Consider the following 125,814-nt stretch of genomic DNA (forward strand, 5'->3'; position numbering starts at 1 on the left):
TTGTTGTTCGTCCTACGTTCTCAAAGAGTGCTCTATAAACTCTAAATTCTATGACTCCAGACTCCAAAGTGTGAGCTCATGAGACTATCAACAACACCCTGGACATCATTTTAGTCCCAAAGCCTGGGTCTGTGGACACCTGGGAGTAGGGTGGATTTTGTCATTCTCTCCTTCACTCCAAGAAGGTTAGAGATACTTCCCCCTCTCCCTACCCTGTCCTGCAGCCTCAGCCTCCCTAACAGAAGAATGGACAGACAGATGGATGAACTCAAACAAAGCTCATCCACAACCCACAAGTTTATCTTCTTCCATCTCTTTTGTCTCCTTAGAATTCCAGAATGCCACACCCAGGAGCCACCTGAAACCTGTCTAGAGACCATTCTAGGTCCACCCCTTCTGTTTAGAGAGTACAAACTCAGGACCAGAGAAAGGTCCATTTGTCAAAGGTCCTTCAGTAACTTCATTGCAGAGATGGAATTCAAATCTGAGTTTTCTGCCACCAAGTCCAGCCTCCCTTCCAACAGCATTTCCCTCACTCCATTAAACACATCATTCTTTTCTCCCTTTTCCCATAATCTCAGAGTGGGAAGGGACTAAGGCAACTCTTGACCTCTCTCTACCTGATCGGAAATCTCCTTTATAGGATCCCTAGCAAATGGCCAGCCAGCCTTTACATGAAGACTTCCCAGAGATCTCCCTCTTTCCTCTCCCCTCGATCCTTCCCATCTTAATTCAATCAACAAGCACTTGGCCTGCTAAATGTAGACATTACGCTAGGCTCTGGGATTAAAGACCAAACCAGTACCAGTTCCTGCCCTCCAGGTGCTTAAAATCGTAACTCTTTTTTCTCATTCTCTCCAAGTCTTCTATCCCAATACTTTTTCACCCTCTCCTCTAACTCTCCTCTGTTCGGTCCCTCCAGCCCCCCCGGCTCAGCTCTTCTCTCCTCGGTTCCTCCCCAGTCTTGCCCGCTCTCTCCTGGCAGTGATTCTTACTCACCAGCGGCCTCGGCTTCAGGGCCGTCCTCGACGCCGCCAAAGATGCGTGCCAGGCTGGTTTTGCCCACCCCGCGCTCGCCCAGAAGTATCACCTTGTACAGGTGGCTGTCGGACTCGCTGCCTGAAGATGTTAGGGAGTCGGAGGAGCCCGAGGCCCAGCAATCGCTGGGTTCCCGGGGGCTGCAGGAGGGGCGCCGCACCAGGTTGGACAGCTGGCCCAAGGGACCAGAGGGCAGCGCCGCCTGAAAGTCTCGCTCGTCCACTGGCATGCTACGGCGATGCAGGTGCTGCTGAATAAGGAAGGGCGTGCTTCCCCGACGACGGTCCCCGCTGCGCCGCTGAGCTCCACGATTCAGAGTCATCGTATGCGCTGTCTGTAACAGACTGGCTGGAGGGGACCAGGCCGAAGAAGCGGAGAGGAAAAAAGAGGAAAGGGCCACGTTGAGCTGGGAGGTGCCTATTCACCGACCCCGACCTCGGGGCTGCCCCGAGGCAGTTCCTGCTCCCTGCCAAGATCTCAGATCTGGCCATCCCTCTCCCCCCGCCGAGCCCCGCCCCCCATAGGCACTAGACACCCCAGTACCACTTCTGGATCCGTCGGGCAATGTAGCCCCAGTCAGACCGCAGGGCCATTTCGGGCTCAGTCCATCCCCGACACACACACACACACACACACACACACACACACACACACACACACACACACACACACACACCCGACAGACACACCCACGCATACCCACACGCGCGCGCGCGCACACACACACACACACACACACACACACACACACACACACACACACACACACACACACACACACACACACCTGAGAACTAGTCTGGGTTCAGTACACACCCCTTAGTTGTCGGGACCGTTCCCGATCCTTCTAGGATCCCAGATCCCTACTCGAAGATCCCAGGCCACCAAACTGAACGAATGTCTCTGTCCTACACCAAACCCTGGCACCAGGGCACCAGCGGGCAAGGTAGAGGCTCTGGGAATCTACCCTCCCTCCCCAGCGAGGCCGGGATCTCCGCGATACTCACCTCTCGTAGGGACTGACACACGGACTCAGATTCGGATTCCGATCCCGGCAGACTCTCTCCTCCAGTTGCCTCCGCCTCTGCTCGGGCTAATCTCCCGGAGAGCCCCAGCACCGCCTATTTATGTCCCGGCTCGGGCGCGCGAGTCCAGACCCGCCCCCTGTCCTTCCTCTTCCTCCATCCCTCTTTTCTCTCCCTCCCCCTCCTTGGCCTCCCCTTCCCCAGGCTTTGCCAGCTCAGACTCAATCCCCAGAGGGAGGGGGTGGCAGCTGGCGGGGGTTGGGAGGACTGACGTGTTCGTACTTAGCCCTGACCTGAGGGGAAATCCTGGAGAGAAGCACCCCCCCGGTCCCCAAGCCTCTGGATTCCAATCCCAGCAACGCCACTAACTAGCTGTGTCACCGCCCCTCCTTGAGCCTCAGTTTCCTCATCTGTTAAATGAGAAGGAGTGGGGCGGGGTGTGCACTTGATGTTTTCTAAGACTCCTTCCTAACTCCAGGGAGTTGTTCCAAGGTGGAGGGTGGAGGTGGGGGCAGCTAGCGTCTACAACCCTGGACGGGTCAAAACGCGGGACCCTTCTAGCGCGGACCTGGGGCACGCGAGGGACACCCATTATGTATAAGAGACTCAAAATGGGAGGGATCCCTTCCACTCCTTGGGCTCCTGCCTCGCTTTCACCTCCCGTAGAGGGAAGCCCGTTTCCAGAGATCAGACACTAAGGGCAAGGGTGCAGGTCAGTGTTTTGGAGAGCCTGGTAGGTAGAGGGTGGAGGTGGGTGGAGGGAAGTAAGAAAGGAGCGTCGAATTGGAGGCATCCAGCTGACTGAGAAAAAGGATTCTTACCACTCCAACAACAGTATTGGTCTCTTAGTCCAGCTCCCAGCCCCCGGCTCCCAAAGAAGTCCTGTGGATAGATAAAGCAGATCACCCTTGTAATTTCCTACCAGTCCAAGTCCTCCTCAACCCCACAAAACAAGGTTTCCAGGGCCAGTGTATTGAGTGGGGAGGAGATCTGTGGAGGAGTCAAGGGTGCCGGATTTGAATTCTGCCCCTGTCATTACTATTTGGCCTTGGCTAAGACATTTTCCTTTATGGGGTCTTAGTGACCTTTTCTAAAAAAAATAAGGGGCTTGAACTGTCTAATCTAGAAGAGATTTCACGTCTAATCTTGGTTCAATTTATCTTTCTTTTTCTTTCTCGTCCTTCTTTCTTTCTTTCTCTTCCTCCCTCCCTCTCTCCCTTCCTTTCTTCCTTCCTCCCTCCCTCCCTCCCTCCCTTCCTTCCTTCCTTCCTTCCTTCCTTCCTTCCTTCCTTCCTTCCTTCCTTCCTTCCTTCCTTCCTCCTTCCTTCCTTCCTTCCTTCCTTCCTTCCTTCCTTCCTTCCTTCCTTCCTTCCTTCTTTCCTTTCCTTCTTTCTTTCTTGTTCATAATCAGGATTAAGTGACTTGCCCAGGGTCACAGAGCTAGAAAATCTCTGAGGTCATAATTTGAGCTTCAGGGGCTGGTGCTCTAGACATCTAGCTGCTGGTATCTAGGTTCAGTTTCAAGAAACCCCTAGGGCCTCTGGAGAGTTGATTTAGGGAAGGATTTAAGGTAGTTTTAAGGATTATTCCTTTTAGGAGAGGGACTGAATTGCCATCTCATCAATGACTTTCTCTTGCAATATAAAGTCTTAGGGACTTGAATAGTGGTGGTGTCAGACTCAAATAGAGACCATCCCTGAGGACTGCGTGTTGACTTGGACAACCACAAATTAACATTATCTATGTTTTATTGTATTTTAAAATGAATTTTGTCAAACATTTCCCAATGACATTTTAACCAGATTAGGGCAGCACTGGGGACTTAGATGCTGAGAAGTTAAGGAACTCTCTCAAGACCACAAAGCATGTGTAGGATTTGAACTCAGGTTTTCCTGGTTCTGAGGTCATCTCCCATTCGAGCCAGGAAACATTTATTAAGCACTTCCTCTGAACTGACTGGACTCTGTGGAAATAACAAAGACAAAACAGTTCCCGAATCCCTGTCCTCAAAGACTTTACATGAACAAGAGGGAAGAGATAATAACACAGGCCTTAATATGTGTGATACATGGTCATTTAAGGACTGCTGAGGGGCCTAATAGAAAAAGTATTGTATGTGGAGTCAAAGGACCTGGGCTTCTGGGTCTGAATCCCTCCTCTTCCATTCATTATTGTTCCTCAATTTCCTCATCTGTAAAAAACTAGAGGGGTTGACCCTCTGAGATCCATTCCAGACCCAGATCTTTGATCCTGGGCATTTGAGGAGGGAGAAAGGACTAATAAATTACTGGAAGGTCAGGGAGGGCTTCAGAAAGGAGGTGGCACCTGAGCTGAGGCATGGACAAGGGTAAGGATTATCCAAGGTGGGGTTGGGGATGAGTATATGGGGGCTGACGCTCATAGTGTTGGGAAATGGGGTGAACTTGTTGAATGGCTAGTTGTAGAGCTTGGCCAGGTTGTGACTCAGACTGTGGAGGGTCTAAAATGCCAGTCTGAGGGAATTTCCATTGTGTCCTGGAGCCAATGGGGAGCCATTGAAGGTTTCTGAATGGATTTTCTTATCTGTGCTTTGTAGTAGGAGGATCATTTTGGCAGTTGCATAGAGGATAGGTTGGAGTGGGGAGGGAATTGAGGAGAGAGAGAGCATATATTGTGTAGGAGACTCCTCCAGGCAGAGATGGTGAGGTCCTGAAGTATGGTGGTGACTCAGTGGGTAGAGAAGAGGAGATACAGGCCACAGATGTTATGGAAAAACTGATGCTTGTATACCTTCTGAGGAGCCAGAGATTTTCTGGGATGGAGGGTGAGGAGTAGGGTTTCAGCCTCACCTTAAAAATGGGAGCTGAGTAAGCATAGGGCCCCCATTGTGGAGATTCAGAGAAATAATGATTTCCCTCTTTGGATTAGAGGGTGGTTGAGCAGGGATGCCAAGAGGACAGTGATTTAAGGAGCAGGGGCAGTTGGATGGCCCAGTTGATGAGTACTGGGCCTGGAGTCAGGAAGACCTGAATTCAAATCTAGTCTCAGACATTTACTAGCTGGGTGATTCTGGGTAAGTGATTTAACCTTGTTTGCCTCAGTTTCCTTATCTGTGAAATGAGCTGGAGAACGAAGTAGCAAACCACTCCAGTATTTTTACCAAGAAAACCCCAAAAAGGTCAGACACAACTGAAAATGTCTAAACAACAAATTAAGGAACAAGAAGGTCTCCTTACGCCAATGTATCATTCTCCCTCCACCATCCCTCAATATTGTTAGTCTGAAATCCCCTATGATCGACCTCTTCCTCATTGGAAGAAGTAACACATTATAGGATTATAGTATTTAGAGTTGGAATGGATCTTGGAGTTCCCCTAAGAAGGGATCTAGTTAGAGTTCTTTTTATAGCTGAGATCCAGAGAGATGACTTACCCAGGGTCGTACTGGTAGGAAAGGGCAAATCTAGGATTTGAATCCAGGTCAATGCTCTTTCGATGAACACCTTACAAGGTCTGGTTTCTTCATCCTTTTCAGTTGGGTGCTCTGTCGAGCCATAATGAAAGCAAGAAGGGGTAGTTTTCATAGGGCAGAAAAGAAAGAAAAGTTGGGAGCAGAAGTGGGGGAGGAGAAGCTGGGAGCAAATAGGCCTGGGTATTCTCTGTGCCATGGCCCTGATGCCTTGAGGGAAAGCGAAAGGAGATGGATCATCACAACCTCCTGACTTTACAGCACCTGGGTTTGGGGTCTCCCTTAGCAGTTGTCTCCCAGGACCCCCAATGTAATGAGAATTTACATTTCTATAGTGCTTTAAGGTTTACAAAATATACTCCTTATAATAACTCTGAGGTAGAGAGTGCAGCAGTTATTAAGTCTATGATCCTATAATTTCCATTTTACAGATGAGAAAATTGAGTCTCGGAGAGGAGAAAGGGACTTCTAGTATCATAGGATCATAGGATTTAGAGCTAAGGAGGGACCTTAGCCAGTATCTGGGCTTAACTCCTAATTTTACAGAGAAGGAAGAAAGGTGAAATGATTTCCTCCAATACACATAACACTTACAGCTGGGATTTGAACGTGTGCCTTTGTATTTCTGATCAGCCGCCCCACCCTCTCTTTCCTCTTCGCCTGCTCAGTTTTCTGGGCCTTTGCCCACACAGAGCTGATACAGGCAACTGGGCTAAAAATATCCTCTCCTGTCCTCCTCTCTCCTCCCCCATCTCTGTCCTGGGGGGTCCAGCTGGCCTTCCCCAAGCTTCCTGGATGCTGAGCTCATGAGGACATTTTGGTAAATCTGGCCTAGACATTGAACCAGTTGGGCCCTGACCCCATGACTGGCCAAATGGGGCTCATGTTGCATTGTTTGTTGGCCCCAGGATCTAGCTTGGCCTCTCTCCTTCTGTTTCTTTCTCCTAGGAGAAAAGATCTGTACTTGGGATCCCAGCCTCCTATCTTGTGCCTCCTGGGAACTGCTAGGAAGAAGAGGAGAGCTTGGGAAATAGTCACACATAAAGATTTGAAAATCACTTCATATTCCATTTATTTAGAATAGGACTATAGAATACATTGATCAATCAGCCAACAATTATTTATTGAAGTGACTACTATATGCCACACTACTATATGCCACTATAGGGATAGTGGAGAGAGAACCTGCTTAGGAGTCAGAAAGAATTGAATTAAAGTCCCTCCACTGACATACATTTAAAGTCTCAGTGCTCCAGGCAGCTCTCTGAGGTTGGGGTCTACCTTAGGAGAGAGAATTCCTTCCCTGGGAGTTCCCTATACTCATGAAATCACAGGTTCATTTTTTTAAGTGCTAGGCAATGGGTATTTACTGGGAGGGGAGGGGAGGGATATGTACATACGTAAATATCTATATCTATCTATCCATCCACACACATATGTATAGATAGAGATTCTAAATTTGGGGGAGAGGACACTAGCATCTGGTAGATCAGGAAAGGTTTTGTTTAGAAGATGGTATTTTGTCTGAGCCTTGAAGGAAGCTAGGGATTCTAAGAGTCAGAGCTGAGAAGGGAGGGCATTCCAGGCTCAAAAGACAGCTAATATAAAGCAATGGAGACAGAAGAGGAAGGATTTTGTGTAAGGAATACAAGACCACCAATTTTGCAGGACCATGGAGTGCAGGAAGGGGAGTGATATAAAAAAGCTGGAAAGGTAGGTTGGGGTCAGGATGAAAAGACCTTTAAATGTCAAACAGAGGAGTTTATATTTGGTTCTAAGGCAATAGAGAACCACTGGAGTTTATTTGGCAGTTGTGTTGAGGATGGATTGGAGAGGGCAAATATAATGAAAACAGGGAGACCAATTAGGAAGGTATTTGACAGTCCAGGTGAGCTGTAATAAGGCTTCAGAGAGGGTAATGGCCTTATGAGATAGAGGAGAGAAATAAAGATGTTATGGAGGTAAGACACGAGATTAGGCAACTGATTGGATATGTGGGACAGGGAGAGAAAATCCAGGATAATATTGAGGTTGTGAACCTGAGTGATTGAAAAGACAGTAGTGCTCTGGGTCAAAATAAGCTCATGCATTTAGAATGGGAAGGGACTAGATGTCATCCTAGTCTGGACATACTGATGGGAAGAGATAATCAGAAAAAAGTGAAATAACTTATTCAAAGTCATATACAATAAGTGGCAGTTGGGATTTAAATCTAGTTCCTTTGACCCTGAATCTCGTGCTCTATCTACTGAAAACTAAATAGAACAACAAACAAACAATGATAAGAATTTAGGGGGCATTCCAAGATGTCTGATGTAGTAGCAGATAGTGACTAATCCAAAGTCACTGTGCCCTGAGTTATCATAACACATAGCACTCAGTGGGGAATTTAACAAAAATAGGTCTAACAGTTTCAGACTGAATTTAATTGTAAACTAGAGGATAGACTGAAGGTGAAGGGGATAGAAACTTCAGGCAGTGGTAGGGCTTTAAAACACAGAATGTTCTGAATACAATGCCTTGCACATAGTAGACACTGTATATGTTGAATTAAATTGAATTGAGTTAAAATTACAAGGGTTCTTAGAACACAGAATATCAGAGCTGGAAGGGATCTTAAAACACAGCATATTAAAAGCTCAGAGGGACTGTAGAACAAAGAGATGAAAGAAACCTTAAAATACGTAATATGAGAAGCGGGGAAGACCTCAGAACACAGAATGTCAGAGCTGGAAGGAAATTTAGAACAGGGACTTTTAGTACTAGAGAGACCTTGGACAACACTTAGCCCAATACCTTCATTTTTGTTGTTTTTCAGTCATGACTGACTCTTCGTGACCCCATTTGGGATTTTCTTGACCAAGACACTGGAGTGGATTGCCATTTCCTTCTTCATCTAATTTTCTTTCCTCCAGATGAGGAAATTGAGGCAAACAAGGGTGAAATGACTAGACTAGGGTCACACAGCTAATACTTGTTTGAGGCCAAATTTGAATTCAGGTCTTCTGACTCCAGGTCGGGCACTCTATCCACTGTGCCACCTAGCTGCATCTTTATTTTACAGAGAAAAAAACTGAGTCTCAGAATGGTTGAGTAATTGTGTACCTATCCACACCTTAGTGTAGATAGTAGAAGCAGTCCTGGTTTGGGGATCAGGCAACCTGGGTTTGAGTTGGTTCACTGCTTTTTAGCTTCCTGATCTTGGGCTAGTGGCTTTGCTTCTCTAGTCTGTAAAGCAAGGAACAGACACTAGATAATCTCTAAGGATTCTTCCAGGTCAGTGGCCTCCTGACTGGGCTCCTTGCACCCAACCTCTCTTTCTCTGATCCATTTACCATACATTACTGTAATGGAAACTTTTACAGCACAAATCTTCCATGGCCCTCAGAAAGCATCCATGGATGTTTCCCTATTGCCTCTAGGATAAAATACAGACTTTTCTATTTTCATTTAAAGTCCTTCACAATCCCACACATCTTTCCAGGCTGATTATCCACTTGAATTCCCTAAGGGCTGGGATTCTCGTGTTTTATTTTGTTTTTCTTTTGTCTTTACATCTCTCAAGTCTGGTGCTGGTGCCTGGTGCTTGAATTGACTTGAATAGTCCACATTTCTAAGTCAGAGATCCCTTCTCCAACCTAGGTTTCTTTATCTCTGCCTTCCCAGCCTCATTCACGGGGCTGTGACTATCCTGTGAGATAATGCACAGACAAGACTATGGGAACTTTAAAGTACATATGACGACTGATTCTTACTGTTAATTGGGGGTGGGAGAGGTTGGGTAGGGGAACCAGGTTGGGGGGGACCGGATTTGAGGGTAGTACTAGCTGGAGGTTGTCCTTAAGTAATCGTTGATGACATCATCCACTTCTGTAATATCCATTCAATTTGGCGTCCCCTAAGCCTCACGTGGGTTAGGTCCCCACCGGGTTGTCCTGACGACAGTGGAAGACACAATACGGGGCTGTCCTTCATCTGTTTCCTTGGCAACTGGAGAGTCAGCTCTCCTCCCTCCCTGAGTCAGTCACCTCCTCCCACCCTCACACAGACACACCTCAGGGGCTTCCTTTGTTTCCTAGGCTGGCAGAGCCTGAGTTCCCACTCACAGGGAGGCTCATAGAATGTTAGAGCTGGGAAGGACTGACAATTGAGACCCAGGGTAGGGAAGGCCACTTGAGCAAGGACACTGAGCATGTTTGTGTCAGAAGCCAGAAGTCAGGTGTCTGGACTCCTATGGGCTTGTGCTCCCTCACCGAATCACAGGAGATTAGAAGTTTACCTCAGTGGCCATCTAGTTCACCCCATACCCAGAAGAAATTCCATAGTACCCCATATCCAACAAAGAGTCATCAAGTCTGTCTGATGACTGTCATTGGAGGGGGAATACATTACCTTCCTAGGCATCCCAGTTTGCTTTTGAAAAACCCTTTTTGTTGAGGTTCACCCCCCCCCCCCCCCCCTTTATAACTCCTACCCACAGTTCCTGGTTCTGTCCTTTGGGGCTAGAAAGAACACTCCTCCTCCCTCTTCCACATGAAAGCCCCTCAAACAATAATAGTAGCAGTTAGCATTTATATGGGGCTTGGAGTTCTGCAAAGCTCTTTGCATGCATTATCTCATTTGCTCCGTACAACACTCCTGTGAAGTAAGTGCTATTATTATCCCCATTTTATAGATGAGACAACTGATGGAGAACTTATAAATCACTTGTTCAGGGTTAAGTAGCTAGTAAGTGACTGAGGAAAGATTCAGCCCTTGATGATGCGGGGTCTAGCACTTGTAGCTACTCTATCACCTAGCAGCCTTGAATACCTGAAAACTCTTGGGAGGATGGGGAACATTCAGATTCTGGGCTGCATTTGTTCCCCACAGGCTAAATCCTCTTCCTTACATGGACAGGACAATGATGATTCTGCAGAGGGTCTAGTCAGAGTGGGCTCAACTCAAGCTGAGTACCTTATGGTCTTTGGGTCTTATTGGCTTGAGTTGGATTTAGTAGGGGTTATGGAGTGAGAAGTACATTTTGGGGTCTCTGAACCTCTCCAAGGGCAAAGGAGGGAGGAAGGAGGTGCACGGCAAGGGGTCTAGGATGGGAGGGGGGACTTCCGATCCCCAGAAAACTCATTTCTGGAAACTCAGGGCTTGTCACAAGGCCCTAGGAATCCAAGAGTTGGGCCAGGTTGCAGAGGCGGAGGCCCCAGGCAGGGCAAACAAAATCAAGCGTCCTTGGCAACATCACCTCCACTTTCCCCCCTCCCCCCTTACCACCCCCTTCACACCCCAGGGCATCTGGAGTCTGGAAATATCCTCTGAGTCTCTGCGGCTGAGAGGCTGGGGCAGCTGGTGGCACCTGGCCTCTTCATCCCTTGGCGCTTTTCCGGGGTGGGGGGAAGGAGAGGGTGTAGGTCGTGTCAGGCCCGGCCAACGTGTCAGGGAAAAGCCCTAACTCGGGTTTCTGTCTGAGATATTATTAGCCTTTGACCTCAGATTTGTTTCTGTCACTACCAAGGGAACCATGTCCACACAAGCTACTCAGGGTCCAGGCATCCACTGCTGTTGTCAGTCCCTGAGACCCTCTAACCCCTTTCCCTCCCAACAGGAAAAGCCCTGGATATAGGGTCAGAATCACAGATTTGTAAATTCAATATCAGGCTGTGTGCCCTTAGAAAAGGGCCTTCCCCTCTCTGGGCTCAGTTTCTTGATTTATGAAATGGAGATGTTAGACTAGGCAGGAGTGGGGAGCCTGGGGCCTCAAGGTCACATATGGCCCTCTAGGTCCTCAAGTGCAGCCCTTCAACTGAATCCAAACTTCATAGAACATTTGTTTGTTTTTTCCACACAAAGGGCTACATGAAGCCCTGAGGCCACAGGTTCCCCACCCCAGTCATTAGGTAATCTCTAAGGTTCCTTTTTCCAGCTCTAACAATCTATGATCTAAGGCTGCTTCCAGTGACCACATTTTATATTCTGGTTTTGTCTGTTTGTTGAAGGCAATGGGTTTAAATGACTTGCCCAAGGTCACACAGTTAGTGCGTGTCCGGTAAAAGTAGATCCTGGTAATAGTTGCTGAGTGTTCTAGGAAGAGAATAAAAAATGGTTGATGGAGAAGGGATATGGGAGAGATCAGTGATATGTGATCAAGGGCATGGGTCCAGGGTCAGGCAGGGAGGAATGTGCAAGGCCAGGTGTCGTGAGGCCAGATGATGACACTGACTTTCTCAGAATGAGTCAGACTCTTGTGAGCGTGACAGTTTAAGCATCCTAATGGATTCAACCCTTGGCTGCCCTGCATTTGTCTGGAGTAAAAGGAGGCAGGCTTCTAGTGAAACAGAAATAACAGCCTAGGAATCCAGATACCTGGCTTCCAGTTCCCACTCGCACTTACCATAAGTGTGGACTTGGCCATATCCCCAATCTGAACCTGTTTCCTTATCTATAAAGTGGGGGTGGGTAGGTCAGGTAATAATTAATGCTTTCATTTATGTCAGTTTACAAAGGAATTTCTCTTAAATTTTTTTTGATGTAGTTTGTTTTATAGTATCTTCATTTCAAAGATTTATCCATCTCCTCTACTGAGCCATCTCTTGTTACGAAAAATACAAAACGAGCAAAAGGAAGTTCAGCCAAGCCAATCGATGCATCATCTGGATCTGGCAGCAGAATGGTTATTTCAACGCATCGTGTTCCACCTTTGCAAAGAGGGGAAGGAGTTACATCTCTACAATGCTTTCCCAATGAGGCTAAACTTGGTCACTATAATTCTATAACGTTCATTTTTTCATGTTCCCCATTTAGTAATTTAAGAGCTAGCAATTATATACTGCTGTAAGGTCTACAAAACACTTTACAAATATCTCATTTGATCCTCACAACAACTCTGGGAGGTAAATGCCATGTTTATCTCCCTCTTACAGAGCAGGAGAAGAGCAAACTGACTTGGCCAGGGTTGTGTAGCTGCTAAGCATCTCAGGTAGGATTCGAACTGTTTGACTTCAGTTCTTTATCCACTGTGCCATCTAGCTACCTCTATTTCAGTTGTTAAGGTGATTTGTGTGTGTGTGTGTATGTTTATGTATATATATATGTACTTTTCTTGGTTCTGCTTACTTCACTCTGGATCAGTTCATCTAAGTGTTATGCTTCTCTGACTCCTTCATGGGTATCATTTCTTACTGCTCAGTACTAGTCTACTATATACATTCAGGTGCCATGATCTGTTTAGCCATTCCTAGTATCATAGATTTAGTGCTAGAAGGGACCTCAGGAAGGGAAATGATGACTCCAAAGTCACAACAGCAATTCAAGTGGTAGAATCAGGATTTGAACCCCAGGTCTCTGGCTCCAAATTCCACACTCCCTTCCACTACACAAGATGACTTCTAAAAGATTTTCTAGCTATATGTAATAGTCTATGTTCTAAGCTCCCTTCCAGCTTTGATATCCTATGAAAGATCAACATATTATTGTTCAGTTGTTTCAGTCATGTTTGATTCTTTGTGACCCCATTTGGGATTTTCTTGGTAAAGATACTGGAATGGTTAGTTATTTCCTTTTCCAGTTTGTTTTACAGATGAGGAAACTGAGGCAAAGAGGGTTAAATGCTTAAGTGACTTGCCCAAGATCACAGAGTTAGCAAGTGTCTGAGGCTGGATTTGAACTCAGGTCTTCCTGACTCCTGGCCTGGTGCTCTATCCACTTTTCCATCTAGCTGCTCATTGATAAAATACAAGGAACTAAACTGAAGTTAATGGGATGTGGTCTTTGTGGGCTAGAGGGGTCAGAGATGATTTTCTGGAAGTAGTGGGACTTGGAAAAAACATGGATTTAACTAGGGAGGGAGGAGTATGTTTGTATGTGTGTGTGTGTGTGTGTGTGTGTGTGTGTGTGTGTGTGTGTGTGTGTAGGGGAATTGCTATAAATGCTTCTTTTGTACAGGACCTTTTTATAACACAAAAAGTTTGCCTTTCTTAGTTTTGGAAATTGGGATTTTGGCCAGGGCTATTGGCAAGACTTTCCTATTAGTAGGGCCCTAGAAATAGTTACATTAAAATGGATGTTCAGGGAGTTGGGTGGTGCTGAGAGTACTTCCAGTTGGCACCCAGGTAGCCCCCAAGGGCTCATTGTTTCCAGATGCTCATGTGGATATTTGCCCACTCATCACCCCCCTCTGGTCTGTTTCCGTTTTAGGATTGGACTAGACAATCTCCAAGGACCCTTTCAATTCTAACAGTCTATGTTTTAATGTCCTGTGTTCTAAGGGATCTTCTAGTGCGATAGTCTGTTCTAATGTCCCATTCACTCCTACCAAAGAATTGTTCAAGCCATCTGAGTCCACACAGCTCCTTGGGGAGCTCTCCTCAGATCTCACGGTATAGTGGAAAGTTATGAGTCTGGGGTCTGGAGACTTGGGTTCCAGACAATGAAAATCCTGGAATGTGTAATTGCAATGGGTTGTTGGCATCTTCTTCCCTGGAATGCTCTGACACAAAAGACCTTCTGATTGGGATGGCTGAGGAATAGTCCTGCTAGGGAAACAGGGGACCACTTCCTTGGAGAGAGAGAGTTACAACTTGTTCCTTGGGCAGTCAGTGTTTTTTCTATATAGTCCTGGGAGGTGAGGGTGGGAGGAGGGAGGAGGGAGACTTATGTTTTTCAAATCTCTATCACCACCTGCTGGCCTGTAACTATCCCAGAATCTCAGTCACAGAAGTTGCAAAGAACCCCTGAGGACACCCAGAGGCCTGAACTGGAACAGGAATCCCAAAGATAATAAATTGACGGACTTCTTCAGTTCTTATGTTTCTTGACATCTGCTGCACTCAACACTGTTAACTCGCCCTCTTCACCTGAATTGTCTCTTCTCCCATGGCCTTTCCTAGTTCTTTCCACTTCTCTGACCGTTGCTCTTGAGTTTGGTTTGGTGGGTCACCACGCACATCCTTCCCCCCCCTCCCCCCCCCCATCTCTCCATTCCCATCCCAACCTGTCTATACTGGACTCTCTTGCCTTTCTCCTTAATTTTTAAAAAAGTTATGAATTTAACAAATATCAACAGCATGAACACTACAATAAACAAAAAAGAGAAAAGATTATGCATGAAACTGAATTTGTGCTACCTGGCTTCATAAAAAGTATGTATTAAATTTATACAATGATAACAAAACTTCTCTGTCCTGTTTCTGAACTTTCTTCTGCTCCTAGGCATATTTAAAGTCTTCTTTCTTTCCTTCTTTCTTTCTCTACTTCTTTTTCTTTTTTTCCTTCCCTCCCTCCTTCCTTCTTTCTTTGTTTTTCTTCCTTCCTCCTTCTCCTTCCTACTTTCCTTCCTCCTTCCATCTCTTTCTTCTTCTTCCTTCCCTCCTTTCTTCTTTTTCTTTCCTTCCTTTCCTTTTTTCCTCTTTTTCTCCCCTCCCTCCATTTCTTTTTCCTTCCTTCCATCTTTCTTTTCTTCTTTTGTTTTTCTTCCTTTCTTTTTCTTTTCTTAGCATCACTCTAATTATCCACCAACTCCTCTTCTCCCACAGAAGTCCTCTTTTGTAAACAGTAAATATAGTTAAGCAACCATACTTGTTATACTTTGGAGGTTCCATAGGCATCTCATAAAGGTTTGTCTCTTTCTATACCTCTTGTCTATCACTTAGCAACCAAGAGGTAGAAAGTTTGTTTCATCTTTTTAAGTCCTGGTTAGCCACTGAATTGATCCAAACTCTGAAGATCTTCCAAAGTTGTTTTCCTTTACATTATTGTAGTCATTGTATAAATTGTTGTCCTGGTTCTTTTCTGTTCATTTCACTCTGCATCAGTTCAAATAAGCCTCCAACAAGGTTTCTCTGAAACCATCATATATTCATCATTCCTTATGATGAAATATTCCAATTATATTCACATGCCACAATTTGTTCAGTCATTTCTCTATTGATGGATACTTATTTTGTTTCTAATTCTTGGCTATAATGAAAGGTGCCACTGTGTGAGTGTGTGTGTGTGTGTGTGTGTGTGTGTGTATGTATATATATGTCCTTTCTTTCTGTAGAGTGGTATCTATTCTTTTCTCTTTGCACCCTTCTCTTTTGTTGATCTCATCACCTCTTTTGGATTCAACTAGTTTTACAGCTCTAGCTCTAGTCTTTCTCCTGAGATCCGGTCTCTAATCAGCAACTGCCTGTTGAGTGTCTCTAACTGGATGTTCAAATGCAACTCAAATTAATCATGGCCAAAACAGAACTAATTTCCTCCCCTAAATCCACCGCTCAATAAAATTTTTTTATTTCTGTTGAGGACACCACTATTCTTCTCATTATTCAGTTTCTAAATTTGGAATTCTCCACTCTTTCCTGTCCTTTATTCTTATGTCCCAAGGGACATCTTGTCAATTCTACCTTCATAAAATATTTTATATCTGTCCCCTTCTCAGTCAGTCAATAAGCATTTAAGTGCCTACTGTGTGTCAGACACTATGCTCATTGTGTGTGTGTGTGTGTGTGTGTGTGGTATGCAAAAAGAAGCAAAAGACAGTCCCTGATCTCAAGGAGCTCACAATCTAACAGGGAAGACAATAAGCAAACAAATGTGTGTAAACAAACTATACTCAGGGAAAATAGGAAATAAGTAACAAAGGGAAGGCGCTAACATTAAGAGGAATTGGGAAAGGTTTCCTATAGAAAGTAGGATTTTAGTGGGGACTTCAAGGAAGCCAGGGAAGCCAGGAGGCAGAGGTGAGGAGGCTGAACATTCTAGCCTTAAATGTTCTCCAACCAGAGAAAAGGCCTGGAGGGGAGAGATGGAGTGTCTTATTGGAAAGACAGCCAGGAGACTAGAGTCACTGGATTGTATGTAGAGACGAGGAACATATAAGAAGACCCAAAAGGTGCGTGTGTCTGGGGATGGGGTGGGGGTGGGGTGAAGGACTTTGAATGCCAGATAATTTTCTATTTGATCCCGGAGGTGATAGGAAGATACTGGAGTTTATTGAGTAGGAGGGTTTATATGGTTGAAACTCCCCACCCTTTAAAAAAAAGTTAATTTATTATTTTTTTTTAGTTCTGTACTTTAGAAGTAAAACAAACATTTCCACAACAAAATGGAGTAGAAAAAAAGATTTCACCTGAAACTGCAGATTTAATATGAACAACTGGCTATCCTTTTTTTTTTGGTACATAGCATTTCATTTTTTTCAATTACATATTAAGCTAGTTTTCAGTGTCCATTTTTCATAAGATTTGGAGTTCCAAATTTTTCTCTCTCCCTTTTTCCTTCCCCAAGATGGCATTGCTATTCTTTTTAAATATACAACAGTTATTGTATCCTTTTCTCCCCTCCCACCCCATGGCTACCATTTGACACAAATATGTATATATGTGTGTGTTTTTGTGCATCTCTATCTCTATCTATCTATCATCTATCTATCTATCTATCTATCTATCTATCTATCTATCTATCTATCTATCTATCTATCTATCTATCTACCTATCTATCATTTCTTTCTCTGGATGCAAATAGTATCTTCCTTCCTATCTTTCCACCCTTTCCACATCTCATCTTCTGATTGGTCAACCCCTTTCTAGGCTTTCCCCTCTCCAATCTGTTCTCCACCCAAGCCCCCAAGTCAGCTTCCTAAAGCACATCTAATCATATCACACTCAAGTTCAAGAAACTTCCCTGAGAGATTCCTTTTTGCCTTTGGGATAAAATGCAAATTCCTCAGTTGGGCATTTAATCCACAATGTGACCTTGCCACCCTGGTTCTGTTCTCTTTCACAAACTCTCCCTTTTAGTGAGACTGACCTGTTTGCAGTTCTTTAAACCTGGCATTCCACTTCCTGCCTTTATACCTTTGCATACTGTCCCTGAAGCCTGGGATGCATGCCCTGCCCTCATCCCCAATCTCCCTTTTAGAATTCCTAGCTACCTAAGGTTCAGCTCATGGCCCACCTCCCATGTGAAACCTTCCCTGGGCCTTCTAGTCATTAGTGCTCTCTATCTCTCTATCTCCTCAAATGTTCACATGCATAGGTATTCATGTCACTTCCTCTCAGTAGAATGTAAAAAGTGCAGGTGTGACTTTTCATTGTCTTTGTATCCTCAAGGTTCCGCCCAGTGCGCAGACCATAGGCACATGAAGGTCACTTAATGTTGGACTGTGGTGGTTTTCCAGCTTTAGCTGAAGCCCTCCAGTGGGGATCACACCAGCTCCAGGGGCAGCCTGTCCTCTTTAGGGACAACTTCCATGGTAAAATGTTGTTCTTAAGTCAAAATGAAAGCCTCCCTTTCCTATCATCTCTGTTGACTGGCTTCCCTGGCTTCCTTTACTTCCCAACTAAAATCCTATCTTTTACTGGAAGCCTTTTTCCAACCCCTCTTAATTCTAGAGCCTTCTCTCTGTCAATTATTTCCTTTTTATCCCGTGGGAAGCTAGGTGGAGCCATGAGTCTGATATCAGCAAGACCTGGATTCAAATCCAGATTCAGATACTTGTTAGCTGTGATTCTGGGCAAAATATTTAACCCTATTTGCCTCAGTTTCCTCATCTGTAAAGTGAGCTGGAGAAGGAAATGACAGACCACTCTAGCATCTCTACCAAGAAAACCCCAGATGGAGTCAAAAAGAGGGGACACAATTGAAACAACCTAACAACAACTTATCCTGTGCACACCCTGCTTTGTATGTATTTGTTTCCAAGTTGTCTTGCCCATCAGATTGTAAGGTCCTTGAGAGCAAGAAGTGTCTTTTGCTTCTTTTTGTATCCCCAATGCTTAGCACAGTGCCTGGCACATAGTAGGTGCTGAATAAATATTGATTGATTGACTTTGAACCCATTTCTCCTAGCTCTCTGGGGTCAAGAAGGGCAAGTCCTTCCTCCCATAGCCCTCCTGATGCACCCTAAGTTTTATATTCTCCAGGATACACCTCCCCAGCTCCTTTAACTATTTCTTGTTTCCAGACCCCTCACTGTCCTTGCCACTGTCCTATGGACATGCTCTGGTTTCTTAATAGTTCTCTTGAAGGGGAGCTTCCAGAACTGAATGAGGTACCCCTCTAGCTGTGGTCTGACCCTGGTAGAACCACAGAGGGGCCTTAGCTCCTGGTTTCAGAGTGGGGAAGGTGGAAAGATTAGAGGTGGCATCAGGGGGCTGTGGTTCTCACTCCTGTACCAGTTGTGGGACCATGATTACTTACTTTCTCCAGGTCTCAGTTGCCTCTTTTCTAAAAAAAAGGGGTTAGATTAGATTATTTCTAAGGTCTCTTCTAGTGCTGAAACTATGTATGACTTTATGACTCATATCTCTCTCATTCTGGAATATTCCTGCATTAACATGACCTGAGATCACAGTGACTTTCTGGGCCTCCATGTCGCACGTTGACTCACATTGAGTTTACAGCTCACTAAATACCCCAAAAGTTTTAAACATGAGCTGTTGTCTGGGCACACTTGCCCCCACTGAAGGCAGTGTAGTCTGATGGGAGACAGTGCTGAACTTGGATTAAGAAAGAGCTGAATTTGAATCCCACCTTTAATACTTATACAAGTCACTTAGACTCTCTGTGTCTTAGTTCTTCCGCCATAAAATGGGTACACTAAACATTAGGCAGCTAGGTGGTGTAGTGGATGGACCACTGAACTTAGTTCAAATCCACCCTCAGATACTGACTAGCTGTGTGACCCTGAGCAAGTCACTTCAACTTGCTTGCCTCAGTTCCTCATCTGTAAAATGAGATAGAAAAGGAAATGGCAAACCACTCCTATGTCTTTGCTGAAAAAACAAACCCCAAATGGGATCAGGAAGAGCCAGACACAGCTGAAATGACTGCACAAAAACAAATACCTCCAGCACTTAACTCAGGGGGTTGTGATATAGATCAAATCAGAATGTGTATAATTGTACATGTGTAAACTTGGCACATCTTAAAGCACTACACTGTCTTGTACTAAGAAAAGAGTTCAGATATGTGATTCCATATCAGAAATTTGCAGCATCTTTGGGGACCCATTCTCATTAAGTCAAGGAGTTAAAATAACATATGATGAATGTAACATGTAGCAAATGTAATGTAGCAATGAAACAGAATGTAGTAATAATGATAGCAATAGCTCCCAGACACACACATTCCTCACACATTCCTTTAAGGGTTACAAAGTGCTTCCCTTTATGACAGCCATGAGGCAGATAGCACAAGGACTGTCATCTCCATTCAAATCATACTTCTAACCCTTTCTCATCCTTTCCCACACCTTCTGGCCCTAGAATACTCTACCACCCCCGTGGCTTGCTCATTCTGGAATACTGATCCATAACACCCCTTCCCTCCCCTTTCCCACTGGTTAATTCCTCCATTTGGGGAAGGATCCAGGTCAGCTTGCCTCCACTTACCTCCTGGCCCTGTTCCTAACTTTCTTTATTTGAAATCATGCCCCTGAGCCAGATCTTCTCATCTCTCCCTTTCCGGGTTTCAGCTCCCTGCCATGATGTCTTTCTCTGTTTGAATGTAAGCCTCTTTGAGGGTAGGGACTGTATTTTTTTTTGTTGTATTTGTATGCCCCAGCTCTTGGCATAGTGCCTTGCATATGTTGTTTAGTCTTGTCTGACTCTTTTTGACCCCATTTGGGGTTTTCTTGACAAAGATACTGGAGGGGTTTGCCATTTCCTTCTCCAGCTCATTTTACAGATGAGGAAACTGAGGCAAACAGGGTGAGGTGACATGCCCAGGGTTACTCAGTCTGAGGATGGATTTGAACTCGGGTCTTCCCGACTCCAGGCACAGCACTCTCTACCATGCCACTTAGCAAATGCTTAACAAATGCTTGTTTCCTCCCTTCCCCATTTAACACATAAGGAAACTGAGGTTCAAAGAGTTTAAAGGATTTGCCCAGTTATAAAGCAAGCAGAGAACTTCATTTTGGTGACAGCCACTTTCTTGGTCTTATGTCATCTTGGATAGAATCGTGGGATTTTAGAACTGGAAAGAACAGAGATAATCTAGTCCAACCCCATTTTCGTGGAATGAGAAACTGAGGCAGAGACATGACATGGTTTGCTAGGGGTCACATAGTGGTCACACAGCCTATTCTGGCCACATGTGTGATTTTTCTGTTCCATCCCACACTTGCTCATAACCATCCCCTTTCCTTGGAATGCTTCTATTGCTTCCATTTCCATCTGTGGCATCCAGTTCGAGGTTCCATGTGAAAGCCAACCCTGCCAGGAAACCTTCTGATCCTCCTGGTTGGAGACAGCTTATTTCTTTCAGACCTGGTTTCAGATTTTATCTTTCCTATTTTTTGCCCTTTACCTTAGACTTTACTTTGCATTATATCTATCTGTACATTGGGGATGTCAAACATGTGGCCCACAATACTCCCAAATGGGGCTGGAACCAGATTAAAATATGATTAGGAAATATGCAACAAAATGAATAAAAACACACAAAAGCATGCTACTCTGTGGGGTTTGATATTCCAGCTGGTTCTATTTTTTGACACCACTGCTGTGTATGTTCCCTCCTTTGCCACTAGACTATAAATTCCCTGAGGCAGGAGACCAATTATTGATTTCTATTATCTAAGCCAGCACCAAACTGAGTGTGCTCTAGCACTCTCCTCAATGCGCATGTGCTATTGGTGGGTAACTTTTTAGTTTAGCCCTGGGGCATGAAGAGGATTAGAGACTTGCCTATGGCCACATAGCCAGTACATGCCAAGCAGGACTTGAATCCAATTTCCTAATCCCAAGGCCAGTGCTCTATCCACTATGCCACACTGCCTGAATGAGTATAGCAGGTACTGCCAACCATGGCACACATTTGGGAAACCAGACATTGTTGGCTATTCTCTGCGTAAATGTTAGCTGAACTGTGAACTTTTATCAAGTAGTATATCTTCTTAGGACCCAGTCCATTAGAGAGAAAGGGGCTGCTTGAATATAGAACACAGGGCATCTGAGCTAGGAGGGATTTCTTTCAATTCTAGATTAGACTTGGCACCTGCCCTGTGCCACAGCCTAGGAGAAGCCTGGGCCCCTGAGAGCTTGTGCCCCTGATAGGAGAGGGAAGCCACAAACTCCTCTACCTCCATATTAGGAAGGGGCACAGGACAGATATCGACTCACCCTCTAGTGGGCAACACTTATTTTAGGCTTGACTTCTCCTCTGCGGCCTCATGCCATGCGGCTACCTAGCCTGCCCCATGCCCCACGGGCCCTAGATAGATTGTAAACCCTGTGAGGGCCGGGACTTTCTTTGTTTAATCTCCAGTGTTTAGCAGTGCCTGGCATATAGTAGGTGCTTAATATTTATTGACTATGGATTTGCCCTGGGCTACAGCCAGTGCTGGTGGTAGGACCCGAGCCCAGAGTTTTTGCACTCAAGGCTGGCTCTCTTTGTTTTACACTGACTCAAGGTGCTAGAATGCAATGCCTGGGTTTAAAGTGATCTTGGAAGGGTCCTCAGCGCTCATTTACTCCAATTCTCATTTGAAGAGGGAAACCAGAGAGACAGAAATGAGTGAATGGTGTGACCCCAGGCCAAGGGCTCCCTGTTATCAGCACCCCTCCCAACTGCCCAGCAGATTAGGGGTTACCAAGGGCTATGGGCTTGCTATCTAGAAGCAGAGCTCCAAGTACCCATGTCCCTCTGGTTCCAAGGGGCTTGTTCTGCCATCAGCCCATGGTATTGAGCCTTTCACTTAGCACTCTCCCTGGTCCCCATGATTCTTCCACATCCTCCTGAAGCCACTCAGCCTCCACGCCCTAAGCTGCAGACATCATGGGCTCTCTGATGCAGGCCCAGGGACCTCCCTGCTGCTCCCCCCACCTCCTCTCACCAGCTGTGCTTCCCTGTCTCTGCTGGGAGGTAGAGGGACCAGGGTACAGAGGGGCCTGGCCTTGACCTTGTAAACTCCTCTGAAAACATACAACTTGGAAACTTTGTACCAGTGACATATAAGTTAAAGGTTTATTAAACTATTTCCAAAGTCCTCTTCAGTGGCACAGCTCATTCACTTGTATTCCCTTGTGCCCACTCAGATAGCCATTCGCCAAGCAGCCACAGTGGGCACAGCATCTCCCACGTAGTTTTCCTCAGAAACACAACGGGACATGAGGGCAAATGGGGGAGGGGGGAGGTGGAAAGGCAGGAAGGACAAAGAGGGACAGGTGAGAGCAGCAGGACCCTCAGGAGGTGGCCTCTCCTAAGTGAGCTAGGAACGAGCGGACAGACACTGGTTCACAACTTCGAGTAAATGGGAATTCTCCAGAGCTGCTGCAACTCGCTCCTTGTCGGCAAGTTGTTTGTTCACTGGAGGAGAAACAAGCAGAGACAGGCGGGGTGGGTTATGGGAGTAGTGCCCCCAGGGTCTAGGCAGCCCCCCTACTCCCCAAGCTCCTCAGCACCTCCTGCCTCAGGGAGGGGGTTCCACAGTCTGAGGGCTCAGAGCAGAGATTGCCAGAACTGGAAAGCACCTCATGGAGGTGAAGTAAAGGACCAGGACAAAGAATCTGAGTGCTGGAATGGACACACTCAAGATCTCTTCAGTCTCACACTTCACTTCATAAGAAACTGACTCCAAGGGTCCAAGGGAAGGAAACTGACTTGTCTCAAGCCATAGTTCTGGAAAGCCAGACTTAGAACCCTAAGTTCCTGACTAGGCTCAACGCCCCTTCTGCTGTGCTATCGGGAAGGGTGGGGGGTGTCAGCCCTAATTCTCTCTCTATCCAGTCAGTTACCAAGTCTGTTGTTTCTTCCTTCTGAAGATCATTCGGATTCCCTGCGATCTGTAGTCAGATGGCCACCCCTGTTCAGCCACTGCGTTTCTACACTTGGGGTACTTCACTCTTCTTCAGTCTTTGGCCTCCTGTTCATCAGGCACCAAACTAACTCTTCCTGAATGTCATTTAAACCCTCTTGTCTAAAACTCCCTGTGGCTTCCATTGTCCTGCAAGGCTGATTCTGGATGGGTCAGCACGCCCTGGTCCAGACTGGCCTTCCTTATTAAGGCCAGTCCCCTCAACTATGCTGTAGACCCATGGGGGCCTTCTATCCCGCTGGTCTTCTGTTCTCCCTGGCAGTAATCATCTTCCCTTTTTCACTAATCTGTATCCTCAGGACTTATCTCCTGTGAAACCTTCTGGATTAACCCTAATCTGTACTGATTCCCCTGACTTGTAATTTCCTAAGCACTTATAATTAGTAATTTAATAACAGCAATAGTAATGATGAGGATGATGATAAATAAGTGCTATCTCACGCAATGCTCATACTCACTACTGTAGCACTGCTCTAAACTGTTTATATTCTTCCTCAATAATTAGGTTAGAAATGCTTCAAGGGTCTCCTGTGCCCCCTCCCAGAACCCAGGTAAGCAGAAAGTACTTGGCAAGTGGTCACTGCAAGAAGCCCCAGGTCCCCACACCCGCCTCCCTGTACCCCTCTGGCCAGACCCACTTTCGTCCTTTCCCCTTCATTTAGCTGGTTCAGAAAACCAGTGGCCAGCTGTCTGCCCTGACACCCTGCTGCACTTTGTCCCCAGGAGGGACACAATCCTTGGGCCAGACCTCCATCCATGGACAAGGCTCCCTGCCCCCCAGTGGAAATACTGACAGGCAGAGAGAAAGTAGGGAGTGAGATGTCATGGGATGTTTGATGAAGGAAAGGGGGAAATTGAGGTTGGCTGGCAAGGAGATGGTGCCCATAGCCAGATTTCAATTCATATCTTTCCTCCTGACTCATCATGATCCTGGGAAAAAGGGTTGAGGGAAGGTCACTTGCCCTAATTCAGACCCCAGAAAAGGAGAAAGATTTCATACTGAGTAGATGGAATCCAGGGAAAAAAACCAACCCAATTCCATCCTTTCGTGAGTGTTTTCATTGGAACTGAGAGGGCATTGCCAGGGGGAGAAGTGTAGGACTGGGGACTATACTCACCAGCATGTTCTGAGGCATGCGTCCCAGGGGTAATGTGAACATCCATCTGGAAGGAAGAATGAAAGAACCACTAAAAGGCCTTGAAGAAGTCTGATCCTTGATAAGTGCCCATCTCCCAGGCCTCTCAGGGCATGAGGCAAAGTGACTTAGAAGGAGATTTATGGCTCTTCATTCCTCAATGGCCTTTTATAAGAAACAGCAATGTGACAGACACCTCACTTGAATTCCTCTTAAAAGTATTCAAAGGGTTAATTAACAAATCAGGTACAGAGCTAGTATGTAAGTAGGGAGCACTCATGTCCTTCACTGACCTTGAACCTTTCAGGCAGGGAGCGGATCAGCTTGACTTTGATGGACAGGCCGATTAACGTTGCCATGCTGCAGTGAGGTATTGTGGGAGTGAATTCCACAGCCACTGTACTCTCTCTGTCATTAACCTGCAGAGGAAGGAGAGACTGCTAGCTACTGTTTATCTGGGCTCTTCTCCCAATGTCAAGGTCAACTTGCCATAGGGAGGAAAACACCTAGGTCAACACTGATGCCTAAACACAAAGGCCCACACTGCCTCTAAGTTGTTTCTAAAAAATTCTGAACTTAATGCCAAATAAAAAGAACATTTTCATATATGAAGTGGAACAGAAAAGGGGAGCTCATGCATGAAATTGTGACACTCTATTATGTACAGCATGCTTTACTTTGAAGTTTATAATAAATTCAACTTGTAACTTTCAAAGCTATGCTGATTCCCTGGGCTCTTACGTGCTCTTATAGTGCCTCCTTGATGGTCAAACTGCCACAGAACTGCTCAGGAAAACTATGGCAGACCCACCTTGCTTCCCTCCCTGAATTCTCTGTGTATCAAGAATCAAAAGAGGCCTGTCATACCAGGTCTCAAACTATATTCCATAATGAAGTAACCATCAAAATGATTTGGTACCAACAAGTTAAAAAAAAACAACAGAGAGGTGATGAGTGTAACAGATTTGGCATCTAACACAGAGAGCAAATGAACCCTGTAGCAAAGTGTCTGATAAATCTAAAGACCCGAAGTACTAGGGTAAGGTCTCCCAGGAAAACTGGAAAGCAGTTTGGTAAAAACCAGGTATAGAAAACATCTCACATCATATACCAGGATAAACTCCAAAGGGATATATGACTTAAATATAACAAGTAATATCATAAACAAATTAGAGGAATAAAGAAGGAATTATATTTTGGATATATAGGTAGGGAAAGAGTTCATGATCAAAAAGGATCACAGAAAAGAAAATGGACAATTGTGATTATATAAAATTAAAAAATATGTGTAGAAATAAAAATAATTCAGTTAAAATTAAAAGGAAATTATGTTACTGGAAAAAAAATCTGAATTTCTGTGATAAAAATCTGATATCTAAGATATGTAAGGAATCGATTTAAATTTAAAAGAAGAGCCATTCCCCATTTGATAAGTGGTCAAAGGATATGAACAGGAAGGAAGAAATCCAATCTATCAACATATGAAAAGGTGCTCTAAATAAAGAGTAAAGAAATGCAACTCCGAAGTTTTACCTCATACCTATCAGGCTGTAGACAAAATAGGAAAATGACAACTGTTTGGGGGGGAAAGCTCCAGGATAATATAAGTATACACACATATGTATATGTCATATACATATGTATGTATATTTTTCCTTTTTAGAGGTAATCAGGGTTAAGTGACTTGCCCAGGGTCATATAGCTAGTAAGTGTCTGAAGCTGGATTTGAACTCTGATCCTCCTGACTCCAGGGCCAGTGCTCATCTACCTAGCTGCCCCAAGACTAGGAATACTGATACAGTATGAATTAGGCTGGCCATCTGGAAAGAAATTTGGAGCTATGATCAAAACATCAATAAATTGTACATGCAATTTGAGCCAGTGTTTAGCACAGTGCCTAGCTCATAGCAGGAGCTTAATAAATGCTTGTTGACTTGGCCCAGCTATATTATTGCTTGCCTATAATCAGGATCAGAGAAAAAGATCCATATGTACAAAATTATTTATAGTGGCTAATATTGCTACAACTTTTTGTAGTAGCAAAGAACTGGAAACTATTGCAGAATGGCTAAACAGATTATGGCATGTGAATGTAATGGGATATTATTGTGCTGTAGAAATTGGTGAAATGAATAGCTTCAGAGATACCTGGAAAAACTATATGAACTGATGCACAGTGAAGAGAGTAGAGCCAGAAAATAGAACAATATAAAGAAAACCAACTTTGAAAGCATTCTGATCAATGAAATGACCTATGCTCATGATTCCAGAAGACTAATGAAGTCTGCTAGCCACTTCTTGACAAGTGATGGATGTGAGATGCAGAATGAGACACATAATTTTGGACAGAGTCAATGTGGGAATCTGCTTTGCTTGATTATTCATATTTGTTATAAAAGCTATGTTGTTTTTCCTAAGAGGGGAGATGGAAGGCAAGCAGGGAAAGACATAGGGCTGCCAAACCCTGCGCCCCACCCCCCCCCAAAACTAACATTTACATGGTGCTGTAAGGTTTGCAAAGCTTACAAATATTACCTCATTTAATCCTTCCAACAATCCAGGGAGATAGGTACTATTATCATCATTATAGAAGAGGAAACTGAGGCAGACAGAGGTTAAGTTACTTGCTCAAGGTCACACAGCTGAGTGACTGGAACTCAGGTCTTCCTGACTCTAAGACTGGCACTCTAACCTCTGGGCCACCTAGCTGCCTTTCTAAGACAGTCATCAAGGCATCTTTTTTTAAAGCACAGAAAAGAGACCGGAAAGAAGCCCAGGAAACAGCATAGGCATGCAGGACAGTTTTGAAAGCTATAGGTTAAACTTAAGTACTTATTTTAAAAAAAAGGCAAGTTCTCCATAATAGGGAATCTGCAGCTTCATGTATAATCCTCTTTTTCTGTTCTACTATGAATATGGAAATATGCCTTTTCATTTTGGTATTACGTTCATAACATTAAAAACAGTTCTGTATGTAGTGTTTCTTCTATATTGAAGGAAAGAATTCTACCTGTGTACAAAAGAAAACAGCTATCTTAGAAGCTGCAGCTCCATCCAAGGAGAGAAAGTCATGGGGGATTTGAGTCCTTAACAATTCCATTCAATTAATATTTATTAATGGCCTGCTATGTGCCAGGCACTGATAAGTGCTGGGGAATACAAAAAGATGGAAAAGACTGTCCCTACCCTCCAGGAGGTTCCAATTTAATGGGAGAAACAAATATACACGTAGCAATCTAGGTCAGGAAAAATAGGAAATAATGAATAGGTTAGGTACTGGAGTGAAGAGGGCTTGGAGAAGGCTTCCTGTAGCACTTGGGTCTATGGGGGCTTTAGAGGTCATCCGGGATAAAGAGCATGAGTTCTGGAAAGGCAGGAGTTCCAGTTCGGACCCCATCACTTCCCAGCGGGGAGACCTTGGGTGAATCACTTCTGTTAAACCCTGCAAACTTCCTAAACTTAAAGCACAAACTCGTACAAAAGGATGCCAGCTCCCTTTCCTTTACATCCCCTGCCCTCTGCACAGTGCCTGGCACTTCATAAAAAGCTGCTGAGAACGCATCCCTGAGAATGGGGGCATCTCTACCCGGGGAAGGGGCAGAAATCCCCAAGGTGACGGTAGGACAACCCCTCCTTCTCCCTCCCCACCCCTTCCTCACTTTCACCCGCACTTGCTCCACCACATTCAACTCCTCCAAGGTGAGCGGGTGCTCGGGGTCATTGATGGACCGGATCAGGTGTGCGCAGCGAGTGAAGGAAAACACTACTGCATCACGGCCAGCAGGGGGCGCTCCAGAGCGCTCTCCCCGGTTCCAAGGCCCCGCCCACTTCCCCCAGGAGGATCGCGCTTACGCCCCGCCCCCACCCCACCCGGGCCCTGCCCAACTCCCGAGGGCGATCACGCTCACGCCCCCACTCTCGCGTAGTCCCGAAGCCTCGTTCCCGCCCCCGCCCCTGGGGTTCTCGGCCCGCTAAGCTCCGCAGGCGCGCGATTTCCCACTCGCCAGAGGATATCGAAGATTTCCCGGTCGTCGATGCTGTCGGGGACCTGCTCGTCCTCCTCGCCCGCGGTGACAGGCCGCTCCCCCGACCTTTGGTAGATCAGCGGGTTGGCGTTCTCCAAGAGGCCGCCTAGGCCCGCGCCGCCGCCTGCGCCCACCATGTTATCCGGACCCTAGGCGGGCCGTTCAGGGGGCGCCCCTGCCGGCGAGGCTCACTTCCGGTGTGCGGCTTTGGCCGCGAGCAGGCAGAGGGCGTTTCCGGGAGGGGCGGCTACGGTGGTGCGGAGAGGACAAAAACGTTCCCCTTGCGTTCTAGCGCCGCTCCGCCGCTCCCTAAGCCGCCTAAGGGGAAAGGACGGGGAAGGGCTGTGAGAATCAGGGGGTCGGAGGCGGCCGCGGGGAGGCCGCTGGACCCGTGCGTTCCCTGGGCCAAGTCACGACACATCCTTGGGCCGCAGCCTTCCCGGTGTAAAATGGGTGGCTTGGACTGGGGGACCTGGAGGCGTGGCGTCAGCCTGGAGCGTGCCGGTTAATGTTTAACCACCGGCTCTCGGCGGGGGTGGGGCAGGGGCGGGGACGTAGGACGGCGTGCCTTTATGTTCCTTCGGCTTTAGTAACCTTTCTTAAGCCTAGATGACCCGCATGACCGAGCACCCAGCCCTGATTTGTAGCATTTGCAGATTCTGAGGCGAGGTGGACGGGTCTACACTGGAAATTTAACCCGGACTCTTTCCAAACCGGTTCAGCAGCTCAATTCAGGAATTATTGAGCGCCTTCTGCATGCAAGCCTTCCACACACAAAGACAAATGAAACTGCCTTTGTTTTCCAGGAACTGGCGCCCTACTTGAAGGAAATAATAATAATAATAATAATAATAACATACCTCACATTTATATGCCTGTTACTACGTGCCAGGCGCTTCGTGATTATTGTCTCACTTGATTTTTACAAGCGCTGATATCCTCGTTGTACGGAGGGGGAAACTGAGGCAAAGGCTAAAGCGCCTTGCCCAGGGTACTGCAGCTGGTGTCAGAGGCTAGATTTGAACACAGGTCTTGGAGACTCCAGGCCCAGCTTGGTCCGGTGAGCCATCTAGTTGCCTGCAGCAGGTTGGGATAGACCTTGGCCACAAGAACCCAGAGCCTGAGATGCCTCTGGCACACCCAGGCCGAGGGGTCCTGCAGATCTGGAAACGAAGAGAAGGATTTCAGGCTTGAGGACAGGACCTGGGAGCCCTCTGTGTAGAGATGGTCATGGAAGCCAGAGGACCAGAAGGAAGACACACCATTAGCAAATCTTCCTTTAAAAGGAGTCAGAAGGTTTCAAAGAGGCGTTTGCACCCGCAGGGAGCCTTGGATCACGCCGTGTCTGGCTGGCTCATTGTGAGTGTCCTGCTCCTTCTTCTCTCTCTGTGATCTCATCTGTCTGTCTCTTCTGCTCTCTCTGCCCCCTCTTCCCCCCAGGACTCCAAACCTACTAAAAGCTTGACCCTTTCTCCTTAACTCCAGGCCTACCTGACCTGCTGGACACCTCCACCTGGAGGTGCTAGGGCACCACATATACACATTGGGACTCATTATCCAGTCCAGTGCTCCACACAGCTGGGAAAATGATATCCCTGAAGGACAGATGTCATTCTTCAAAAAGTTCCATTGGCTCTTTATTTACTCTAGAATTTAAAAACTACAAAACCACAAACCTACAAAAAATCCACAGTTTGACATGTAGATCCACTTACAATCTCGCTTCTGCTCACCCTAACAGGATCATCACACCTTTCTACCTTTCATGCCCCATACATTCAGGCCAAGTTGGCCTTGCTGTTTCTTGTGGGCAGCATTCCGTCTTCTGTCCCCTGTCCTGCACAGATGGTCTCCAGTGGCTCGGAAGATCATACTCCTCCCCTTCCCCTCTTAGCATCCCTAGCTCCTTTCAAAGCTCAGCTCCAGTGGTGCTTGCTAACATATGTCTTAAATCTAGGATACGCTTAACAAGGAGTGCAGGAAACATATAATGAGGTAGGGAGTTGGTATAGATAGTCCAGTGGGTACTGAATATCTTTATGAGCCAGTACAAAGCCAGTTCAAACTAATAATTCCTACAGGTATGGTTTGTTAACTATGCCAGGGAGAGAGAGAAGTGTTTTGCTGGGGCCACTTGTGAGTGATTGCTAGGCATAGTGTCCTTGGGGTGGGAAGAAACTTCCAGGGATAGTGTTTTAAGGCTAGGAAGAAATGTGATCTTGGAATTAGGGTCCAAGCACAGGCACTCAAGCACCTCATCAGTACCATGCAAAGATGAGAGTTCTAGATCAGTCTATAACATGATGTGCAGCTGTATAAAACTTCAACTATATTCAGGGAAAAATCCAGCATCAAGATGGTGCAATGGATAGAGCCCTGGGCCTGGAGTCAGGGAGACCTGAAACAAAATCTAGCTGCAGACACTTATGAGGTATGTGACCGTGGGTAAATTACTGAGTTTCTGTCTGCCTCAGTTACCTCAGCTGCAAAATGGGGATAATAAAAGCTCCCACCTCCCAGGGCAGCTAAGTGACTCAGTGCATGGAGCTCTGGGTCTGGAGTTAGAAAAGCTCATCTTCCAAAGTTCACATCTGATCTCAGACACTAGTTGTATGACCCTAGGAAGTCACTTCATCCTATTTGCCTCAGTGTCCTCATGTGTTGAATGAACTGGAGAAGGAAATGGCAAACCACCCCAGTATTTTTGCCAAGAAAATCCCAAATGGCGTCACAAGGAGTCAGATGCAAGTGAAAAACGACTGAACAACAATTCTCAGGGTTGTTGTGAGGCTCAAATACAGTAACATTTGTAAAGGGCTTAGCCCATAGCCTGGTACATAGTAGGTGCTTAATAAATGTTTGTTCCCTTGCCTATTTAAAGAGCATAGTTTGAAGCATATGATTAATAGGTTCTGTTGTTCAGGGTAGAGTATCTCATTAAAAAGTTCTAAAAAAAAAGTTAAAATTCATTGTGCAGGTACAGGATAGAGAACTGGCTTGATAATACTTTATACAGAAAAGCTGGGAGAATTAATAGATGTCTTTCTCAGTGATTCAGGTCATTGGAATTCATTCTTGTTTGTTCCCCCTCCACAGCATGTCTACCCACACCATCACCTGCAGACTTGAAGTCATCGTCGCTGCTCACCACGTATCGTCTCTCATCTGAATTCTCATTATCTCCTGTCTCCACTTCACCCTCCACTCGGTTACTAAAATTATTTCCTTTGTAGTGGTACAGCAGCCTACCTTCCCATTTACTTCACATTACATCCTCACTTCCATGAACACTGTGTTCTGGCCAAGATGATCTCGGCTTGTTATCTGAACTTGGCATTCCATCTCACATTTATTTAGTAACTAAAAATTTTCAAAGCATTTTACACATATTTGCTCATTTGACCCATGAGCCAGTATCTTGTTTTTTTTTTATCATCCTTCAGATCTGGTGCCAGCCTATTGTTCCAGCCTCATTATATATTACCTGCCTTTCCCTCCTCTTCCATCCAGCCAAACTAGCCTTTTCTTTTCTCTCTACACATTGACCTTCCCCTTGCCTTTGTATCCTTCATGCCTGGAATGTAGTTCTATCTCACCTAACAGAATCCCTCACCTTCTACACACTTTCCTGGTCTTGTCCCTCCCCTCCCACCCCAATTGTTAGGACCCTTACTCATTAATTACCTTGTATTTTTTTCTTTACATGTTTATTCTTTATTTTGTTGTCCTTTCTCCTGCCATGATATAACAAGTAGCTCCCCTTCTGGATGACTTCCTCTTTTGTACTCTTGACTTGTGGGTTGGGTTGCCAGAGGGTTGCTACTACTTTGAGTTCTGAGAGTAATCCTTTGGGTCTGCACTCCTAATAGTGTAGCTTCTAAGCCTATACCAATGTGTTTTCCATTAACAGTCAGTATATACAATTACTATGCAAGGGCATAGTAAGGTGACATTGTAAAGACAGTAGCTTTGAAACATTCCATCTGTTAACAAAGGCATGCTTGACATAGACCCAGCATTGATAGGAAGAATGAATTCATACTTAGAATATAATGGCAGTGAGAGCAATGAGGAACGTTGGTACACATATGGCAGAGGCTACTCACAATTCCTGGTACTATAGAACTGAAAGTCCTTTCTTCATGGAGTGCTCCATTGGGTTCCCAGGGTCTTTTCTTCATAAGCACCTAGGTGGCTCAGTGAATGCAATGCTCAATCTGGAGTCAGGAAGAGTTGAGTCCATATCTGGACTCAGACATTTACCAGCTGTGTGACTCTGAGCAAGTCACTTAACTTCAGTCTGCCTTGGTTTTCTCAATTATAAAATGGGAATAAAAGCACCTATCTCCCAGGGCTAATGTGAGGATTAAATGAGATCATATTTGTAAAATGCTTGGAACAGTGCCTGGCACAAAGTACTTATTTATTTACTTCTCAGCAGCCAAAGGTCCCATTCTTTGTTTCCTCCAAGTAGTATCTGTATCCGTGTGTGTTTCTGCTTTTTTAAACTAAGCATTGTCCAGGTGAACCTGGAGAACTCTCAGTCTTCTGGATGAAGTCTCTTAGTTTACTACTAGAGTCCATGGCTGATGAGGGTGGTGAGGGAGACAACTTCCTTTATGAATCTCCTCCTCAAAACTCTCCCTAGAGCCTGGACTCCCCTAAAACTGACCAGGTCTGTAGGGCTTAGCTGTTGAAAGTCTACAAAAGCGTGTCTCTTTGTTGCTTGTCTAATAATGTTGTTCACTTGAATTCTATCAGGGAAAGGTATTCACATGCCAAAGGAGGATCAGGGAAACAAAAGGACTCAGAAAATTTGAAGGGACCTTCATGACCATTAACTTCAACCTATGCATGGAAGGAATCCCCATTATAACGTACTCAACAAGTGGAGTGAATGAAGCCTGCTTAAAGACCCCTAAGGAGGAGGAACTCTCTCTTTGACTTTTGAGGGGGCTCTAATTATTAGGAAGTTTTTCCTACTTTAAGCCTAAATTTGTTTTGTTTGCAACTTCTACCTCTGACTTCTGATTCTTCCCTCTGGGGCCAAACAGAAGAAGCAAAGTGCCCATGTCACTTCCCTGCTGTAAGGTCTGATGTCCCTATGCATTGGGATATTCTCGGCTTGTCCAAACAAAGGAATTAGTTTTCTAATTTCTAATATGGGAGCTGCAGATTAATTATAGATAATAGTTTAATCAACTGGGTTACTTACATTAGGGGCCCGTGCTGTGATTGGTTAAGCTTGTTGTCCTTACATTAACTTGTCAGAAAAAGTCATGACAAGTCTTTCATTGAGGGTCGAGAAAATCAAATTATTCTAATCCCATTTTGTAATCGATTCCATTCTCTGTTGTAAAATTGCACAAGCCACGTTTATCCCTGAACCTAGTTCAGAAATTCAGCTGACTTGTACTAATTTAAGTTCAGAAACTGGGCTTATCAAATACCATTGCTTCTTCCTTTACTACCCACAAATTGTAACAATTGTGGGAATTTTCTTATTGGTCATGTTGTTTTCTTACCTGTGCTTGTGTTGCATTTGCAGTTTATGTCCCTTCTGGCTATATCCCAAATGACCCCAAAAGCCCCAATGTAGAACCATGCCAGGGACCTTCTGAAAGATATTCAGAAAGAATGCATGGGAGGCTTTCAGGGGTGGATTGTGGGGTTCCTTTTGGGGAAAAGGCAAAAAACACAGTGGGATATGAAAGTTATAACTTAAACATAGACATGATGACCGGTACATGACCAGTCCCAACTCTGTGTTTAGGCGTTTACCCACTAGCACTAGCTTAATGCCCAAGCTCAAAAATAAACTCATTACTAAGCTAAAACCCGTAATCTGTAATGACATAGCCTATATACTCCTCCCTTGTCTGTTTCCTATAATTATCACTGGGCTTTCCTGGGGTCTTTGCAGATTGCATTCTCCATTATTGAGACTGTTTTGTCTGACAGCCTCCCCAGACTCCTTAGATGTTCCTGCTAAAATCTCTTATGTAACAAATCTCAATATAAGTTGGCACAGCCTCTGAAATTTCATTTTCCAGTAACTAATTCATGTTGTGAAAACCAGCACAAACCTTGGACTTCTGTTCTTATTAACAATAGAGCTATAAGGGGAACATCAAACTAGGAACCCATCGTTGATTTGAAACTTCAGAAAATCTAAATCTTTGCATATCTCATTAGAATTAGAAATTTATATTTACATACAGGATTGTCTGATCTTGTTAGTTTCTCACAATTTTCCTCTCATTCCAATTACTTTAGGAGGATCAGATGTTATTGAAGAATCAGTCCTATGCATGAAAACATAAGTAACGACACTTGCAGATAGACGCTTTCCACACCTAAGTTCAATGGTTACACAAATGAATTTACTTATTTACTTATACGAGGCTGACTTTAATTATAATAATTATAATAAAATAGTATAATAAAATTATTTATAAATATAAAAAATTATATATATAAATTATAATAAAAGACATGGGAGGATACTTAAATAATTAATTCCAAAACAGTACATATCAAATAAGTTGTTTATAATAAAATATGTTTGTACTACAGGACATGCAGTACAAACAGGTATTATTTCCACATTACTAATAAACTTGAATGAAATTGACTTTTTCATTAATATAACACAAAATATTCCATGAGTTACATCCCTCTAAGAAACTGACTACACTAAGATTATTTTCCCCAAATCAAACTGAAGATATTTCTAATTTAGTTTTAATAATTAATAGAATAGCTAGGTCCCACAAACAGCTGTATCAATGCCTAGTTATCCTTACACAGTTTTGAAACATTTTAAGGACCTTATTTCATGCAGACACATGCATATGTATATACATATACATACATACACACATATATGTGTGTGTGCCTGTATGTATAGTAATAGGCAGATGATTAGGCCATAGACTCATTTACTAAGTTGCTGAGGATGTAAAATGGCTACGCATTCAGATTGAAAACAGTAAGGTCATGATCACATACATGGGCATTATGCCCATGTCTTCTATTGATCACTTGCTCAGAGTAAGGGAATTTGCTATAAAAGGAAAAAGCAGCGACAGCATTATAACACACCAAACTGGTCTTTAATGATTCAACATCTATATGGCAGGATAAAGCATCCTTAGCTCTGTTTGACTTCAGGCAAGAGTCACAGTTGACAACCAATCTTGCAGCAACAATTCCACTGCTTAGCCAGATTTAGGAATAACTAGGTTTAAAATATTCCTGTTCAAAAGGAACACAATGGGGATACCGAGACAGAAGGATCCTACCTTAGCCTAAGCCAAAGGTTGTCCTCTCGGCTTTCTCCCAAATATAAACCTCTACCCATGACAGATCAGGGTCACGTTTCCTGAGTAGCTTCTAGCATTTCTCTCAAGTGGTGGATTATTGACTTGATCCATCAGACAATACCTGAACTCAGACCTTAAAACAAAATCAGTTACAGTCCCAAGAACTTTTGCTTCAAATGGCAGGTTTCACCAATCACAGCTAGGGTTAGATAGTTATTTTTCCTCTCATGGAGTTACAATAAGCAATAAATTTTTACCAGGACTCAAACATATATGAAATTTTACTTAATATTTTTCACTTGTTTTTATTTTCTTCTCAAGTTCGAATTTGTCCTACTGTAAAGACCAATCATTAGAAATCATTTGTATATTATACATAATCTTGCTGCACACCCTCATATCCCTCCTTTCCACACACAGTAATCAATTACCAATTTTAAGTTTTAATATTATAATAACCTGAATAACTTAGTTAACACTTTTACACTTTCATAAATGATGGCCAAATTGCTGTAGATGTAACCTCTTAAATGCAGGTAAAGGTGAAAATATCCAGTTCCCTAAATTGCATTTATAAAACATAAAACAGGGTTAGTAGGTCTAATAAAATAACATAACTGATTTTACACAATTTTTCTACCTTGTTTTAGTTTCTTTCAGTTCATACTCTAATAATATTCAAGTTATAAAAACATATGTGGTGCAAAAATTTACCAATTTGTACAAATTATGTATTTGAAACTTGAAACCAACCCATTACTGATCAGATGATGCCAATCCTGTTGAATGCATTTCCAAATTACCTTATGCAGAAAATCAGGCATCTCATCACCACTAGCATCTAATCTAATCTAAGTCACATCTAAAATCCCATACAAAGTTATTAAGTATGAAGCAATTACATCCAGTTAAGGAAATAATAATGACAGTTAACATTTGTAGTGTCTGCCCTTTGCCAGGCATTGTGTTAAGCACTTTACGCTCATGTGAAGTGAACTGAGGTAACTTGTTTAAGGTTACCCGGTTAACATTTTCCCAATTTGTCTTAATACCAAATAATATAATAAATTCTGACCTGTCTTAAGCATCAAATTAAGAGAGACATCTCAAATGTGTCTCATTAAAATGTGACCAGAATAAATTCAATTACCTTTTGATTGTGTCCTGGTACACAAAAACTTTTCCCTTTTTCGTAAACCAGGAAAGGGTTAAGTGCCAGTGCAATTCCAGAGTGCAAGCCCTGAAACTTTCACTGACGCAACCCCCAAATCTGCCTCTTGATAATCAGTGAAATTACCTTCTTCTCTTGCTGTAAAACAATAAACCAGTTATTCAGGTGTGTGAGTGTGTGTGTGCGTGCGTGCGCGCGCGTGACAGAAAGGAAGAGAAAATCTTTCTAAAAGCTTAAAATTATCTAACCAGATATAGAAAGACATTAGCACAGATACAAGAAGCACAAACAGACCAACAACTTTTCTTTCCAAAATTTCTGAACCATTTGTTCTCAAATCTGTTCATACTGTCTATGCAAACAGATAACGATGTTCTTTCTGCCATGCTCCTCTCATTCCTATATGTTTAAAGTTTCTCTCCCGTCCTTTTATATACATATCCCTCTAGTGGACTTTGATTAAAGTCTTTTTAAAACCACTTCTCTTGTTTCTTTCATATTTTGATCTGACTCTTCTCTTACTTTCTTCTATTTGCTTTTACCAGTCATATCTCAAATAATCTTCACTGAATATATTTTTCTTACTTAATATTTATTTCCTAATATATTTCTCTCTCATCCACCCACCCCTCTGAGGCTGCTGCTATCAGGGAGGGTGGAAAGGAGAGAAAGAATGAAACTCTCTCTATTCTATATACCATCTTCTAAATCTTCCCCTGTATTACTGTCTTCCAAGGGGTCCCTCACCTTATCCCCTTCTTATCTACCTTGTCTGCCAAGTCCCCAGCTATGAGAGCAATGGCTTTCTGCATATCTCATTCCAACTGCACTTCCAACTGATCTCAGTTTCTGAGTCTAGATCCTTAGTAGTGGCTTCCCTCAATGGTGTGAGAAAGGGCCATCCCACATGAGCCACCACTTATTTCCCTTCCTTACCCAACCTGATGGAACATAGTTCCACCAGGAGGTTCTCTGGTCATTTTGGTGTTTTGGTGGCATGCTCATACTCATGAAGCGGCCCATAAGCGTCCAACACCTGGTCCACCCCATACCACGTGGAGGTCGCAGGCCATCCAGGGATTTGCCTGGTCTATCCCCTGCTCCCTTTAATATTTCTTCAGTATTCTGCTGACTATGCTAACTTTAAGGTCTGACATCTCTATGCGTTGGAGTATGCTCAGTTTCCCCAAACAGAGGGGTTAGTTTTATACCAAAGAAAGAGGGCGAGAGCTCTTGATTGATTTAGTTTAATCAATTGGGTTACTTACATTAGGGGCCAGGCTGAGGTAGCTGCCAGATGAAACAGTCTCAATAACAGATCAATTCTGCAAAGACCCCAGGAAAGTCCATGCAATAATTACAGGAAACAGACAAAGGGAGGAGGAGCTATAGAGTACATCATTACAGACTGGTGGATATTTTGGGATTTCTGCTTAGTAATAAGCTCATTTCCAAGCTTGGGCATTAAGTCAGTGCGGTTGGGTAAATGCCCAAATACAGGGTTTGTACTGGTCACTGTGTCCATGTTATGTTTTTTTTATGAGTCACAGTATCTAAGTTAATGCTTTTCAGTATCTGAGTTATGATCACAGTGTTTAAGTTATTGCTTTCACTTCCTATTGTTTTATGGTTTTTCCCCAATAGGGACCCCACATCTGCTCACTGAGCTTCAGTGACTCCCTATTTCATCAATCAATCAATTGACAAACATTCATTAAGCACCTACTATGTGCCAGGTACTGTGTTTAACACTGGGGATACAAAAAGAGGGAAAGGACAGTCCCTGCCCTCAAGGAGCTCACAGTCTAGTGGGGCAGAGAACATGTAAACCAATATATACAAAGCAAGCTCTAGATAATCAGAAGGCCTAGAGTTAAGAGGGGTTGGGAAAGGCTTCTAGTAAAAGATGGCGTTTTAGTTGGGACTTAAAGGAAGCCAAGGAAGATAGTAGACTGAGACAGCCTATGGGGGAAGCATTCCAGGAATGGGGAATAGCCAGAGAAAATTCTCAAAGCCAAGAGATAGAGTGTCTTGTTCATGGAATAGCCAAGAGACCAGTATCTCTGGATTGAAGAGTGGGTGTCAGGGAGTGAGGTGTAAGAAGACTGGTAAGGTAGCATGAGAAACTGTGAGAAACATGCTCACTTTAAACAAAGAACAGTACTTGTGAAATCAGGAAAGCTTTTATTTATTTTACATTCATTCCCCCTGGAGGATGGGGTAGCTCCTAAGGGCCTGCTAAAATGGCTCAGACCAATGTGAGTCTTTTTATACTATTTCAAATTCAAATCTCTGGCCTCACCCTCTAATGTCTAGATGAAGCCTCCTGAACACCTCACTTCATGTTCTCCTCTCTGATAAGCCTCCCCTCAAAAAGCTCCTCCAGCCTGCACACACCTTTCTGACCTTCTACCTGATCATACTAGGTCACAACTCTGATTAGCTGCTGTCACTTAAAGCTAGGAGTTTTAACTCTGTGGAAACAGAATTCCTTCTTCTGTTTTCCACGGTAGGAGGGAGGCTACTTTTAATGCCAAGCTGAGCATTTTGTATTTTTATTCTGGAGGTGATAGGGACTCACTGGAGTTTATTGAGTAGGGGAGTGACATGGTCCAACCTGCACTTTAGGAAAACCACCCTGGTGACTGAATGGAGACTGAGAATGGGGAGAGACTTAAAGCAGGCAAACACACCAGCAGCTATTGCTGTAGTCTAGGAGTAAGAAGGTGAGGGCCTGCACTAGAATGGTGGCAATGCTAGAGGAGAGAAGAAGGGCATGTAATAGAAATATCGCAGAGCTGACATCTACAGGTGTTGGCAAGATCTTGAATATGGGAATAAGAGATGGTGAGGAGTCATGGATGACATGGATGGGTTGTGACCTTGAGAGACTGGGAGGATGGTGTTGCCTTCTTCAGTAATAAGGATGGTAGAAGTGGGGGAAGGGTTAGGGGAAGTATAATGGGTTCTCTTTTGGACACAGTTAGCTTAAGATATCTACCAGATATCCAGTAGGAGATGCAAGATTGGAGGCCAGCAGAAAGGTTAGGGCAGGATACCTAGATTTGAGAATCATCAGCATAAATAGAGATGGTAATTCAATCCATGGGCTCTGATGAGATCACCAAGTGAAGTAATATAGAGGGGGAAGAGAAGAGGGCCCAGGACAGAATCTTGAGGAACACTTACAGTGAGAGGGTGGCCTCTGGATGAAGATCTAGCAAGGGAGACTGAGGAGTGGTCAGATAGGTAGGAGGAAAATCAGGAGATAGGACTGTCTGGAAACCTAGAGAGAAAAGAATAACAAGGAGGATAGGGTGACCCACAGTGTCAGAGGCTGCAGAGATGTTGAGGAGAAAGAGGATACAGAAAAAGGCCATTAGATTTGGCAACTAAGAGATCACTGGTAACTTTGGAGAGAGCAGTTGGGGGGAATGATGAAGTTGGAAGCCAGATTGTAAGGGGTTAAGGAGGGAAGGAGAGAGAGAGACAGAGAGACAGAGACAGAGACAGAGAGAGAGGGACAGAGAGAGACACACACAGACAGAGAGAGAGAGAGAAACAGAGAGACAGAGACAGAAAGACAGAGAGAGAGAGACAGAGAGAAGAGGGAGGAGAGAAGAGAAATCAGAGGCATCTATTGGGGAATTTAGTTACAAAAGGCAAAAGAGAAGAGGGGGAAATCTATTGGAGGATTACTGGATTGCTCCCAGGATTGAATATAAAGCCCTGTCTTTGGTATTTAAATCTCGTCACAACTTGCTCCATTTTGCTACCTTTTAAGTTTTATTATACTTTTATTCTCCATTTACTTTATGATGCATCTATGTTGGTTTACTTTCTGTGTGTGACGCACTTGAATATGACACACTATCTCTTATCTCCATGCCTTTTCACTGGTTGTCCCTCATCCCTGGAATAGTCTGCTCCCTCAGCTCTGCCTCTTGGTTTACCTGACTTTTTTCTAGACTCAGCCTGAAGATCACTTTGTGCCATCCCATGGCAGCTAATGTTGCCTTTTCAGATGACCTTCCATCTATTCTGTGTGTATGTTATATGTATCTACTGATAATGTTTAATATAAAATTTTGGAATAATCTCTTTGTTCTCTCTGAAGTAAACTCAGAGAGTGCCTCTTCCTATGTCAGCAAAAGCCAGCCAAGGCCGACTCTACACTCCTTAAGGAGACCTTTAACCTAAGACACTGTATCTTGAATAATGGGAATTTTCCTTTGTATCTTATTATCTATAGACACATACTATGTTATGGCATATCTTGAATAATGGGACTTTCCTTTGTATCTTATTATCTATAGACATATACTATGTTATGGCATATTAATGGTAAAGAAAATATAGACATCGGGGGGCGGAGCCAAGATGGCGAAGTAGAAAGACGCACATACACATAGCTCCGAACCCACAAACCACAGAACGGCTAGAGGGGACTAACCCAGGGCGAATTCTGCACCCAGAGACCACGGAATATTGGAGCGAGGGAGATTTCTGTTCCGGAGAGACCTGCAAACCTCTCTCGGGGGGTCCTTCGCGCCGTGGACTGGGCGCCGGGACGGGGAGCAGAGGGCAGCCTGCCGTGGCCACGACACCGTGAGGAAAAGATCCGAGAGGGCTACGGGGACGGGATCTCCAGCGGCCACGCGGGTCCCCCCACCCACAGAGGGACCTGCAAACCTCTCGCAAAAGGTCCGTCGCGCTGCAGACGTGGAGCCCAGCCCGGACCTGCGGCGGCGGCCGCGGCTCCGAGAGGTACAGATCCGAGAAGGCTCCAGAGATGGGATCTCCAGCAGCGGCACTAGCCCCCCCACCAACAGGTGACTGACGGGGATAGGTGAGAGAGTGTCTTTGGCGGGTCGAGAGGGGAGTGGGGTGCCCCCATGGCTCGGGCCCCCCCAGGAGATAGAAGCTGAGAGGCGGCTATAGACAGGGGCTCCCCAAACGGGCGGGAGCCTGGATCCATTGTGGATGGTCTGTGCATAAACCCCCTGAGGGAACTGAGCCAGAGAGGCGGCCCTGCCCCTGACCACCTGGACTTAATTCTCGCACTGAATAGCAGCCCTGCCACCGCCAAAAACCCTAAGGCGGGAAGCAGCATTTGACTCTCAGTCCCCAAACGCTGGCTGGGAGGACCAGGAGGCGAGGTGGGTGTGAGGAGAACATTCAGAGGTCAGGTCACTGGTTGGGGAGAATGCCAAGAAAAGGGAAAAGAAATAAAACCATTGAAGGGTATTTTCTCGGAGAAAAGACACTTCCTCCCTTCCTTTCTGATGGGGAGGAACAATGCTTGCCATCAGGCAAAGACACAGAAATCGAGGATTCTGTGTCCCAGCCCACCCAATGGGCTCGGGCCATGGAAGAGCTCAAGAGGAATTTTGAAAATCAAGTTAGAGAGGTGGAGGAAAGACTGGGAAGGGAAATGAGAGGGATGAGGGAGAAGCATGAAAAGCAGATCAGCTCCCTGCTAAAGGAGAACCAAAAAAATCTTGAAGAAATTGGCACCCTGAGAACTAGCCTAACTCAGTTGGCAAGGGAGGTGCAAGGGGCCAATGAGGAGAAGAATGCTTTCAAAAGCAGAATTAACCAAATGGAAAAGGAGATTCAAAAGCTCACTGAAGAAAATAGATCTTTCAAAACTGGAATGGTACAGATGGACGCTAAGGACTTTATGAGAAAGACAGATATCTCAGAACATACCGCGCAGATCGAAAAATGGAAGATAGTGTGAAGTATCTTATTGGAAAGGCGACTGACCTGGAAAATAGAATCAGGAGAGACAATGTAAAAATTCTGGGACTACCTGAAAACCATGATCAAAAGAAGAACCTAGACATCATCTTCCATGAAGTTGTCAAGGAGAGCTGCCCTGAGATTCTAGAACCAGAGGGCAAAATAAATATTCAAGGAATCTGCAGAACACCGCATGAAAGAGATCCAAAAAGAGAAACTCCCAGGAGCATTGTGGCCAAATTACAGAATTCCCAGGTGAAAGAGAAAATATTACAAGCAGCTAGAAAGAAACAATTCAAGTATTGTGGAAATACAATCAGGATAGCACAAGATCTGACACCCTCTACATTGAGAGATAGAAGGGAATGGAATAGGATATTCCAGAAGTCAAAGGAACTAGGATTGAAGCCAAGAATCACCTACCCAGCAAAACTAAGTATAGTACTTCAGGGGAAAAATAGTCTTTCAATGAAATAGAGGACTTTCAAATTTTCCTGATGAAAAGACCAGAGCTGGAAAGAAAATTTGACTTTCTAACACAAGAATGAAGAGAACCATGAAAAGGTGAACAGCAAAGAGAAGTCATAAGGGACTTACTAAAGTTGAACTGTTTACACTCCTACATGGAAAGACAATATTTGTAACTCTTGAAACATTTCAGTATCTGGGTACTGGGTGGGAGCACACACACACACACACACATGCACACACGCACACATACATAGAGACGGAGTGCACAGAGTGAATTGAAGAGGATGGGATCATATCTTAAAAAAAAAAATGAAATCAAGCAGTGAGAGAGAAATATTGGGAGGAGAAAGGGAGAAATGAAATGGGGCAAATTATCTCTCATAAAAGAGGCAAGCAAAAGACTTATTAGTGGTTGGATAAAGAGGGGAGGCAAGAGAAAAACATGAGGTCTACTCTCATCACATTCCACTAAAGGAAAGAATATAATGCACACTCATTTTGATAGGAAAACCTATCTCATAATACAGGAGAGTGGGGGACAGGGGCACAAGCAGGGTGGGGGGGAGGTTAGAGGGGAGGGCATGGGGAGGAGAGTGCAATACGAGGTCGACACTCATGGGGAGGGAAAGGACCATAAGAAAATAGAAGTAATGGGGGACAGGATAGGATGGAGGGAAATATAGTTAGTCCTATACAACACAACTAGTATGGAAATCATTTGCAAAACTAAACAGATATGGCCTATATTGAATTGCCTGTCTTCCAAGGGGAAGGGGTGGAGAGGAAGGGAGCTAAAGAAGTTGGAACTCAAAGTGTTAGGACCAAATGTAATGTTCTTACCACTGGGTAACAAGAAATACAGGTTAAGGGGTCAAGAAAGCTATCTGGCCCTACAGGACAAAAGAGAAGACGGAGACAAGGGCAGGGAGGGAGGATAGAGGAGAGAGCAGATAGGTCACAGGGGCAATTAGAAAGCTTGGCTCTGGGGGGGGGGAGGGGATAAAAGGGGAGAAAATTTGTAACCCAAAATTGTGTGAAAATAAATGTTAAAAGTTAAATAAAAATAAAAAAAAAACCAAAAAAAAAAAAATCAGGACATTCTCGTTATCCCATATTTATAATAAAGAATGGTGTTAATACTAATGACAGTTTATTTTAAAGAGAGGGTAATGGTGTTGGTGTTGGTAGTGGCAATGGTGATAGTGATGTATTAATAGTATTTTACATGCTGAGAAAAACATTATAAATATTTTTTCAACTTCTTGTCAATACAATTAGATGGAATTCACTGTACTTGCCTTGTGTTGATGATATATATTTAAATTGATGACTACTAAATCAAATTATATAATAGCACCTCACCACTCCCAGAAAAACACATGCCACACACCCTTCTTTATGAATCCCCATACCCTAGGTGGACTACTTGCTTACTAGCTGCACTAGTGCCTTTGTCCCTACTAAAGCAGAGAGATGAGAAAAAGGCTGAAGAGATGGAAGTAGATTTGGACACTGATAATATAGATAGCATAAACTTTGTCCAATATATTTAACTTGAAGTTTGTTATCTTTTAATATGTTTTTATTTTTAATAGTCTTTGCATATTACTGTTTTGTCATGATGTGGTCAGACCAAGGGAAAACAAATGTGTGCTCCATTGCTATTGACAAAACGAAATTGATTGTGATTCCATCTTGTAATAGATTCTATTCTATATCATCCCCAATATGTTGTAAAATTGCTTAAGTTATGTTCCTTGTCTCTGAGTTAAGTTCAGAAGTTCAACTTTCCTCTCTAGGCTAAGCTGTTCCATTAATCACCTTAATTCAAAGGTAGCTTCTTGCTGTCCGTGTACAATTATGGGAGATTTTTTATTTTGCTAGCAATCTTTGAAAGATGCAGATGGCCACCAGGAAGCCTGTTATCTCTATAACTCTGGCTGTTCTTCAAGAAAGTCTAGACTGCCATATATGAAGGTGGACACCAACAATGAGCTTTCCATGGTAAAAAGATGGAAGGAGGGATTGTTGCTAGTCCTGCATTCCTGACTTCAATCCAATCACATTGTTTTTCATCATCTATGGTACTTCAGACTTTGTAACCAATCCTATTTTTTATGCTTCCTGTTCTTTATTAGCTTGTACTTTCTAAAACTACATGAAGGCTAGTAACTCCTACCTCAGGGTCTTTTGACTGACTGGGGAGTTGAGAACCTCTTTTATTCATATTTGCTAGTCTTTTCAATAAATCTAATGTGCTTAAAAAAAAAAAAGAAAATATAGACATCTTAGCTCATAATTTCTATTGAACATAGTTTACCCTTTCCTATGTCAATTATCTGTTTAGGGGAGGAAGCCTGCCACTCACTAGTGGTGGGATTTCTTTCCTTATCACTGAGACATATGCTTACCCAGCCTGGAATCTCAAGGCCTGACTAACATTGCTTTGTTAATTGTCCTGTCTTACTGAATTTATGATTTGCTTAATTAGGAGAGTTTCTTTCTCACGGCAAAATGTACTTAAGACAGATGATTTCTGTACTAGGTAGTCAGAGTCACCTCTGACTCCATAGCGCTATGTAACTATTTTCTTTATGGGGAATTGATTAATTAATTAAATCATAAAATGTATGCATTTAGCCTGTTGCCTTTTCTCTAACCAAGTTTTCAGGTCAACACTACTTACCTCCTTGAAAGCAGAGACCATATTTTTGCATTTCTTTGTATTCCTGGTGTCTGATACATAGTAATGATGAGGTACAAGCCCAAGCCAAGACCTTTTTCCCTTGGCTGGGGAGGGCTTTTGTCCCGTTTGTCTGAAGGGCCCCCGGAAAGTCTGGCCTTTGGGGGCTGCTCTTTGGATTCCCCTTCCATTTCTCCCAGGCCAGATACTCCCTGCCTTCTATTTAACATTCTTTTGATGTTCCTCCCTTTAATCCTATTACCAGCCACTCCCATCAAGATCCTGTCTTGAATCTATCTTTATTCACCCCAGGGTACTGGTGATTCCCATACTGCCCCATTAAGACCATTCCTGGGGCCCCAGAGTAGTTGACTGCACCTGAATTCTTCCCTCAGTCTTTTTCTGTATTTAAGTTCCATCTTGCCTCCATGAAGGTGCTCAGATTCAATCCATCTCAGACTCTGTCTAGCTAAGATTCTGTCTGGCCCGCTTGTGAATACGAGCATTACACATGTTTAGGCTCCTTAAGAGTCAACCCAACGTAGCGAATCTTAAATAAACTTTGTTTCTCTTTGGCTTTAAGAAGGCTTGTGTCGAATTCATTCGAGCAGGACCCGGGGTGTCAGTATTTTGGGGTTCCTAGCACCCCTGAACCTCAACAGTAAGCTCTGGATAAAGGCTTATTGATTAATTGCTGAATTACAATTCATATTAACGTTTTTGTTGTTCAGGGTGTACAACTCTTTGTGACCCCATTTGGAATTTTCTTGGTAAAGATACTGGAGTACCTTCTCCAGTTCATTTTACAGATGAAGAAACTGAGGCCAACAGAGTTAAGTGACTTGCCTAGGGTCACACAGCTAGTAAGAGTCTGAGACTGGATTCGAACTCAAGTTTTCCTGATGCCAGGCCTGGTACTCTACCCACTGTGTTGCCTAGTTGGCACTAGTATTAAGGTTGGAATCTACTAAGAGCTTTCCACTAAGATCCCCCAGATCTTTCCAAGACTTGCTTTCTAACCATGCCTCCCCCATCTTATACTCACGAAATCGATGTTTTTGTACTTAAGTAGAAGACCTTACATTTATCCCTGCTGAATTTCATCATTAGATTCAGCCCCATATTCTAGGCTTTTGAAATCCTCTTGGATTCTGACTGTATCATCTGCTCTGTTAGCCATCCTTCACAACTCGTATTATCTGCAGATTTGATGAACATATGGCCTATACTTTTTTCAAAGTCACTCATAAATGCCTTAAGCTGCAAAGGGTCAAATACAGATACCAGGAGTTCTCCACTGGAGACTTTAACCTTCTGACCCATCATTTAGAGGTACATAACCTATGAGAGTAATACATACCTTACATGTGGGAAACTGCCTGCAAGAATATGATAATAATTTCTGGTAGCTTATTTTGCAAGAAATTGCTTTTTGATTTTTAAAAAAAGCTTTGGAAATTGTTTAACTGTGGTTTTTGAGGGCATTGAGGTTTTGTCTCAAAGGAAGTGCATTATTTTCTGAGGATAATGCTTAAATAAGTTTTTCTAGCTTTCTGGGACAGGTAGGCATAAAGCCCCAGGCTTCAATTCTATGGGAGTCTTTGTTTTAGGTTTGTTTATTCTGTTGAAGGCCTAGACTCAGTTTAAGTTTTTGTTGTTGTCTGGTTTAAATGTAGCTCACTAGGAAGAACTGGTAGATATCTCTGGAATCTTGCCAGCTGCCCAGGTTTTTGCCTGAAAGGGAACAGAAGGGACTACTGGCTGGCCCCTCAGTTCTCCTCTGAGAGAGAAGGTTCCTACATCAGAACTATATCTGTGCCCCAAATGTTGTTGGTCTAGGAGCGTGATTTTTTTATGTTCAACCTGCTTTCCTGGACATTATTTTTTAATGAGGGAGGAGTAGCCCAAGCAATCTAGGGGTCTTGGGAGTCTCGAAATGCAAGGGTCTGCCTTGAAAGAATTCGACCGTTTAAGCCTTCTTTCACTCCAAGTAGCTTATTAAAACACCAGTTGGGGTGGGTGAGATTCCTAGTGAATTTGTGCTATTTGTGGCATGAATACAAGCAGACAGGATTTAAAAATCTGAGCAATTGATGAGGATAAGATTGATATTTTATACAGAAAGACTATGGGAAGATCTAGATGGGATTAAGGAGTGACTAGTAGCCTGGGGTAGGGCCAGGTGCGGGCAATGGAAGGAGTTAAGTGGTGGGAGAGCCCCAGTGAAAGTGAAGTTAAAGGAACTATTGATGGAATGGGCTGGGTATCTCAGGCAATGCCAGAGATCTACGGTCAGGAGCTTTGGGGTCCAGGTCCCAAAGGCATGGTCTTTTCCTTTTAGGGGTCCACATCCCATCCCCATCACTACCAAAGTTCCCCAGCATGATTATCACAAATAGTGAGTAGTGTCAACATATTTATCCAAGCAGGGAGTGAACAGAAATCAGATTGGAGTATGCCAGAAAATGCACAGACTGAATGAACCCTTCTACAGATTAGCTCAGTCAAAAGCGAGGCACTGATTTCACCCAATAGAAAATTCCCTGGTCTCTAGTCAAGTCAAGAAGTAGTTATTAGGTACTTCCTAAGGCCAAGAAAACCCAAATGCGATCACGAAGTATTGGACTTGACTGAAACAACTCATTAACAACAGCAAGGTCATATGCTTTAAAATGGTTTCTTTTCTTTTAGATTTATTACTTTTTTAAAAACATTCTTTAAAATTTTTTTGAAGTCTAGATTCTCACCTTCTCTTCTACCCCTCCCCCACCCTTTAAGAAGACAAGAAATGTACTATTAGTTGTGTTGGTTAAAAAAAAAGGCAAGAAAAATGAAATAAAAACAACTATGCTTCAATCTGCACTCAGGTTCCATGTTCTTTCTTTGGAAGTAGATATCATTTTTCATCTTAAGTCCTTCAGAATTGTCTTGGATCATTGTATTGATCAGAATTGCTAAGTCATTCATAGTTGATAATTGTACAATTTTGTTGTTACTATGTACAATATTCTGTTCTGTTCACTTTACTTTGCATCAGTTCATATAAGCCTTCTCAGGTTTTTCTGAAACCATTTTGCTCAACATTTCTTATAGCACAATAGTATTTCTTCATAATCATATACCACAATTTGTTCAGCCTTATCCCAAATGATGGAGAATCCTCTCAGTTTCCAATTATTTGCCACCACAAAAAGAGCTGCTATAAATATTTTTATACATACAAGTCCTTTTCCTTTTTCTTTGATCTCTTTGGGATATAGATCTACTACTGTTATTGCTGGGTAGGCACAGTTTTATAGCTCTTTATTTTTATTTTATTTTTTATTATTTTTCTTAAATTTATTTTTAGTTTTCAATATTCATTTCCATAAGCTTTTGAGTTCCAAAATTTCTCCCCATCTCTCCCCTCCTCCCACCTCAAGGCACTGTACATACTGATTACCCCTTCCCTCAATCTGCTCTCCCTTCTATCATACCCTTCCCTTTCCTTATTCCCATCTCCTCTGTTTTCTTGTAGGGCAAGATAGATTTCTATACTTCATTACCTGTATTTCTTATTTCCCAGTTGCATGTAAAAAGAATTTTGAACATTCGTTTTTAAAACTTTGAGTGCCAACATCTCTCCTTTCCTTCCTCCCCACCCATCCTCACTGAGAAGGTAAGCAATTCAATATAAGTTATACATGTGTAGTTATGCAAGAGACTTCTATAAAAGTTGTATTGTAAAAAGACTAACTATATTTCCCTCCATCCTATCCTGCCCCCCATTTATTCTATTCTCTCTTTTGATCTTGTTCCTCCTCAAAAGTGTTTACTTCTAATTACTCCCTCCTCTCATTTGCCCTTCCTTCTATTATCCCCCCCGCACTTCTTCCCTTCTCCCCTACTTTCCTGTAGTGTAAGATAGATTTTCATACCAAATTTAGTGTGCATGTTATTTCCTCCTTAACCCAAATGTGATGAGAATAGGCTTCACTTTTCCCCCTTATCTCCTCCCCTTTTCCCCTCCATTGGAAAAGCTTTTTCTTGCCTCTTTTATGAGAGATAATTTGCCCCATTCCATTTCTCCCTCTCTCCTCCCAATATATTCCTCTCTCACCCCTTAATTTTACTTTTTTAGATATCACCCCTTCCTATTCAACTCACCCTGTGCCCTCTGTCTATATATATACATACATACATACATATATATGTATATATATATATATATATATATATATATATATATATATATATATATATAATCCCTCTAACTACCCAAATACTGAGAAAAGTCTCAAGAATTACAAATATTATCTTTCCATGCAGGAATGTAAACAGTTCAACTTTAGTAAGTCCCTTATGATTTCTCTTTCCTGTTTACCTTTTCATGCTTCTCTTGATTCTTGTGTTTGAAAGTCAAATTTTCTATTCAGCTCTGGTCTTTTCATCAAGAATGCTTGAAAGTCCCCTATTTCATTCAATGACAGTTTTTTCCCCTGAATTATTATACTCAGTTTTGCTGGGAGGGTGATTCTTGGTTTTCATCCTTGCTCCTTTGACTTCTGAAATATCATATTTCAAGCCCTTCAATCCCTTAATGTAGAAACTGCTAGATCTTGTGTTATCCTGATTGTATTTCCACAATTGTTTCTTTCTGGCTGCTTGCCATATTTTCTCCCTGACCTGGAAACTCTGGAATTTAGCTACAATATTCCTGGGGGTTTTTCTTTCAGATCTCTTTCAGGAGGTGATCGATGAATTCTTTCAGTATTTATTTTGCCCTCTGGTTTTGGAATATCAGAATAGTTTTCCTTGATAATTTCATGAAAGATGATGTCTAGGCTCTTTTTTTGATCATGGCTTTCAGGTAGTCCCATAATTTTTAAATTGTCTTTCCTGGATCTATTTTCCAGGTCAATTGTTTTTCCAATGAGATATTTCACATTGTCTGCTATTTTTTCATTCCTTTGGTTTTGTTTTATAATTTCTTGATTTTTCATTAGCTGCCATCTGCTCCATTCTAATCCTTAAGGAATTATTTTCTTCAGTGAGCTTTTGGATCTCTTTTTCCATCTGGCTAATTCTGCTTTTTAGGGCATTCTTCTCCTCATTGGCTCTTTGGATCTCTTTTGCCATTTGGGTTAGTCTTTTTTTTAAAGTGTTATTTTATTCAGCATTTTTTTTGGGTCTCCTTTAGCAAGCTGTTGACTTACTTTTCATGATTTTCTTGCATCACTCTCATTTCTCTTCCCAATTTTTGTTCTATTTCTCTTACTTGATTTTCAAAATCCTTTTTGAGCTCTTCCATGGCCTGAGACTACTTCATATATTTCTTGGAGGCTGTGGATGGAGGAGCTTTGATTTTGTTTTCTTCTGTTTGCGTGCTTTGGTCTTCCTCATCACCAAAGTAAGATTCTATAGTCTGTTTCTTTTTCTGGTTTTTGCTCATTTCCCCAGCCATTTACGTGACTTTTGAACTCTTTGTCAAGATAGTTCTCTGCTTCCAGTTCAGGTGGGGTGTGTACTGTCAGCCACTTGATCCCCCTACAATCTGTGGGCCTAGAGCTGCAGAAACAGTGACTGCAGCTGCCCCTGCTGCTACTGTGGCTGCTGCGGGTTCCTTTGCCCCCTCCCTCTCTGCTGTGCTGGGGCTGGGGCCTGATCACTCCACTCTCTTGCACTGGTCCGACAGGCTTTTCCTACTGATCCTCAGCATTTTGGGATCATGAAGTCTGGAAACCAACACAGGTGTGAGAAGTTCAGTCTCCCCAAGGCCTACTCAGGTCTTCTTTGTGCACTTGCGGCCAACACTGGACTGCACTCTCTTCCCAGTGTGGCATGATAGACACTTCCTGGTGACGTTCCAGGCTGTCTTAGGCTGGAGATTTGCTTCACTCCATCATTCTGTGGATTCTGCAACTCTAGAATTTGTTTAGAGCCATTTTTTATAGGTACTTGGCTGGGCTTGGTGGGAGCCAAGACAACACAGAAAGTCTGTGCTGTTACTCCACCATCTTGGCTTCACCCCCCCCCCCCATAGCTCTTTAGACATTGTTCAAAATTGCTCTCCAGAATGTTTATATCATCACAACTCCACCAACAGTTCGTTAGTGCCCCTGTGGTGTAGGGTGTGTTCAGGGAGAACCTTTGGTTTGATGGCTGCTGAGCCCTTTTCAGGGCTGCTTTCCACCTTTAGCGTCCACCAATTCCACCCAAATCTCACCTGTGATTCCAAGAAGCTGTGTGCAATGGTCACACCTTGGTAAACTGTTTCAGCAGATGGGTCAAACCAGGTTGAGGGCAACCAAAGGGTCTCAAACCCATTGGTGAGTTAGGGGGGTGTCTACCCCAAGCATATGAAGACTTCCCCTGGTGGAATGGGTGGATGAGAACAATTTGTTCCAATGGCCATCAAGGCAGATGAAGCAGGTGATGTAGAGTGCTTAGAACTTGGTTGGACACTGAAAACACAAAGGTCATCCACTGCATCCTGAACCATCTCCAGTCATCTTGATTCTGTCCTGCCACTGGACTATGATGACTCTGGAGGACAGAGTGAGGCTGATGACTTCATGAAACTCTGCCTCACTTAAATCCAATTTACTCATGAATCAAAAGTCATCACCCATACCATTTTACTATTATACCTATCTCAAAGTCCTGTGGCAACAGGCAAGTGATGAAGCAGCAGGTGGGGATACACTGGAAACTGAAGTCATAAGCCTGGATACAGGTGGTCCAGGCCATAGGGTCGTTTTTCAGTGGAAGCAGCAGTGGGATTCAGCAGCCCCCTGGGTGTCTGAGCAGCCTTTTAAGGATTACACTTCTCACTTCCTGGCATGAGGAAGGAGTCTAGAAAAGGTGCCCTAAAATTTATCTGCTTACCCAACCCTGGCCTGATTACTGTGGCAGGTGGGGAATCCCATTATGTGGTTGTGATGCACAAAAATGTACAAAATGTATAAAAACACCTGCAAAGATGATTCCACTCACCATCAGCACATGGAAAGTACGCATACTTATAGACAACACAAAATCTAGTAGACCTGAAAGATGATCTGCTCTTGTTGCAAGAGAACTCAGCAGGTATGGCATTCAAATAGCAGCCCTAAGTGCAGCAAGGCTGGCAAATGAAGGCCAGCTTACTTAAGTCAGAGCTAGATACACATTTTTCTGGAGGGGATGCAGTGAAGAGGAGCACCATGAAGCTGGCATGGGCTTTGCAATCAAAACTAATCTAGTCAGCAAGTTGGTATACTTGCCAATGACAATGCAATTAGCCATTTGCAGGAAAATGTCATGCCACCATCATCAGTGCCTGTGCTTCCATCATGATGAATCCTGATGACATCAAAGAAAAATTTTATGAAGACCTAGAGACCCTTATCATCAATGTGCCAAAAGAGGATAAGCTTATTATTCTGGGTGACTTTCATGGTCAAGTAGGCTCCGACTACCAGACTTGACAGGGAGTCCTAGGGAGGAATGAAGTTGGAAACAGCAACAGCAATGGTCATTTACTGCTGAAGACTTGTGCATCGCATTACCTTTTCATTACCAACACTGTTTTGCATTTGCCTAAATGCAATAAAACTTCATGGATGCACCCTTGCAGCAAATATTGGCATCTAATAGACTGTGATTGTAAGGAAAAGAGATAGATAGGATGTGAGAATGACAAAGGCAATGTGTGGTGCAGAGTGTTGGACTGATCATAGACTTATCCTTTCCAAGTTAATATTTGCATTCTTCAAAAGTGCTACCTCCAAAGCAAAATGACTACCAGAAGAATTATTGTCAACAAATCAGAGTTCTTCTCTGAGTGTGAACAGTTTGTTGCTAACTTGGAGGAAAAGTTGAGCAAACACACAGCTGGCAACAGTAGAGCAGAAAAAGAGTGGGCAGCTTTCAGAGATTTGGTGTAGCACTGCATTTGCTCATCTAGGTCAGAACATTCGCAAACACCAAGACTGGTTTGATGAAAATGATGGGGAAATTCAGAGGCAGCTAAATGAAAAACTCCATAGGATTTACCAGCAGGACAGTTCATCCATCTCTAAGAAGGCAGAATTTAATTTCATCAAAAGTAAATTACGAGAAAAACTTAGAGAGATGCAGAATTCCTGGCTCAGTAAGAAAGCAGATGAAATTCAGTTCTATGCTGATAATAACAATCCAAAGTGCTTTTGTGATTCCCTGAAAGCTATTTATGGACCAAAAATCTATGGTGCGTCACAACTACTCAGTGATGATTGAGTCGCATTGATTAGTGATAAGGACATGATCCTAGAGAGATGGGTTGGACATTTCCATAGTGTTCTCAACAGACCATCATCAATCAACGCTGATGCTCTTGAACATTTATCTCAGGTTGAAGCCAATCCCTCCTTAGCTGAACTTCCATTTGAAGAAGAGGTTTTTGCTGCTGATTGTACTCCAGCTGTGATTTACAAGGTAGGGGGACCATTGCGCATACAAAAGCTGACTGAAATTTTCCTGTTTATAGTGCAAGAGGAAGTTATCCCCCAGGAGTTCAAGGACGCCTCCATTGTCCATCTCTATAAAGGTGAATGGAATAGATTGTTCTACGACAATTACAGGGGGATCTCTCCCTTAGTCATTGCTGGCAAGATTCTTGCTAGAGTCCTCCTTAATAGTTGGATCCTTCACCTGGAAGATGGTTATCTACCTGAGAGCCATTGTGGCTTAAGAAAGGGCTGAGGAGCAGTCAATGTGATCTTTGCTGCCCAACAATTCCTGGAGAAATGCCAGGAGCAGAACAGAGGTCTGTACACAATGTTTATAGATCTGACTAAGACCTTTGATACTGTTAGTTTTGAGGACTTATGGAAAATTATGTCAAAATTTGGTTGCCCAGAGAAGTTCATCAGTATTGTACGTCAGTTTCATGATGGAATGTTTATCTGGGTTCTAGATAGTGGACAATGCTCTCATGCCTTCCAGTCACCAATGGAGTGAAACAGGGCTGTGTACTTGCTCCCATGCTTTTTAGCATGATGTTTTCAGCCATGTTGTCAAATGCTTTCAATGAGAATGAACAAGGCATCAAGGTTAGCTACTGTACTGATGGTAAATTCTTCAATTAGAAAAGACTACAAGCCAAGACCAAAGTGGAGGAAGTATTGGTGCATGATTTTCTGTTTGCAGATGATTGTGCACTCAATGCAGCCTCTGAATCTGAGTTTTGATGTATGGATCAATTTTCTGCTGCCTGTGCTAGTTTTGGCCTAATAATTAGGTGAAAGAGAACAACCAAGAAAATACAGGTGCTTCATCAGCCACCACCACACCATCCTTATGTGGAACTATTGTTTACAACAAATGGAGAAGTTTTGAATGCTGTGGATAAGTTCATTTACCTTGGTAGTGTATTTTCCAGGTATGTACACATTGACAACGAGGTTGATGCACTCATTGCCAGAGCTAGCTCAGTGTTTGGGAGGCTCTGAAGAAAAGTATGGGAGAGAAGAGGTATTAGATTGACTACCAAACTGAAGGTCTACAGAGCTGTTGTGCTGACCTTATTGTTGTAGGTCTGTGAAACATGAACAGTCTATCAGCACCATGCCAGGAAATTGAATTGCTTCCACTTGATCTGTCTTAGGAAGATTCTGAAGATCACCTGGCAGGATAAGGTATCAGACACTGAGGTCCTTACTTGAGCTGAACTGCCAAGCATTTAAACTATGCTTCAGAGAGTGCAACTCCAATGGGCTGGCCATGTTGTTTGAATGCAAAATATAAGCTTGCCAAAATGACTATTTTATGCAGAACTCACATGGAGTAGGCGATAACATGGTGGTCAGAAGTGATACAAAGACACTCTCAAGATTTTTGGAATTGGTTGTGTGACATGGGAGACACTGGCGCAGGACCACTCAGCATGGTGTGCCTGTATCAGAAAGGGTGTTGTGCTCTATGAGCAAAAGCTCTCTAGTAAAGCTATGACATAACTGAAAGGAAATGTAGGATGAGCAAATTTGTAGCATAAACCCCAGATGTTCACATGGACTATTTGTGCCCAATCTGTGGTAGAGCATTTTGAGCTCATGTTGGTCTGATCAGCCACAGTTGGACACATTGAAACTTGAATTTATCATGTAGATGTCATTTTTGTCCTCTTTGAGAATGAAGGACAACAACCAGTGCCCCACTTTTTCTACATTCCCTCTAACATTTGTCATTTTCCTGATAGATGTGAGGTGCTACCTCAGAGATGTTTTGATGTGCACTACTTTAGTCAATAGTGATTTAGAGCATTTTTATATATGACTATATGTAGCTTTGGAAATCAAATCATCCTTTCACCTGAAAACTATCCATTCATATCCTTTGATCATTTGTAATTGGGGAATGACTTGTAGTCTTACAAATTTGACTCAGTTCTCTATTCATGAAATGAGGCCTTTATCAGAGAAACTTGCTATAAAATTCTCCACTCCCCCCACCATTTCTAATCTTTGCTGAATTGGGTTTTTTTGTGCAAAAATTTTAATTTTATGTAACCAAAATTATCCATGTTACTTCCTGTGATTCTATCTCGTTTGATCATAAATTTTTCCCTTGTCTATAGATCTGAGAGGCAAAATTTTCTATGTTCCCCTAATTTTCTTATGGTATTACTCATTATTTCAAATTCATGAATCCATTTTGACCTAATCTTGGTATACAGTGTGAGATGTTGGTCTATCACTAGTTTCTGCTAAATTGCTTTCTAGTTTTTCCAGCACTTTTTGGTCAAATAGTGAGTTCTTGTCCCCAAATCTTGGATCTTTGGATTTATAACACACTAGCTTACCATGCTCATTTACTACTCTATGTTGTGCACCGAATCTATTCCACTTATCCACCACTCTGTTTCTTAGTCAGTACCAGATTGTTTTAATGATTACTGCTTTGTAATACAGTTTGAGATCTGTAATGTTTGGCTGTCTTCCTTCATATTTTTCCCTCATTAATTCCCTTGATATTCTTGATCTTTTGTTCTTCCAGATAAATTTTATTATTTTTTTCTAGCTCCATCAAATATTTTTTGATAGTTTGATTGGGAATAAGTAATTTAGGTAGAGTTGTCATTTTTATTGTATTGGCTCAATCTATCCATGAACAATTCATATTTCTCCAATTGTTTAGATCTGTCTTAATGGGTGTGATTGTGTTTTGTGACTTTGTTCATATAGTTCATAGACTTATCTTGGCAAGTATACTTTCACTTATTTCATATTGGTGGCAAGTATTTTAAATGGAATTTCTCTTTCTATCTCTTCCTCCTGGACTTTGTTGGTAATATACAGAAATGCTGATGATTTATGTCAGCTCATTTTACATCCTGTAACTTTGCTAACATTGTTAATTCTTTCAATTAGTTTTTAAGTTGATTCTTTAGTGTCCTCTAAGTATACCATCATATCTTCTGCAAAGAGTGATAATTTTGTTTCTTCATTGCCTACTCCAATTCCTTCAGTTTATTTTTCTTATGTCCTTGCTATAGCTAACATTTCCAGTACAATATTGAATAATAACAATAATAGTGGGCATCCTTGTTTCACCCCTGATCTTATTGAAATGGCTTCTAGCTTATCCTCATTATAGAAATTTGCTGATGGTTTTACATAGATACTATTTATCATTTTAAGGAAAGCTCCATTTATTCCTATATTTTCTAATGTTTTTAAGAGGAATAAATGTTATATTTTGTCAAAAGATTTTTCTGTATGTATTGAGATAAATCATATGATTTTTGTTGTTTTTGTTATTGAGATGGTCCATATTAAGTGACTCGGCCAGGGTGGCACAGCTAGTAGGTGTCTAGGGCTGGTCTTACATTCACCCATGTCTTTCTGATTCCACCTAACTACCTGAAGCTTAGTCAGCTCTTCATGTTTCTCATGAAGGCTGCAACATTGGGTCATCATCTTCTCTACCAATTAGGAGAGTCTTAGGCAAATGATCCAGGTTTGAATGCAGGGTTGCAATGGTACTGGTAGGAAGGTTGGGGGAGAAGGACAATCCAAGACTCTATCAAATTTCATAGCTTCCTTCCTTCCTTCCTTCCTTCCTTCCTTCCTTCCTTCCTTCCTTCCTTCCTTCCTTCCTTCCTTCCTTCCTTCCTTCCTCCCTCCCTCCCTCCCTCCCTCCCTCCCCCCTCCCTCCCTCCCTCCCTCCCTCCCTCCCTCCCTCCCTCCCTCCCTTCCTTCCTTCCTTCCTTCCTTCCTTCCTTCCTTCCTTCCTTCCTTCCTTCCTTCCTTCCTTCCTTCCTTCCTTCCTTCCTTCCTTCCTTCCTTCCTTCCTTCCCTAATATACATAGTTGTAAAACCACTACCTTGGTGTTTCTGGATCCTGTAGTATTTGCATCTCTTAGAATGGAGAAAGAGCTGCTGCATGTAAACCTATACATTGAGACCAAATCTGTATCTGTTAATTGGACAGTATAGAAAGGAAGTGACAAAATGTTAACACATTATTGGCTTTGTGGGGGAGGGTGGACCATGTTGGATTCATATAAAGTAGGATTAAACCACCCCACCCCTGCCCCAATTTTATTCAGAACAATGGGAATTTTGAAAAAATGTCTGCATTATTTCTAGTGAACTGTTAAAGACTATTTAAAAAATGAGTGTTAAATTCCCCCAGTAAGGGCAGGAATTAGGAAGGAGTGGGAGACTGTGAGGTAGCGAACTAATGAGTGGACTAGAGAAATTAGAGTATTTGGTTAATTGTAGATAACAATCACTTCTAGATGGATCTCTCTGGGGAGAGTGAACTTCAAAGAAGGAGAGGTTGCTGAGGACAGATGGCCTGGCTGGATTGGCTCATGAGGAGCATAGAGAGTGTTACATATGGACTCACAAAGACCTGAGTTGTAATTCTAATACTTATTAGCTGTGTGATCCTGGGAAAGTCACTAACTTCCTCAGTCTTATTTTTGTTGCGAGAACCTCATCAAGTAACATATATGCTTTGTTGTAAATAAATGCTATTAATATTATTATCTTCCTGATCCAACATATGAAGTGAAAGGCAAGGCATGAGATCAGCAGCTTGTAGTATCGAGAAGATAGCCAGGGATGATACATCTTTTAAGGAGGCGTCAGGAACAGCGAGTCCTTAGAAAGACATTTGTTAAACATTTACCAGCCTGTCTCTGCTAGGTGGGTGAACTTGCCAGTCTGCTTTTTAGGGATTCAGTCTAAATTCTCATGTCGAATACTTGCAGAGAAAATTTAAATAAGGAAATCAATTCAGAGGCCCTGGGCTTCTAGTTGCACTTTGACCCAGCTCATCCCAGATTAAAGCCCTGGCGTGAGGTCTGATTATGCATAATCAGAAGGCTGTGCAGAGAGAAAGATGTGGAAGAAGACTTCCATGCTTCCCAAGGTCTTGACTTTGGGGGTCCTGAGCCTCCTAATTCTAGCCCAAGGTAAGTAGCTCTGTTAGGATTACCCAGAATGGGGGATAATTTCGGAGGGAAGGTGGGAGAATATGAGGCTTGTGGGTTATTTTTCTCTTGTTGACCTCACTGACTGGTTGGAAGGGTTAGAGATGAGAGCTTATAGTTAGTTTTATTTCCCTGGGTACAGATCTGGGTTTGCTACTAAGAAACTGATGCCTTCTACACATGTTACACACAAAATTCCTCTATCAGTGGGATTCACTATGGAAAACAGCTATCTAATTTAACAACAATTTAAATGCCAAGCATTATGCTAGGCACCGAGGAATGCAAAGACAAAGGCCAAGCACTTCTTACTCTCAAGAAGCTTATAATGGAATAGACGAGTCAGTATATGCATAATATATAAAAATGAATATGGGATAGTTTGGGGAGGGAGGACACTAGTAGCTGGGGAGATCAAGGAAGGTTCAATGTAGAATGTAACATTTGAATGAAGCTTTCAAGGAAACCAGGGATTTTGAGAGTCAGAGATGAGAAGGGAGATGCAGTATTATGTGGGCTGTATAGCAAGCTCACCAATATGGTTAGATAGCTGAGTATGTGAAGGGGAGAATGTGGGAGGACATTGAAAGAAAGGAAGATTCTGAAGAGCATTAAATATATTTATTTAAATATATTATATTTAACCCCCAGATGCGTAATAGGAACCACTGAACCACTGAATTTTACCGAGTATGTGGATGTGACATGGCCAGATCTGGGCTTTAGGAATATCACTTTGGTCGCTGTATGGAGGATGTATTAGAATGCATAGAGGAATAAGACTATTGCTATAGTCCAGCTAAAAGATGCCAAGAGTCTGAACTAGGGTAATAGTTGTGTGAGGGGAGAGAAGGAGATGTTACAGAGGCAGAAATGACAAGATTTGTCAACTGAGTGAATTTATGGAATGAGTTCAAGTGAAGAGCTGAGGAAAGCATTGAGCTTGTGAACTTGTGGTATCTTCCATGTTAATAAGAAGAGGGGAGAATATGTGGAGAAAGATAATGAGTTCTGCTTTGAACATTTTTGGTTTGAGATGCCTTCAGGACATCCACTTCAAAATGTCTCATAGGCTGTTTGTGATGTGAGAATGAAGAGAAATTATGGCTGGGTGTGTAGAGCTTATAGACAATAGCATAGAGTTGATACTTGAATCCATAGGAGCTAATGAGGTCAACAAGGGAGAGTGTAGAGAGGAGAACAGGAGCCAAGGCAGAACCTTATTGTCTACCCAGATATGGCATGGATGATGAACGGAGGATAGAGACTGAGCAGAATCAGATAAGGAGGAGACTCAATGAAGAGCAATGAATTGTAGGATCATAGATTTAGAGCTGGAAGGGCCCTTAGGCTAACCCTCTCATTTTACAGATGAATAAACTGTGGTTCAGGGAAAGTAAATGACTTGACCAAGGTCACACAATGAGTAAGTTGCAGATCTGAACCTAGATTTTGCTGACTCCAAGGCCAGAACTCTTTGCACGGTGCCTTGATGACTTGATTCTTGATTTTTAGCCTCAGAAAATCCTATTGTCATAGAGAAGAAAACTCAAACTACATGAGTGGACCTATGTTTCAGTATATCCCTGTGTACTTTGCATTTATTTACAATTCTATTAGACAGAGAAGATTGATAGACTTCCAAAGGTGCTAGGCTGAGCTGTTAGCCCTTTATGTCTATTCTATAGACATTCCTGCTCCTTATTATTATGTTATATAATATTAAATATTATATTATTATATATAATATATTATTATTATATTTTTCCAGCTCCTCAACTGGGTCCACAAACTTCGTTTTAGAATATATATTTTAATAGGGTTCACATTACAGTTGTTTTCTCTGGCAAACCTATGCATTTGAAAACATGATTCTGAAAAAAGGTCCCTAGACTTTAACCGCAGAGCTCCATAACACAGAAAGTTTAAGACCCCTGATCTCGTAAGTCAGAGAGATGGTGTTACTATGGACCACAGAACTTGGGGCAGCCTGCTGCTTCCAGATCAAAGGATTTAGGACTTTAAGAGACTTTAAAGGTCATTAAGGTCAGTCGTTTCATTTTAGAGAAGAGGGAAATAGACCCAATGAAAGGAATTGATTTACAAAAATTCCTTTAGGCACTATGTGGGAAGGCTGAGATTCAAACTCTCATCCTCTGATCCCTGGTCCAGCACTCTGTCTATCCAACCTTAGCTCCTACTAATACTCTTTATATACTCCAACCAAGAGAACTACTCCATACTCCTCCCCTGCCATTTTCTTGGCCTGGCCCCTCTATCTTTCTTCCTTTGCTCATGTCTCTTCCCTTCCAGTCCATCCTAAAGTGATATTTTCCCATGTCTAGGAGAGAAACATTTGGAGGACAATTCCATTTGATTGTCTTTTTTAAATATTTAGCTCAGGTGCCACTTCCTTCAGAAATTTTCCTGGTCATCTTTAGATTCCTTCCAAACTCCCCATGCTTTTATTGATAGATTCTGTTTTTATATGACCTTCATCCCTAAATATATTCCTCCTTCCTCTAGAACCATTCCTTATAACAAAACATTAGAAAGAGAGGAAAATCAGTCTAATCAAGCTAATCAATACATCAGCTGTGTCTGATGGTATATCCTAAGTTCTGCACACATGATTAGCTTCCCACCTCTGCAAAGAAGGGAGCCTCATTAGATTTTTCTAGTACTATTCATGGACCTTTTCTTTGCAATTATTTTGTTTTTCCCTTGCATTCTCAGTTTTTTTGAGATGAGGGTGGAGAGGGAGGTGAGGAGGTAAGGGTATACATCTTTTTCCCTTACTAGAATGCAAATCCCCAGATCAGGGCCAGTATAATTTTTTTTTTTTTACCATTTTTTCCCCCTGACTTAGAGCTGAGGGCCTTGCCTCAAGCAAGTGCTAATTAGATGTTTGTTTAATTGGATAATTTTGTTAGACTCTGGCACTGATTTTAGCTTTGTGCCTTCTTAAGTTAGGTTGGGAGTGAAATTCCTGGGGAGCAGTAGATTGACTGGGACTCCCAAAGGTGGACAGTTCCTGAGGCAGTACCAGTGCTATCTAAAAATGAAATGACCCATCTTTGGAATCTGGTCCTCTATCTGTCTATCCCTGAGAATTTCCTTTGCTTTTGCTCACAGGGCACAAGGCTGATGACCTCATCAGGACCACTGAGTCTGGGCAGATCCAAGGGACTCACGTCAGCATCAAGGGGATTGACAAAGATGTCAATGTTTTCCTGGGAGTCCCCTTTGCCAGACCCCCCATTGGAACACTGAGGTTTTCTCCTCCACAACCACCAGAACCATGGAGTGATGTGAGAAATGCAACTTCTCACCCACCCATGTAAGCAGCTTTCTCAATATTTCTCTTATCAGATGGGCCCAGGGGCACAATCCTGTCTTATCCAAACTTTATATCTCCCCCAGTGCCTAGAGCAGGGGTGGGGAACCTGTAGCCTTATGGCCACATGTGGCCCTCTAGGTCCTCAAGTGTGGCCCTTTGACTGAATCCAAACTTCACAGAACAAATCCTCCTCATAAAAGGATTTGTTCTGCAAAACTTAAACTTAGTCAGAAGGCTGCACTCAAGGACCTATAAGGACACATGTGGCCTCAGGGCCATAGAGCATAGTTCTCAGTAGACGTTTGATAACTCTTTCTTTCTTCCTTTCTTATTTTCTTTGTTTGTTTCTTTCTGGCAATCAGGGTTGTGTGTTGACCTGAAAGTTTGGTTAAAAAAGGCAAAGAGGCTGAATTCATATTTCATGGAGCCAGAAGGAAATCTCTGACTGACTGTTACAGGAATGACTAGGATTAAATCTGTTTTAGGATAATGCAAGGGTGTCTGCATCCCTCAGATTTATGGTCTTTATGTGTTTAACTACACTATGAGAAAGGAATCTTCTTAACTGAATAGATTGTATATACAATAAGAGTTGACAAAGTGTCAATTGAAATTACAACCCAGGATATCTGTATTTTCTGTACCATTAATATGTTATAACATAGTATATGACCACAAAATATTAAGATACAGAAAAAGCCCCATTATTCAAGACAGTATTTTGGGTTAAGGGTCTCACAAAGTATGCTAAGTGAGCCCCATCTGGCCTTGTTGACATAAGAAGAGGTATTCTCTGAGTTTACTTCAGAGAACAAAGACTGTTAGGTCCAGTCTCTTCTTCTGATTGATTAATTCAAGCTCTGGCCCTTATTAAAGTCCAAAATGATATTAAATATTATCGAGTGACTTCCTTAGGGTCACACAGCTAGTAAGCAACAAATGTCTGAGGCTGGATTTGAACTCAAGTCCTCCTGACTCCAGGGCTCTGTCCACTGCACCACCTAGCTGCCCTTGATACTTATTTCTTAAAGGAATAAATGTCTCTTTCTCTCTAGGGCTATGTAGTTTCAAAGAATTGCTTAATGATAAATGTCTACATTTATATAGGATGTTAGATCTTCAGAATAGTGCTGTGAGGTAGGTAGTGCCCATATTACTATAGAGAGAAAAACTAAAGCCAAAAGAGATTAAATGGCTCATCTGAAGTCACAAAGCTAATAGGAAGAGGTCATAGAGGTCATCCAATTGAACCTTTGTGTGTGTGTGTGTGTGTTTTTAAAAGATTTAAGGATGCTTTCTTTTTATATATATGTTACTGTTCCTCATGTACACACACTCCTTCCCACCTTCTAATTACCGTGAGACAAAGGTCTTTGTAACAAAGGCCATCCAATGGACTGTGGAGCTCATGTCTTACAGCATATGCAACATTCTGCACCCCTAGCCCCCTACTCCTCACTGAGGACAGGCAAATTTCATCATCTGTTTTTTGGAACTAGTGTTATTTACAATATTGAATCTGAGTTCAGCTACCTTCCTGGATGTTTCGATTTGCATCACCATTGCTATAATCCTGATTCTTTTCACTTCCCCCTGGAGAAGCTCATACTATCCAGCATTCTCTGAAATTTTCCCTCATCATTTCTTACAGAATAATAATATTCTGTTCCATTCACAGAACACAATTAGCCCAAGTATTCTATGGTTGATGGGAATCAGTCTGGCTTCCATGTTTTTGCTACTACTAAATCAAATGCCACTAGCAATTTCCTGGTATGTACAGAGTATCCCAAAGGTTTAAGTATCTTTTAAGCTTTAATACATCCTGAATGCCAGATCTCTCTTTTTACAGCCGAGGAACCTGAAGCCAAGACAAGTAACTTATTCAAGGTTGGCTCAAATGTAGGCTTCTAATATCACGTCTGTTGTGTTGAAAAAGAAAATAGTAACTATCATTTATATAGTGTTTCAAGATTTGCAAAGAGCTTTCCACATATTCATTCATTTGGACTTTCCACTCTATTCCTCTGCCATCCTATAATTGTTCATACTAATAATTCTAGGAGACTCATCGTATCATAGAGGGAGCTGGGAGGAACCTTAGAGATTATTTAGTTTAACTCTTTCGGGAGTAAACTGAGGCCCATTGAGATCATATAAGTACTAAGTGGGCAGAGCCAAGGTTTAAAACCAGGTACTCTGACCTCTGCTAATAACAACAGCTAGCATTTATATGATGCTTTAAAGTTAGCAGGGAGCTTTACAGATATTATCTTAGCTGATCCTCTCCCAAGCTCTTGGAGGTTGGTGTTATTATTCCCATTTTATACATAAGGAAACAGAGTCAGAAGAGGTTAAGTGACTTGCCTGGGATCACACAGCTAATAAGTGTCTGAGGCTGGACTTGAACTCAAGTACTACTGCCTCTAGATTCAAAACTCTTACCACTGAGTTGCCTAGTTACTTATTTCTACTTTGTCCCACAGAACTATTTTAGGAGGAAGAAAGTGCTGCTTTGTATATCACATGGGTACCAAACTCACATGTTGAACCTTATTCTGCACAATTAATTTAATAACAGTTTCTGGCAGTTCTCAAAGTTTGATCTGGGCACCCTTTCAGATGGTCTGCAAGACAGAAAATATTTTCAAAATAATGCTAAGATATTTTCATTTCCAGTATGATAAATACCGATAGATATGCTCACATAAACAAATGCTTTTTTGGGGAGGTCCTTAATAATTTTTAATAGTATAATGGGGTCCTGACTCAAAAAACTTTGAGAGTCACTGTTCTAGGAGAACAGAGACAGAATTACAAGAGGGGCCAAAAAGTGTAGCAGAAAGGATCCTGCCTGGATGTAAGACAAGTCCGAAAGATTAATGATGGAAAATGCTATCCACATCCAGAGAAAAATCTTGAATCTGGATGCAGATTGAAGCATGCTATTTGCTCTTTTTTTTTTTTGGTTTCTTCTTTCTTGTGGTTCCTCCCATTGGTTCTAATTCTTTTTAAAACATGACTAATGTGAAAATATGTTGAATATGAATGTATACGTACAGCCTATATCAGATTAGATGCCATCTTGGGGAGAGGGGAGGAAAGAGAGGGGGAGAAAATTTAGAACTCAAAATCTTATGGAAGTGAATGTTGAAAATGAAAAATAAATACATAAAAAAAAGAATCCTGCTTGGGAGCTACAAGAACTGATTCTGTTTTCCTAATTCCAGGATCAGAGCTGTATCCACTGTGCCACCTAGATGCCTCAAAGGAAAGCATTTAGCAAACTTTTTTTTTGCTGTTTTTACTTTTTAAATTCATTTATTTATTTTTAGGTTTCAACATTCATTCCCACAAGATTTTGAGTTTTCTCCCCATCTCTCCCAGCCCCCCACCCCAAGACACTGGGTATTCTGATTACCAGTCCCCCAATTTGCCCTCCCTTCTATCATACCCCTCCCTTCCCTTATCCCTATCCTTTTTCTTTTTTGGTAGGGCAAGATAGATTTCTATATCCCATTGCCTGTATTTCTTATTTCCCAGTTGCATGCAAAAACAATTCTCAATATTCTTTCCCAAAACTTTGAGTTCCATCTTCTTTCCCTTCCTTCCTTCCCACATATCCCTACTGAGAAGGCAAGCAATTCAATATAGGCTATACATGTGTGGCTATGCAAAAGACTTCCATAATAGTCATGTTGTGAAAGACTAACTATATTTCCCTCCATCCTATTCTGCCCCCATTTATTCTATTCTCTTTTGATCTTGTCTCTCCCCAAAAGTATATCCTTTTAATTACTCCCTCCTCCCATTTGCCCTCCCTTTTATCATCCCCCACACCTCGCTTATCCCCTTCTCACCTTCTTTCCTGTAGTGTAAGATAGATTTTCATACCAAATTGAGTGTGCATGTTATTTCCTTCCTTAAGCCAAATGTGATGAGAGTAAGCTTCACTTTTTCCCTCTCACCTCTCCCTTTTCCTCTCCACTGAAAAGGCTTTTTCTTGCCTCTTTTATGAGAGACAATTTGCCCCATCCCATCTCTCCCTTTCTCCCAATATATTCCTCTCTCATCACTTAATTTTTTTTGGATATTATCCATTCCTATTCAACTCACCCTGTGCCCTCTGTCTATAGATATGTATATAATCCTTCCAAATACCCAAATACTGAGAAAATTTGCCAGAGTTACAAATATTATCTCTCCATGTAGGAATGTGAACAGTTCAACTTTAGTAAGTCCCTTATGATTTCTCTTTCCTGTTTACCTTTTCATGCTTCTCTTGATTCTTGTGTTTGAAAGTCAAATTTTCTATTCAGCTCTGGTCTTTTCATCAAGAATGTTTGAAAGTCCTCTGTCTCATTGAATGACCATTTTTTCTCCTGAAGTATTATGCTCAGTTTTGCTGGGAGGGTGATTCTTGGTTTTCATCCTTGCTGTTTTGTTCTCCAGGTGTCTGCAGGATATCGTTATTCTAAAAAAGCTGATGAAGTTCATGAAAATAAATACCCCTACTACTGCCAATTCTGAAGACTGTTTGTACCTCAGTATCTATGTTCCTGACCACACAGAGGAGGGGGCCAAATTGCCAGTAAGCCAAATCTCTGTAATTTTCACAGCCAGGGATGAGAATCCTAGTGCATCAGAACTGAGTGGCACCTTGGAGGTCACTTCTTCCCACCAGGGAGCAAGCATCCTCTCTAATTATCTCTGACAAGTCATCTAGCCTTCCCTGAAGTTGTCCAAGCCAGGGAGCTTGCTTCTCAAGACAATCTGATCCACCCTTGGGCAGTCTCTCACATTGTTAGCAAGTGTTTGCTTATATCAGGCTGAAATATGCCTTATAACCTCAGGGAGTGGGTTCTGTGATCTGGAACAGTATCAATTTTCTCTAAAGGCTATTACTGCTGGAGAAAAGCATTGATGGCCTTTAAAACATTTCTTGATCCTGTCTAGACCTATCATTTCATTGCTGTAGGAAGTTTCACTAAGAGAAAACTCCTGGTGATGAAGATAGGCACCTCGTCTGTAATGTAGAGTCTTGCTGGTGTCCTGAGATGCTAGGTAATTGATGTGTGGTCACGAGGGCTAGTAGGTGGGATGGGCATTGGTGCTTTTGTAGACTGTATCCACTTGCTTTGTTTCCCCACCTGGAGACATTAGGGAACTCACCACATAGTCAATTGGAACAAGATCCAGATTACCTCTACATGGTCTATGATCTTTCCGGAGCACTTCTTTTACAGAGCATCACAGCTCTTTCAGAAACAGGCTCCACAGTTTCTCCATGTCTAGAAATTGCATTAGCTTAATGTATCAGTTGTCATTATGTAAATGTCAGAAAGAGGACTTGAACCCAGTTCTTTCTGATTCCAAAGTCATGCCTCTCCCATTTACACTAATCTTCCTCTCTTAAGATAAACAATAATAAAGTGTTAAGATAAACACAACTAAACAAAGCTGCTCAAATGTCAGCTCCTCCATGAAACCTTCTCCGAATCTCAATAAACCAGCATTCAGTTGAACAATTTTTTCTCTCTGGTTATAGTTTCCTAATGGCAGGTTTCCCCCACAGAACTCACTGTGAACTTCTATGCTGGAGTTAGGGTATCCTAAGCTCATGTAATAATGCAAGAGTTTGGTGTCAGTGATGTAAGACCCACCCCCGCTCCCCAATCCAGTGTATATGCATAAGTGGTTGACAGATGGTAACACCACCATGTGTTCTGGGGGAAACAAAAGTCCTTATGGAAGGACAGATAATAAGAGTAAAAGGGGCTGGCAAGTGTACTAGAACAGAGTAAGCACAGGCTTGGCCACTGGAAATGGGTTTTCATCGACTGATCCTTTTTGTCTTTGCAAAGTGAGTAGCCTGTAAGAACCAATGAAAGACACAGCCTCTGTTGGTGATCTGTTCTGCTTGCTTAAAACTTGACTTTGAGAATAGTTAATGTTGCATAGAAAAGTCCTGTGAACACTGATGAATTATTGCTTATGGTGTCTGTATTTCTTAGAATCTATCCAGGGAGTCCTGCCACCATTTCCCATTCCCCAGGGAACAAAGATCCTTTAGAAGAGGCTGGTTTTGCTCTGTGTGTATCTTTGTCAACAGGTGGATCCTAGGGAGCTGATTTGTGCCAGGAAGATTGCAAATGGCATCTTTATCTGAGAGTAGTTCTGATATGTATCCTTTCTCTTCTTGATGTACAATATTTTAAGGAGATGTAAATTGACTCACATTTAGTGCTACTTTATCGTGGGACACCAAAGAATAGGATACAGAATTTTCCTGTTGAGCAAGGGAGTGGCAAAGCCATACTGGTTGGAATTTGTTTCTGTAAGGAAGATCATGTCTGGTCCCTGCAGGTGATGGTGTGGATCCATGGCGGTGGTCTTTTTTTTGGCTCTGCTTCCATGTATGATGGTTCGATACTGTCTGCCACCCAGAATGTGATAGTGGTCACCATCCAGTACAGGCTGGGCATCCTTGGATTCTTCAGGTGAGATTTGCCCCCAATGAAATGTGAGACATTTGTCCTGATGTGATCCTAGCTTTCTTGTCATCCTTTGTCTCCCCCACAAGCTAAACCTATAATAGTAGAAAAAGCACTGGATTTGTAGCCACAGAATCCAAGTTCAAATTATGGCTGTGGTGCTTTTGATGTATGTGACTTCTGTCAAGTCACTATTTGAGCCTCAGATTCCTCATTTACAAAATGAACGAGCTGGATTGTGATTATATGAACCTGGTACTATTCTTCAGTATTCTCCAACATTGTCTAACATCTGGCTTTCAGCACTGGGGATGAGCATGCGCCTGGCAACTGGGGTTACCTGGATCAGGTGGCTGCCCTGAGGTGGGTCCGGAAGAACATTGCCCACTTTGGAGGAGATCCTGGCCGTGTGACCATCTTTGGCGAGTCTGCTGGGGGAACAAGTGTTTCCTCACATGTAGGTGATAAAGACATGATCTCAGTTTGGAAAGAGGATTCCTGTAGCCAAATCCAAGATACAATCATGTGAAACTGAGTTTTTCTTACCTCTTCTCTTATCCTTCCCCCTTTCAGAACCATTGGGGCTGCTGACTGCTTTCTCTAAAGCTGGCACCTGCTCTTGCCTTCATTTGGAGATGTCGCTATACTCTAATGCCCTAGTCCCAAATGATTATCTAGGCCCAAGGGTGGAGTGGACTCACACCCTTCTTCCTCTTACTTCATCTAAGATAGGAAATGCATTTTAAAAAATTTACCAACAACAAAGGGGAAAAGGTAAAAAGAAAAAGAACGAAAGTCACAATGATAATAACCCCTCTTGGATGCTTTGGGGCTCTCTAGTTTCATTATCATGGATGCTCTTCTTAATCTTAATCGGAGCCTTTCTGTAGCTGAAGAAGTCATTACTGCCCCCAATCTGGCTAGGACCATAGACATAAGATTCATGCATAGGCCTATAATCAGAGCTTTTCCAGATGACTTGGATCTAGGAGAAGCTTTCATGCCACCAATGTAATAATGATAGATGGTGTTTGTATAGATAGTACCTGAAGATTTGCAAAGTCCTTTATATGTGGGAGCTCATTTGACTTTCATAACAGCATGAGATATTACCATTTTGTAGATGAAAGTGCCATTACTAAGAGAGATTAATCAACTTTTCCAGGGTCTTTCACATGGAAAGTGTCAGAGGCAAGATTCAATTTCCATCCCCTTCTCACTCCTAATCCAACATTCTGTCCACTTACACATATGGTGTCAAACTCAAATTGAAATGATGACCACTAATCCATATATAAGGATCCTTATTGACTTAGTTTTTAAATGCAATGTTCTCTATATTTTATTATATCTTTATTTATTTTGTAAAATATTTGCTAACTAACTTTTTTTTGGGGGGGGCGGGAAGCAATCGGGGATAAGTGACTTGCCCAGGGTCATACAGCTAGTAAGTTTCTGAGGTTGGATTTGAATTCAGGTCTTCCTGACTCCAGGGCCTAACTCCATCCACTGCTCGAGCTAGCTGGCCCTCCCAATTACATTTCAATCTGGTTCTGCCACACTCGGGAGTGTTCCAGGCCACAGCTGGTCCTCTGAGCAGTGCACTTGACTTGTCTGACATGACTTACCTATGCCCTCCTGACACAGGGGCAAAGCTATGTTGAGGCATCAAAGGAGGGATAGTGATGAGGAGGATGATAATAGCTGACAGGAGGCAACATGATAGAGGATTGGGGGTCAGAGGACCTGGGTTCAAATCCTGCCTCTGCAGCTTACTAGCTCTGTGGTCCTAAACAAATCCTAGCCTTGCTTTCCTCATGATTAGATTGTAAACCCCTGGATGGCAGGATGTGTCTTACTTTTGTTTCTCTATTTCAGGTATTAAACTCAGTGCTTAACACATAGTCAGCACTTAAAACAGATTTTTAAAACTCCCTCATCTATCAGATGAGAAGCATGGACTTGGATGGCTCCTAAAGTCTCTCCTAGCTGTAAATCTGTGATCTTGACAAGGCATGTTCTGCAGTGGACTTTACACCAATTATCTCATTTTAAAGTTCACAAAAGCTCAGGGAAGTAGTTAGGGCAAGGTATATGAATACCAAGATACAGCGAATGGGCTTTTCATGTTATCTTGCCCAGGGAGGCCTGAGCAGCATCCAGAACTAACTAGGCCCCATTTGTATTTTAATGAGGATTCAGGCCTGAATGTGCCAAAGGGACCAAAGGCCAGGGTCCCCTAGAGAGGTCCCCTAGAGGTCCTTTATGGTTAGCTTAGGTCTGTTGCAGGGTAAATATCAGCTCTGGTTTTCAGACTCACAGTCTTCTCTGTCTCTGCTGAGCCAGGAGTGTCTGGGCCTTCCCATGACTGCTCCCACCTCTCCTTTGCTGTGCTTTACTCCCTCAGGTTCTGTCCCCCATGTCCAAAGGCTTGTTCCACAGAGCAATCATGCAGAGTGGTGTGGCCATCCTCCCTGGCTTGATGTCTTCCAGCTCAGAATCAATTATAAATGTAAGTTCCTTGTTCTTTGGTCACTGTAATCACTCTTATACTTCCTTAGGCTTATTGGCCTCCCACTCCCATGGCCTGGTGTCCCATTTACTTTCTGGCTCTTCTGGGCTATAAGAAGGTACATTGGAATGTCAGTGAATGTTCAAGCTGAAAGTTACCATAGATATCATCTATGATGATATCATTTTACAGAAGAGGAAACTGAGGCACAGAGAGGGAGGATTTAGTTCCTGGCTCTGCTTCTTCCTTGCTTGTGATTTTAGGCAAGGCATTTCCTTCTTGGGGCCTCAGTTTCTTCCTCTGTAAAAGTGGGTATGATTAGATGGTTTGTGAAGTCCCTTCTAGCTCCAAATTCTACTTTCTGATATCCCCAGAAGTACAACAAGAGTTCCTCGAGGCGGCCCAGGTACAGGTTAGATGAAATGATCTGTGAGGTCCCTTCTTCCTCTCTGGTGTGGCTTGTCATTGTGTGGCTTGGCCAAGGTCACACAATCAGTTGCTGACTGAGCTGGAACCAGAACTGAGGTCTCTGAACCAATGTCAGGGTTCTTTCAACATACCAGATGCCATCATGTGTCCTTTAGAGATATTTAGGTCTTTTCTCCCTGAGTAAATGATAAACTCTTTGGGAGTAGGGATTGTGTCCTTGTAACCTGCCCCTGCCCATCCCCATCCCCACTGGCTAGCATCAAGCCCTGTACAAAGTTGGCTCATGATTGGGGGACTCACCCCCTTAGATGACAGATTCCAGCTTGGCGTCCTCCTTACCATTGCTCCATCATTACCTATAGAAATGATTCTTTGCTAGTTTGCTACTGAATATACTAGAATTCTTTCATTAGGGTGTAGGCTGAGGATTCAGTTATGAGCATGCTAATTCTTTCTGGTTTCTTCTTTGTAGCACATTGCCAATCTGTCTGCTTGTGAGAATTGTAGTTCGGCCACCATAGTTGAGTGCTTAAGAAACAGAACTGAAAGGGAGATCCTGGCCATTAGCAAGGTATGTAAGCTGAGACTGAAGGATTCCCGAGTGAGAACTGCCATATCAACCTAGGGCAGGGGCTGGATACCCATTCTTGACACTTTCTTCACTCCCTCCTTTGGTGGGGAAAGAGGAAAGAATCTTGAGAAGGTCGCTAGTTCTTTGGGTCTCAATTTTCTCCTGTATAAAATGGGGAACTTGAACTTAATGGTTTCTAAGGGTCCTTCCAAGGTCTTTTCCAGCTTTAACATTTTTACTTTCTAGGATCCTTTCCAATCCCAGCATTCCATGCTTTAAACATTTGGTGTCCTTAGGCACCTTCCAGCACTGGACATCCTACGTTCTATGCCCCAGTTCTAATGTTCTCTAATTTTTTGTTCTAAGGGTCTTTCCTATTTTAATATTCTGTTCTAATGCCCCTCCCCACTTTAATATCTTATAGTTCCATGAGTTTACGGGTTTTATCAATGGGGTTGTGGAGTACCATGATGGGATTTTGTCTCAGAAATACGTATACTCATGTGAAGGGCAGATGAGATGGAATTGAGAAGACAAGAAGCTATTGCAATAGGGCAGAATGGCAGTAAAGAAGTAATGAACTGGGGAAGGGATATGTGGGATGAACATTGTGGAGAGACACTAGTCTTTTTTTTCTGCTTTTTTTCTTTAGACTTTCAGGATAATCCCTGGTGTGGTTGATGGCCAGTTCTTTCCCACGCATCCTGAAGATGTCTTGGTTTCTGGAAAGTTCCACCATGTCCCCAGCATCATCGGTGTCAACAACCATGAATATGGTTGGTTAATTCCTGTGGTAAGACCCTTGATTTTTCTACCATCAATTCTCCTGCATAAGTGAAATGGGCCAACAGGATAAGCTATACATACCTTTTCGGAATTTTGGTATTTTTCATCTCTAAAGAGTAACAGAATTTCAGAGTTGGAGGCCAATCCGGAGCTGAATTTCTATGGCATGCATCACAAGTGGGTGTCTAGCCTTTATTTGAAAACATCCAAGGAGAGGAAACCTGCTATCTCCTGCAACCTCCTATTCCACTTTTAAACACTCTAGCTGTTCAATGGGTATTATTCCATCAAGTCCCTTTTAACTTCTGCTCATTGTTGCTCCACATTCTGCTCTCTGGTCACACAGAACAAGTTTTTTTCCTTCCAAATTCCCTCTTCCACATGACAGCCCAGAAAATACTTAGGCAGTTACTATGTCTGTCTCTGTCCACCCTTCCACACCCTACCCAATTTTCTTCTCTAGGCTAAATATCCTTGGTACCTTTAACCAATCCCCCATATGGGATGAATTGAAGCCCTTTGTCATCCTAGTTATACTCCCCAAGGTACTCTCCAAACACTCTCCAACAATGTAGTGCTCAGAACTGAACACAGTATTCTATGTGTGGTATGACCAGGGCAGGGTACAAAGGAATTATCATCTCCTTAATCTTGGAAGCTCTGACTTTCTTAGTGCAACTCAAGATCACATTGCATTTTTTTCATGGCATATTACAGTATGGAATTATAATAAACTTGTGATCTATCTGTCCCCCCAGATCTTTTTAAAAAAAAATGCTGTCTAACCATACCTCCCTCATCTTGTAATTGCCAAATCAATTTTTCCTGAGCCCAAGTGTATGATTTTGCATTTGTCCCCATGAAATGTAGTCTTCTTAAATTTGGTCCAGTGCCCTGAGCCATTAAGATCCTTTGACAGCTTGACTCCTCACTCATATCCCTCTTCACTCTATGGCATTTGCGAATTAGATATGTCTACTATCTTTGCCTTTAGCAAATTTGCCCTGTTCCAGGCTTCCCTAGAAGAGTCAGAGGTGACTCCTCCAAACCCAACTTTCCAAGAACTGGATAACTAATTTTACCTACAGATTTCATCAGAGAGGCCTAAGACAGTTCTGGTTGCCTTTGGCTAAAGTATTCTCTGCAAGTTTCTGTATCTTAAAGGCACACTAATACCAGCTCACATTGACACAATACTATAGTTTATATAACAAAACAAAACAAAAATTGTCTTCAGTGTAGAAGGTACTTGATGAGGTAGAGGCCACAAAGACAATCATCCCCATTTTTGCAGATGAGAGAAATGAGGTTCAAGGGAAAGAAACAATTGTCCTACAGCAAGTCAGTGATAAAGATGAACGTAGAACTCAGGCCTCCTAACTTCAGGCCAAATCTCCTTCCTAAAGGACTGCAGTTCTTTAGAAGTGAAGGTCATTGAGTCTATGGGGATATTAGACATACCATTAACATTGAGGTAACTATACATCCTTGGACTATCTGAAGGATTCATGCTAGGTTGCTTTTTGTGCCCATGTGGGTTACATTGAACTATTTGCATGGGTCAGATGAAGAAAATTCTGTATGTTTCATTTTTAGTGTGATAGAGCACTGTGAGTATTTGGCATTATTGTGTATATATTGGGCATTATACAATCTGCCCTAAGCCTTGCTTGGTGTGTCCTGAGCATTGTCCAGTATGAGCTGGGCCATGTTCAGTAAACACTGGATATTGCATCGTAGGCCTGATGTTATTTGGTGTGTGCTAGGTATTATTTGGGAATGATTAAACAAATCCATGGGGATGGAGTTAGCATAAAGGGCAAAATGGCTTCCTTGGATCAAAGTAGTTTTAAAATGTGTAAACTTCTCCAAGTGTACTCATGATGTGGCTTTTATCTCTCTGTAGAGTGTAGGAATGTCTAAATTCAAAGAAGAGATGACCAGAGAAGACATCAAAGAAATATTGCTAAACCCATTCATGGTAAGATATATAAAGGCAAACTCCTTTTCTTACTTTCTTCTTTCATAGTCCTAGACTCATAGGTTCATGGAGTTGGAAGGAACTCATAAAGACCATCTATAACAATAATAATAATAAATAATAGCTAATATGTATATGTAATTCTTTAAAGTTGCAAAGTGACTTACAAATTTATTTAATTTGACTCTTACAATGATCCTGGGAGGTAGGTGCTATTATGGTCCTCATTTTGCTGATGAAGAAAGTGAGGTTAAGCGATTTCCTCAGGGTCACACAGCTAGTAAGAGTCTGAGGCTAGATTAAAATTCAATTGTTCCTGGCTCCAGGTCCTGTGCTCTAGTGTCTATGCCATTTGCCCTGGTCTTATCCCTTCCCCAGGTCCAAATACCTTCTCTGCCATCTCCAACAAGCAGTTACCTAATATATTCTTGAATAGCTGAACCCCAGAAGAATAGGCTTTGGGGGGTGGTAGTGGATTCTGATGGGACCCAGGTCTCACAAACAATAGACTGTGTGGGCTCATCCCTTATGATCAATAGACCTAAATTCCTCAAACAATTCAGCCCCAAGTAAAATCTTTTTTCTCTTAACATTTCTCTTGCTGGGTCTCCTTTAGAGAATCCCACCTGCAATTGTATATTTAATGATGGACGAGTATTTAGGGAATATTGAGGATCCCAGAGAACTTCGAGCTCAATTCCAGGAGATGATGGGGGACTTAGTCTTTGTTATTCCTGCCCTCAAAGTGGCCAAATATCAACAGAGTGAGTATGGCTTTGATCCTCTACAGGAACAGTAGTGGAAGGCCTCATCTCAGTGGTAACGTGTCTCACCTGCACACTCGCACAGAAAGAGATTTTCTGCCCTTGGCTTTAGCATGGTAACCTTCAGACCAGCTGAACACCCTCAATCGCCTTCCTTCTCCTGCCCTCCCTATTCTTCCCATCTCTGGGCAGGTTGTGTTTAGTAGATATTGCCAACAAAATTAACAATAATGGTTACCCACATTTCTATGGCGCTTTATGGTTACCAAGTTTTTCATGGGCATTATCCTTCTGGATTCTCATAAGAGCCCTATGAGGATACTAGGTGAGGGATTCTCTCCATTTTACAGTTGAAAACTCAGCCTCAGAGAAGTAAAAGGATTCCCCCCAAGTCTTGCAGTCAGTCAGCAGCAGGGCCAGAATTCCAACCCAGGTCCTGTTACACCAGACCCCAGCGCTTGTCCTGTCTCACAGCATCACTGTCAGACAGTATTTGTTAAGGGACTGCCCTCCGGGATCTTTCTGTTAAATGGCTAGCTGTCATCACCCCCCACCCCAAAGGAGGAAATTAGGTTGCGGCCCTTGGCATGTGGCCCCTCCTGGGGTTCAGCGTGTTAATAACTACAGACATTTCTTGTGTTTGCCCAGGTCCCAGCTCCCCAGTCTACTTTTATGAATTTCAGCACCGCCCAAGTATCTTTAAGGACCTCAGGCCAGATTTTGTGAAGGCAGACCATGGTGATGAGCTACGCTTTGTCTTTGGAGCAACTTGTAAGCAGTGGAGCCTGTGATTGGAGGAGATGGGGGTTTGAGAAGGGGCAGAATCCCTGGGGCTATGGGTTATCATCCCTCCAACATATATCAACTTATTTAATCCTCACAGCTGCCCTGTGAGGGTGGTGAATATGTGTAGGATGATCACCCGCAGGTTGGAAGGAGGAAACTGAGATTTGGAGAAAGGGAAATGACTCATCAAAAGTCACAAGCTAATAATAATACTATTAACAGCAGACATTTTTATAGGGTGTACAGGTTTACAAATGACTTTATACATATTATCTTATTTGATCCTCTCGACAACCTATGAGGTAGGAGCTATTACTATCACCATTTTATAACTTAGGAAACAAGGCAAGCAGAGGTGAAGTGACTTGCCCAAGGTCCCTCAGCCAAATGTTAGAATTGGGATTTCATTCCATGTGGGCTGTCCCCCAAGTCTAAGGGGTACAATGAAGCACTAAACACGAAACCAGGCTGGCCCTGCTCACCTTCTGAAAGACAAATAGTCTGTAGTCTGAATGTGAATAGGGGCTGATTTGGTACTTCTTTGGTAAGATCAGTCTCAGAGGATCCCTAACTCAACTTGCTTATTCAGGTGATCAAGAGAATTGAACCAGGTTCTCAGTTCAGTTTACATGATTAAGCAAATCCTGTCTGCAGAGCCCTGTGTTCAAAACTGGGGAAGATACAATGATAGATAAATCTCTGACTTCCTGGAATTTATTACCCAGAAGGGAAGAAGAGATACAAACACAAAAAACACATAATTAAAAAAAAATTTTTTTTATTTGTTTTTAGTTTTCAACATTCATTTTTTTTATTTTTTTATTTTTTTATTTTTTAATGTTTAACAATCACTGCCATACAATTGTGATTTTATCCCCCCCACTTACCCCCCACTCCCCCCTCCCTCCCCACGACTGCATACAATTCTGTATAGATTCTACATATACTTTCCTATTGAGTATATTTTCACTATAGTCATGCTATGTAGTCAGACTAAGATAAATGAAAGAAATCATATAACAAATCAGAACATGATACACAAACACATATACATACACAAACATGATCTGTTACATTATGTGAATGACTTCCATATTTCTTTCTCTGAGCGTGGAAGGCATTTTGCCTTGAGAACCACCATTGGGATTTTTTTTTTTGTAAGAAGTTCTTGTGTTATTACAAAAATCTAAGTCTACCAGAAAAAACTCTCACACACTGTGGTCATTGCTGTGCATAAAGTTCTCCTGGTTCTGCTCCTTTCACTCAGCATCAGGTCATATAAGTCCTTCCAGGCCTCTCTGAAGTCTTCTTGTTCATCATTTCTTATGGCACAATAGTACTCCATTACATTCATATACCATAATTTATTCAGCCATTCCCCAATTGATGGACATCCCCTTGACTTCCAGTTTTTGGCAACTACATAGAGTGCTGCTATAAATATTTTTGTACATGTGGGACCCTTTCCCATTTTTATGATCTCTTGGGGATATAGTCCTAGTAGCGATATTGCTGGGTCAAAGGGTATGCACATTTTTGTAGCCCTTTGGGCATAGTTCCAACATAGTTCCAGCAGCTCCACCAACAATGAATTAGTGTTCCAACTCTCCCACATCCTCTCCAGCATTTATCATTTTCTTGTTCTGTCATATTTGCCAATCTTATAGGTGTGATGTGGTACCTCAGAGTTGTTTTGATTTGCATCTCTCTAACCAATAGTGATTTAGAGCATTTTTTCATATGATTATAGATAGCTTTAATTTCTTCTTCTGAAAATTGCCTGTTCGTATCCTTTGACCATTTATCAATTGGGGAATGACTTGTATGATTATACATATGGGTCAGTTCTCTATATATTCTAGAAATGAGGCCTTTATCCCCGAGCTTAGCTGTAAAAATTCTTTCCCAATTTACTACATCCCTCCGGATTTTGGTTGCATTGGGTTTGGTTGTGCAAAAACTTCTCAGTTTAATGTAATCAAAGTTATCCATTTTGCATTTCATAATGCTTTCTATCTCTCCTTTAGTAAAGAATTCTTCCCTTCTCCATAGATCTGATAAATACACTATTCCTTGCTTCTCCAGTTTATTCATGGTATCACTCTTTATACCTAAATCATGTACCCATTTGGACTTTATTCTTGTGTACGGTGTCAGGTATGGGTCTATGCCTAATTTCCGCCACACTGTTATCCAGTTTTCCCAGCAATTTTTGTCAACCAATGAGTTCTTATCCCAGAAGCTGGGGTCCTTGGGTTTATCAAACAGAAGGTTGCTATATTGCTTGCCTACTGCATCTTGAGTGCTAAGTCTATTCCACTTGTCTACCTCTCTGTTTCTTAGCCTATACCAAGTGGTTTTGATAATTGCTGCTTTATAGTAGAGTTTGAGGTCTGTTAGCGCTAGGCCACCTTCCCAAGCATTTCTTTTCATTAGTCCCTTTGATATTCTGGACCTTTTGTTTTTCCAAATGAATTTTGATATTATTTTATCCAGCTCTAGAAAGTAATTGTCTGATAGTTTAATTGGTATGGCACTAAATAAGTATATTAATTTGGGTAGGATTGTCATTTTTATTATATTAGCACGGCCTACCCATGAGCAACTAATGTTTTTCCACTTACTTAAATCTGACTTTATTTGTGCAAAAAGTGTCTTGTAATTGTGTTCATATAATCCCTGGGTTTGTTTTGGCAGGTAGACTCCTAAGTATTTTATACTGTCTACCCTAGCTTTAAATGGGATTTCTCTTTCTATCTCTTGCTGTTGGACTTTGTTGCTAATATATAGGAATGCAGAAGATTTGTGTGGGTTTATTTTGTAACCTGCAACTTTGCCAAAGTTGTTTATTAATTCAAGTAATTTTTTACTTGAATCTCTGGGATTCTCTAGGTAAATCATCATATCGTCTGCAAAGAGTGATAACTTAGTTTCTTCTTTGGCTATTCTTATTCCTTGAATATCTTTATCTTGTCTAATTGCTACAGCTAACATTTCTAGTACCATATTGAATAATAGTGGTAATAATGGACAACCTTGTTTCACCCCTGATCTTATTGGGAATGCATCTAGCTTATCCCCATTGCATATAATGCTTGCTGAAGGTTTTAGATAGATACTGCTTATTATTTTATGGAAAGTTCCCTTTATTCCTACGTTCTCCAATGTTTTTAGTAGGAATGGATGTTGTATTTTGTCAAAAGCTTTTTCTGCATCTATTGAGATAATCATGTGGTTTTTGTTAGCTTTGTTGTTGATGTGATCAATAATGCTAATAGTTTTCCTAATATTGAACCAGCCCTGTAGTCCTGGTATGAATCTTACCTGATCATAATGTATTAATCTCGTGATAAGATGCTGTATTCGTTTTGCTAAAATCTTATTTAAAATTTTTGCATCTATATTCATTAGGGAAATTGGTCTATAATTTTTCAACATTCATTTTCACAAGATTTTGAGTTTCAAATTTCCTCAACATCTCTCCCCTCCCCTCACCCCAAGACACTGTGCATTCTGATTACCCCTTCCCCCAATCTGCCCTCCCTTCTATCATACCTCTCCCTTCCTTTATTCCCATCTTCTCTCTTTTCTTGTAGGGCAAGATAGATTTCTATACCCCATTACCTGTATTTCTTATTTCCCAGTTGCTTGCGAAAACAATTCTCAATATTCTTTCCTAAAACTTTGAGTTCCAACTTCTCTCCCTTCCTCCCTCCTCACCCATCCCCACTGAGAAGGCAAGTCATTCAATATAGGCTATACATGTGTAGTTATGCAAAAGACTTCTGTAATAGTCATATTGTAAAAGATTAGCTATTTTTCTCTCCATCCTGTCCTGCCCCCATTTATTCTGTTCTGTCTTTTGACCTTGTCCCTCCCCAAAAGTGTTTACTTCTAATTACTCCCTCCTTCCATTTGCCTTCCCTTCTATCATCCCCCCTACACCCCACTTCTTCCCTTCTCCCCTACTTTCCTGTAGTGTAAGATAGATTTTCATACCAGATTGAGTGTGCATGTTATTTCCTCCTTAAACCAAATGTGGTGAGAATAGGCTTCACTTTTCCCCCTCATCTCCCCCACTTTTCCCTTCCATTGGAAAAGCTTTTTCTTGCCTCTTTTATGAGAGATAATTTGCCCCATTCCATTTCTCCCTTTCTCCTCCAAATACATTCCTCTCACCTCTTAATTTTACTTTTTTAGATATCACCCCTTCCTATTCAACTCACCCTGTGCCCTCTGTCTATATGTATATAATCTCTCCAACTACCCAAATACTGAGAAAAGTCTCAAGAATTACAAATATTATCTTTCCATGTAGGAATGTAAACAGTTCAACTTTAGTAAGTTCCTTATGATTTCTCTTTCCTGTTTACTTTTTCATACTTCTCTTGATTCTTGTGTTTGAAAGTCAAATTTTCTATTCAGCTCTTGTCTTTTCATCAAGAATGCTTGAAGGACTTCTATTTTATTGAATGACCATTTTTTCCCCTGAAGTTTTGTACCTAGTTTTGCTGAGTAGGTGATTCTTGGTTTTTATCCTTGCTCCTTGACTTCTGGAATATCATATTCCAAGCCCTTTGATCCCTTAATGTAGAAGCTGCTAGATCTTGTGTTATCCTGATTGTATTTCCACAATACTCAAATTGTTTCTTTCTGGCTGCTTGCAATATTTTCTCCTTGACCTGGGAACTCTGGAATTTGGCTACCATATTCCTAGGAGTTTTTCTTTTCAGATCTCTTTCAGGAGGTATTCAGTGGGATTCTTTCAATATTTATTTTGCCCTCTAGTTCTAGAATATCAGGGTAGTTTTCCTTGATAATTTCATAAAAGATGATGTCTAGGCTCTTTTTTTTGATCTTGACTTTCTGGTAGTCCCATAATTTTTAAATTGTCTCTCTTGTATCTGTTTTCCAGGTCAGTTGTTTTTCCAATGAGATATTTCACATTGTCTGCTATTTTTTCATTCTTTTGGTTTTGTTTTGTAGCTTCTTGGTTTCTCATAAAGTCATTAGCTTCCAACTGCTAAATTCTGATTTTTAAAGAACTATTTTCTTCAGTGAGCTTTTGAATCTCCTTTTCCATTTGACTAATTCTGTTTTTTAAAGCTTTCTTCTCCTCATTGACTTTTTGGACCTCTTTTACCATTTTGGTTAGTCTATTTTTAAAGGTGTTATTTTCTATAGTATTTTTTGGGTCTCCTTTAGCAAGCTATTGATTTGCTTTTCATGATTTTCTTGCATTGTTCTCATTTCTCTTCCCAATTTTTCCTCTACCTCTCTTGCTTGATTTCCAAAATCCTTTTTTGAGTTCTTCCATGACCTGAGACCATACCATATTTTTGGGGGGTTTTTGATACAGAAGTCTTGACTTTTGTGTCTTCCTCTGATGGTATGCCTTGTTCTTCCACTTCTGAAAGGATGGAAGAAAATACCTATTCATCAAGAAAGTAATCTTCTATAGACCTATTTCCCCGCCTTTTTTGGGCATTTTCCCAGTCAGTTACTTGACTTTTGAGTTCTTTGTCAAGTGGAGGGTATACTTTAGGGACCTGTAATTCTCAGTTCCTCCAAAGTGACACAATCAAGGGAGAGGAGTTTACTCCTTTCCTGGCCTGCACTCTGGTCTGGGAGCAGCCACAAGCTTTTCTGCCCAGGATTTGCAAGTATAATCCCCCTCCAGAGCTTCTACCAGCTCCAACATACCAGCACTCTTCCTCTCCCCAGGACCCACTCAGGACTGAGACCCAGATCAGCTGCTCAATTCCTCCAGTGTCTTTAGGCTGAAGGCTCCAAAAATGGATGTTGTGCCACAGTGACTTCTTCTGCCTTGGGGCTAGGGCTGGGGCTGGACCCTAGTCCCTTCTCACTCAGATGAAAGAGATTTCTCACTGACTTTTGAAGCTGTCTTTAGCATTTGTGGGTTGGGAAATCTGGGAACCATAGCTACTACCCATGTTTCCATGCCCTGAAGCCTGCTCCAGTGTTGTACCTGCCTAGCCATGTGGCCCAGGCTGCACTGTGCTCTGTTCCAAGCCCAGTGCAATAGATCTTTCCTGTTGGCCTTCCATGCTGCCTTGGCCTGGAAATCTGTTTCACCTCTTCATTTTGTGGCTTCCACTGTTCTAGAATTTGTTTAGAGTCATTTTTTTACAGGTATTTTATGGGCTATGGGGGGAGAGCTATAGTAGGTATGTCCTTCTACTCTGCCATCTTGGCTCCACCTCCCAGAAAAACCACATATCTGTATGTCAATGAACTTGTGACCTTATCAATGGCCTCATTCTCTCCTTTGGTGTAGACCCTAAACTGTCACACCATCTCATCCTGTATGATTCTTGTCCTGTTGCTTCCATAAATCCTCCACAGAGGCTCAGCTCAATGTGCTGGAAGGACACCCTCCCTCCCTCCCTCCCTCCCTCCGTTCCTTCCTTCCTTCCTTCCTTCCTTTCTTCCTTCCTTCCTTCCTTCCTTCCTTCCTTCCTTCCTTCCTTCCTTCCTTCCTTCCTTCCTTCCTTCCTTTCTTCTATTATTTTTTGGTTCAATATCTCCAGTAGTATATCTATTTGTTGGTCATTGGGCAAAAGTGTCATTTAGCAATCTTGGGACTTAATGTTTGTTGATGGTCCCAAATCTATGTTTTTTGAAGTCTTCTCTCCCTATTTTCACCTCTTTGTTCCTGTCTTGGCAGAACTGGAAGACCAGTTTATCCATTTATCTGTGACATGATTTGCTATGGCCAATGACCTTATGGGTCAACTACTGCTGCTGAGCCTGTCTGCATCGCCCCAGGCCGAGATCTTGAATGCAGGCACTGTCTGGGACAGGGGCCATAGGCAAATGCTTCAGAACTTGTGCTATGCTGTTGTAGACTTTGGTGGCCTGAACAGGATCATTTGGAGGAGTTGAAAAGGGAGAGGGGAATGTAGGGATGAAGGAAACTTTTATACCTAATGTTGACCTAAATGGAGCTATTTCCTTTCCTGTTTTTAGTTTTACGTGGAGCAACAGAAGAGGAAAAACTCCTCAGTCAGAAGATAATGACCTATTGGGCAAACTTTGCCCGAAATGGGTGAGGATCCCCCCTCTTGGGTCTCCCAACAGTTCTTGAAAGGCTCCCTAGGAGGGGCCACTTGGCTACTTGTTCCACAGTGGAAAGAAATTCTGTGACTTATATACAAACAAAATTATCTATCACCATTTGAGTAAGGTCTCGTGAGCAAACCCAGCCTTTCCTCTAGCTCATGGCTCAGGAATAGCACCCACTCACCTTGGAAGAAACACTAGGATGAGAGGCACCCTGTGTAGCCCACACCATTCCCCCTGAATCCCTGGGACCTGTCTTTCTCACTGAGAAGTAGCAGAATGTGGTCTGGGGCAGGACATTGTTGGGTTTGGCCTCAGCAGACTTCAAATCTTAGCTCTCCTGTTATTTACTCTCCACTTGGAACATGTTGTGGTTCTCAACAAAGAACCACATGAGAGATTAAGCAGCCTACTTCAATATAGGTGAACAGGTCTCATCTCCCTGGCTGCCACCTCCCGTCCTTTCTCCTCCCCACCCCCAACTTCTCAGACTTGACAGTTCTTTGATTAAACACACCAGCTCGATAAGCAGGCTAAGTCACTGACCTCTCTTCTTCCTCAACCCATATGGTTATTTTTGTCTCTAGGGACCCAAATGGTGCAGACCTGTTCCAGTGGCCAGCCTATAATCAGAATGAAGAGTACCTGCAGCTGGATCTCCAGCTTTCTGTAGGAAAGGGCCTGAAGGCAGAGAAGGTGGACTTCTGGATGAAGAGCTTGCCTCAGAAGAAGGAAGCCATGGACCCAGATGCCCAGAAGGAGTCATGAGTCCTAAGCCCAAATCATTTTGGTTATTACCACTCTTCAACTATCTCCAGCTTTTCATTTGAGTAATTCCTCAGTTTCTACTAAATATATTACATTTTAGATCAAATATTTCAACTCAATTATTATTAGTGCAGGAGAAAAATTTTACTGATAATCAGATGGGACCTTATGATGGTGGGATAGAAGAGAGGTAGCCAGTTTAGTGGATCAGATTCTGAGCTTGGAATCAGGAAGTTGTGGGTTCAAATCCTACCTTTGATGCTTAAAAACTGTGTCATACCAGGCAAGACACTTACACTCTCTGAGCCTCAATTTCCACATTTTTCTTAAATGAAGGGATTAGATTAGATGGCTTATAGATGTCTTAAAACTCCAGCTCCATTATCCTATGATGAAGTCATTCAGCCCATCCTACCTGTAGAAAAGAATCATTTATCCCAAGGATTTAGAGCCAATCTGGGAGCCAATAAAAGGTAAAGCATAAACATAATAGATCATATATATATATGTATATGTGTATATGTATACACATACACACACATACATATGTATATATACACACATAGATACATATATGTATATAAAATTGTTTTTAGTAGGGAAAATTTCTTTTTTTACATGTAAAAACAATTTCAACATTCATTTAAAAAACTTTGAATTCCTCTGTCTCCACCCTCTTTTACTGAGAAGGCAAGCAATTCAATATAGGTTATCCATGTGTAGTCATGTAAAACACTTCCGTAACAGTCACACTGTGAAAGACTGTTTCCCTCTATCCTGTTCCCTGCCCTGTTTAATCTATTCTCTCTCTCCTTTCACCCTGTCCCTCCTCAAAAGTGTTTTGCTTCTGTCTACCTCCTCCCCCAATTTACCTTCCCTTCTATCATCCCTGCCCTTTCTTATCCCCTTCCCCCAACATTCTGGTAAGGTAAAATAGATTTCTATACCCAATTGACTGTGTATGTTACTCCCTCTTTGAGTCAATTCTGATGAGAGTAAGGTTCACTCACTACCCCTTATCTTCCACCTCTTCTCCTCCACTGCAAAAGCTTTTTCTTGCCTCTTTCATGTAAGATAATTTGTTCAGAGTCATTTTAAAAGGTATTTGGAGGGATTTGGGAGAGAGCTCAGCTGAGTGGCCTTTACTCTGCCATCTTGACTCCCATATATTTATGTTAATAGATGCTAAAAATCTTTTCATAGACTACAATACCTATTCATGTTTTTAAAAAATCAATACATGGAATTTTTCTTAATATGTTAAATGGTATCCATCTAAAATCAAAGACCAGTATTATATGTAACAGAGAAATGCTAGAGGCCTTTCCCAGTAACATCAAGGTTTTAGCAATGATATCCATTACTTTTATTTGGGGTAGTGGTAGAAATGCTACCTGCAGCAATAAAATAAGAAAAAGTAATTGAGGGAATAAGTATAGGTAAAGATGAAACAATGATCACTTTTCGGATGATATTAACAATCCATTTAGGGAACCCCAAATATTCACCTAAAATTAACTGAAATAATTAACTAAGAAAGTAGCAGGGCATAAAATAACTTCACATAAATTATTAGCTTATCTGTGCACTACCAATAAAACTCAGTGGAAGAGATCAAAAGAGAAATTTTATTTAAAATAACTACAGAATATATAAAATATTTGGGAATCTACTTACAAAGACACATGGGAAACATAAGAAGACAACTACAAAACATGCAAACAGAGGTCTTAATAGCTGAAATGACATAAACTGCTTATGGTTAGATCATGCCAACATAAAACATGCCTAAATTAATTCACTTATTCAGTTCCACAATAATCAGTTTGCCAAAGGATTACCTGTATGTTTAGGAAAAATGGTAACAATGGTTATCTGGAAGAACAAAGAATCTCAGAGAAAATAATGAAAAAAAGTAGTAAGAAAGTGATTCTAGCATACTACCAAGAAGTCATCAAAGGTACTGGTGACAAAAACAGAAAAGCCAATCAGTGGAACAGACTGAGTACCCAAGATCCAGAAGTAAATAAATATAGTAACGTGAGTAGTTAGGTAGCTTGTGGATAGAGCATTAAACCTGTAGTCAGGAGGACCTGAGTTCAAATCTGACCTCAGATATTTACTAGCTGTGTGACCCTGGGCAAGTTACTTAACTCTGTTTGCCTCAATTTCCTCAACTATAAAATGAGCTGGAGAAGATAACAACAAACCACTCCAAATATCTTTGCCAAGAAAAACTGCAAATAAGGTGTGTCAGAAATGTGTCAAAAATGACTGAACCACATAGTTTTAAATAAGCCCAAAGCCACAAACACAATCCTCTTTTATGATCCTCTAATTTGTCTATGTGTCTCTTTATATCTAAATCACACATTAATTTGGAGTTTATTGTGCTATATGTCATGAGATTTTGGTTTAAACCTAATTTCTGCTGGACTGCTTTCCAGTTTTCCCCTAGGATTTTTGTTTTTGTTTTGGAAAACTCTGTTGGCTCTGAGCAGCAGAATTGTAGGGTCTGGTTTTCCTTCCTTATTCCTCTGTCATCTTCAGACTGGGCTCGAGGCTGGAAGTGATACATACCCTGGTTAGACACCCCAGAGCTGCTGGCTTCAGAACTTGCATTTTTTCCTTTTTATGAAAATTGATATACTTTCCTTTGATAGGAGAGACATACACCAACAATCCCCCAAAGAGATTCTCCTCTTGAAAGTTTATTTTTGTTTATATAAAAAGATAAATTCCTTACTTCTCACCAGCTGGACTTCTGAAAAAAAAAAGATTCAAGGACAAGTTCCTGAGAACACTCTGTGAACGTTCCCTTGGAGGACAGCGCCCCACCTCCAAGAATTTGTCTCCTCAAAGTCATTCCACTGATGCCTACCAGCAACTCTTCTACAATCAATGGCTATAGAGTTGTATGTGACACTGAGAGGTTAAGTGACATGTCCACATGTGTCAGAGTGAGGACTTAAACCCATGCCACCCTGACTCCAGGACCAAAGGTCCTCCACTTACACTCTGCTGCTTCTCTCTCTCTCTCTCTCTCTCTCTCCCTCCTCCTCTCTCTTTCTCTCTCTCTCTTTCTTTCTCTTTATCTCTCTCTCAATCTGACAATTGTGGTTCAGTAACTTGCCCAGGGTCACACAGCTAGTAAGATCTGATGTCTGATTTGAACTCAGGTCCTCCTGACTCCAGAACTGGTACTCCATATGCTATGCCACCTAGCTGCCCCTGCAGCTTCTCTTAATAAAAATTTTATTTGATTTTTAAACAAAGATCAGTCTCCTCTCCCTTCCCCCTCCCCTTTCCCCACACACTGAAAAAACAAGAAAAACAAAACCCCCGTTATAAGCACATATTGTCCAGCAAAATAAAATTTCTCATTGGTCATATCTAAAAAATCATGTCTCAGTCTGTGCTCTGAATCTATCACTTTTGAATCAGGAGGTGAGCATCACATTTCTTCATGAATCTTTGGGAAACTGTGGTCCATCATTGTGTTGATCAGAATCCCCAAGTTATGTATGTGTGTGTACATAAATAATATAGTTTATATATGTGTACACATACATGTGTGTACATATTTATACATATATGCATATATATGCACATAGACATATATAGTATATATTTTATTTTAACCAGCCAAGATCTATCTTTTTATCCTTCCACTCCAATCCCAACATTGAGAACACAATTAAAACACAACTCACTGCAAACCTGCTTAGTCGATCGATCAAAACAAATTTCTACATTGACCATGTCCAGAGAACATTGTCTCATTCTTCATTCTGATGTACTGCTTCTCTTCACAATATTATAGCTACAGCATTTTACAATGATTAAGCATAATAAAAAAACAATACCCCAAAAGACTCATAATTGTTTGCATTTAGGTTGCATTCTACAAGCAGCCCTAGGAGATGGGTAGGGCAAGTATTATTATCCTGATTCTACAGATGTGGAAACTAAGGATGTGAATGAGAAGTGACTTGCTTAAGGTAACATTGCTGATACATGTTAGAATCCCTGGGTATTTTGACTCTATCTTTGGATTCCCCCCTTTCCCCATGCCAAGCTTCCAAGGGTAGCTAGATGACCCAGTGGGAAACAGAGCATGAGACTTGGAATTAGGAAAATTTGAGTTTGAATCCTGACTCAGACACTTACTGACACTTTCAGGGTCAGCTGTGTGACCTTGGGCAAGTCACTTAACCTCTGTTTGCCTTAGTTTCCTCATCTGTAAAATGGGGATAATAACAGGACCTATCTCACCAGGTTGTTCTGAGGATGAAATGACACAGCACATAGAAAGGTCTTTTTAGACCTCTCCTGCATAAGAAAGTGAAATATGCAAGTTGGTGCTGAGCATAGAGAAATGTCATACTAGTTTCCATTTCTATAGGAGTTGTTAGAAAGCACTTTTTTTTTACCATAGCCCTATGAGGGGAGTATCATAAGAATTATTCTTATTTTACAAGTGAGGAAAATGAGACTCAGACACACCAAGTGGCTCACCCAAGGTGTTATAGGACCAGTGTCACCATGACTCAACTTCTTTCCCCTTTCCCATAGGGTGGGAAGGCTTAAAAGAAAACAAACCTGTCCCTGGGATCTGATTGGCCCCACCTTCCCTGACTAAGCTTCCTGCTAATTAAGGGCATCTAAACTCACAGCTTCAAGGAGTTTGAGCCTCTCAGACTGGGTGGGTGCCCAGACCTCCTGAGTCACCATAGTCTAATGACTTACTGACTAGGTTGCTTTCCATTTGGAGACAAGGGAGGCCACTTAGTGGTCCTGAGTCCTTGTTGCATGTCTTTGCTGGGCCAGGGCAAAGTAAATCTTCTCTAAATGTTCAGTGACTTACAAGTGCCTCATTTCATTCCAAAATCAAACCTGAACTAGGGCAGCACTGGTGGTAGAGCTACACCACTGACCAAAAGTCACTCAACTAATATTCTAGTATATGATGGAGCAGGGTTATTATAGACCCAGGTCTTGCGTGACTTCAAGAGCAGTCCTCTTTCTATGGCACTGGCTGTTGCTTCTCAGTGTTATGGCACAAGACTCCAAAAGGTGTATCATGTCAACCACACGCACAGGATTATGAAGGATGGTGGAAGGCACACAAAATTTAGGGGAGATGAATTTTCCCTCAAGGAGCTTATAGTCTAATGGGGGTAGGGGTAGTATACTAAACAAACAACAAACAATTATTAAGCACCTACTATATGCTAGATACTGTGCCAAGAGCATACAAAGAATGAAAAATCCTAAATTTCTTGGATCTTATGTCCTAATGTGGAAATTAAGTGTCTATATAGTAAGTATATGAAGAGAATAAATATAACAGCAGTATGACATATGCAATTAGATGGGGCTGGATGGTTTGGACCAACTTTTCCATGCTAGTTTTGGACACCTGTAAAATGGAACTCAAACACCTCCAGAGAAATTGCTTTCCTCCTCTTTGACCTGCTCAATACCAAGTCCTCAAATCTCAGCCAGGAAGAAATTTCTTGTCATCTACCCCCACAGAATTCAATTCAATTCAATTCACTACAACAAATATTTATTCAGCAATCCACTGCATGTAGGGCATTGAGCTAGGAGCTGGGGACATAGGGAGAAAGAAATAAAGAAAGAAAGAAAGAAAGAAATAAAGAAAGAAAGAAAGAAAGAAAGAAAAAGAAAGAAAGAAAGAAAGAAAGGAAAGAAGGAAGGAAGGAAGGAAGAAAAGAAGGAAGGAAGAAAAGAAGGAAGGAAGAAAAGAAGGAAGGAAGATGAAATCTGAGGAGAAAAAAGAGAGAAAGAGGAATAAAAAAGAGAAAAAGAAGGAAGGAATAAAGAGAGAAAAAGAAGAAAGAAGGAAAAAGAGAAAGAAAAGAGAGGGAGGAAGGAAGAAAGAGATGAAGGAAAGAAGAATAGGAAGCAAGAAAGGACGAGAGGAAGGAAGAGAGAAACAAGAAGAGAAAGTGAAGGAAGGAAGGAAGAGAGTAACAGAGTAAGAGAGAAAAAAATGAAAGACTCTCTGTTCTCAAGGGATTGGGAGAACACAGTACATGTGAAAGTAAATACAAAATATATGCAAAGAGAGACAGTCAGATAGAGAGACAGAGATAGGCAGATAGAAAGGAAGCAGAGAGACAGAGCCTCAACAGGCGGGGGTGCAGGGCTGGTCCCAGTCACTGGCAGAACCTGAGCTGTACTTTAAAAAAAAGTCAAAGTCTCTGCCAAGAAAGGTGAGCAGGAGATGCCCTCCCAGCACGGAGAAGCACCTGTCAAAATCTCTCAGGCAGGAGATGGAGAGTCATATAACAGGCAGCTGGGCTGGAAAGTCCCATAGGGCGGCTGGATTCTGGAGGGCTTCTGTGATCAGGCTGAATCAATCTCAGCCCACCTCGCTGCTGCAGCCAGAAGCAGAACCATCCCTTCCACACCGTCTCCCTTCACTCACTAAAGCGAGCTAGGGGAGCTGTGGATAAAGTGAGGGACTTGGAGTCAGGAAGATCTGACCTCATATCTGGTCCTCAGCTAGTAGCCCTGTGACCCTGGGAAGGCATGGAACCTCTCTCTGCACTCATCTGTAAAATGGAGTTAATAATAATACCTTATACTTCCCAGCGTTGCTGTGAGACTCAAGTGAGAACATATTGGTAAAGTGCCAGGCAAACCTTAAAGCTCTATGTAAATGCGAGCTATCATCATTATTTGTTAAATCCTCTCATACTCAATGCTCACTCTCCTTGCAGTACTGTTTTTCCCTCTTCATCCACCGTCACATTCATCCACTGTAACTACAGACAAATAGCTCAATCTATACCCAGACAGGTGTCTAACCACTCCACAGGACAACCACCGTCCTAGAGCTACTTTCTGACTCCCTGCTAACCTTCAGCCTCCAGTACAGCTTTGACCTTTGGTTTAAGAAAGTTTCTTTGCATAATTAATCTACTAGGCAGTGCAATGAATAGAATGCTGGACCTGGGCTCAGGAAGTACTGAATTCAAATCCAGACTCCAGACACTTATTACCTGTGTGATCCTGAGCAAGTTGCTTAACTTCTGTTTACCTCAGTTTACTAATTTGTAAAATGGGGATAATAACAGCACCTACCTCCTGGGGTTCTTGCTAGGATCAAATGAGATAATATTTACAAAGCACTTTGTAAACCTTAAATTATTAAACAAACATCACCTATTTTTATCTAATATTACTATTAATTTCAAATAATTTCCCAGAATGGTTGGCCCAGTTCACAACTGCATCAACAAGGCGTTAATGTGTCCATCTTTCCACAACAACTTCATCGTTGACTATTCTCATGTTTTGTCATTTCTTTTAGTTTTCTGGTTGTTTTGATTTGTATTTCTCTTATTATTAGTGACTTGGAGCATTCTTTCATTTATTTAACCCAGAAAGCATGGGGAGTGATGTGAGGTTGTCCTGATCCTTATTCCTGGGGAAGGTTCTTGAAGTCATGTTGTCTATTTACTTGGAGTCTTATTGGCAGCTCCAAGTCCTCCATGGGAGAATGGGTGGAAACTGAGTAAACAACAGTCTCAGGATCAAAAGACACCTGACAAGCCACCTAGACTCATTTCTACCTGGACAAGAACCATCCTGTACAACACACCTGAGAAGTAGTCATGCGAAGGCTAGCACACAATGATCACGCTGCAGATCTTGCCTCCTACCCATTAAGAATTTGGATCATATGGCTTTGATCTTAAAACCTGAAAGATCATCATGGGAAGGAGGGATTGGACTTGCCTTGTTTGATTCTCAAAGGGCAGGACCAACCAGATTGGGTAGATATTGCAAAGAGGCAAAATGAGGTCTGATGCCAGGAAAGATGTGCTGAGGATTAGATCTGTTAAGAAGCAGAATGGGCAGCCTGGCAAGGTGCTAGGTTCTGCCTGACAGGAGCTCTTCAAAACCTCCATTTTAAGGAGCAGACCCTAGCCAATCATGTCTTCATTCTGATGAGGTAGATGGAGTGTTTGAGGCAGATGGGGCAGGCAGGATGCAGGATGTGAGATAGGAGATAGGATGAAGGGTGTGACCAGGCAGAAAGTGCTCATAGATCACAACCTGACCTCAGGAAGATTATTTAATGAAGCCCCCGCAGTATCTGTATGCATCTGTATGCATTCCCAAAGTTTCTGACTTCCCAGAGCAGTTTCCCCTCCTCTCTCCTGGTCTCCCTCCCATTTTCTTAAACTGTAGTAGCTCTCCCCTCACCCTATCCTATTTTACTGTATATAGACCAGACAAATAACCTGGTTCAGTGCTATGTCTCCTATGGGGATCAGGGCCCTGGTATTCTGCCTCCCATGGGGAGCAGGCCTGCTGGGCATGTCGCCCCAGTAAATGCCTTTTATATAACTTGCAGAAAGGGTCCCTGTGAATTCTTTCAGGACAGATGCCAAGACCAATGGTCTAATTCTTCATCATTTCGTTTCTATACCACACACCTTACTCTCCCAATAACTTCTGAATGATACCTTCTTCTCTCCACCCCCCTCCATGCCCACCCCCAAACCTTTATGTGTTCTTTCCCTCTGTCAGAATATCAGCTCCTAGAGGGCATGGGCTATCTTTCTGTTGGTATCCCTAGAGCTTAGCATTGTATGTTCAAAGGCTTCCTCTCTACTCGGTAGCTGTGTGACCCTGGGCAAGTCACTTCACCCTGTTGACTTTAGTTTCCTCATTTGTAAAGTGAGTTGGAGAAGGAAATGGCAAACCAATCCAGTATCTTTGCTAAGGAAACCCCAAATGGGGTCAGGAAGAAAAACTAAGGAACTGAAGAACTTCAAGGAGAGAAAGGTCATAGAAGACTCCAGAAACTGGGAGGTAGGATGGTTAGGTGGTATCATTTGAATTTTGACCCTGGGCACTTCAGTTGTGGGGCAGCTTCAGATTGGCTCTTATGAACCCACTGTCAAATTTGTGCCTCTGAAATCAGAAAGTCCTGTAAGTCATGGCTTGATTTATCGTTTTTGTTAATTGTCTAGACATAAGTGTTGGAAAAAAATATTACTAAAAGAGAATAAATTTAAGAGTGTGTCATGAATAGATTTTTGTGATTGTTATTACACATTTGCTTGTTATTACAGAGAGCTTGTTATTCCACATTTACTAGCATATCCTTTCTGGATGGGTGGATGTTTAAACCTGTTTTAGCCTTTAGGCATTCAATCTATTTTTTTTTTTCAAGTATCTTGAAGACAAGTTCCCACAAGGAAATTCGTTAAGTAATCTTTAGCTCAATTTCCCCTGCAGTGACCTTTGTTGCAGTTCTTTTTGTATATAAGATCAGGCCAGGGATCTGATTAGGCAAAACCAGAAGGCTGTGCAGAGGGAAAAATGTGGAAGACTTTTCTGCTGCCCAAGGTTCTGACTTTGGGGGTCCTGAATGTCCTGATTCAAGCACCAGGTAAGCAGCTCTGCCAGGCTGGCCCAGAATAGAGGAAGATTTCTGAGGGGTGACATGGGAGGAGTCCTTTGATTTTCCTCTTGGAGATATGGGGCTTTTGCATTTTTTCTCTTGTTGCACTCACTGACTGATTGGCTGGGTGGGCTGTGGGTGAAGATTATTGTTAGTTTGATTTCAGGAGGCCAAACTAGGTTTGCTGCTGAGAAATTGATGTCGTCTCCCTGTGTTGTGTACAGAAACTCTTCTATCAGCTTTGAAGGAGGTAGATAAGAGTGAGAATTGGGGAGAGGAGGATCTTTTTTACAGACTAGAAGTAGTAGTTCTCTGCCTAGAAAATGTGGTACAGCTTGTTTTCTTTTCTTTTCTTTTTTTCTTTCTCCCCTTCCCTTCCCTTCCCTCCCCTCCCCTCCCCTCCCTTTCCCCTCCCTTCCCTTCCCCTCCCCTCTCTTCTCTTTTCTTCTCTTCTCTCTTCTCTTTCCTTTCCTTTCTTTCCTTTTCTTTCTTTCAGTACATAACATTTTATTTCTTCTAATTACATGTAAAGGTAGTTTTCAACTCTTATTTTTAATAAGATTTTGAGTTTCAAATTTTTTTCTCCTCCACTTTTTTATAGCCCCCCTCCACAAGACAGCAGGCAATCTGACATAGGTTATTTGCAATACTGTAGACATGTTTTCACATTAATCATGTTGTGGAAGAAGAAGCAGAACAAAAGGGAAAAGCCACAAACAACAAGACTGATAATAGTATACTCTGATCTGCATTCAGACTCCATAGTTCTTTCTCTGGATGTGGATTGAATTTTCCATCCAGCTGTTGGAATCGTCTGGGATTACTGTATTGCTGAGAAGCTCTGAGTCATTCATAGAAGATGATTGCACTGTGTTGCTATTACTGTGTACAGTGTTCTCTTGCTTCTGTTCACTTCACTCAGCATCAGTTCCTCTGAATCTTCCCAGGTTTTTCTGAAATCTGCCTGCTCATCATGTCTTCTAGCACAATAGTATTCCATTACATTCATATACCACAAGTTGTTCAACCTTCCCCCAATTGATGGACATCCCCCTCAATTTCCAATTCTTTGCCACCATAAAAAGAGCTGCTGTAAATATTTTTGGACATATGACTCCGTTTCCCTTTTTAATGATCTTTTTGGGATACAGATCTAGTAGTGCTTTTCTGGATCACAAAATATGCACAGTTTGATTGCCCTTTAGGTGTAATTCCAAATGTTTCTCCAGAATGGTTAGATCACTTCACAACTCCACCAACAGTGCATTAGGGTTCCAATTTTCCCACCTGTTCTACAAAATTTATCATTTTCCTTTTCTGTCATATTAATCAATCTGATAGGTGTGAGGTGGTACCTCAGAATTGTTTTCACTGGCATTTGTCTAATCAGTAGTGATTTAGAGCATTTTTATATGGCTATAGATAGCTTTAATTTCTTTATGTGGAAACTGCCTTTTCATACCCTTTGAACATTTATCATTTGAGAAATGATTTATATTCTGATAAATTTGACTCAGTTCTCTATGTATTTGAGAAACGAGGCCTTTATCGGAAAACACTTGCTATAAAAATCACTTCCCATCTTTCTGCTTTCCCTCTAATCTGAGTTGTGTTGGTTTTGTTTGTGCAAAACCTTTTTAATATAATATAATCCAAATGATTCATTTTGCATTTCATAGTGTTCTCTATCTCTTGTTTGGTTATAAATTCTTCCCTTCTCCATAGATCTGACAGATAAACTCTTCTTTCCTTCCTTAATTTGCATATGGTATCCCCCTTTTATGTCTAAATAAAGTGCCAATTTTAACCTTTTCTTAGTATATGGTGTGAGATGCTGGTCTATGTCTAGTTTCTGCCATAATGTTTTCCAGTTTTCTGAGAAGCTTTTTTTTTTTTAATCAAATAATGAGCTCTTAACCCAGAAGCTGGAAGATTTGGGTTATTTCTTTATTTTCATCCTCCCAAACCACTATTATTATAGAGGAGAAGTTGAGGCCCACCTGATGTATGTTGAAGTCATGCCCATGCATTTTATCTTGGGTTATACTGTGATCTCCTTTGATAAAACAGGAGTGCTCATCTTTCAGAGGCACACCTGCTCCTTGTCTTTCCAATCCAGGCAGAGTTTGGCCCTGTGTCCTGACAGTTGAGCAGTCTCCAGTTCTTGAACTGTAGGATGTGGAGCTGGAAGGAATTTTAAGGACTACTGAATTTAATGCCCTTTTCCCATTTAACGGAAGAGGAGAAACAGGCTTCAGGAAGGGAAAAGAACTGTATGAAGATCAGAGAGGCAGTAAGTGGGAGACCTGTGATTAGAATCTCTGTCCTCTGAGATATACCCCGTACTCTGTTCCTTATCACTAACTACTCTATTTATATTTGTTATGTGGCTGTTCAGTGGTTTGTTGAAAAACAATCATATCTGGCTCTTGGTGATCCCATGTGGATTTTTCTTGGTGAATATAGTGGAGTCGATTTGGCATTTCCCTCTCCAGCTCATGTGAAAGATAAGCAAACTGAGGGCAAACAAGTGAAATGACTTGCCCAGCACAGCTAGTAAGTGTCTGAGGCTGGATTGGAAATCAGGAAGATGAATCTTCCTGACAGATGCTGTATACAGCCCAATGTTGCTACTTTCCATCTGCCTTTCTTGCCCTGTCCTCCTCTGTCACTCTTCTTTGTCTATTGTCTTTCCCATGGCCAGAAAGCACTTCTCCCAGTCTAGTTTTGTTGAAGACTGTTCATTAAAGACCCACCTTGGGACCTTGCACTTGTTTCAGAACTTTTCCTGACTCTCCTCATATCTTTTCCTAGCTCTTTCCCAAGATCTCTCCTTTACAGCTCTCCCTTGTCTTCCTAGCTCTTGATGCACAGGTCATTGTTCTCTAGGAGAATGTAAATTCCTGCCATTTTATCCTCAGTTCTGAGCTGAGGACATTGCCCATAGTAGGTGCTCATTAAGTCTTTGTTCAGTTAGATCATATTAATAAACTATATGGCACTGACTTTTAGTTCTGTGCTTTCTTAAGCTGGGATGGGGATGGGATTGTTGAGGAGCAGTTGCTTTGGTCTTGAGACTCTGGATCCCCAAAGCTGGACAGCTACTGAGTCAATGCCAGAGCTGTGTAAAAGTACAAATGGCCCTTCTCTGGAGTAAGTTCCCCATCCCTAGAAATCTTTAATGGAAATGAAAAGATTCATGACAGAAACTGGAGGAGGCTTGCATTCTCATGTAATAAAAAGATGGTGGGGGTTCAGCCTCTGTCCCTGAGGATTTCTCTCCCCTTTGTTCACAGGGCATCATGCAGATGACCTCATCAGGACCACTGAGTCTGGACAGGTCCAAGGGACTCAAATCAGCGTCAAGGGGATTGACAAAGATGTCAATGTTTTCCTGGGAATCCCCTTTGCCAAACCCCCTGTGGGGGCCCTGAGGTTCTCTCCTCCCCAACCACCAGATTCATGGAGCAATGTGAGAGATGCCACTGCTCATCCTCCCATGTAAGCACCACTCTCTCTCCTTTTCTTGCCAGATAAGCCAAGCACACCATCATGCCTTACCCAAATTTTGTCCCTGTGTGCTGGCACAAAGTACACATTTGTTAAATATTTGTTGAAGGAATGAATGTTTCCTGGGCTGTGAGACCTCAAATAATTGCTTAATGATAATAGTGCACATTTATTTGACTTGAGAGAATAACTGACTTTAGAAAATTACTGTGAGGTAGTTAGAACACATACTGATACAGATAGAAAAGCAAATGCTAAGAGATATTAGAGGCAGCTAGGTGACTCAGTGGATAGAATTCTGTGCCTGGAGTCAGAAAGTCCTGAGTTTAAGTTTGGTCTCAGACACTTACTAGCTGTGCGACTCTGGACAAGTCAGTTAAAACTGAAGTTGTGAAATGTTGGCAAGTTACTACACTTGCCTCAGTTTCCTCATCTGTAAAATAGGGATAATAATATCACCTACCTCTCAAGTGTATTGTGATGATTAAATGAATTCATGTTTGTAAAGTGCTTTGCAAACCTCAAAGCACTAGTTATTATTATTATTTTATGTATCGCCATGTGATTCCATTCAGATCAGTCATCTCTTGTATTTTCTAGTTGTTTGCAGGATGTCACTCTCAGTGAAAAAACAGCAAACATGATGGATGTAAACATCTCTATTATGGAGAATTCTGAAGACTGTTTGTACCTCAATATCCATGTTCCTGTCCATGCAAAGGAGGGAGCCAGATTGCCGGTAAGTCAGATCACTGTAACTTCCACAACAGGGGATGAGAATCCTAGGGCATCAGAACTGCATGGGACCTTGGAGGTCCCACTAGCATGGGAACTATCATCCCATCTAAACATCCCTGACCAGTCACCTAGCCTTCCCTGAAGCTGTCCAGGTCAGGGGGCTCACTAGTCGTCAAGGTAATCAACTCTAATCTTGGGCAACAACTCACGTGTTTAGCAAATGGTTCTTTCTTTTTGACTGAAATCTGCTTCCTTATTACTTCAAGGCATCTAGGTGGCACAGTGGATAGAGTACTAGGCCTGGAGTCAGGAAAACTCATTTTCCTGAGTTCAAGTCTGGGTTCAGACATTTATTAGCTGTATGACCACGGGCAAGTCACTTTACCCTGTTTGCTTCAGTTACTTCATCTGTAAAATGAGCTGGAAAAGGAAATGACAAAGCATTCTACCATCTCTGCCAAGAAAACCCCACATGGGGTCATAGAGAGTTGAACCTGATTGAAAATGAAATAACTTCAGGGAGTTGGTTCTGATTTGAGATGATATCAGTTTCGGCTACAGGTTTTGCTAAGGAAGTAGAGCAAAGCACTGATAAAATGTTATCTTCCAAATACTTTTTGATCCTATCTAGATCAAGCATCTCATTTCTGCAGGGAACTTCACTGTGTGGAAACACCCTCTGTTGATGAAGACAGGCACATCTTTTGTACCTTAGAATCTTGGCTTGTCTGGTGTACTGAGATGCTAAGTAACTTCCTTGTGGTCACTTATCTCCTATGTGTTCAAGGCAGGACTTGAACCCAGTCCTTCTCACTCCAAGGCTAGCCTTCTATCATTGAGTCCAGGCTTCCTTTCTTAAAAGAAATGATAGTGAATTTAATTACTCAAATGTCATCTGCCCCTGAAGCCTTGTCTGAATCTCCAGAAAATCAACATTCAACTCAACAACCATTTCTGCAAACCTGGAGTCCTTCCCCTTAGTGTTGGGGATACAAAGAGAGGTGTGTTTTCTCTCTCTTCTGTGCTACCTGAATGTTCTTTTGGATTTTCCTTATGGGAATTATCATATAGTTCAGGCATTTTTAAGTTGTGTCTGACTTTTTATGACCCTATTTGGGTTTTCTTGGCAAAGATACTGGAGTCATTTGCCACTTCCTTTTCCAGTTCATTTTACAAATGAGAAATCTGAAGTAATCAGGTTCAAGTAATTTACGCAGTGTCATATGGTTTGTAAGTATCTAATGGCAGATTTGAACTCAGAAAGATGAATCTTCCTGACTCCAAGCCCAGCACTATCCTCTATGACACCCAAATGCCCAAATACATTCTATATCAATCTGTATTATAGTTTTAGTATCGATATCCTCACCCTCTGGCTTGTTGAAAGTATTTTGAGAGCAGTGATGTGGTCTTATTCAAAATACCCATCACAGAACCTTGCATAATAGGTGCTCAGTAAATTTATTGAATGAATGAATATGCCACAATGACAGAATAAGTTCCTAAATATAGGATTATCAGAGTTGCTTTCATAAAAGAAATTTGGAGTTTGAAATACTCTAAGGCTTGGAGGATGAGAAAACTGGAGGAAATGGCACCTATGCTGGCCCTGCAAAGGGAAACAAGGAATGAACTGCCATTGCTTCCAGGAGAATACGGGGCACCTGGAAGGAAGGAGTAGATGAGGAGGTTGTGGATGTGGAGTAGATGTGAGGTTGATTGATTCCATGGGAATTTTTGTACAAGAGAAACAGAGCTTGCTCGGGCAAAACTCAGCAGGGCTGGTTCAGACCCGGTATACTAGAAAGAGTTTGATCTTATATTTTTATTGTACCCTAAGGGGTTATGTTTTGAATGGAGAGTGGGAATGATGATGGGGATTGTAGCAACCAACCAACGGAGGGTAGCGAACAGAGCACTGGACTTAGAATAAGAATTCTTGAGGTCAAGCCCAGCTCTGCTTCTTACCAGTTGTTTGACCTTCTGCAAGTTACTTAACTTCTCTGGACCTCAGTTTCCTCATCTGTCAAATCAAGATGTTGCACTAGGAAGTCTCTAACATCCCTTTTAGCTCTAAAATCAATGATCCATTGATCCTGCCTGAGACAGAATTCCTTGGTACATAGTCATACCTATCAAGACAGTCATACAAAGGGTGGAGGTGTAAGGCAAGTCCCCTTGCATGAAGGGCTCCCTGTTGTCTCCATGCACTTAGTTACTCACAGTAAAGTGTGCTCTCACCATAGCCAGTCTATGCTCTGGCTTTCTCAGGATCCTGGATTTGTTCCATTGCATTTGCTCATATAGCAGCAATCTGTCTACTTCCTGATGTCCAAACATGTTCCCCACAGAATCCCAACCAATCACTTGCTGCATTCCATAGAAGGGAAAGAATCTTCCCATGTGAGCAAAAGCCCTTTTAGCTCTCTGTATCTACTAGGCATGCAGCATCCCAGTGCTTTGAAAAAAGGAACCATACATTCAAAACCACATGGTGTTATTTGAACAGACACAGGAGGTCTTATGTCTTATAACTTTAGTCACAGAGATCATCAGATCTGTTCCTCCACCAGCATTTAACACTTAGGACAAAATTCTATTCTGTCCATTGAGCTTTTTGGCTCAGTGGATAGAGCACTGGGTCTCCAGAAAGGAAGACCTCAGTTCAGGTCCTCATTAACTGTGTTAGCCTAGGGCAAATCATTTATCCTCTGTTTGCCTTAATCCACTGGTGTAGGATATGGCAACTACACCTGTAGCATTGGTAAGAAACCCCTATCCAAGGTCACAAAGAATTGGACACAACTCAACCGCAACAGCAACAACATTATGCTTTTAAGAAGACCATTGATTTTTACCTCCGATCGGTTCTCATTGCCTCATGGTATGTTCCCTGCACTGTTTAGTCTTGGCTGAAAATACTGTGGTCTCCTATGTAGGAGCTGAAGAACCCTGTTTCATGTTAGTAATATAAGTTTGAAATGACATCCCTCCATCTCCCATTCCATCCTTGAAATGCCAATACAACGGGAAGGATTAAACACAGGCTTCTGGGTAGGTGATGGGGTAAAGTCTGTTTAAAAAAATTTAATGACTTTATTTGTTTTCAGTGTTCAACAATCACTTCCATAAGTCTTAAATTTTCTCCCCTTTCCTCCTTGAGATGGCATGCAATCTTATATGGGTTCTACACATACATTCTTATTAAACACATTTTCACACCAATCATGTTATGTGGAAGAATTAAACAAATGGGAGAAGCCATGAGAAAGACCAAACCAAAACAAAACACAACACAAGAGAAAATATTCTGCTTTATTTTGCATTCTGATTCCATAGTTCTTTCTCTGGAGGTGGATGGCATTTTGCCCCAAGAGTCCTTTGGGAATGTTTTAGATCCTTGCATTGATGTGAAAGGCTAGGTCTACCAGAAACAATCATTGCATGCTGTGGCTGTTACTGGGTATAAAGTTTTCCTGGTTCTGCTCATTTCACTCAGCATCAGTTCATATAAGTCTTTCCAGGTTTTTCTGAAGTCTGTCTGTTCGTCATTTCTTATAGCACAATAGTATTCCATTACATTCATATACCACAACTTATTCAGGCATTCTCCAATTGAAGAGCATTCCCTCTCTTTCCAGTTCCCAAAGGGCTACAAAACTGTGCATTCCCTTTGACCCAGCAATACCACTTCTAGGGCTGTATCCCAAAGGAATCATAAAAATGGGAAAAGGTCCCATGTGTACAAAAGGTACTTATAGCAGCTTTTCTTGTGGTGGCCAAGAACTGGTAAAATCTTTTAAAGATGGATTTTAATCAGAGGAAACTTCTTCCTATAAAGTGAGTAACCTAGAAGAACCAAAAGGGAAAAAAAAGTACTTACTTTGATAACTTGGTTATTTAAAAGGAACAGCAAATTGTACAGAGTAGATTTGCAGTTTCATCTGTAAGAATCTTTTTTATTTTACTGTGGCATAGAAATGCTTGTTTTATTTCCATAAATTAAAAATAAAATAATTTTTCAAATAGCCAATAGAAGGTATAGCCTAGTACTGGTCATGTCTTCTAGCAGCTTATCTTGGCTTTGGGAGAGCAACTACTGTTACACAGAAAGATTTTCTGAGGCACAGTTGAAACACCCATAAGACGATGTGACCCAGAGAGCTGTATGCTCAGGGTGCATTCTCTATTGTCTGTTTGGGTCTGTGTCCCTAAGAAAAACTCCTGCCTCCTTTCCCTATTTTAGGGGGAACAAGGATCCTTTAGAAGAGGTTGTTTTGCTCTGTGTGTATCTTGGACAGCAGGAGGACCTCAGGAAGCTGATTCTGCCAGGAAACTTCCAAGGGGGTTCTGACCTACCTCCCACTCAAACTGTGTAGGCTGTTATGTGAGAGTAGCTCTGACACAAATCCTGTCAACTCTTGATATACAGAACCTTGATAAGTGAATTCATTCACATTCAGAGTGACTTTGTCATTGGTCATAAGACAGCAGCAGAACCATGCTTGGTGGGTTTTTTTCCTGAAAGGAAAACCATGTCTGATTTCTGCAGGTGATGGTGTGGATCCATGGTGGTGGTTTCAGTGTTGGTGGTGCTTTCCTATATGATGGTTCTATACTGGCTGCCTCCCAGAATGTGGTAGTGGTCATCATCCAGTACAGGCTGGGCATCCTTGGGTTCTTCAGGTGAGATTTGATCCTAGTAAAATGTGAGTACAAATATTTTTCCCTAGAGAATCTCCAAATCTCTGTGTGGTTGAATGATGATAAACCTAAATTCCTGAGTAGACAACATATCTCTTATCCTCCCCACAAGCTAATCATGATGTAGTAGGAAAAGTACTAAATTTGTTACTACAGGACCCAGTTTCATATTATGGCCCTGCTTCTTGTAACTAATAAATTCACTTCGTCCTTGTCCTCAGATTCTAGATAGATAGATGGGTGGATGGAAAGATGGATGGATGGATGATTAACTAGCAAACAGATAGACAGGTGGATAAACCATTTATTAAGCACCAAGCACTGTCCTAAGTGCTGGAGTTACAAAACAAGAAGAAAACAAGATGGTCCTACTATGTTAAGCCAACCCCAGTTTGCTCTACTGCATAGTAATAAAACTCACGATTACATATTAGCTTTCTAAGTACCAATTTTTTGTAATTGTTTCTTACTCTAAATATATCTACTCCTTTCACTGTGCTCTCTGCCTGCTCCATAAGAAAGAAAGCTATTTTGATTTTTAATCCTTTCCTTTCTTACCCCTTCTATCTATGTGTTCTCACCAAACTCTGACTTTTTTTTTTTGATAGTAGCTTTCCTGGTGACCATTTTCACTACTGCTTGCATTTTCACCCATGCCTGCTTCACAGAGAAGCCAAAATACTATTTCCCACTTACACTTCCAGACTCTCCCTCTGCCACCATCACTCAATAACTTCTTTTGAGGTTCTTTCAATCCATATTTATCAAGCAGTCAAAATTCCAGTAGGTGTTACTTAACATTCTCTGGGACACTCTCCTTCCTTTATAAATGAATTCAGTGCCTTCTTTTTTTTTTCTTTCCCACCAATCTCTCTCTTCTTCATAATGTCCTTGTTATTTGTTGAAGGCACCATCATCTTCCCAATCACCTGGACTTGTGACCTAGATGTCATCATCTACTATTCTCTCTCTTTTCCCCTGTGTCCAATCTGCTGCAAGCCTTATTGATTCTACCCTTGCTGCATCTCTCATATACATGCACTTCTCCCGTCTGATTCTACCAACACTCTAGAGCAAACTCTTGCCCTCTGACACTTGGACTAACAATGCCTGCTTGGTTTCATTCATCCTCCATTCAGCTGTCAGTGATCTTCCTAGAGCACAGATCAGGCCCTTACCCCCTTATTCAGTCAATCAGTCAGTGAACAAGCATTTTAAAAGTACTTATTATATGTTGAACACAAAAGAATGTCCATTCCTACCTTCTGGGAGTTCAGTTCTAATGGAAGACAACGTGTAAATAGCCACATATATTCAAAATATATGCAATGCTATGGAGAAGTAATCTCAGAAGGAAGGTGTGACAGTTGGGATTTTTGAAATACATTGTGTCATGTTCTTGTTATAATTGGCTGGACTCTGACATGGAGTTTCAGGGTAAGTGATCCTAAGGACCGTATAACATTTAAGCAATAATAAACAGCCACTACTTTCACATGCCCTGATTTATTCTGCTCCTGTGAGTAACCTCAGCTACTGAATGGTCAGCTGACTGCATGGCTGTGTGCTAGCATCTGCTCTTGGATTCCGTGGTTCCTTCATGCATAAGTGTTCCTGGTGGATTTCCCCACTATACTTGGGTGTGATTAAGAATTTCCTCTCACATGTGGTACTGATTGTCTGTCCCAACCAAGCAAATCTCCCTTCTGATCTACTCAGACCCCATGGTGAGTGTGTCCTCTCACAAAGATCTTGGCATTGTACAGGTCTCTCTGATCTGAGTGCCCTGAATCTCTGTTACTGCAGGTTGTCATATAATGTGTGAGTGTGTGTGTGTGTGTGTGTGTGTGTGTGTGTGTGTGTATTGCTTTCATTTTGCCTTCTTGGTGTACCACATGGTAATAAAGCTCATACTTCTCCTAACTTCCCTAGCACCAATTTTGTATAAAACCTCAAGTCATGGTCCTTGCTCTAGAAGACCCTAGAAGTGAGATGTGTGTGTGGGGAGGGGTGGGAGGAAAGGTGAGATCTCTTGAAGAAGGTGAGATTAGGGAGATCTCAGATTCCCTCAAGGTCTTCCAGTCTTGGGGAGAGTCAGTGAAAGTCAGAAATGCGAGGTAGAGCTGTGTGTAAGGACAGCAAGGAGGACCATATTGCTGTGTTGTAGGGTTCCTGGAAAGGAGCCTGGCCTTCTCCTACCTCTCTTGTCTTCTCACATTCCTCAGAATTCTCTGCCTCCTTCCTGATCCTTGAAAAAGATACTCCATTGAATCTTTCCATGTTCACTCCTCCTCCTTCTGGCTTCCTCCAGGACTCAGTGCTAACCCCACCTTCTGCAAAGAGCCTCTCCCTGTCTCCCTTACTGCTAGGGCCTTCCCTCCAGGATCATCCCAATCTATCCTATATGGATCTGATTTGGGTAAAGGTGTTTGCATTGTCTCTTCCATGTTAAACTGTAAACTACTTGGTGGCAGGGAGTAGGTTTACCTTTCTCTGTATGCACAGATCTTGGTACAGTGCCTGGCACATGGTAGATGCTCAGTAAGTCTTTCTTGACTTGACATTCTAAGACAGGAAGACAAAACAGAAAGGAGAGCTAAAACAAAGGAGGGGGAAAGGAGAGTGGGGATAAGATAAGTAGTGGGGAGATGGAAGAGATCAGGGAGTAAGTTGAAAGGGAAAAAAGTAGCATGGGGGAGGCTCCCCCTGGAAGGCAGAGTGAGCCCCTAAAGAGGCCTGCCTTGGGAATTCAAGATCTGTCTCACCAGTTTACATCTGCAAAGTAAGAACAACCACTAGCCTTTACATGGACCTTTAAGGTTTGGAAAGTGTTTGATGGTGTCTCATCATATGCTTGCAATAACTCTTGCAATAACAACTTATCATCCCCATTTTCCAGGTGAGGTAACTGAGGCAGATGTCTAAGTGACTAACCCATAGTCACAGAGGTAACACTAGTGTTGCCAGGTCTAGGTCTAGCAGTCTACCCACTGCATTATCTTCAAATCTCATGATCATATGAACCTGGAGCTCTTCTTCAGAACCTTCCAACCTTGTCTAACATCTGGCTTTCAGCACTGGAGATGAGCATGCACCTGGCAACTGGGGTTTACTGGATCAGGTGGCTGCCCTGAGGTGGATCCAGAAGAACATTGCACACTTTGGAGGAGATTCTGGCCGTGTGACCATTTTTGGGGAGTCTGCTGGGGGAATAAGTGTTTCCTCGCATGTAGGTGGTAAAGAAATGGCCAAAGCCCGAAGACAGCCTCTTGGAGCCAAAACCAATTTCTCTAGTGTGGGGAACCTATGATCTTGAGGCCACATGTGGCCCTCTTGGTCCTCAAGTGAGGTCTTTGTACTGAACCTGAATTTAAAGAACAAATTCCCTTAATGAAAGGACTTGTTCTGTGAAGTTTGAATTCAGCCAAAGGGCTGCACTTGAGGACCTAGAGGGCTACATGTGACCTTGAGGTTGCAGATTCCCTACTCCTAGTTGGACCTGAGTTTTTCTCCCTCTTCTCCCATCCTCCTCCCTTTCAGAGCCATTGGGCTTCTGGCTTCTTCCTCTAAGGCTGGCACCTGCCCTTGCCTTTCATTTGGAGATTTCATTACCCTTCCCTGCCCTTGTCCCAACTGATTATGTAAGCCTTTCTTCCTCTTATTTTGTTGGAGATAGAAGGTGAGTTATCCCTTTTTAAATGCTTACTAACAACATTGAGTAAGAGCAAATCAAATGTACAGGATATTATTGAAATAATTCAAGGCCCAATGGATACCAGTTTCCCCACTGAGATGCTCCATCTCCCAATGCTGCTGAAAGCCACCATGAGCCTCCCCAGGTAGCCTTCATGACCAGTGGTGGCAACAGATCAGCTCATTTTTGTATTTGTTGAGCTTCTGAGAGCTTAGCATGCTTGACCCTCAAATGACAGTGGTGAAATCCACCAGGAGACTTAGAGGGAAAGGCATTCTGCCTTGGTAGCCCTCCTCCCCAGAAATTTACATTTCACTGCCATAGCTTCTAGGCTGTTATAAGGCAAGAGAGGTAGACTACAGTGGAAGGATAAATTTCAAAAAAAAAAAAAAAATGATAGGTGATGGGAAAGTGGGAAATTCCCATGATATACTGGGAAAAAATGTTAGATTAGATTTGAAGTCATTTGATCCTAACAGCCACCATGGACTTTCTCATAATCTGCAAACAAACAATAACCAATGAGCAATGTGGCCCTATAAGGAGGCAGGGCATTGGAAGAGCATTGCTGGCTTACAGAGCAAAGGTATCTTTTCATAACCACCCAAAGAGTTCAGGACCATGGCCAAGGCTCCTTAGCCCTCTTTTCTTTGTAACTGTCTTATAGGCCTGGCTCTGCCAAAGGGCCCAAAAGCCAGGGTCCAATAGAGAGACCCCTCTTTGGGACTTTCCTATATGATTAGCTTAGTGTTGTGGAGGGTAGCAGTCCTGGCTTTCAGACTCACAGTCTCCTCTGTTTCTGCTGACCCAAGAGTGTCTGGAACCTCCCCTGCTTTTTCTCCCCTCTGCTGTGCTTTGCTTCCCCAGATTCTGTCCCCCATGTCCAAAGGCTTGTTCCACAGAGCAATCATGGAGAGTGGTGTGTCCTTGTTCCCTGGCCTCATTTCTTCCAGCTCAGAAATGGTTGTGAATGTAAGTTTCTTGTTCTTTGATCTTGCAATCACCCTCATTCTTCCTCAGGCTTATTGGCCTCCCAGTGCCATAGCCTGGTGTGCCATTGATCTTTTGGCTTATCTGGGTTATAACAAGGGCCAGTGAAATGCCATTGATTGTTTAAGCTGAATGTTACCACAGAGATCATCTAGTTCAACCTCATCATTTAACAGAAGAGGACACTGAGGCACAGAGGAGGATTCTGTTCCTGGCTTTGCTTCCTTCTATGCCTGTGAGTTTAGATAAGGGATTTCCTTCTTCAGGCCTCAGTAGGTTCCTATGTAAAAACAGACTCGATGAGATGGTTTATAAAATCCCTTCTAGTTGTAAATTCTGTTTTTGACACCCTCAGAATACCAGGAAGACTTCCTTGAGAGGGCCCAGGTACAGGTTAGATGGCATGATCTGTGAGGTCCTTTCTACCTCTCTTGTTCTGTCATTTTGTGACTTGTCCAAAGTCATACAATGACTTGATGACTGAGCTGGGCCCAATAGCAGGGGCTCTTTCAACCTACCAGACCCCACTGTGTGTCCTTTATGGATATTTAGGTCTTTTCTCCCTGAATAAAGGGTAAATTCTTTGGAAGCAGGGACTGTGTCTTTTTAACCTGCCCCTACCCATCCCCCTGCCCATTGGCTGCCACTGAGACCTGTACATTGCAGGCTTATCATAGAGGGACTCACCCTTTAGACAGTCAGACAAATTCTAACTTGGTCTCCTTTTCACCATTACTGCATCATCTCCTATAAAAATAATCCTTTGCCACCTTGCTGATGGGTATGAAGGATTCATCTATTGTGATACATGTCAAGGGTTCCTCTGGAGAATATTAACTCTTCGTGGGTACCTCTTTGCAGGTCATGGCCAATCTGTCTGCTTGTGATAGACACAATTCTGCCTCCATGGTTCAGTGCCTTAGGAGCAAATCTGAGGATGAGATCCTGGCCTTTACCAAGGTATGTAGGGTGAGAAGTAAGAGTTCAGGTACGAAGAAGAGCTGCCAAAGAAGCTTAGGGGAGTCTGGATACCCAACCTCATTAAGTGGGATTGTTAAAGATCTTGGGAATGTCACCCTCTTAGCCTCAGTTTCCCCCTACTAAATAGATGATCTTCAAGGATATTTCCACATCCAATATTTTATGTCTGAAAGGCTCTTCTCACTCTGATGTTCTGCTTTCTAGGATCTCTTCTACCTACAACCATTTTGTGGTCTCAACCTTTTTGGGTGCTAAGGTTCCATTCCTTCTACTTTTGACATACTCTATCCTAAGAAGCCTTCCAAAATTCTGTGTTCTAAATGTTTCATGTTCTAAGATTCTAATCTTTTTTATTCTCTAGTCTCATGACCTTCCAACTGAGATGTTCTGTTTATAGAAACATAGCCTCAGCATTGGAGGGATCCATTGTAATCTGATTCTAACATTATGGGTTCTTACATTATTTGTTTGAAGACTTCTTCCACTCCTCATATTCTACTTTAAAAGATTTTTTCCAGCCATAATGTTCTATACTGTAACATTTTATAAGCTAAGGCATGAAGGAAGTTAGATAGGTGGTACAATGGTTAGAATGCTGGGAGAACTGACATGATGTCAAATCTTGCCTCAGACACTAGCTGTGATTTAGCCTATTTGCCTCAATTTGTTGTCCATAAAATGGAGATAATAATAACACTTACCTCTCAGCCTTGGTGTCAGGGTCAACTGAGATAATAATTGTAAAGTGTTTATTAATACAATGCCTGGCACTTAGTAAGCACTAAATAGAGATGGTGATGATGATGATGATGGTGGTGGTGGTGGTGGCCCCTTCTAGCTCCTTTATTCTCTTCTTGGTCACTTTTCAGATTGAATGCCCTATGGATCTTTGATCGAAGGAATCATAGTTGGGAAGGCCATCTCTATCTTCTGGGATTTATAGCTCTCGTCTAAATATTCCTTTCATAAAAAATACATTTATGTATGTTACCTCATTTCAATAATTTTACAACAGTTGTATACCCTTGGTAGTCTAAGTATGATGTCATTCTCACAGACTTGGGAATTAGAACTATTGAATGGCAGCAGGGAGAGGTCAGAGAGCTATTTGCTTTTACATTTGCATCCCCAGAGCCTAGGACAGTTTATGAATTGATGTACTGACTGGATGTTTTACAAAGGAGAAAACTGAGCCCCAGGAGGGTTAAGTGACTGCCAAATGTCACACAGTTCACAAGTATGAAGATGGATACCTAACCCCAGGTCTTTATGACTAAGATCCTTATTCAATTCATCATATTGCTTCCTCCAAAAATTAGAGTTCTTTACCTGTAGTCCCTTAGCAATAAGTGTTCTGACCAGATTATGTTAAACCAGCTCTAATTGCATGTCATTGTTCAGTCATTTTTCAGTCATGTTTGACTCTTGATGATCCCATTTGGGGTTTTCTTGGCAAGGATACTGGAGTGGTTTGCCATTTTCTTCTCCAGCTTATTAAGAAACTGAGGCAAACAGCATTAAATGACTTGCCCAGGGGCTCCCAGCAAGTAAGTGTCTGAGGCCAGATTTGAACTTAAGAGGATGAGTTTTTGTGGTTCTAAGCCAGCCACACTATCCACTGTGCCACCCAACTGCCCTTACATCTAATTACTCTCTCCGTTAGGTGGTGCAGTGGAGAGTGTACTGGCCCTAGAGCCATGAAGTCCTGATTTCAAATCTTGCCTCAGACACTTAGTAGCTGTGTGATCCTGGGCAAGTCACTTAACATTGATTATATCCAAAAAAGAAAAAAAAACAGAGACTAGGTAAGTGATAAAAAGTGGCTCAAATAAGGTGGTAACAATGAGAATGATGTGAATGTGATACTTGGAAGTGAGATCATGGAGACAGACATCTTTTTTTATTGCTTCTTTCTTTAGAATTTCCCACTAATCCCTGCTGTAGTTGATGGGCATTTCTTCCCCAAACATCCTGAAGAGTTACTGGCTGCAGGAGAGTTCCACCATGTCCCTTCCATCATTGGTACTACCAACCATGAATTTGGCTGGGTTGTTCCTGTGGTAAGATTCTAGCATGTTCTATTCTGTGCCAACTTTTTTCTTATCTTGATAGTTTATGTTTCACTAAAGAATCATAGACTTTCTGAGTTGTTCAGGACCATGGCGGCCATGGAGTGTAAGCCAGAGTAGATGGAGAATCCCTTCTAAAACTTTCTGGACCAATGGACATGCAGACTCTGCTCAGCAATCTCCAAAGAGGGAAAAACATATTGCCTCTTGAGGCAGCTCCTTGCATTTTTAGGCAGCTGTCATGGTTGGACAGAACATCATGTCATCAAGTGGAAATTTTCTTATGTTTAAACTTCTGCCTATTTTTCCCAACTCTGTGCTTAGGGTAAATGGCACCAGTGAAATTCCTCTTCCAGCTGACCACCCACCAGATAGTTAAAGATAACTATCATGTTGACCCCTGCCCTAAGTTTTTTCTTTGGTCAACAAAGCAAGTTTCTTCAGGTCATCCCTATTTGGCAAGACCGTGAGTGATGTGGGACCAGATTTTGGTCCTATGGACTTCAGGATTCTCAAGGCTACTGGGTCGACATTAATTGCAAATATGACATGATATTAACAACCATTTGCCAACTACTTCCTTAAGCACAGGCATATAAAGGCAGTCTATTTACACTATGCACAAAAATAGAATTCTACCTTCATCATTTGTAGGATAATATGTTAAAGTAAGCATTAGTCATTGTCTAAGGCCAATAGTCTTTATGAAGAAACACTACCACTCTTTATCATGCATTGGGTATTATCCACAATTTTGCTGGCCATTTTGCAAAATGTATTGAGTATTGTTCAGTTTGTGTTGGTCATTGTTCAATAATTCCTTAAAAAAAGTCTATGGCACTAGCTCCTCCTTAAAGGGTAAAATGACTTCCTTGGATTAGATTTGTTTTAAAAAATGCAAACATTTCATAAAGTTCTAAAGAATATTCAGTGTGCCATTTTCCTTTACACAGGAAATGGGTATTCCTGGATTTAAGGAAAACATGGATAAAGAAAGTATCCAATCAGCAATGCAAAGTCCGTTATTGGTGAGATATCAAGCTTTATTTTAGAGCACCTGCTACGTAGCAGGCACTGGTTTATGTGCAGGGACAAAGTGAAACAGTCCCTGCCCTTGAAGAACTTATGTTGTATGAGGGAGATAACCTGCACACACAGAGACAGATGGGAAACATACACAAAGGGGTAAGGCAGTAGGAGGAGGGAGGAACCAAGAATGATGCTCTCTAGAAGGTAATCTTTGAGCTGAGTCTTGTCAATGCAAAGGCATGGAGATGAGAGATGGAATGGGAAGAGTGAGGAACCAGAAAGTTGGCATACCTGGAAAACAGAGTGTGAGGAGGGTAACAATGTGTAATAAATCTGGATGGGGCCATGTTGTTAAAAGCTCTAAATGCCAAACATAAGCATTTATATTTGATCCTGGAGGTAATGAGCTTCCAGTAAAATTTACTTAGTTGAGGCAGGGGAGTAAAATGGTCAGATCTGTGCTTGAAAAATCACTTCATAAGATAAGTAGAGGATAGCTTGGAGTGGGGAGAGATCTTAGGCACAAGGACCAATGAGGAGGCCATGGAACTTGTCTAGGAGGGGGCAAAAGAAGGTCCTTCCACTTTCTGACTTTGTTTTTTCATAGTCAGAGAGTGGGAAGGGACCTTAGGGACCCCATGGAGCTCTATCCTTTCCTTGAGTCTCACTTTCTTCTACACCATGCCAAACAACTAGTTGTCTGGTATCTTCTTGAAGAATTTAACCCAGAAAGAGCAGACCTTGGTGGGGATGTTGTAAAGGGATGTAATGAGACCCAGGACCTATGAAAAGCAGGCATACTTGTATGGACTTTTCACTTGTGGTTGTTTAATTGATGAGTCATGCCTGAATCTTTGTGATTTTTTGTGGGGGGGTTGGTTCTTGGCAAAAGTGCTGGAGTGATTTTCCATTTCCTTCTCCAGCTCATTTTTCAGATGAGTTATGGAGCCAAACAAGTTTCAGTGACTTGCCTGGGGTCACATAGCTAATACATGTCAGAGGGGAGATTTGAGCAGAGTACCCCTGACTCTTGGGCCAGTGCACCATCCAGTGCACCACCTAGCTCCCTTGCTTATTTCTTACAATCAACCAACAAACATCCCCAAACAATCCATTGCCTGATAAATTGGTGTATCTGGTACTTTTTCTCCTTCTGGGTCTCCTATAGACTTTTCCTCCTGTGCTTGTGAGTTTGATATTGGAAGAGTATTTTGGAGATACTGAGGACCCTGGAGAATATCGAGCTCAATTCCAGGAAATGATGGGGGATGTGATGTTTGTTATTCCAGCTCTCAAAGTGGCTAAATATCAACACAGTGAGTATGGCATGGACCCTTTTCAGAATCAGTGTGAGAATGTCTCATCTCTAGGGCAATGTGTGTATATTATCCTCATATTCATGCAGAAAGAGACTCCTGCTCCTAGCTCTGCTATCATAGCCCCCAGATTGGTTAAAGCCCCTTGTTCACCTTCCTTCTTCTTCCCTCTCCCTCAACCTAAACCCAGCAGGGCATTATGGAGGATTCTGTGACCATTATCTACAAATAATAATAATAAGTAATAACAATAACCCACATTTCTATAAGGAGATGCTCTCAACTATTTGGGGGTATACATGATGGACCCCTTTAGAAGTCCAGGGGAAGTTACAGATAACTTCCAGAGTAATGTTTTTCTATGTATAAAAATACATAGAATAAAAAGAATTACATTGAAATTGAGTTATCAAAGTGCTCAACTAAAACTAAATCCCAGAACTTCTTCCGGATTGTGTTATTGTTATAATACATTTTATATCCATTACCACCCTGGATCCTTACAACCTCATCCCAGTAGACTGAGCATGGACATGGAGTAAGAAAGACCTGAGTTCAAATCTGAACTCAGACAACTTCTAGCTGTGTGATTCTGAGTAAGTCATTTATGACTCTGTTTGCCTCAGTTTCCTCAACTATGAAATGGAAATGATAATAGTACCTCCGTCACTCAAGGCTCCAATTAGATACTATTTGTAAAGCCCTTAGCATAGTGTCTGGCACAAAGTAGGTACTCTATAAATGCCTATTCATAGGGCAGCTAGGTTTCACAGGCCAGAAGACTCTTCTTCCTGAGTTCAAATCTGACCTCAGACACTTCCTAGCTGTGTGAGCCTAGCCAAGTCACTTTACCCTCTTTGCCTCATTTCCCTCATCTGTAAAATGAGCTGGAGAAGGAATTGGCAAACCACTCCAGTATGTTTGCCAAGAAAGCTGCAAATGAGAACAGGTGGAGTCAAATATGACTGACAAACAACTGACCAACAAGTGCTTATTATTCTCTTACCCTCCCCTTCCCGTGGGGCAGACAGGCCAGAGATTATTACCTCTACCTAGCAGTTGAAAAATCAGCCTCAGAGAAGGAAAAGGATTACCCCAAGGTCTTGTTGCTGGTTAATAGCAGGATCAGAATTGTGCCCCTGGTCTGTTTGACCAGACCCAGGCTCTTGCCTGCCTCACAGCATTGCTATGGGACAGTATTTGTTAAGGGGCTGCCTTTCAGGAGCTTGCTCTAATGGCCAGCTACCATTGCCCTCCCCACCCCCAAAGGAGGGAATCAGGCCAGGGGTCCCTGGCACGTGGCCCTGCCCTGTGTTCAGGGTGTCAATAAGTGTGGGCATTTCTTATGTTTGCCTAGGTCCCAGTTCTCCAGTCTACTTTTATGAATTTCAGCACCGACCAAGCAAGTTTCATGATGCCAAGCCGGATTTTGTGAAAGCAGACCATGGTGATGAGGTGCTTTTTGTCTTTGGAGTGCCATGTAAGCAGTGGAGAGGGGATGGAGCAGGAAGCTGTGGCTTGGGGGAGGCCAGTAGGGGGAGGATCTCTGGGGCTGTGGACTGCCATCTATGATCTACCTTACTCTCTGTGACATCAAAGTAAATAATAATGCCTTATCTTTCCACAAAGGACCTTGCCATATATCAGCTCGTTTCATAATGATAATTACAGTAGTTAAAGTAGCTAGCATTCATATCCTGCTTGAAGGCTTACAAAGAGCTTTGTGTATGCCATTCTCATCTGACATCCTCAAAACAGCCCTGTGAAGTAAGTCCTGGTGCTATCCCCATTTTATCGATTAAGAAACAGAGACTGAGAAAGGTAAGTCTTGGCTGGCCAATTGTCACAGAGCTAGTTAAGGGTCTGGGTCAGAATTTGATCTAGTGCTTTCTTGCTTCCATGTTCAGCACTCAGTCCACCTATGGTCTAGGGGGGGATCTTCCCAAATACCTTGTGAGGCTTACAATGTGGATTGTTATCATGGCTGTTTGACAGAAGGGGAAACTGAAGTTCCTAGAGAGAAACAGACTCATCTAACATGACAGAGAGAGCAGGTCTAACCCCAAATCCAGTGTCCTTTCTGCCCTACCAGGTTCCCCCAGGAGGCCTGAATAGGGGACCAGCTGCCTGTTTTTCTTTTTTATTCTTTGGATTTGCACCTCCAACCCTTGGCACAGTGCTGGGATTAGAGGAGGGAATTGATAGTTACCTGGTTTACTCAGCATTTGGAGATTAAAGTGTCAGCCTTGGAAGACCCCTTGATTGTTCAGCTGAACTGAATCAGGAGACTGAATCAACTGTTCTGTTCAGTTCAGTTTCTATGATTAAGCACTTCCAATATGCAGAGCCCTCTATTCAACATGAATAAGACACAGTCTCTGACTTCCTGGAGTTTATTCCCCAGAAGGAAGATGAGGCAGGAAGGCACAAAACACATTTCCATGTGTCAGTGGACCAACCTGTGATGTCAGCAATGTCCTCACCTCTCCTCTGAGGTAGACCCTATCCTGTCACACCATCTCATCCTGGTAATTCTTGTCTCTGTACTTCCCTAAATCCTGCACAGAGGATCTGTCCAATGTGCTGGAAACATTCTCTCTCTCCTCCCTTTCCTTTGACCCACCTTACCTCCCTCTTTTCTTTCTTTCCTTTCTCCCTTGTTTGTTCCTTCTTGTTCTCCCCCTTTCTTCTGTCTCTTCTCTTCCTCCCTCCCTCCCTCCCTTTTCTTCAGTTGTTCTAGATTCATCTTCTCTAGCAGTGCATCGATTCATTGACTGGTGGACAACAATCTCACATTTAGAATTCTTGGAAGTTAGTGTTTTCAGATGGTCCTAAATCTGTGTTTTTGCAAGTCTCTCCCTATTTTGACTTCTTTGCTCCTGTCCTGGTAAAATTGGAAGGCCAGTTTATATCTTTATCTGGGTCAGGACTTGCCATGGCCAATGAATTCATGACCTTATGTGCCAGCAGCTGCTGCTGAGACAGTCTGCACTGCTCCAGGCATGGGTCTTGAATAGCAGGCACTGTATGGGCAGGGACCATAGACAAAAACTTCATGGCTACCAGGGCTTGTGCTATACTATTTGAGATTAGAAGAATAGTAATAATTATGATAGATAATATTTACAACAACCATACCATCATTATATTTATATACAATTACATAATGCAATTATAAAATTATAATATACCTTATTAAAACATTACATATTATAATAATTGTATAATAATATAGATATAATATTTGTAGCTAGCATTTATTTAACACTTTTACAAGTTTTGTAAAGTACTCTATACACATCATCTCTCTCTTTTTTAACCCTTCCAACAGCCCTGGGGCACAAGTGCTATTATTATCCCAATTTTTCAAACAAAGAAACAAAGGAAGACAGAGATTAAAGGACTTGCCCAGGGTCACTCATCTAATCAGTGTCTGATGCTAGATCAGAACTTGGGTCTTTCTTATTTTCAGTCCAGTTGCACCAATTTGTTTTTTGGGTAGAGACTCAGTTAAGGAGTCAGACAAAGTCAGACAACAGAAGCTCTGGGGGATCCTCTCGGAGGAGAGTGACATGAGGGAAACTATTGAAGGAAGATAAAGTCAGTGGTCAGGGCTGGAGACTGGAGCAAAGGGGGCTTTTGGGTCTACCTTTTGACCTTAACCAAGATGTTTCTTTTTCTGTTCCTAGTTTTAGGAGAAGCAACAGAGGAGGAAAAACTCCTGAGTCACAGGATAATGAGCTACTGGGCAAACTTTGCCAGTCATGGGTGAGAAAGCTGGTCCTGGTTTCCCAATAGTTGTCCTGTGGATTAATGCCTGTTCCTAGGCATGTAAAGGTTTTGCACTTACATAGAAGTTCCCTGATTAACATTTTTCAGGAAAAAAATGTTAATTCAAAGTGGAGGTAAGATGTGGTGATCATTGTAACCCTTCCTCCAGTTCAAGACTAGAGCTGGAGTGGGGAGTAATGTTGCTCTGACAGACTCACCCTACACATGGGCATCTTGAAAGGACAACAAGTAAGACCAGCAACTCTCCTGGCCCTCCTCACTGCCCTAGAGTCTCAATGACTTCTCTTCCCCCTTGAGAAGCATTAGAATAGGTGGTAGTGGCAAGAGCCTTGGATGTGGAGTCCAGTCTTGTTGTGTTTATTCTTTGTGACCCCATTTGAGTTTTCTTGGCCATGTCATTTCTTTCTATAACCACTTGTACAGAAGAGAAAACAGAGGCAAAGTGGGTTAAGTGATTTGTCCAAGGTCACACAGTAAGTAAATGTCTGAGGCTGGATTTTATCTGAGGTCTCCCTGACTCCAGGCCTGGCTCTTTCCACTGTAGCACCTAGCTGGCCCTTTGAAAAGGAGTCCAGTGATATGATTTCAAATCCAGACTTGGCTACTTATTTCCTATATGAATGTTTTCATCCTTTGGACCTTCCACATTGGATACGTTAGAAAGGCACAACCTGAAAGATGAAGACAGGATGGGTGGACAAGTCTCTCTCTTGACTCTACCACTGCCTGCTGACCCCTATCTTTGAGTTCATTCCTTGGTTCCCAGACTGAGCTGAGGGTGATTTGCTAGCCTTGCCAATGGAGAGGGCCCTTTCAGCTCCAAATGCTTATTTTTTCCTTCCAGGGACCCAAATGGTGGAGACCTTTTTCACTGGCCAGTCTATGACCAGAAGGAAGAGTACCTGCAGCTGAATTTGCAGTCAAATGTGGGAAAGAACCTGAAGAGTGATAAATATGAGTTCTGGACCAAGATCTTGCCTCAGAAGATGGAGGAATCACAGTTTGCAAAGTCAAGGGAAGACTTGTGATCCCTAAGCAGAACCATTTTTATAGTGGTTTCGGACCAATAATACTCAGTCATTTCCTTTGAGTAGTTTCTTCATCTGAAGTAAATTATATTTCAATCTTGAATGAAATATTTTGCCTGTCACTTACTGCTCTGGGAGAAAAATTTAATTGATATCCAGAAGGAAAAAAAAACACAGTTTTAGGCACTGTGCAATGGAAACACTTTTAGCAATATCATCTCTTTTGTAAGAGATCTTTCAGTTCTGAGGCAGTCATCATCAATCTAATGACAGCGAACAGTCCACCCTATCTCTAGAGGAAAAAAACCCCTGGTTCTTTTCATTGAATTATAGAGGAGATGATTTCATTTTCTGTCATTGTATCTCTTGGGCACTTGGTAGGGAAGGAATTAATGCTTGATGATTGACTGGATGATTGATTTAGAGCTGGAAGGCATATTAGAAACCATTCAACCAGAATGAACACTGAGGCCCAGAGAAGGGAAAGGAGTTATCCAATGTGATGCAGACATTAAAGAACTTTGGAATTGATTGAATGAGATGGGAGACTCTGGCAAAAGACCACCCATCATGGCATGCCCACATCAAAGTAGACACTGTGCTCCATGAGTGAAGAAGAATTGCAGTAGCTCAAAAGACATGTGAAATGCACAACTTTAGAGACATCTCCACTCCAAATGTTCATATGGAGTATTTGTGCCTGACCTCTGGTAGAGGCTTCTGAGTTTATGTTGGCCTTCTCAGCCACAGACAGACACATTTTACTTTGACTCAGACACAGTAATGTCATTTTGGTACTCTTCTAGAATGTAGGACAACAACCAACCAACCAAGTGTCTGAATCAGGATCTGAACTCAGGTCTTACTGATTCCAAGTCTGGTGCCCCATTCATCCACTGTAACACAGAATTTGAAGTCTCTTGGTATGGTCCTTTTCTCTTTCCTTCCAGATATGGTACTAGCTGCATTCTAGCTTTGAGAAAACTGGTTGAACTGGATTAATTTAGTTAAATTAATTTAAACTAATTAAATTATTTCCAGTTCCAACTCCTGGAACAGCTATTGAAACAGGCTTCCTTTGCTCTGGGGGCAATTCTTGGCATGATATCGATGGAAATTAAATAACTGAGGGAAAGTTCTGAGAGGCATTACATTTTCCTTTTTTCGCTTGAAGCCTAACATTGTCAGTTCCTACTTTCCTTAGGTGATTTGGTATATCACAGAATATTTAGACATGTAATTGTAGAATTAGAAGGGACCACAGAGACCACTAGTCCAATCTATACCTAAGCAAGAATGCTCTTCTCTTACTGTTGTTTGTCCTTTATTTTCTTTTTTTTTCTTTTTTTTTAAATTTAACTTTTAACATTTATTTTCACAACATTTTGGGTTACAAATTTTCTCTCCTTTTATCCCCTCCCCTCCCCTTGGCCCAAGCATTCTAATTGCCCCTGTGACCAATGTGCTCTCTCTTCTATCATCCCTCTCTGCCCTTGTCTCCGTCTTCTCTTTTGTCCTGTAGGGCCAGATAGCTTTCTTTACCCCTTAACCTGTATTTCTTATTTCCTAGTGGTAAGAACATTACAGTTGATCCTAACACTTTGAGTTCCAACTTCTTTAGCTCCCTCCTTCTCCACCCCTTCCCTTTGGAAAGCAAGCAATTCAATATAGGCCAAATCTGTGTAGTTTTGCAAATGATTTCCATAATAGTTGTGTTGTATAGGACTAACTATATTTCCCTCCATCCTATCCTGTCCCCCATTACTTCTATTCTCTTATGATCCTTTCCCTCCCCATGAGTGTCGACCTCGGATTGCATTCTCCTCCCCACGCCCTCCCCTCTATCATCCCCCCCACCCTGCTTGTGCTCTTGTCCCCCACTCTCCTGTATTGTGAGATAGGTTTTCCTATCAAAATGAGTGTGCATTTTATTCTTTCCTTTAGTGGAATGTGATGAGAGTAGACCTCCTGTTTTTCTCTCGCCTCCCCTCTTTATCCCTCCACTAATAAGTCTTTTGCTTGCCTCTTTTATGAGAGATAATTTGCCCCATTCAATTTCTCTCTTTCTCCTCCCAATATTTCTCTCTCACTGCTTGATTTCATTTTTTTTTAAGATATGATCCCATCCTCTTCACTTCACTCTGTGCACTCTGTCTCTATGTATGTGTGCGTGTGTGCATGTGTGTATGTGTACTCCCACCCAGTACCCAGATACTGAAATGTTTCAAGAGTTACAAATATTGTACAGTTCAACTTTAGTAAGTCCCTTATGACTTCTCTTTGCTGTTCACCTTTTCATGGTTCTCTTCATTCTTGTGTTTGAAAGTCAAATTTTCTTTTCAGCTCTGGTCTTTTCATCAAGAAAATTTGAAAATCCTCTATTTCATTGAAAGACCATTTTTTCTCCTGAAGTATTATACTCAGTTTTGCTGGGTAGGTGATTCTTGGTTTTAGTCCTAGTTCCTTTGACTTCTGGAATATCCTGTTCCATGCCCTTCGATCCCTTAATGTAGAGGCTGCTAGATCTTGTGTTATCCTGATTGTATTTCCACAATACTTGAATTGTTTCTTTCTAGCTGCTTGCAATATTTTCTCCTTCACCTGGGAATTCTGGAATTTGGCCACAATGTTCCTAGGAGTTTCTCTTTTTGGATCTCTTTCATGTGGTGTTCTGTGGATTCCTTGAATATTTATTTTGCCCTCTGGTTCTAGAATGTCAGGGCAGTTTTCCTTGATAATTTCATGGAAGATGATGTCTAGGCTCTTCTTTTGATCATGGTTTTCAGGTAGTCCCAAAATTTTTACATTGTCTCTCCTGAGTCTATTTTCCAGGTCAGTTGTTTTTCCAATGAGATATTTCACATTATCTTCCATTTTTCCAATCTTCTTGCTATGTTCTGTGATATCTTGCTTTCTCACAAAGTCCTTAGCGTCCATCTGTGCCATTCTAGTTTTGAAAGAACTATTTTCTTCAGTGAGCTTTTGAATCTCCTTTTCCATTTGGCTAATTCTGCTTTTGAAAGCATTCTTCTCCTCATTGGCTTTTTGAACCTCTTTTGCCAATTGAGTTAGGCTAGTTTTCAAGGTGTTAATTTCTTCAACATTTTTTTGGTTCTCCTTTAGCAGGGAGCTGATCTGCTTTTCATGCTTTTCTTTCATCTCTCTCATTTCTCTTCCCAGTTTTTCCTCCACCTCTCTAACTTGATTTTCAAAATTCTTTTTGAGCTCTTCCATGGCCTGAGCCCATTGGGTGGGCTGGGACACAGAAGCCTTGATTTCTGTGTCTTTGCCTGATGGTAAGCATTGTTCTTCCTCATCAGAAAGGAAGGGAGGAAATGTCTGTTCTCCAATAAAGTAGCCTTCAATAGTCTTATTTCTTTTCCCTTTTCTGGGCATTTTCCCCAGACAGTGACTTGACCTCTGAATATTCTCCTCACACCCACCTCGCCTCCTGGTCCTCTCAGCCAGCGTTTGGGGACTGAGAGTCAAATGCTGCTTACAGCCTTAGGGCTTTTGGCGGGGGCAGGGCTGCTATTCAGTGTGAGAATTAAGTCCAGGTGGTCAGGGGCAGGGCCGCCTCTCAGGCTCAGTTCCCTCAGGGGGTTTATGCACAGACCTTCCACAATGGATCCGGGCTCCCGCCCGTTTGGGGAGCCCCTGTCTGCAGCCGCCTCTCAGCTTCTACCTCCCGGGGGGGGCCCGAATCATGGGGGCACCCCACTCCCCTCTCCACACGCCAAAGAGACTCTCTCACCAACCCCCGTCACCTGTAGGCGGAGGGACTTGTGTGGCCGCTGGAGATCCCGTCCCTGAAGCCTGCTCGGGTCTGTTTCTCTTGGTGCTGTGGCCGCAGCAGGTCTGGGCTGGGCTGGGCTCCGCGTCTGCAGCGCGACGGACCTTTTGCGAGAGGTTTGCAGGTCCCTCTGTGGGTGGAGGGACCCGCGTGGCCGCTGGAGTTCCCGTCCCCGAAGCCCACTCGGATCTTTTCCTCTCGGTGCCGTGGCCGCTGCAGGGCTGCCCTCTGCTCCCAGTCCCGGCGCCCAGTCCGCAGTGCGAAGGACCCCCCGTGAGAGGTTTGCAGGTCTCTCCGGAACAGAAATCTCCCTCGCTCCAATATTCCATGGCCTCTGGGTGCAGAATTCACCATGAGTTGCTCCCCTGTAGCCGATCTGTGGGTTGTGGGTTTGGAGCTATGTGTATGTGCGTCTTTCTATTCCGCCATCTTGGCTCCGCCCCCGTTTGTCCTTTATTTTCAAAGAGGACCATGATATCAGAAAGATAATGCCATGGGTTGCAAATATATTGGATTTAAGTGATGGAAGGTTCTGCAAAGTCACCAGCCTCACTCTTTCCTCTGAAGCCATCTGGATCCAGTGACAAGATATAGATTAGGATGACTGGAGATGGCCAAGGATGTAGTGGGAAACCTTGGCCTTTTTAACCTAAGGTCTTTCTTGGATCTCAGTTTGACTAAGTCAATGCCCATTCAGCTGGTAAGGATAGGTAAGAAAAGAGGTAAAGAACTAACAGCCTCTTTTACCTAATCAAAAAACAAAAATCAATCTGGGAGAGGAAGACCCTCAGAGTTTCTGGACAAAACAGAAACAGTTGCTATTGATATTCATTCAAAGGCACCAGTGCCTAACAGTGACAAGGTGGGGCTTGTGCTGAGACCTATTTTTGGTTAGTCAGTGGGAGCAAGGGTGATTTAGATTTAAGATCTGGTCCTTAAGAATGATATGTAGCCTATAAATTTGAAGGTATCTTGTAAGGTGCAAGCAATCAAAATATATATTCCTTTGGGCAGACTATCTGCAGGTAAGAATATTATACCATATGAGGACAGTGGGAGAGGAAGGAAGAAAGGAAGACAAGGGAAGAGAAGAGGAGGAGATGGAAGAGGTGAAGGAGGGGAAGGGGAAAGGGGGAAGGAAGGAGCTGTGTTGCCAAACTTTAACTGGCCATTTGAGTCTCCTGTGGGGTAGCTGGTACTTTTCATAGATTATTGTTTTCCTTTGGTCTGGAAGAGTACCATGACCTCAGGAAGTTGATGCTATGACTTGTAAATGAATTGGATTTAAGTAAGAGAGGGATGTGCAAAATCACAAGCCTTACATTTTCTTCCAGAGCCATCTGGATCCAGTGGCAAAGTTTAGATCTGAATGACTGTAGATGGTCCCAGATGCAGTGGGTAAACTTGGCCTTTTAAAGCTAAGTTCTTCTCAGGTCTCAGTTTGACTGAGTCAATATCCATTCAGTTATTAAGGCTAGGTTAAAAACAAGGTAATGAATGACCTCTTTTGCTTAGTGGAAAGAAAATAAAAAATCACTCTGGGAGGGGAATACTCTCAGAGTTTCTGGTTAGTATAGAAGAGTTGCTATTTACATTCACTCTGAATCATCAGGGCATCAAATGACTAAATGTGACGTGTGTGTGTGTGTGTGTATGTGTGTGTTTGTGTGTGTGTGTGATTGTCCTTCATTCTCAAAGAGGACCACAATGACATCACTATGTAAGAGACAAATTTCGTTGGTCTGACTGTGGCTGATCAGAGCAATCTGAGCTCAGAATGCTCTACCATAGGTCAAGCACAGAGTCCATATAAACATTTGGGGTGGATTCTTTAAATGTGTGCACCTCACATTTCTTTTGAGTTACTTTAATTTTGTTTTGTTCATAAAACACAGTCCCTTCCCTGATGAGGGCATGCCATGCTGGGCAATCTTGTTCCAACATCTCCCATGTCTCCCATTCAATTCCAAAGTTCTTAAGGGAGACTTTGAGAGTGTCTTTGTATTATTGCTTTTTTGTCACCACCATGTGAACACTTGCTCTGTGTGAGTTCTTCATTAAAGTCATTTAGGCAAGTATACATTTGGCATTCAAACATCATGGCCTGCGCATCAGAGTTGTGCTATCTGCAGTAGAGAAGAGAAGGGAAGGGAAGGGAAGTTGATGAAAGGGAAGGGAAGGGAAGGGAAGGGAAGGAAAGGGAAGGGAAGGGAAGGGAAGGGAAGGGAAGGGAAGGGAAGGGAAGGGAAGGGAAGGGAAGTTGACAGAAGGAAAGGGAAGGGAAAGGAAGGAAAGGGAGAAGGAAGGAGCTGCATTGCCCAATTGGAACAGGACAGTTGGGTCCCCAGTGGGACAACTTGGACTTGTCACAGGTTGTTTTTGTCTTTTGTTCATGAAGAACACCATGGAATCAGGAATCTGGTGCCATGATTTGCAAGTGAATGGGATGTAAGTGAGAAGGGATGCTATGTAAGTCACCAGCTTCACTTTCTCCTCTGGACCCCTCTTAGCCCAGTACAATGTGTAAATCAGGACTATTGGAGAGGTCCCTGGATGCAGTGCAAACATGGTCTTTTAAGCTAAGTTCTTTCCCACATCTCAGTCTGAGTGAGGGAAAACCCATTCAGTGATTAAGGCTAGGTAAGAAATGAGGTAAAAGATGGCCTCTTTTATCTAGTAAAAAAATAAAAATAAAAATTCAGTCTTGGGAAGGGAATACCCTCAGGGTTTCTGTCCATTCATTCTGAGCTATCAGGACCCAAATAATAACCAAGTGGTGTGTGTGTATGTGTGTGTGTATGTGTGTGTGTGTGTGTGTGTGTGTGTATGTGTGTAATTGTAAGATTGTCCTTCACTCCTGAAGAGGAGCAAAATAACATCACTGTGTTAGAGTCAAGTTATAATGTTTCTGACTATGTCAGATCAGACCAGTATGATCTCAGAATGGTCTACCACAGGTTGGGTTCAAACAATCCATATGAACATGTGGGGTAGATTCCCTAAATTTGTGAACCTCATGTTTTTTTGAGTTACTTCAATTCTGCTTTGTTCATAGAGCACAAAATCTGTGATGAGGGCATGTCATGCTGGGAGGACCTATGCCAGCATCTCTCATGTCTCACAATTAATTCCAAAGTTCTTAAGGGAGACCTTGAGACTGTTCTTGGATTGCTTCTTCTGACCACCACATAAACACTTATTCTGTGTGAATTCTCCATGAAATAGTCTTTTAGCAAGTGTACATTTAGCATTCAAACAACTATTGCCAGCCCATGGGAATTGGGTTCTCTGCAGAAGGGAAGGGAAGGGAGAAAGGAGAAAGGAGCAGCATTGGTCAATGGGGCAGCTCAGACTGTTCACTAGTTGGTGTTTGTCCTTTGTTCACAAAGAAGACCATGATATCAGGAAGGTGATACCATGAATTGCAACTGAATTGAATTTTAATGAGGGAGGACTGTACAAAGATACCAGCCTCACTTTCTCCTTCAGTACCATCTGAGTCCAGTGTCAAGACATAGGTCAGGATGACTAGAGATGCTCCCTCCCCCCACCCCCACCCAGTATATGATAGAGCCGGGTTATATACCTGAGTTTACCTTGATTTCAATCCCAGCCCTCTTTCCATGGTACTTACTGTTCCTTCTCAGTATTATGGCACAAGACTCCAAAGATGTATCCTGTCAACTATGTGCAGAGTATCATGATGTATGGTAGAAAGCATACAGAATTTAGGTGAGATGCATTTTCCCTCAAGGAGGTTATAGTCTAATGAAGTAAGGGAGGAGTAAGATACTGAAGAAACAACTTAGATATTTTTCCCTCCCTCCTCCTACCTCCCCCTTTCCTCCCTGAGATGGCATGCAATTTTATATAGGTTCTACACATACATTCCTATTAAATA

General features: G+C 42.3%; 4 protein-coding genes across 7 annotated transcripts in view; 2 read left to right on the top strand and 2 right to left on the bottom strand.

Moving 5' to 3' along the window:
- Window positions 1-2,167, bottom strand: part of RRAD (RRAD, Ras related glycolysis inhibitor and calcium channel regulator) — a 10,479-nt gene extending 8,312 nt beyond the window's left edge. The window contains exons 1-2 of one of the 2 annotated variants that reach the window (XM_072635948.1): window positions 2,046-2,167; window positions 1,000-1,386 (exon numbers count right to left, since the gene is read on the bottom strand). In XM_072635948.1, coding sequence (XP_072492049.1) covers window positions 1,000-1,360 — 361 coding nt within the window. In that variant the 5' untranslated portion in view covers window positions 1,361-1,386; window positions 2,046-2,167. The remainder of the gene's footprint in view (window positions 1-999; window positions 1,387-2,045) is intronic. The other variant, XM_072635949.1, reaches the window with a different exon arrangement.
- Window positions 2,168-22,428: 20,261 nt separating this feature from the next.
- Window positions 22,429-28,909, bottom strand: CIAO2B (cytosolic iron-sulfur assembly component 2B). Its single transcript, XM_072635954.1, has 5 exons — window positions 28,458-28,909; window positions 28,103-28,182; window positions 24,737-24,862; window positions 24,426-24,471; window positions 22,429-22,799 (listed from the first exon to the last, which is right to left on the bottom strand). Exons 1-5 carry the CDS (start codon window positions 28,603-28,605, stop codon window positions 22,702-22,704), a joined length of 498 nt encoding a protein of 165 aa, XP_072492055.1. The 5' UTR covers window positions 28,606-28,909; the 3' UTR covers window positions 22,429-22,701.
- Window positions 28,910-29,004: 95 nt separating this feature from the next.
- Window positions 29,005-84,924, top strand: LOC140521206 (pyrethroid hydrolase Ces2e-like). Of its 3 annotated transcripts, none has more exons than XM_072635952.1 (13): window positions 29,005-29,827; window positions 62,440-62,644; window positions 67,097-67,235; window positions 69,011-69,144; window positions 69,442-69,595; window positions 71,546-71,650; window positions 72,552-72,650; window positions 73,303-73,443; window positions 75,343-75,417; window positions 76,034-76,181; window positions 76,830-76,952; window positions 83,958-84,036; window positions 84,638-84,924. In XM_072635952.1, coding segments are annotated over exons 2-13 (1,380 nt in total). In that variant the 5' UTR covers window positions 29,005-29,827; window positions 62,440-62,642; the 3' UTR covers window positions 84,819-84,924. The 3 variants fall into 3 exon arrangements, with proteins under 3 accessions (XP_072492053.1, XP_072492054.1, XP_072492051.1); XM_072635950.1 differs by lacking the exon at window positions 29,005-29,827 and adding an exon at window positions 59,113-59,286; XM_072635953.1 differs by lacking the exon at window positions 62,440-62,644 and having other exon boundaries at window positions 29,032-29,827.
- Window positions 84,925-94,145: 9,221 nt separating this feature from the next.
- LOC140521208 (cocaine esterase-like) lies at window positions 94,146-119,259 on the top strand. Its single transcript, XM_072635955.1, has 13 exons — window positions 94,146-94,257; window positions 97,566-97,770; window positions 98,380-98,518; window positions 103,070-103,203; window positions 106,297-106,450; window positions 107,783-107,887; window positions 108,767-108,865; window positions 110,806-110,946; window positions 111,909-111,983; window positions 113,153-113,300; window positions 114,658-114,780; window positions 116,990-117,068; window positions 117,937-119,259. Exons 1-13 carry the CDS (start codon window positions 94,188-94,190, stop codon window positions 118,118-118,120), a joined length of 1,656 nt encoding a protein of 551 aa, XP_072492056.1. The 5' UTR covers window positions 94,146-94,187; the 3' UTR covers window positions 118,121-119,259.
- Window positions 119,260-125,814: the final 6,555 nt, after the last annotated feature.

Source organism: Notamacropus eugenii, chromosome 1 (assembly GCF_028372415.1).
Source record: "Notamacropus eugenii isolate mMacEug1 chromosome 1, mMacEug1.pri_v2, whole genome shotgun sequence".
Taxonomy (NCBI): Eukaryota; Metazoa; Chordata; class Mammalia; order Diprotodontia; family Macropodidae; genus Notamacropus; species Notamacropus eugenii.

What these genes read in the sequence shown, in the direction of transcription:
- CIAO2B (XM_072635954.1), bottom strand. Translation starts at nt 28,605, where the DNA reads ATGGTGGGCGCAGGCGGCGGCGCGGGCCTAGGCGGCCTCTTGGAGAAC. An exon ending in CGACGACCGGGAAATCTTCG is followed by an intron (nt 28,183 to 28,457) that starts ATATCCTCTGGC and finishes CTCGCTGCGCAC; the next exon opens with ACCTGATCCGGTCCATCAAT. An exon ending in CCCTGCCTGAAAGGTTCAAG is followed by an intron (nt 24,472 to 24,736) that starts GTCAGTGAAGGA and finishes TCTTCCTTCCAG; the next exon opens with ATGGATGTTCACATTACCCC.
- LOC140521206 (XM_072635950.1), top strand. Translation starts at nt 59,214, where the DNA reads ATGTGGAAGAAGACTTCCATGCTTCCCAAGGTCTTGACTTTGGGGGTC. An exon ending in GCTCAGAATCAATTATAAAT is followed by an intron (nt 71,651 to 72,551) that starts GTAAGTTCCTTG and finishes TCTTCTTTGTAG; the next exon opens with CACATTGCCAATCTGTCTGC. An exon ending in CTTTGTCTTTGGAGCAACTT is followed by an intron (nt 76,953 to 83,957) that starts GTAAGCAGTGGA and finishes TCCTGTTTTTAG; the next exon opens with TTTTACGTGGAGCAACAGAA.
- LOC140521208 (XM_072635955.1), top strand. Translation starts at nt 94,188, where the DNA reads ATGTGGAAGACTTTTCTGCTGCCCAAGGTTCTGACTTTGGGGGTCCTG. An exon ending in AGTGGCTAAATATCAACACA is followed by an intron (nt 113,301 to 114,657) that starts GTGAGTATGGCA and finishes ATGTTTGCCTAG; the next exon opens with GTCCCAGTTCTCCAGTCTAC. An exon ending in GCAAACTTTGCCAGTCATGG is followed by an intron (nt 117,069 to 117,936) that starts GTGAGAAAGCTG and finishes TTTTCCTTCCAG; the next exon opens with GGACCCAAATGGTGGAGACC.